General features: G+C 45.7%; 9 protein-coding genes across 11 annotated transcripts; 7 read left to right on the top strand and 2 right to left on the bottom strand.

Moving 5' to 3' along the window:
* Nucleotides 1-4,774: 4,774 nt before the first annotated feature.
* DIXDC1 (DIX domain containing 1) lies at nt 4,775-33,768 on the top strand. Of its 2 annotated transcripts, XM_065738350.1 has the most exons (20): nt 4,775-4,960; nt 10,470-10,599; nt 11,332-11,457; nt 12,338-12,587; nt 14,952-15,059; nt 22,300-22,412; nt 23,488-23,636; nt 25,350-25,439; nt 25,551-25,604; nt 25,807-25,857; nt 26,826-26,930; nt 27,423-27,476; nt 28,017-28,109; nt 28,202-28,273; nt 29,619-29,705; nt 29,865-30,026; nt 30,148-30,214; nt 31,697-31,805; nt 32,358-32,466; nt 33,363-33,768. In XM_065738350.1, the coding sequence occupies exons 1-20, from the start codon at nt 4,901-4,903 to the stop codon at nt 33,441-33,443; spliced, it is 2,070 nt and encodes a 689-aa protein (XP_065594422.1). In that variant the 5' UTR covers nt 4,775-4,900; the 3' UTR covers nt 33,444-33,768. The 2 variants fall into 2 exon arrangements, with proteins under 2 accessions (XP_065594422.1, XP_065594424.1); XM_065738352.1 differs by lacking the exons at nt 4,775-4,960; nt 10,470-10,599; nt 11,332-11,457; nt 12,338-12,587; nt 14,952-15,059 and adding an exon at nt 18,578-19,185.
* Nucleotides 33,769-36,428: 2,660 nt separating this feature from the next.
* On the top strand, nt 36,429-44,048 carry DLAT (dihydrolipoamide S-acetyltransferase). Its single transcript, XM_065738353.1, has 14 exons — nt 36,429-36,721; nt 37,106-37,207; nt 37,511-37,635; nt 37,775-37,925; nt 38,869-38,995; nt 39,323-39,513; nt 40,028-40,190; nt 40,380-40,447; nt 40,744-40,836; nt 40,920-41,027; nt 41,591-41,706; nt 42,003-42,165; nt 42,313-42,449; nt 42,719-44,048. The coding sequence occupies exons 1-14, from the start codon at nt 36,506-36,508 to the stop codon at nt 42,846-42,848; spliced, it is 1,890 nt and encodes a 629-aa protein (XP_065594425.1). The 5' UTR covers nt 36,429-36,505; the 3' UTR covers nt 42,849-44,048.
* Nucleotides 44,049-45,310: 1,262 nt separating this feature from the next.
* PIH1D2 (PIH1 domain containing 2) lies at nt 45,311-47,536 on the bottom strand (the record flags this gene model as incomplete). The annotated part of the gene is given in 7 exon segments (XM_065738290.1): nt 45,311-45,754; nt 45,862-46,121; nt 46,655-46,764; nt 46,766-46,894; nt 47,294-47,366; nt 47,369-47,458; nt 47,461-47,536. Coding segments are annotated over 7 exon segments (885 nt in total), but the record flags the coding sequence as incomplete, so codon positions are not given.
* A 103-nt stretch (nt 47,537-47,639) lies between these two features.
* On the top strand, nt 47,640-51,330 carry NKAPD1 (NKAP domain containing 1). Its single transcript, XM_065738356.1, has 5 exons — nt 47,640-47,764; nt 48,095-48,195; nt 49,181-49,336; nt 49,893-49,946; nt 50,714-51,330. Exons 1-5 carry the CDS (start codon nt 47,696-47,698, stop codon nt 51,234-51,236), a joined length of 903 nt encoding a protein of 300 aa, XP_065594428.1. The 5' UTR covers nt 47,640-47,695; the 3' UTR covers nt 51,237-51,330.
* A 1,253-nt stretch (nt 51,331-52,583) lies between these two features.
* On the top strand, nt 52,584-55,405 carry SDHD (succinate dehydrogenase complex subunit D). Its single transcript, XM_065738357.1, has 4 exons — nt 52,584-52,641; nt 52,710-52,814; nt 53,517-53,661; nt 54,740-55,405. Exons 1-4 carry the CDS (start codon nt 52,584-52,586, stop codon nt 54,903-54,905), a joined length of 474 nt encoding a protein of 157 aa, XP_065594429.1. The 3' UTR covers nt 54,906-55,405.
* A 2,143-nt stretch (nt 55,406-57,548) lies between these two features.
* Nucleotides 57,549-62,270, bottom strand: IL18 (interleukin 18). Its single transcript, XM_065738359.1, is given in 8 exon segments — nt 57,549-58,191; nt 58,321-58,466; nt 59,009-59,146; nt 59,644-59,649; nt 60,574-60,647; nt 61,998-62,113; nt 62,116-62,217; nt 62,220-62,270. Coding segments are annotated over 8 exon segments (873 nt in total). The 3' UTR covers nt 57,549-57,951.
* A 2,179-nt stretch (nt 62,271-64,449) lies between these two features.
* On the top strand, nt 64,450-66,458 carry TEX12 (testis expressed 12). The gene is made up of 5 exons (XM_065738360.1): nt 64,450-64,512; nt 65,001-65,066; nt 65,216-65,327; nt 65,427-65,482; nt 65,767-66,458. The coding sequence occupies exons 1-5, from the start codon at nt 64,450-64,452 to the stop codon at nt 65,905-65,907; spliced, it is 438 nt and encodes a 145-aa protein (XP_065594432.1). The 3' UTR covers nt 65,908-66,458.
* Nucleotides 66,459-69,815: 3,357 nt separating this feature from the next.
* On the top strand, nt 69,816-90,973 carry BCO2 (beta-carotene oxygenase 2). Of its 2 annotated transcripts, none has more exons than XM_065738354.1 (12): nt 69,816-70,003; nt 77,399-77,594; nt 78,666-78,877; nt 80,433-80,548; nt 82,459-82,561; nt 83,822-83,950; nt 84,093-84,253; nt 84,818-84,985; nt 87,584-87,721; nt 88,076-88,258; nt 89,279-89,389; nt 90,615-90,973. In XM_065738354.1, exons 1-12 carry the CDS (start codon nt 69,895-69,897, stop codon nt 90,726-90,728), a joined length of 1,740 nt encoding a protein of 579 aa, XP_065594426.1. In that variant the 5' UTR covers nt 69,816-69,894; the 3' UTR covers nt 90,729-90,973. The 2 variants fall into 2 exon arrangements, with proteins under 2 accessions (XP_065594426.1, XP_065594427.1); XM_065738355.1 differs by having other exon boundaries at nt 69,816-69,913.
* Nucleotides 90,974-96,633: 5,660 nt separating this feature from the next.
* PTS (6-pyruvoyltetrahydropterin synthase) lies at nt 96,634-99,154 on the top strand. Its single transcript, XM_065738358.1, has 6 exons — nt 96,634-96,730; nt 97,282-97,361; nt 97,622-97,644; nt 98,238-98,294; nt 98,553-98,623; nt 98,746-99,154. The coding sequence occupies exons 1-6, from the start codon at nt 96,642-96,644 to the stop codon at nt 98,885-98,887; spliced, it is 462 nt and encodes a 153-aa protein (XP_065594430.1). The 5' UTR covers nt 96,634-96,641; the 3' UTR covers nt 98,888-99,154.
* Nucleotides 99,155-139,244: the final 40,090 nt, after the last annotated feature.

The following is a 139,244-nucleotide window of genomic DNA, read 5'->3' on the forward strand; positions in this document are numbered from 1 at the left end:
AATATATCGAACGCTCCTTGAACATTAAAGATTAGATTTCTGACTTCAGCTGATGAACTGCCGCTCTCTTCCAGCGCCCGGCCCTGAGGGGAGGACGCACGTCCCGCCTTCCCGCTCCCGCCCCGCTCCGCTTCCCGCCCTCCGGCGGCTGCCCCGCCCCCATCCCCGTCCCCATGGCAGCGGCGACGCGCGCGGGCCAGGCGCAGGTAGGGTTGCAGAGGGAGTGGGTTTGAATCTCACCCGCAGCTCCGTTCTCGCTGCGCACCCCTTCCCTGAGGTTCCGCAGCCCCCGGGCCCCCTTCTGCCTTCTGGGGTCCCGCTCTTTCCCCGCGCTTCGGATGCCCGGCCTGTCAGCGCCCGGCCTGCTGTCCTGCCCGGTGCCGGCATCTGTCCGTCTTTCTGTTTTAAATTAGCAATTCCCGCTGCGGCGTTGGCAGTGCTGCTTTGGGTTCCTCCTCCAGAAGCCGGGGAGATAGTTAGCTCCCATGTGTACTATAAGCCAACGTCATCGGGAATCTTTTATACGTGTTCTGAAGGAATTCTGTCCACCATGTTCGCTTTTCATGTGGAAGAAAATAAAAGATGTATAACTTTCCCTAAGTCCACGGATGGTAAAACTTAAATGTATTTTTCTACATTTTTCTGCCTTTCTACAGAAGGCAGCAACTTCCCCTCTCTGCCCCGGGTGTACCCAGGCACTGCATTGCTGAGGCCGTTTTGTCCCTTTGTGTTTGATGCCTTTGCTTCTCCCTCTCAGGATTCAGGAAAGAAGGCGTGCTGTGCTGTGCTGTGCTGTGCTGTGCTGCGCTGCTGCCGCGTTCCTGCTGTGCTGAGCTGCACTGTGGCTCCTGGCATGGGAACGCCGCTGGGCACAAGGCCCTGTCACCCACCACAGCCTGCTGCAGTGTCTGTGAGTGTCCAAGCTGTGTGTGAGCGCCGTGCTTTGTGAGGAGGTCGGGAGGGGGCACTCCGTGAGCTGTGTTTTGAATTGTAGAATCACAGAATGGCTTGGGTTGGAAAGGTCCTGAAAGATCATCTAGTCCCAACTCCCCTGCCACGGGCAGGGATGCTGAGCACTACTTCAAGAACCAGCTCAGGCTGCCAGAGCCTCATCCAGCCTGGCCTTGAATGCCTCCATGGCACACCTACAGCTCTCTTCAGGCAGCCTGCACCAGTGCCTCACTGCCCTCCCTGTGAAAAACTTCCTCTGACATCTAATCTAAATATCCCTCCTTTTGTGTAAAACCATACCCTCTTGTCCTATCACACCCATGTAAAAAGTTGATCTCTCTTTATATACTTGAAGTCTGCAATGAGGTCTCCCCAAAGCCTTCTCTTTTCCAGACTAAACAAGCTAAGCTCCCTCAGCCTGTCTTTGTAAGTCAGGCACTCCAGCCATCTGATCATCCCCGTGGTGCTGTACCCTTTCCAAAAGCTCTACATCATTCCTGTCTTGGGGACAGTATTCCAGATGGGACCATACAGAGGGCAGAGTAGAGGAGAACAATAACCACTTTGCCCTGCTGGCCATTCCTCTTTTGATACAGCCCATGACACAGGCACACCTCACACATGAGGCTTGCTCATGTTAAGTCCTTCATCTGCCAGGACTCTTGAGAGTCCTTTTGCACAGGGCTACTTTGAAGGAGTTCTTCTCCCAGTCTTGTATGCATATCTGGGATTGCTCCGAGCCAGGTGCAACTCTGCACTTGGCCTTGCTGAACGTCGTTAGGTTTACATGGGCCCACGTTTAAAGTCTGTCGAAGTCACTCTGGATGTCATCCCTTATTTCTGTTGTATCAATTCCACCGCACAGCTTGGTGTCTTCCAAGGCGCTTTGTCCTGCACCTTGCCCAGGATTCAGCATAACGGTTATGCTGAAAGCAGCCAGGAGAGGGCAATGCTGCCAACAAAACCGGCGCTGCGTGTTTGTTCAGAAGGTCAGAGATCAGGAGCAGTAGAGCCAAGATTCTTTTTGCAACACTGCCTCTCGTTCCCTTCATATTGGATCTGTTTTTTGGGAATTTTAAAAGTCATTCTTGAGAGTAAGAATTATAACGAATTATTTTCAGTGCGAGGCCCTATTTTCCCTTTTTTTTTCTTACTGCAAATAAAACATTCAAAGGGATCTTTTGTGATGCTATAAAACTGAAATTAAACTATGATCCCTGCTACAAGATGCTTGATATTTAAGAGTGAAACACAAAGAGGTAATTTAATTTTTAAAGCTGATTTTCAGCACACACATATACCCAAATGCATTTGTATTGCCACAGTAAATAGAATGGCGCAGCATACTCTGCCGCTCAGACTAGTCATCAGAAATGGCCTAGTTTCTATTCTCTGATATTCCTGTTGTCAAAGAGAGGCAGTTCTGTTTCAGAGATAAGGATCTCCATGTAGAAGCAAATCTTCTGATAACAACAACTCTCATGGACAGCATGCTGTGAGCAGACCTGTCCCTGGACGTGCCATGCATAATTAGAACACTGCCCACTGCCATGTTCTAGCGGGTGGAAGCTCCTTAGTAGGGGTGTGAGACTGAAAGTGACCACCTGAATTTCAGATTTCAGTCCCAGCTTTTCTTTGTTGATCCAAAACAGCAGGCAGGGGAGGGTGTCCAGCTTGAGCTATATCTCCAAATGAAATTCTTCACAGTTCCCCTAGTACGTTCAGCTGACAATATTTTCCATTTCTCAGGGATGGTACTACCATATTGAGTGACACATCGAGCTTTAGGTCTTTTGTTTTGTGCCGGAAAATATGGGAATAGAGAGTAGGGATGGGTGAGAGGGAAGCACTTGCCAAGATAATAAAAATGTTTTTTAAGTCATTTCTACTAAATGCCACTGAGGCCTTTGAACTCTTTTTTCAATCTATCAGCTTATTATCTATCATTATTAATCTATCATCTATCAATGAACTCTTTTTTCAGTCTATCAGCTTATTATTATTTAAACAATACCTTTAACAATTTTATTTTTTTACACTTCTTATTCCTCTGCTGTTTTCACAGATTATCTCTTTACTCATTTTGAAATCCAGTAAATGTGGGTCATGTCTCCAGAATAAAGTCTGTGGTGGGGGTCTGCCTGCCTGTGGCTTATCTCCTCTTCAAAGGACAAGTGTATCTAGAGCTTATAGGAATTGTGAGCATATAATTCTTAATCTGCTATCAAATTCATAAAACCTAACACAATCAGAGAACACCTCGCAGCCATCTGCCACCTCTCTATGCAGCCAAAGTACATTTGGTTTCACTTTAGTACCTCTGCAGTTTATTTGGCTTTTTTTGTATGTGATTTTTTTTTCTTTTTTTATAACCACAAATTGAAGGAGTGTAGGAAAGGGATGACCTCAGTATTCTTCCTGTAAGTGTATTCCATGAATGTATGTTTACTGTGTAGCATTGAAAAACAGTTAATAAACATAACTTTTTATTTGAGATTATTATAAGGTTCACAAAAAGGCTCAAAATTAGTTTTGTTTTTCAAATGAAGTCATCTTCTGATGGAGAACCTACTCATTTCATTCTATGAAATGCAATTGGAATTACAAAGGCGCAACCTATTTCTTTGCACTGTACAAAATGGGGAGAAATATTTACTGTCATCTAGTTAATGGCATTAATTTTGAGTCTCAAGAGCAAACTGGATCAAGGTGCTAACGACCAGTGTTGCCTCCTTTCATGATTTTTTGCAAAGATTCACAGTAATATATTGTTTTGCTTAATAGATGTGACATAGCAGTTAAAGAAAACAAAAATCTCAGTTCCTACTTAATTTGGAAAAGTAAATAGGAAAGGCAAACAGGAATATATTTAAAACTCATGTCACAAGTGGCAGGTTGGTTGTAGAAGGAAATCAGCTGCTGCTTGTATCTTGCATATCTGACAGAGAAAACACTAGCATGGTAAAATTATGCAATAGCTTTTTCCTTTAGAGTCTTCAAGCAGAAAAACGTTTGTTTTTACTTGTCTTTCCCTTAGAAATGGTTGGCCAGGTATTTGGAACTGTGAAGGAGTGGCATGTTGCTGCGGGTGCTTCTGTGCTGCCCTGTAGGACTGGCAGACAGCCCCTGGCAGAAGGGGGCTCCTCCACACTATTCTTTTTTAAGGATACTTATTGTAAGGTGAGATAAAGTTTGAGAGATTGCCTGAAGATATTTGATAGAGGTTACTTTTTTTTTTTCCTGGAATGAATGTAGTTTCTGTTGATTTAGAAACTTTGCTGGGTATTGTATTAATTCTAATTTTAAAGTTTTCTTTCTTATTTGTTTTTTTGTCTTCATTGTCACAGCAGCTAGAGTGGAGCCCAGTGCTGTGCAAATGTTATTTGCTGCGTTGTGGCCTCGTTTGCAGCTTCCTGTCTCTATCGGATTGCTAAAAATGGTGCCACTTCTTTAGGACTCTTGAACGACTGCAGAGAGTTTAAGCTGGCCAGCTCTTAGTCTTTCTAGCTAAGCAAGACATCTGCTATTTGCTGACTCGCTCCCTGCGCACCAACCCCCCCCCTCGCCCCCCCCCAGACAGGGGTGGCTGTGTTTGGTTGGTTTGAAAACGTCTTTTCCGCAGCAGGTTTCATGTGAATACGACTGCTGGAAATAGGTTTCAGATGTTTCCCTAACTCAGCGCTTGGACTGCTGTGGCGTTTCTATAGGAACCGTATGACATCTCCCCGTTGCTCACCCAGCAGCTCTCTTGTGAGCATGCCCAGTGCAAGCCTTGACTTTGGCTCAACTATCTGCGTGCACTAACGGGCTGCACATATGGGGTATGAATGCGGTTCCTGATGAGCTCCAACTCTTTGTCTTTGGGAGGAGGACTAAAAGGCTGTGTCCAGAGCTGGAGGATCTGCTCTACGCCCTCTGAGACCCTCGCCCCTCAGTGGGCTTATGGAGAATGCTTGCCTGTTTGGCCAGGGGGAATTTACTGGATATTCTGCAAGAGGGCTTCACAGAGGTAAATGCATGCCCCAAATCTCATGCGGAGCTTACCAGGGTGAGGCAGTGTGCTTTTCTGCAGCATCTCTTACGAAGTGCTATGTCTCCCAGTGCTTTGTGGAGAGGAAAAGGAGAAAAATGACCAAGATTTTGTGGCCGAGGAGTGGGAGAGCTGTTTACTAACAGAAAGCAATATGGGGCTGCTCTGCAGGGGGCCTGCAAATCAGCAGCAGTTCTGAAAAGTTTGTGGCTGGATTACAGCTGATGATTTTAGCGTGGAGCTTTTGTTTTCTTTGTAGGGCTTTTACATTTGCACAAGAAAATAATATAAATTGCTACAAGTTACGGAGAAATGCTTGTCTTATGGAATTGATTCCTTTCTTAAGTATGTGAGGTCTTTGTAACTGATGGCTTTTAGAAATCCTGTAAATCTGCTGTGTGGACACTCAGTTTTTGGGAGAGTGACAAAGAATGGTGTCTTTTTGTTTTCCATCATCTTCTGTAGGTTGAATTTCAGAGGGACAGAAATTCACCTGTCTCTGGAAAATGTTGTTTTTAAAGCGTTCTGTATTTGATTATTGTAGCATTGGGGAGGCAGACAAATCATAAGCAGTGAGAGCTACCAAGAAATTCCAGAGATGGGAATCCTGTGACTGCATGGAGAGGGCAGATACCTGTTGGCTTACCCGTTCAGGGAGCACAAGAAGCTGTTTTGGTTGGACTCTGTGTGCATTTAGTACAGAATGCCTGGGCTGCTGCTGCCTGGCTGCACTCAACATGCAGCTCATGCTGGAGCACCCTTACCTGCCAGAAAACTGAAGAGGAAGGAATATCACAAGGGCTCATGATGAAGCCAAACAATGGCTGGTGTGTCCTTTCTTACGTGGTAGCAGGGACGGTCTCTTGGTGTGTTTTATTATTTCATGTTTTGTTTGTGTTTTGTGTTTCTTCATCCTTTCATGCCATAGAGACCACCTGTCTGTTCTGTCCTCATGCTCTATTCTTTACAGAAAATGAGCATCCCTCCTGGGCTTAACACTACCAGTCATTAAGGGGAAAGCAAACCAGGTATGAAATGTGAGCCTCATAGCTTCATGCCAGCTACGGGTCTCTGATTGCTCTGCTAGGCTGTGTAAATACTCCATCCCTTCCTCCACAGAGTATCTCAGTCTCACTTTCAGCTAGTAAAGTATTGCTTTTGTTTAAGTTGTAGAGGCTTCCTGCTCTCGAGAGCAGCTGATCTTTCCCTGGTGTAAGCTAGTTGTAATATGTATCTCAATAGGAGCAAAGAACAATTTTATGCTAGCCTCACTCAAAGTATATGGTTTTTACCCTTAGGCTGCTCAGCTGTGGAAAAAAAGTCCCTCTCCCCCTGTAGAAACTGACATTCACTCTCCTGTTAGACTTCATTTCACACAATGAACTGAGGTATTGCAGGAATTGCCTTCCTAGCCAAGGACCTGCTGCTCTTTTGATAGCACATCCTTTCTGCCCAGGTGACTCTTAGTGACTACATACCTTCAAATACAAGGATATACTTTCCAAATCTGTGCACAGGAGATTAACATACAGATGTGTCATACTTCAGCAGTGATTTTTAGAAAAACACAAAACGAAACATCTTTTGCTGGCTTTGAGAGCAGTGAGAAGCATTGGTTTACTTGCTTTTAAGTTTTTGTAATGTGCTTCTACAAAGGCCTGCCCAAACAAAAGCAAAAGAAACCTGAAATTTGAGGGGCACTGGATGGCAAATTACAGAGCTTATTTAATTAAAGTAATAATGTCAGAAAGCTTAGAAATTACACAAGGCCTTAAAATTACATCCTCATGCAATTAGTCTGTCTTTTGAGCTCTGTTGTTGCAGGCTTTTGGTTCAGTGCTCTAGACAGGACACTAAATGCCTTTCATACTGAGACCAACCTTGTAAGTACGAGGGCTACTATTTTTGACCTTGTTAGAGGTGGTGTTTGGGCAACATCCACATAAAGAAAAAAACAGAGTGAAGATTACGAGAAGCATTATTCTTCCAGGCAGAGTCCCTAAATCCAGCAATAAGAATAGAGTCATATTCATCAACTGTATGTGTAGAAAAGATGACATCTCTTCTAGAAGCTCTGAGTCTAACATGACAGCAAGGATGTCAGGCCCTTTGAAAGCATCCACCAACTACAGAGTGACTTTTCCAAGAAATATGTGGATGACTTCAAAATGTGCAATCCCCTAATCTCAGAGGAGATGAAAATTGTAGGGCAGACTGGGCTGATGGATGGTTGAAAGAAATATGAGCCCTAAGCAGCAGGTGGTGAATTACACTGTTTAAATGAGAACTGCAAATACATTTAGAACTGGCAGGAGATTTGCAATAAAGCTGCTGCTTTTCTTCCACCTTTGGAAAATAGTAGTTAATGGCTCTTAATTGTAATTATCTGTAAGGGCTCACAGAACATGAGACCCTGAAAACGCCACATCACAGGCTGTAGAGAGAAAGCACAAAGTAGCTACTGACTAAAGCAGTATGCTTTTCCAATAAGCAGGAGGTCTGAGACCCTTCTTCAGGGTATGTGTTGGTAAAATGGCATAAAATGAAATCCTGCACTGCAAAGTGTGTTTGCTACAGAACCTGTAATTTGGTAAGGGATGTACCTGTACACTGTTGAACTCCTTACAACTGCAGGTGGCCCCTAGTACCCAGCTTTCAAATCCTCTTCTGCACTGAAAAGTCTGTTAGGACTTCCAGTGTCGTCCATATGCAAGGGCACTCTGATGATCTGTCTAGGAGCTGAAGCAGTCTGAGCTCCAAGTTCCTGCAGGTAGGAGAGTTACTCTTCCAGTTGCAGAGTACAAGGAAACCTGGCCTTTTTTTGGAATGCAAAGCTCTGTTAATATAAATAGGATTACTCTTAAGTCCAGCACAATCCTGATAACCTCTGCTCTGTATAGCAAACCTTAGGCTGCTTTGTTTTTCCTCTGAAAATCCCATTTTTGAAAGAAATGTTGATGCAGGTTTGAGCTTACTGTCTTCTCCATTAAGTCCAGGATTTAGGTGAACAAAAGTTCAGACCAGCACGTAAGGAAGTAGCAGAAATCTCCTGAGTTGTCAATGGCTGAGAGAACAGTTACTCAGGGAAAAGAAAGGGGACAAGCTAAGAAGAACCATAGCTATTCCCTCTCTGATTGCTCTTGGATATAGCTGTCAGCCAGGAGTTGTTTGAGGTGAATTGTGTAGAGCTGCTGTTCTCCTGGCAGGATAGAGTGTACCAAGTCTCATTTTTTGTTGGTATGTGCTAGAAGATGATACCTGGGGTATTTTTTGCTTTGCAGCAACTTAGGACTCTTGGTAAAGTCACTAGCTCTCTCATTTTTGGATATAAAATCAGGAAATACTGATCAGTTCAACCTTCTGAGCTTGTGCAGGAAAATCTTATGCTTTAGTGGAAAAATATGTACTGTAACTCTGCTAATGAAATACAGCTTGCAGTGTTTATAGCAGCTACTACTATGAAATTCTCTCCTTTGTGGTGGTGACATCCACCTTCCATTGCCTCAATATCCTCCTTTTAGCAGCACTGTTAACAGTGTAAATGTGCCAGGCTTTAGGCATTTTCTTTTTCTGCTAATAATAACATTTTAAATCTTGTGCTTTTAAGACATGGAGACCAAAAGACAGCCAAAATGTCTTCTTACAGATGCATGAGGAATGAGAGAAAATAAAGTCTTATTTTTTTTATTGACTGGAAAAAGTATCTGAATGCAGAGCCATATAAACTCTTGTATAAAGTTGCAAGCTTTCTATAGACCAGAAGTGATTTTGCCTTTGTTGAATTAATAGGAGATAACATTCCAGTTCAGACTTTGTCAAATGATTTGAAAAATGACAGCAAGGCAGTCAGCCCAGTTGTTAGAAGGAGAGTACTTCCCCAAATTACACAAACTTCAGATGCAATTTTCATGCAATCCTGTTCAATAGATCTTTATTATTGAATCAGGTTAATTCTGTAATAATGTTGTGTTACTGTAAACAAGCCTGCCTCATTTGTACTGATACTTGCTTGAATAAAGCTTTGTTGAATATGAGTAATAGAAGGATTGAGCTCTCTCTAGCTCTGGAATCAGACTTGTGAGGTTAGGGACACTGAGATCCAGCATCAGTTAAAATACCATTGCAAGAGGCAGAGCAGCTTCTTGCAGACTGACACGAGTTGTCAGTGCCGTTTTGGAAATCAGCCCAGAAACATTCACTTGTACAGGAGAGAGAAGTTAGCACTTGTTGGTTCGTCACAGTCCCCATTAAGTAGAAAATAACCTCTGAAACAGGCCAGTCAGAACTGACATGCACTGTTGCTGTATTGGACCACACGACTGGCCGTGTCTGCTCCAGCAGGTGTGCGCCAGCTTTTCCAGTTCTGCTTTCTTTCTTTTCAAAAAAAGGCAGCAGTCCCTGAAGCTTGCATCCCCTATCCTGCTTCCCATCTCTGCTGACTAAGCAGCAATGGCCTCATGGAGGTCCAAGCACCTTTCTGAGCCAGCAAGCTGAGCCATGGTGTGGTTAATGTTGGATTTCCTATGTCAGGATAATTACAAGTGAAGCCATGATCAGATTGTGACTTTGATGGGTTGTGAAAGCATAAACTCTGACATTGCTGAGATAATAAGGAATGAAGTCTTAAAACCTGCTGCATGGGCAGAATAATGCGAAGCTTAGTGAAACAGGAGGCAATCCCATAAATGGATCAGTTTGTTTACGCTCTGTGTGCTACATCAGCCCAGCCCAAAGTGATTGCTGGCCATGGAAGTGCTGAAGGGATGGGGTGGGAAGGAAAGGCATTTAGGGCCTTCAGGTTGTCCCTGCACTTCTCACTCACCTGAACCCTGAGTTTCTTCCTCTGCTGACAGTGCTCACAGCTGTATGAAGCAGCACCCATTGTGACCCAAGGAAGAGCAGTGCTGTTCGCTGTCAAGGTCTTGCAGGTAGTTAACTGCTGTGGCAAGCCAGTTTGCTGGTGGGCCCTATGTAGACATGAAGTTGTTCTATTAGAAATCCTGATGCATTGGAGTTGGGGGAGAAGCAATATACAACAGGGTACCCCTTCCCTGCTGTGTGACTCATGCGCTCATGACTGATCATGCTACAGGGCATACTTCAGGGGAAGGCTGTTTTATTTTCCAGGAAATCTGCCCTCATTGTTAATTTTGGTAGATGGCAGAGTTTAATAGAGAGAGCACAGATTTTCTTGCTTCTGCATTGTAGGTTTTCTACTTCATAGATACATGGGAAAAAATGCAACAGGGAGTGGGGAAATGAAATGAGTGAATAAGTTCTGGCACTGTCATGCTCTCTGCTTGCTCTTCCTCTCCTGGCATGAGGTGAGCTGCACCACAGTGTGCTGTGATGTCAGGGTCATGCACAGCAGGCTTTGGGGTTCAGACCATTTCTTTTTAAAGGCAAAAGACAGAAAAGTAGCAGCTATACAACTCCCCTCTGAAATGGCAATGACGTGCAAACATTTTGTTTTGTTTTCCATTTTCAGCAACAGCTACAGGCATATGTGGCCTGGGTAAATTCCCAGCTGAAGAAGAAGCCAACGATAAAGCCAGTCCAAGATCTGAGACAAGATCTCAGGGATGGAGTCATCCTTGCCTCACTTATTGAGATTGTAGGTCAGTAATGCCATATGGCACTATTTTTCATCTTGCGGTTTTAGATCTCCTGCAGCATGGGCTGGCTTTGGCTCTGACATCTGTTGGGCAAACTGGAGAGTGCTAATGATGGCAACAGAGCTTGGGGGGAGGGTTACTTGGAAAGAAAATAATCATAAAGCAAATCATCAAGACAGTTCCATAAAAGGCCATATGTGTTAGCAGTCAACTGCAACACAGCTCAATTGCAGACCTTTCAAACTATGTACGTGGTCTCTCAGGTATCGCATGACAGACGTGCAGAATCCCGTCTGGGACCCAGAAACTCCCTCAAGACTGGAGTGGAGTTAAGGATGGATTTATCTTATAGAGGAATGGTATTATTTTATGGCATTGTTGGAAGAGTGATCAGCTTGCTGAGATTCTGATATTTATGAGAGCAGAATCAACTCTGAGGAATAATTCTGTCTCTCTCTCTGCAAAACAGTGTAACATCTCCACTCGTAAGTCGCAGTGACTCAGGATAATCATGGAATAAAGAAGTACAATTAGAAATGTCCCTTTCCTGATAATATATTGTAAAGTCTGCCTCCAACCTAGTTAAAACTGGTATGAGGTATAAGCAGGACAAGAAGTGCATGTCTTCTTGTCTGGTCTTCCTGGCAAGACATAAAATCAGCGCATATACCTATTAGTAGTACTTGAGGTGACACTAAGCACTGTCCTCTGTAACAGATTTTTTTGCTTCTTTAGCTGGTGAGAAGCTGAATGGAGTTCAGGTCAACCCTACCAGCCAGCACGAAATGAGGGAAAATGTGGAGAAAGTATTACAGTTCGTAGCATCAAAAAAGATTCGTATGCATCAGACATCAGCAAAAGGTATGAACCCCTAGCAGTTGCCACAAACGATTCTATCTGTTGAAGGCCTAGTTCTGTTTTGTTTCATGTGAAGCAGACGGTATGTGGATTTGTGGAGGAGGATTTTTTTCCCCCTGTCGTTTACTAACAGAGTGATAAGTAGGTGACAGTCTGTGACGTTTTTTTTGCTAGTTTTAATTTTCAGACACCAAATAACCAGCCTTCATGATTCCAGTGCCAGTGGATATTTTAAGACTGTCTCTGAAATTTGGAAGCTTTATCACTTTTATATTAATAGATTTTGAGTATCTCAATCAAACTAAGTTATTTTAAAAAACCCTAGTCCGAAAGAATGTAGTGAACTCAAGATCAACATGCTTGAGCTAGCTTGTTTGCTGAAGGAAATGCCTTGCATGAAATAACTAAAACTAATCAGTTAATATTTGCAAGGTACTACAGACAGCTTAAGGTACCTTATCGCTAAAGCAGTACATTACTGATCTCTGGTCTGCAGCATTAAAGAATAGTAAATTCTGTGTGCTAACTGAAGTGACTGCCATTTCAGTGGTACTCCAGTAACTGATACACTCTTTCCAGGGAGCTTTCAGAAATTAGAATATACTGCCATTTAACCTGCTGGACTGTTAGTTGGAAATGGACACTGAGGGAGGAAGGCTGAAGTCTGCTGAAAGCATTTAAATATGTAATCAGTAGGTGACAGTCAGTTTGCTCTGAACAAAACAAGCAGAGCTAAGCATCAGTGCTATAATGCAATTGTTTTTGTGTAGTTCTTATTTACTGGCATGACCTCACTCAATTACATTCATGCTTTTTGGTCAGATGCAGCTCTGGTGGCACATCATGTTATGTTATTGTCCTTGGCTTTATTTGTCTTTTGTAGATATTGTCGATGGTAACTTAAAATCTATCATGAGGCTGATCCTCGCCTTAGCTGCTCATTTCAAACCAGGCTCTGGAAGAGCTGTGAATCACAGCACTCCTGGCAGGATGGGGAAAAGCTCAGCAGCATCGTTCACCAGTCAGAGGCCTCACTCAGCTGCTGCAGCGGCCCAAGGGGCAGTGGCTGCTCTGGCAGTTGTTCGCCAAGATGTATTGAAATCTGGCTGGGATGTATTCCGGCACAGACAGAGGTAATGAATTTTTCCTAGTTATATGTGGTCAGATTGTGTTAGCAGGTGGACACAATTCATTTTAAAATAGATGCCTCTTTGTCCTGCAGTTTGTGATATAAGGCAGCTCTTAGATTGTGTAAGCAAGAGACGAACCACTGCTGTCTCACAAAACCTGAGTTGGTGGTGGCCTAACAAAGGACACTGCTGGAAGCCTGGATGCTTTATAATGAAAATTACAGGTATCCCAGGTCTTTTTGGGATTTTAGAGCAAAACTACTTCTGGACCTGTGTTCACCAAAAAAAGAATGTGGCTTTATGGCCAAGACATAGGGATCTCTGCTGCCACATCTTCCCCAGTTCAAGCTGAGCTCAGTGCCATCTTGGTGCTTTCTTCTTGCAGAAGTTCTCTTTTCAAATGAAACAAAGCTAATATCTTTACTACAGGTACTGCTTACAGGTCTGTAAGCGCTTGTTACCAGAACTGTGGTTTTCCTGTTGTACCCTTCATTCTGCATTCAGTGTTGCTGTTCTCCCCAATGTTTCGCTTTCTGCTATGTAGGTAGATGCAGTGTTGTGTGTTGTTAATCAGATGATGCAGTGTAAATAGAGGAGTTCTGGTGATAATGAGGGGAAATAATCCATGTACAGAAGGAATTTGTAATTCTGAGAGCACAATTAACACTTGCAAAAGGTGCAGTGTGGATTATAATAGTAATGACATTTAAAAGACAACCGTCTGGCTTCTGTTTAAGGGTTTCATTTACACAGCTGAAGGTCATTTTCCCATGTTATACTGGCTTAAGGGAATGCCCATGAAGCAATTTTGAAATGAGGTTGAAATTGTTTTTTGTTTTGTTTTGTTGGTTATTTTTTGTTTGTTAGTTAGTTTGTTTATTAAATGTTAAAGATTTCTCTTGCACAGATAATGGGCTGGGAGTTCTGAGAAAAACAGTCCATATTCTATTTGTAAATTCTGCTCTTGTCCTTGCCTTTATGGAGCTTTTCTGGTTCTCTAGTCACAGAATTAAGGATTCTTTAATATTCAGACCAGGTATCTGACCTGGATGTCTGGGGTGGGGAGCAGAATAAGCCCCACCACAATTCAGGTGTAAATATTTAGAGACCTGCTATTCCTCTTAAACTGTCACAAGTTCATAGGGCCAGATGAGATCCACTCGAGGGTGCTGAAGGAGCTGGCAAGATGTGGTTGCCAAGCTGTTTTCCACCATCAATCAGCAGTCCTGGTCAACTGTAAAGGTCCCAGATGACTGGAGTCTCACTAATGTGATGCCCATCTGTAAGGGTTGCAAAGAGAATCTGGGGAACTACAGGCCTGTCAGCCTTACCTTGGTGTCAGGGGAGGTTATGCAAGGATCATCTGGATCATCTTGAGTGCAATCAGATGGCTTGTACAGGACAACCTGGGGATCAAGCCCAGCCAGCATGGGTTCATGATCCTGCCTGACCAACCTCATATCCTTCTATGACCAGGTGACCTGCCTGGTGTATGAGGAAAAGACTGTAGATACAGTCTACCTAGACCTCAGCAAAGCCTTTGACGCTGCCTCTCACAGTATTCTCCTGGAGAAAAGCTGCAGTCCCTGCCCTGGACAACTGTACTATTTGCTGGGTAAAGAACTGTCTGGATGGTCAGACCCAGGGAGTGGTGGTGAATGGCATTATGTCCGGCTGGTGACTGGTCACCAGTGGTGTTCTCCAGGAGTCAGTATTGGAGCCCATTCTGTTTAACATCTTTATTGATGATCTGGATGTCAGAATTGAGTGCACTCTCAGTAAGTTCGCAGACAACACCAAGTTGGGGGAAATGTCGATCTGCCCGAGGTTAGGAAGGCCCCACAGAGGGGCCTGGACAGGCTGATCGCTGGGCTGAGCCCAATGGGATGGAGTGCCACAAGACCAAGTGCCGGGTCCTGCACGGTGCTCACAACAACCCCACGCAACGCTGCAGAGTGGCTGGAAGGCTGTGCGGAGGGAAAGGACCTGCAGGTGTTGGTTGTAGGTGGACAGTTGGACTAGATGATCTTCAACCCTAATCAGAGAACTGCTTAGGTTGGAAAAGACCTTCTAGATCACCAAGTTCAACCTCAACCAAACCATACTACCCAAATTCTAGCAACCCACTGCTAAATCCTAATGATACTATGATTCTGTGAGTTTAAAAGGGGGCATCTGTTAGCCTGTATTTCCCTCTCAACAAAATGATGAAGTAGAGCTCCCTGTGAGGAAGTTATTTTAATAGGAAGTTTTCTAGCTGTTCCTTCCTTCCTGCCTTTAGCTTTCCTCCTGTCTTCCTTGGAGACCAAAAGAATTTCTGCTCCCTGCTACATGAGGCTTCACTCATTCTGTGATTGTTAATTCCAGAAACAGCAGTATGGATGGGGAGATTGAAACCCCCTACTGGAGTGTTCGGGCACTGGTGCAGCAGTATGAAGGGCAGCATAACATTCCCTTGGAGTCCCAGTCCTGCAGGTAAGGAACTTTAATGGCAAGTCATGACCTGTTGCATTCATTTGTCAGGCATTGCCTAAAATGCCCTTTGTCATTCTAATGGATGAAATTTAGAGAGAAGGAGCTTAAACCAAACAAACAGTTACCTGTGGAAATGGAAGTGAGAGACACGTGGATCTGAACAGCACATCAGAGAAACACACCAATCTGGCAGTCCCTGGGAGATCTACAGCTGTCTTCATTGCCATCACATCCTCATCCAGCAGCTTCAGTTGTTTCTAGATTTACAGTTATCTCTATTACCCTTCTGTCCTCCAGGCTTTTACTTTCAATCTAAAGTGCAACATTTAATTATTTGACTGAAAAAAATCTCCTGCATACTGCTATGATGCCTCAAAAGTCAGAGTTCACTATGGTTCCCATTGGAGCTGGCTTTGCTCTTTAAAGTAGGACTTGGATCTTCAGAAGTATGTGTTCTGTGCTATAAACAGCCTTCAGTTTTTTGACTGCACAAGTTAAGCAGGGCCAAGCTGGGGTAAGTGGAAGGCTTTCTGAAAAACAGAATCTGTGGAAGCCAGGATTGGTTAAAATGGCAGCATGTAACACATTTCCAGTATGAGGTGGTATAACTTGCAGCTGTGAACCTGGGACTAACACATAAACTGGTGCCTTACAAGCTCTTCTCACTCCTATCTGCTTTAGGGAAGAACTCAGATCTCTTGCCCCAGTTTACTTTAGCAGGGAGGGGAGAGGGAGAACGTGTCTGTGTTTATTTTCATGGATATAGGAGAGACAGTGTAGACAGCAGAAGAAAAACTGTATTATGGTGGAGGAATTGATTTACTGTGGGTAGATTCCTAGTAAAGGACAGCCTTTATCCCCATATAACAAGCAACTAGCTTGCACACTGACTGAACATATTAGGTTTCCCTCTGGGTATGATGCTTTGCTCTATTTAAGCTCTTCTTGAACACGCTAGGAGCTGTGTGAGCATGGTTGCAGCTCTTTGATTCACACTTTCCTGTCCCCATTGTAAGTCCCAGCTTCACTTCATTGCCTCTCTGTCTTGCCAGGGCCACTCCCTGAGTATGCCTTAGTTGGGCTCTTATTTATTCTTTTTGTGCAAGAGCGAGGAGATTCATTTTCTTAGGGCTGATTGCCACTGACAGTTTCTCAGCAGGTAGGGTTTCTCAGCTTCATAGTACAAAGAGGCCTCTGAGTACCACAGCATTAGGATCACTTGGTCCAACAGAGAAGAAGCAAGGAAAAAGGTAAAAAAAAAAAATCAACACAACCATTTGGTCAGATTTTGTTGTGTGTCAGTGCGAGGTCTGCTTTAAGCACAGGTGGACATACTTGAATGGAATGGAGTGAAAACTCCGTGTGAGCTAGTGCCTCCACATGATGTCAGTAGAGAGTGTACTTAGAAGCTGTCACTCCAGGGGGAGATAAAAAATTCGGGTGCAGGACACAGGATTTTATGGCTAATGTCTCAGGACTTTGGTGTTGATTCTTGAATTCTGATCTCAGTAGGATAGTGACTGAATTATGCTACCTCCCTCCACTCATTATTCATTTTAAGGTAACTATAGTATTTTACAGGTACTCTCCAACTCTGTCAGGCAGGTGTTGTTGAGGAATGGCTGTTTGTGTTTGTATTTTGCTGTTCAGTGAGACTGTGTGTGTACATCCTACATCACTTGGCTTTTTCCCTGCAGTGCCAAGAGTTCATAGGGTATGGTGATATTATTATTGATGATAGGGCATAACAAGAGAGTGAGAGTTTTTGTGTCATCACTGACTTCCAAAATTTACTGTGGATTCAGAGAATATTCTGCCATGTAGGTGAAAATCTGAAATGAATTGTCTTGCTGAAAAGTGAGAATTCTTGCATTTTTCAGTCTGTTTCTCTTTGGAACTTTTAAAATTGTTCTGTTTTCAGGAGAGAAATAGCACATCTCTACACTGGAGCACAGTGCATCTTGTAGGCACTATGGATGTGAGTTGATGTGGGTGGATAAAGGCCTGGGGCCAAAATAGTGAGGGCTGATGTGTTTGGCAAAGCTTTAGCATGGTCTAATTCTGGAAATGCCGTGTGGAGCTTGGGAAGAAGTGAGGGAAAAAGGCACAGAAACAATCTTTGCAATGACTACTTTCATTAATAGGAGCTGATTATATGGAGTTAAAGATCTTGAAACTACCCAAAATTGTTCTCAGTCATCTCTTTGTGCTCATCTATCTGTTCATAGGGAGCAGAAAGGGGGGGCCTCAGCCTTTGCAGGCTGCCCAGTGTTTTTCTTATCCTAGAAGAGTTCTGCTAATCCTGTGCTATGGGATGCACAGAGAGCTACTGGCAGCTCAACAGGAAATGATCAGAGATTGGATCAAGCTGGGGCTAAAACAATTTTAATTAAAACTAGGAATATGCTGCAGTATGTAATTAAATTTTAATCACAGTATCTAGAGAATAGCACTATTCCCTAGTTATCATGTGGATTTTTAACCTTAGAGATGAGAGTCAGAAACTGTACTGTGTTTATCAGCAAAGCCTAGGAGATGGGCTGGGAGATGTAAGTGCTGGGGTCTCCCTGTTGTCAAAGAGTGAGACCATTACTTTGAGAGCTGCTGACAGAGCGGGCAGGATGATGCTTTTTTTTGCATGCAAGACCCCAGCTGGGAAATAGATCCAAGCTGCCAGACAGGAAAACTTTACTGTAGCCTCCACTGCTGCCAGTTACAGAACTTGTGCATGAGCAAGGAGAGAGCAGACTGGGGCTCATCTGATGCTGTTAACCAGAGGCACAGCAATTACAAGCACTTAGGTTGGCTTCTGAATTGCAGGAGGAACTGCCAAGTGGGGAAGGATCTATTTATACCAAAGCTTATGAAATCAGGAATATATGTGTTTCCCTGTTACAGGGCACCAGTCACTTCCTGGTGCCTCAGAAATAAGGCTCAGCAGCAACGATACTCTGTATTTTGTATTGATATGTCAATGCTTACAGTGACCATGCTTTCTTCTAGCTCTAGTCATTGATGTGCCCAGAGAAAACAGGAGCAATGTGACCTCCAGCTCCTGATGATGTCTTCTGCTGGCAGCAGGTTCTGTGGTGAAAATTAGATTCTCATTTCTCTTACAGAGAAATTCATGAGCTTAGCTTTGCAAACTAGCTGAGAAACATGCCACTTGTATTAGTGAGATGAGGTCTGTATCAGCAGCCACCCCCTCCATCTAATTGTGCTGCTGCTGAGCCTGTCCCAGGGCAGCACCTCCTCTCCATATCAGTTAATTTCTGCATTAACTCTTCAGGGAGTTTGCAGCCTGAATATCAGAATTCCCAGAAACAACACATCTAATAACCAAATGTAATAGAAATGATTCATGGAAAATTTGCCAAAACCGGGCTGATTCCCAGGCCACCGAGTCCCTCGCCCGTCTCTCCTCCTCTTCCCTCCCCTTCCACCAGCCCTCCCTCCTCCTCCCTGTGGCAGGCATCTCAGAGAAAGGCTCTGCCTCGCACAGCCGTGTGACAGCAGGAGGGAGAGGGAGCTGGAACCAGCGAGGAAAAGGACTCGTCCACAGGGCTAGGAAGGGGCTGTATGCTGTCTTCTGAGGCAACATCGGAGTCTAGAGGAACAGAGAACCCACTGCCTGCGGGAGCACCTTCTCTTGGCTATTCGCTGGCATCTGCAGCAGGTGCTGGGTGTCTGAAGAGGGCAGAATGGGATGAGAAACGCCACTGGCAATCCAGATCAGTCCTTGTGATGCAAACAACTGGGTGTGCAGCTGACCAAAATGCAGCAGCAGAGGAAAATCAGCGAAAGCAAAACCCAGGCTGCAGAATTTCCTGACTCTGCAATCAAATCCATGCACAGGGGCTGCTGATCTGCCGTCAGATGGTTTCTTGCAAAGACTCTGAGTTTTGTTTTTTTTTTTTTTGGCTGTGAATATTTCAGTTAATGTGAAGCATTCTGGCTTGCAAATATTTATCCTGTAATTTGACAGGAGCTGACGTTTTCTGCACTGAATTCTGAGCATGTGAAGGAACAAGGCATGTCTGTAGCCCGAATCCTGAGGCTTCCTGGGAAACGGATTCTGTGAGGCGAAAGGTTAAAGTGGGATCATGGGAGGGAAGCAGGTCAAATGGTGAGCGATTGTTGCCATTGTGATTTGAATCAGCGGGGGTGGAGTGTTTATTAAAATTGTGGGAGTTCAAGCTTATCACTGGGGCTGTTTCCCTGAAGCCTTGGTTCTGCAGACACTGACATCTCTGGGACTCAGCTGAGAAAAGAAGGATATATGGGTTAAGAATCCAAGCGGTGGTAAAATGAGTAAAGTGGAGCAGTTTGCATCATAAAACTGAAATAGCTTTAATTTCCCAGTATATATATATATATATATATATATTTCTGCATGCTTTAATCATAAATTATTATATACTTAAAAGAGGAAATCATATAAATGGATATTTTGTGCTCTAAGTGACTTGGCAACTGATAGAAAAAGAGTATAAATGTTTTCAGCATTAACTAATTGATGGCATGATGAATGGGACCACCTGACCTCTGCCACGGCTTCATCAGGCATCTATGTGCATTTCAGTGTTGCTTTCACTGTTTGACATGGTTTTAGAAATTGTTTCTGGTGCCATGTGAACTCTCTGGCCTCTTAAAATAAGAAAGCTGCCTAGAAGGGGGACTCTGGACATAGGAATGTGTAAGTGATTATCTGTAGTAATGCATGGTGTGGAAGCCTGTAGTGACAGTTCAGCCTATCCCTGCCCCAGCTGGGAGCCTCTGTATTTCATGTGGGCTATGGACCTCTTTCTAAGCGGTGTAGACTTCGGAATAGGGGGAATGTTATTTCCAGGTTCTGTATCCCTTTGTTTTTTATATGCAGCATGTTCTGTTTGCTTTTCCTTCCAGTTCTCTGCTCATACCTCAGTTTTGCCACTTTCTCATCCAATCCTTGCTAATGCTGTTTTTCTTGAACATCACTCATCCTTCCATCTTTAGCATGGATGAGAACCAGCAGTGTGCTTCCTAGTGGCCATATCAGGATGACAGTCCAGTCAGAGTCTGAGTAGGGGGGGAGAAATGAAGATCTCTTACTTCTAGGAAAATACTGGGCATGTTACATCAGCTGAGCTCCTGCTTTGCTATTTGTACGCTCCACCTATGATCCTTATTGAGTAATGCAAACCCAGCTATACTTACTGGGCACTCAGACAATTATTTTATGTTGTGCGCCCATTCAGTGACAAGCAGTAGCAAGCAAAAGGTTACAAATGTTATGTATTAAATGTGTATAATTAAGGACTGCTGTAAGGCATGTAGTCTTCCAGACGGTAAATGCTTGAGAAAAGTCAGGTGGCCTGTAGCCTTTAAACAGCAACACACACTGAGCAGGGCACAACAGGCACTATGACTGCTAGAGATCCCCATTATTAGAAGGTAGTTATTTTTTAACTTATTAAGTTGCCTTCATCTCTTCCTTTAAAGTGCTGAAAGTTCACTCTATTTAGACCTTTAAATCTAGATTGTTTAAAGGTCTGTAGTGTATATGAAATATAAACCGGCACTAGCTCTGGGAATGGAAGAGACAGCTGCTAGAAAGAACTTTCCATCTGTATTGCAAGGCTTTTCTGATGCTAAGAGATCTGTAAAATATATAGCAGCAGTTGCTGAGAAGATGTGGAAGGCAAGCTGCTGGAGCATCTTATTTTTCTGAACCTATTCTTTTACTTCCATGTTGTTTCCTTTTTGTTCTCTGCACTTTGTTTCTATGTTGAGGATAAAGAAAAAATAACTCCGGCTTACACTTGCAAGGATTAGTTCCTCAGACTTTGGAGATTTGTTGAATGGGTCACTGAGCTTCAGCCACCTTTTGATGTTGCCTGGGTGATGCATTTAGGAAGAATTACTGAGAAAAGGTTGAGTGTTTGGACCTCGCAGTCAGCTGAGATGGCTCCAGTGAAGCTATTTGGGTACTTTCAAGAACTTTATACCTGAGAACTTCTGAATGAGCGGTATAGATTCATAGATACACTAGGTTGGAAAGGACCTACAAGATCATCTAGTCCAACCATCCTCCTATCACCATCCCTACCCACTGAACTACTAAATCAAATCCCTTAGCACCTCATCTAAACGCTTCTTGAACAGCGCTAGGCATGGTGCCTCAACCACCTCCCTAGGCAGGCCATTCCAGTGCCTGACCACTCTTTCAGAGAAAAAAGGTTTCCTCACGTCTAATCTAAATCTTCCCTGGCGCAACTTGTGGCCATTCCCTCTCGTCCTGTCGTTATTTATCAGGGAGAAGAGGCCCACCCCCTCCTCACCACAACCCCCCTTCAGGAAGTGGTAGAGTGCAATAAGGTCTCCTCTGAGCCTCCTCTTCTCCAGACTAAACAATCCCAGCTCCCTCAGCCGCTCCTCATAAGACTTGTGCTCCAGACCGCTCACCAGTTTTGTTGCCCTTCTCTGAACACGCTCCAGGGCCTCAATGTCCTTCTTGTAGTGAGGGGCCCAAAACTGAACACAGTACTCGAGGTGCGGCCGTACCAGAGCTGAGTACAGGGGGATGATCACCTCCCTGCTCCTGCTGGCTACACTATTTCTAATACAGGCCAGGATGCTGTTGGCCTTCTTGGCCACCTGGGCACACTGCCGGCTCATGTTAAGCCGAGCATCAACCAACACCCCCAGGTCCTTTTCCTCTCTACATTCTTCAAGCCATTCTGCCCCAAGCCTATAGCATTGCATGGGGTTATTGTGGCCAAAGTGCAGGACCCGGCACTTGGTCTTATTGAACCTCATCCCATTGAACTCAGCCCAGCTGTTCAGCCTATCCAGATCCCTCTGAAGGGCCTCCCTACCCTCAGGCGGATCGACACATCCTCCCAACTTGGAGGGACATTGTATCTGACATTTAAAAATGTTTTGCCCTTGGTATTTGAAGTTTGTTTTCTGATTGTGGTGATGTTTTAAAGCCCAGAAGTGAGACATGAAGAAAACTAAGGTGGCTTTTTGTTTAGCTTGCCATATGCAAGATTTGCTATAAATTGCTTCTGAGCAGACCTTTAATAGGCTGTGGTCTTACTTCTGTGTGAGTTACATGCCTACTTTAGTTTGTTGTTGACTTTCCTGCCTGTTGTGCAGAAGAATATTTTAACAAGATTTTCTGCATGTTTGCTTTTAACTTAAATGTGAATGGTGTTGATCAGTGCACTGAAATAATTGTTTCTTGTTTCCTGTGCAGCCTCACATCACCCAGTCCTGTCCATTGCACAAAGAGTGAATCCACTGGAACCCAGTCAGAGCAGAAAGCAGGATTTGTGATTATCCACACTGAGGAAACAGAAACTAAAACAGGTAGCTGGCTGATAGTGCTTAACAGCTTGCACTTTCATTGGGATTTATTTGCATTTGTTTACTGAAAAGTTTGCCAAGGACTGAAATAAATGCAGAGAATGGGATGCTGGGCATCTTCACATAAAGCAAAATTTCAAAACAGTACAGTGATGCCGTTAATATGGCAGCATTTGTGAGGGCTTGCTATCTGATGCTTGGAAAACAAAACGCTCTAGAGAACGTTTGAGAATCATATATGACATTCACTGTAGGATGAGTGCTTTAATCACTAGTGTCATTAGGCTGTGTTGAGAGGAAAAATGAATTTAAAATTCCTAAAGACACAGTCCGTGTGAACCTGTAAAGCCTGTGATGCAGAACTTGACTTTGTGGAGGAGCCTGTGTTCATAGCACACCTGTACATAGGTGGAGTGATTCTTTGAAAGCAGTTGAGGTGTTGTGGTGTTTGCATTGAAGTTATTGCTGTATTGCCACAAATGCCCTGTGATATGATTAATTTACACTTGATATTTTCATACAGATCGAAGGAGATGTTTTCAAAGAAGCTCTTAAAGTGATTTTTTCTTTTTTCCTTTCCAGGAATGCAGCATAATAATAGCTCTTCCTGGTTAGCTTCTATCACAAGGACAAATGACATCTCTCCTAGGAAATACTTCAGTGTCTCAGCCAGTATAGCCTGTTGCAGTGCTCTTCCAAAAGTATTTGATGACTACCCAAGAAGGTGGATTAGCTGGCAGGCAATGGCAGGCTCTTCCTTAAAATCTTAGCAGTGCTCTCTATGTACTTGCTGCCTGTTCAGTTGCAGACACAAAGCAGCTTGGGCTTTAACGAAGGGGGAGGATGCTGTTCATCTTTGATGCAGGCATATTCAGGAAAGCTTCATTTGCACAAAGAATGAAGCATGAATCCTTGAAATAGACAAATGTCTCACCTGAAGCAACTTCCTTGATACCAGCTAGAACAGATGCCAGTTTGTCAATGATTGACATTGTGGACAACAGGCAATTACAGTGTTGTGCAAGTCTTTTCTACCTCTCTGTGTATCATGGCCACATTCAGTTGTTCTTTCTTCCAGAAGAGACAGAATCTCACTTCCAGCCTGAATGGCAAGCAGGGAACGCAGGGCCATGTTTGGAGAGCTCATGGGAGGAGCAGCTATTGGAACAACAGGATCATTTGGGAAAGGAGATGGAGGAAGCAAAGAAGATGATTTCAGGTTTGCAGGTAATATTCTTCTCAGCCAGCTTTTCCATACATATCCACTTTCTTTCCACCAGGTGTAGCTGGAAAGTACATTATCTTGCAGCTGAGCCTGGAACTTGAGAGCTGAGCAAGAGTCCTGGCCCAGGCAGGTCTCCTGGGGTGACTGTAAAGAAGTTAGTTGGTTAGCAGGGATGGTGGTTCTTCCCTGTGTCTCTGACCTCTGTACATGCTATTGCCATGCAAAGCACATATGTTACCATGCAAAATGGTAAAGATGGCAGTAGTCTTTTCCCATGGCTGAGGCCAGGGCACTTAGCAGCTTGCAGGTTTTGTTAGTGGTCTGGAAGAATAGAGCAGTGCTGGGAGATCAGTCAAAATTCACAGGCTGATCAGGAGTTGTCACATAGGTGTGCTTCAGTCTTTTGGTGAACTGGGCTGAACTATAATGTTTAGCACACTTCTCCTCAGCCTATGACCTTTTTCGGGGGATCTTTCTCTCACTGCTCTGTTCCAGTCCCTCTCTGACCAAATGACCTCAGCCCAAAGTGTTTGTGTGATTCTGCATGGGGAATAGAGCCCCTGTTGCATATGGTAAAGACCCTGAACTCTCTCAGGATTATTCCTTTCTGTTTGTGCTAGGAACCATACTCTCTTTGAATTGTAAATATTTATGTGCCAGTAAACAAAGCAGAGATTGTCTGAGAAGCATAGGCAGCCAGGAGGGTGCTTTCCCTGTGGACAATGGGCAAAGACTCCAAAAGAAAATAGATGCTTGTGCACTGGTAAAATCCGGTTGCATTATGTGCCCACTGGGAGCAGGGAGAGATGGCACTGGAAGGACTGGCATGTCCTGTTCTTCTACCCCTAGCCCCATGTCTTAGGAGTGAGGGTGAGCAAGCTGGCATTGCTGCTCCCTTGTCATCTGGGAGTAGGAAAAAGCAGCTGATGTTGCTATCCAGGAAATTGGTTTGATTAATTGATTATTTTCCCCCCTCTTGTTCTATATTTTAGAGCCTCCAGTTCATTAGAGTTTGACTGATATACCAGGGACCTGATGTATGTGTGCCCTGCGAGGAGCTAAAGCCATGACAGCTTTTTATGTTCCTATGTGATTCTTGCTTGACTGTCCTGCTGGGCAGACTTTGGGAGGCACTCAGGGAACAGTTTTCCGAAGAGCCTTTGCATTAACTGAATGCAGATTGCTGGCTGTTTGCTATTCAGAAGCATTTGCAGCACTTTGTTGGAAGATTCTGTCAGTAGGCATAACCTGGCCCAGCAGCCTTGAGTCTTTTGGAGATGTATTGCTGCAAATCGGATATTTTGTTCATAGCTGCAGAGTTGAAATAGAAATAAAGTAGAAAATTGATTTGAGAAAAGAAGACATTACTTTAAATTTTTGATTGATGCAACATGCTGGCACGTTCCCACGTCTTTGAGTTCTAAAAGCTTGAGACAGAAAGGTCAGTGTAAAAAGCACCAGCTGGAGTAAACCAGTCCTGCCAGTCACACTTCTTACAGTAGAGGATCATCCATCCTGCAGGCTGGATTCAGTTTACCGTGGAGATTCTGGCATGTTCTGCAGACATGGCCTTCTTGGAGCTGCTGAAAGACTTAATGCTGTGCTTCTAGAAACTGTTGATATGACTGACTGTTAGCCAGGTCTGTAGCTAGCCTGTTTTTCCTTTAAAACCTCTGGAGAGTGTTATTTATTTGTTTGTTTGTTTGTTTTCCCAGGCTTTACTGCTCAATGGATCTTTACCTGAGGACGAGCAGGAGGGGTCCTTTGAACTTAGTGAACATGGAGCCTGCCCAGAAGAGCAGCTGGTGAGTACTTTGTTGTACTTAGATTTCTCTAACTGAGCAGCCCTAGGTAATGTTCTGCCATAGGCCGGTGCTTTACACAGTAATAATCATGTTGGTTTTTTTTGTGTTCAGATCATAATCCGAAGTCGCCTGGACCAGAGTGTTGAAGAAAATCAAGATCTAAAGGTTAGAGGAATCTATTCTTTTTTCTGTCATGCCTTTAATAACAGAGACTTAAGGAGCTTCTTATTTGCTTTGCTGTGTGGGAAAAGGTGGGATGTTTTTTTTTTTTTTAATAAGCATGTATTCGAGGAGAGAGAACACTCAATTGGGTTGGTTCTGAATGAGTGAAAAGATGCAATTTAATCAAATTATTTTGGATTTACAGAAGGAGCTGTTGAAATACAAACAAGAAGCTCGAAACCTACAGGGGATAAAGGTAAGGAAAGGGACACTTCATCAAACATAAACATTAAAGCTCTGGAGTTTGCTGCAGCTCATGAGTAGGAGCAGGGCGATCAGCAACCATATACTACTGTGGATTTCAGGAGAGTAGAAGTAGCTATATTAGGGGAGTTAGAGGTGGGGAACCATAAGCTATGTTTCTGGTTCTTGGGATTGCTTTTGAGACAGGCACTAGGTGTCTGATGTCCTGGATTCTGTTTGTGTCTGTAGGGTTGGGATCTGCACAGTAAGACTGGCCAAACAAACTCTTGACAAGAGTCAAAAGAGTATAGGAAGTATCCTTGTCCTCTTCAGCTGCAGCATTTTTCACTTTTTTGGCCTGTTTTGCTTAGTTTCTCCCTTTTGAGTTATTAGCACTCAAATCTGTTCCTGAGTGGAGGTGTTTTGAGAGCTGCATGTAGGCTCCTGTGAAGGAAAACAGCAGCACCTGTCCAAGGTGGAGCTCTCAGCTTCTGGGTGATACTGAGTTAGAAGTTACAGAATTAGTCCTGACTGTGGCCTCTTCAGAGAGGATTTCATTCCACAATTAGGTCATGCTGGGAATTTGTTTCCTTGTGCACCTCCCTGACGTGGTCTTTTACTGCCCTCTGGCTGGTGTGGATGTGTGACTGGAGACACCAGCTGTAGGCCACTGTAAACATGCTCCAAAGACACTGCTGTTTTCTTCTATGAGGGAGAATTGTCAGGACACTTCTGAAAGTTCAGGAAGAAGCAGAGAAATCTCTCTGTCACAAGTGTCTAAAATGTTAGCAGGGAAATTGCCACAGAACGAGAGCAAGGCAGAAGGGCTGTAGAGTCTGCTGAAGATGTCTGTATGTCTTCTGTTCTCTCAGGCCTTTGATAACATTTCAGCCCTAGTGTGTAAGGCCTCTGATCTAGATCACTTTCCATGGAAGGGTCTCTGCCTTTGTCTTGCACTTACCTTCATGTGTCTTTTTCTAGGATGCTCTACAGCAGAGGCTGGTTCAACAGGATGCTTCAGTTCTTCAGCTTAAGCAGGAGCTGCTGAGAGCAAACATGGACAAGGAGGAGTTGCACAATCAGAATGTGAGTCATTATGTTGCTGCTGCTGAGATTATTTTAGACAGAAGGATCTTGGCGGCCCTGGGAGTTCCAGTAGCCAAAGGATGGGGTTTGTGGTTGCAGCATAGTTTTTAAGGTCATGGGATAGTGAAAGACCAGTCAAAGGTCTCTGCACAGTAAACACTGTAGAGTCTACTAGCCAGCTGTGGAGTTCCCAGTTCTTCACCCCCCCCTTCCTGTACTCAGAGCCCTTCAGCTGAAACAAGGAGGAGCTTCCCATGATGTTTTCAGTGCAGTTGCACTGTTCCTTCCTTGTGCTGCTCCCTGCATTAGCAAGTAGCATGTTGACCAGTGGAGCTGCAACACTGTCCTCCTAAAGAGGAAAGTGCCCTGTTCAAAAGATTGCTGCCCTGGAAAGTAGACTAGGTCCCTCAAACACTGCCTCCTGCACAAGGCACAAAGAGATTGTTGCTAACTCTCCAGGAATACAGACCTCACATCTAGTTGTTTCCACAGGTTGATCTTCAGAGGAAGGTTGAAGAGAGAAACAGGCTACTGGCAGAATACAAAGTAATGGAACCTCTCTCTTCACTGGGGACTTTGATGGGGACAGTTGTTCTCCTGTGAATGTGACTGTTCTCTCCCTTGCACTCAGTCAGCTCTTGGAATGGCATTGTGAGCCCTGAATAAGTTGCAATAGTTTGTTTAGGATGTTTGTCATGAGAGGGAGGGATCAGATAATTCTTGTGTTCTGCCCCAAACAGATTTTCAGTGTATCTTTCATTGCTTTGGTTTTGGCTTGTTGAATGTCTAATGTGCAGAAACTAGGTTTAAGTCTGTCACTTGTTTGCCGGCTGATCCCTCATCAATCTGTTTTCTGTGCATCAGTTGTCTGGCCTTAGTCGTGGGCCTTGGCTGGGCAAGGGTGCTCCAGGCAGCAATAACGTGACTAGCCATTTCAAAAAAGGCTTTGGTATTCAGATCTAACATCTAGCCAAAAGGATACAGATTGTGTAGGTCAAGCTGTAGAGGAGCCTTGTCTTGGCAGAGTACATACTCCCTGCCATAATGATGACTGTGAGCCTTACTATGCTTTGATTCCTGTTACAGAAGGAACTGGGCCAGAAGGATCGACATTTACAGCAGCATCAAACCAAACTGGATGAAATGCTTAGGCAACTCTCTGAGGCCAGTTACCAGCAGGTGTGGCACCAGACGGGCTGTATTGATGTCCTAGGAGCTGGTACTTACCTTTGGTAGCTCATTTTGTGCTGATTTTTCTGTTCCTTTTACAGGTAGATTTGGGATGGGAGCTGGAACACAAAGAGGCCCTGCTAGCTCACTGCATGAAGAGAGAAGCTGAAGAGGTATGGGAAGCAGAAGCATTGATCTGCACATCAGACTGTTGGACTGATGTTTCCGTTCAGCACCCTCTAGATATCTGTCTCCAGAAATCATATCCACCCCAGAGAGGCCAAGCTTAATATAATTTAATGGACTGCGCCCTACACAAGGCAGGCTTACTCCACAAAACAGCCATCTTACCACAGTGGCAGTGAGCTCTCTGGCATAGCTTATAGTTGCAAAATCATAGGGGATGAAACAATGAGGAGAGCACAGGATTAAGTGGAAAACAGAGACTCCTGGATTCTAGCTTCAACTCTAATGCAGGCTAGCAGCTAGCCCAGGACTTACCTTCTTATCTTCTCCTTGGTGACCCAGCTATTGAGAACTTGGAAGTTCTGGTGGAAAGAACACCAGCCCTGGTGTCTCACAGCACCTGCACAGTGAGCAGGGGGTCCTGGTGGACAAGAAGCTGGACATGAGTCAGCAGTGCATGCTTGCAGCCCAGAGCCAACTATGTCCTGGGCTGCATTAAAAAAAGGGTGGCTAGCAGGGAGAGGGAGGGAGGTGATTGTCCCCCTCTACTCAGCTCTTGTAAGGCCCCATCTGGAGTACTGCATCCAGGCCTGGGGCCCCCAGCACAAGAAAGATGTGGAGCTCTTGGAAGGGGTCAAGAGGAGGACCACTGAAATGATAAGAGGGCTGAAGCACCTCTTCAATGAGGAAAGATTGAAAGAACTGGGCTTGTTTAGCTTGGAGAAGAGAAGGCACGGGGGGGCCTCATTATGGCCTTCCAATGAAGAGAGCATATAAACAGGAGAGGCTTTACACGAGTGGATAGTGATAGAACAAGGGGGAATGGTTTTAAACTAAGACAGGAGATTTAGGTTAGATAGGAGGAAGTTTTTCACTTGGAGGTGATGCACTGGAACAGGTTGCCCAGGGAGCTTGTGGATGCCACTGGAGGCATTCAAGGCAAGGCTGGATGTGATTTTGGGCAGCCTGCTCTAGCGGTTGTCAACTCTGCCTGTGGCAGCGGGGTTGAAACTAAATGGTCTTTGAGGTCTTTTTCAACCCAGGCCATTCTATGACTCCGTGATCTCTTGAGTTCATAAGAGTCCTCTGTGTCAGAAGTGAGAAGGCATTTCTTGTCTCAGCCGGTGTTTCTTCACGCACATGTTAGAAACCATGTTTGTGCTCTGGCATATAGGACTGCCTGCACACTCCTTAAGTGAATGTGTTTACCTACTAAAAAGTAAATAATATTTTTTTCATGCCCTTTCATCACTTTGAAGATGGCAAACTGAGACCTTTAGGGAATTCCTAACACTTATATTCCTAGTGTCACATGCATCTTCCACTGAACAGGTGGTGGGATATAGCAGTTACAATGCTCGGAGCAATGGCTTCCTCCAGACAGCAGGAAAAGGAGCTGCTTCCACAGCCCACCGAGGGGTAAGTGAATGAAGGGATGTCTTCCCAGACAGATTAAGGTGAGGGCTCCATGTATCCTCGAATCTGTTAAGTGCTATTTCTCCTTTCTAAGGCCTGTGGCTTTAGTTGGGAAGAAAGCAGCCTGGATATAATCTGATTAACTTGTGGTCTCTTGGCAAGACAAATGACTTGCAGCTCGTTCGTGATGCACTTCGTAGCCTGAGGAATAGTTTCAGTGGCCACGATCCACAGCACCACACTATCGACAGCCTGGAGCAGGGCATATCTAACCTGATGGAACGGCTACACCGCATGGAGACACAGAAGAGGCAGGAGAGAAAGGTGATAGTTTCCTAGTGCTTTCCTCTTAACTTCTATCCTTCACACACAACCCTGAACTAGACTACCACTTCCCAGCTGTGAGTTAATACTTCATTTTCACTCTTTTGGTTTCACATCTTAGATCCAGGGGAAGTCTCCGGCAAGCAGAGCAACAAATGAGTGTAGAGACTCCTGGCCTCCAAACTCCAGTAAGTGTCTTTCAGTTCCTGTTCTTTCACTTCTGAATTCATTCCTCAGATTTCCTGGGCAAAAGTCTAGGACACAGTATCTGCTGAGGCATCTGCCACATGTTCTGTCTGTCCTTTACCAGAGCTCACTATCCTCACTTTGGTAAGGGCAAACAAAATAGGTCAGAGACAGGCTATAGCAGCTTGTTTGTAAAGCACCATTACACTGGGAATGTCTGAACCATGTGGGTAATTACCTATGGGATTAATTGGAAATGTAATATTATTTCATCTTTCCCGCTGGCTTGCACCATCTAGTGGACATATAACTGTACAGATGGCTCTCTTCCTGCTTCCCCACAGTGTCTGGCTCCTTTTATGTATACGGAACAGCACAACAATTTCTGACACCATGTTCTGTGGCTCCAGCTGCAGCAGCTCCACATTTGCTTTTCATTGTAAAGACTGTTTGTTTCAAGCATTGGTTGTAAGTGTTTCTTGGGAAGTCTGTGAGGGAGGCTGTAGAGGATTCCAGGGACTGGGGAAAGGCAAAGGCCACCTTTCAGCTGCATTGCAGCATCCAGCAGCAGGGTAGACTGCATGTACAGGATGTGGAGGAAAGCAGGACAGGAACTCAGAAGTCTGAAGGGGAGGCTGGGGAGGTTTTGCTGGGTTCTCCCTCTTCTGTAAACTGCAGATTTTAGGGCCTCTACATGTGTACCATACCTCTCCTTTTCTCATTAACCTTTAACAGGCTTCATCATCTGTGCTGCAACAGGAAAACTGAGTTTTGCAACCATAAACCTAGAATCAATCAGGTGTGGAAAGTTCTAACGTGTCTCCAAAAATCTGTTAGAAAATTGGTGTCCATTCTGTTTTCTGCATGCTAGAAGAGCTGAAATTGTAGAGTTGCTCAGTGTGAAGCTTTCTGCACAGCACATTTAAAGGGTAGGGGAAACTAGGCATTATTCAGAGGGGAGAGAAACACACATTAGTGAAGAAAAATCTGTGCACACTCATCCTAACCAAGCTGAATGGGCAGATAGGGAGGAAATAGGTAACCTTCTGCCTTAGTGATGATGATCAGTCAGACCATCCTGCTCTACCCATCTGCAAGTGAAGGCAAGTGGTACTGTCGTTTGCCTAGAGAAAAGGATAGATTACTCTTCAGTCACCACCTCTTCCAGTAAGGTTTTCCTGTCACTGCCTGTGGAGTAGGTGGTAAGCAGCAAGCTGCTCAATAGGTAGAAATAGGTTTCCCAGAGGGCAGTGATAGGAAAATCTTATAAGCTAACACATTTGAATTTACCTTAAAATGCAAAGTTTTTCATTAAGCAGAGGGATACTTGGTCCTTCCCAGGGATAGCAACCCTTGTAAGAATCTCACCTGCAGGTTCTTTGCTCTTGTTCGCAAATTTGATGCTGAGAGCACCTCTTGTCTCCTGTTGTGGCATGAGACAGGTTGTTCTCCAATTACTGTGCTCTGTGCTCTTTTCTTTGCAGAACTGCCTCATTCTCACAGCACACCTGTGATGAGCACCAGTGCCTGCACCAAAGTGTTGTACTTCACTGACCGCTCCCTCACACCTTTCATGGTCAACATACCAAAGAGGTGAGACTTAGGTTTTCCTTACTTCCTTTGATTTGGGAGGTGCTTGTTTCCTTGAAAGCATTAGTCTGATCTCTTCTGGGTATGGTCAGCACTAGCACAGGTTTCCTTTGCATTAACTTAGGCACTGGATTTTATGCCTCTGACTGAAGAAAATTGCCTAAGCAGTTTCATGGCTGATACATTTGTTTTAGAACCCTAGGATTTTTTTTTTTTTGTTTTTTTATTAACTTCAAAGAGAAAGCATCAGAACAGTTCTATTCTGGCATGTAGTGCAGGACTCCTGTACCAAAAAAACGTATCAGTCAATGAAAAAAAGGGAAAGGGAAAAATGCTGTTTCAAGATGGTTCTGAGAGAATTAGGAGGAAATTCTTCCTCTGAAGCGGACCTTGGAGTTGACAGGTGTGTTCCTGGAGGGGCACATTCATCCCATCCCTGTGGCTGGTGTTGTGAGTGCCTAGCCTGACTTGTGCTGTGGCCCTGCATGCCGTATAATAACACGAGATAAATCCTGTCCAGCGTACTATGGAATAGTGTCGGGCTTTTTTTTGCAGGTTAGGGGAAGTGACTTTAAAAGATTTTAAGGTAGCTATTGATCGTGAAGGAACCCACCGGTACCACTTCAAAGCCCTGGATCCAGAGTTTGGCACAGTCAAAGAGGAGGTAAGTGTGGAATTTAACTATCAGCCAATGCTGGGTTCAGTGTTATGACACATCCCTGGAGACCTTGGTCACATCACTTCTAAACAAAAAAAAAAATCTTTGAATGTGTCTTGAAACAGACTGCCAGTTTTTGCACTTATAGGTTGAGCTTCTCTTTTAAGGAGTTAAAAATGGGATGCTCTCATCCCCAGCCAGAGCAGTGATACAAATGAGATTGCACCTGCCTGGGGTTTCCAGAACCTGACAGGCAAAGGCTAATGGCAGTCTGACAGCATTGCACAAGAGATACTGGGCAAAAACACAGGCTACACTTATGGCTCTTACAGTGGCTTTATGAAATCTGTTGCAGCGTTTATTTAAAAGAAAAACAAAACATCCTGCTATGTAATTTTAATGGTTTTTCAGAGGTGACTGTGTTTATGTGGCATCTTTTCCTTTGTGTGCAGCATTATACCTGTTTGAGCTCAGGCTGGTGTTAGTATGGATTGAATTCATTAAAGGTTATTGAGGGTATTTTCTGCTTCACAAATTGATGAAGACAAGTGCAGAGGGTTTACTTCCCATGGGAATAGTCACCTGACTAGTTAGCCATTCTGCAGAAAACAGTAAGAGTTGTATTCTGATGAGTTAGAAAAGGCATGTTTCCTATGTTTATTTTACTTTTTCTGACAAAAAAAAAATCATGACTGTTAAGGTTGAAGAAGGAGCCAGATCTAGTTTTCAGCTTAAAATCTGAAAACATTGAGATGTGTGTCAATGTTGGGTGAGGTGTATGTTATGTGAGCTGTGTAGTAAAGTTACAACTGGGATCTCTGACTTGATGCCTGCCTCTTATGCTACACACGTGTGGGAGAACAGTGTCCAGACTTAGATGTGACTGAACTCTTTTTTTGTAGGTATTCCATGATGATGACATCATTCCTGGTTGGGAGGGGAAAATTGTGGCCTGGGTGGAAGAAGACCACGGGGAGAATTAATAAAGCTTTTAGGTCTTGTCACTAGTGAAAACTGTAACTGGCTGCTGAGCGTGGAGAATGACCAAAAAGCATGTGTGCTAGAAGGAGTCCCACTTCAAGATGCCAAAAGGAAGGGCTTCTCTGCAAACAATGTGTGATGCATGTTGTGTGCATGGATGCCAGGCATGGACACCTGACTTTCTACAGCCAAATACAGACAGCACTGTGGGACGGAAACAGTCATGTGGAAAAGAAACATCTTGCTTTTTCCTGTCAACTAAACCCTGACGGCCTTAATGATGATTTTTTCCTTTCCTCTGCTTCTCCATTCCTACTGTTTGTGCTGCAGTCTGTAAGCTGGGCATCTCAACTCTGGTTTCTTGTATGCGGTGTTGCATAAATCTACACTGACAGTAAAAATGTGAAGATTTGCCTTTGTGAGTTAGAAGAAATAGCTAGAATGTGCAAGCAGAAGGTTTGACCAGCTTTGGACTTGCATGTGTTGCAGGAGCAGAGTGAGCTTTGTGGACAGTCCAGACTGAGGAGACCTGGGGAAGGAAGACAGTTTTCCGGAGGTTTTATGCATGATCTGAAGCAAAGATCATCAGCTTAGCAAAGCTCCCTTTCTCCTAAATTCAGGCTTCTGTTTCCTAGCCCTGCTTTTCCAACTTGTCTTCCAGAGCTGTACTTCTGAGGTCCTCTGGGTTTGCTTTGTTGCCTTGCTGACTGTGGGATCTTGGTACTTTCTTTTCTGATGAAAGCTTTCATTTGGGGAACCAGGAATCAGCTGCTTCCCCAAGGTGATTTTAGCCCCCTCTATCTCCCTTGTTAAGCCCCTGTCTTTGCACTCCTGGTGCCTCCTCTCTCAGCACAGCAAATGATTGTCACCTCCTGTGCACAGGCAACACTGTGCTACTGTCTGCTGATTACCAGAGCCACCAGACATAAATACACTCATAGTGTAAGTCCTACCAGTAGCATCATTTTCTTGTTATGCCCAGTGCTGGGGTTTCTGGAGGAGCAGGAACTGAATGGCTGTTTGGTAGTGTATGAGCCCTGAGATCCCAGAGGCTTTGTGGGGTTTGTTAGTCATGTTTTTTGTTTGTTCTGCTTTTCCCCTGCTTTGCCCCACTCTGTCCTCCTTCTGCCTGTCAGCTGTACTTGCACAGCACTGGCTCTGGTCTGCAGCAGACATTGTTGACTCAAAAGGTCAAAGGGCAAGTCAAGGCTCTGCTCATTCTCAGTCCATGTGGCCCTTTCACGAACTGCCTGCGTGTCTGTACTGTGCATGAGGCTGGGAGAGGGTGAACCTGGTTTTACTGTTTTATATTAACTGTCCTTTTGCAAATATGTTACTGTTTGGAATGATTTTGTACCAGTTTGCATTGTCTGAGGACTGTGGATATTTTTATACCAGTGCAAGTGCTTTCTGTATATTTCTGCACGCACTATATGGTGTTTTACTCTCTAATGGATGCTGAGATGTTTTGTATGGTTTCCTGTTCATACAATACTGGGCTTGGCTTTATTTTACTATGGAAATCCAACTAGTTCTTACTGGATTTTATGTTTTGCCACCTTGTACAGGCAGTAAAAATGCTATTTCTTCCCTCACTGCTTCACTGTCCAGGAAAGAGCTCAAGGATTTTACAGGGCCCTGCACCAGTCTGCCACATGACAGCACGCCTGCTGCTCTGTACAGGTTGTTATGGTGACTTTTTCTTTACAGACAGAGGTCAGTATCAGTATAAAAGCTCATCAGTGGTCAAGTTCATCAATGGTTGCAGGGCAGGAGAACACATCTCACTTGGAAAAGAGGGATTTTCTTCCTCCCCAGAAATAGTTTTCTGTTGCATGATCTTTAGTGGGTTGTTAAAGACAGCATGGGGTTGTTGTATTGGAATCATTTGTTGTATTTCAATTGCAGTTTTTTTCTCAAGCATTTCTTCAAGTTTTGCTCATTGCTTCTGTTTCAGCAAGAGCCACACACCCAGGATGGGATTTTATGGAGGCAATTTTTAAGGTCTGTAGTTGCCAGTTCCAGAGGGCGGTGCTGTTTGGCTGTGGAGCGCTGAGGGCACAGGAAGCTATTGTCAGAGCTTCTAATGGACACCTTGCATGGTAGGTATCCAGTGTTCCCATGGAGAAAGATACAGGAGACAGACCAGAGCCTCAATCTTGTTCTTAGAGCAGTTCAGGTAACTCCTCATAGGCACATGGAACATGCTTACTGCCACTCAAATTTGGCCAAATGCTTTCCAGAGCAGCAACAGACTTTGTATTTGGGAAGGAGGAAGACTGAAGACTGTACCTTTAATCAGTGCTGACATCACACACAAGCTAGGACAAAACAGGCATTACCTTAGGCAGAACTGATGGCAGCGCTCTGGAGTTGCTGAATGTGGCTCCCTCTGTGCTAATGAAGGTGCAGCTGCTGGCACTGCAGTGGAGGGCCCTGCTGTGCTGCATTCACCCCAGAGAGTGCTGCTCCCACAGGCTGCTTGCATTCAGCTTTGCTTCTGCCACAGCACTGCAGCCTTCCCAGATGTTTTCTGCATGCATGTGGAAGGAGTTTGGAAGTGGTACTAAAGGGGAGGAGGAGAGGCAGCAAGTGGAAAGGCCTTGGACTGGCTGTTCCTTGATGGTAACAGCACAGAATCTGTTGCTTTTACATGAAATCAGGCTGCCACTGCTCTAACTGCAGCAGATTTATTTTGGGAACGTGCTCCTCGTGTCACAGCCAGGACTAACATTTTGCTGGTTGGACTCCGTATTTATTTCTGCCTGTCTGCCAAGTTACCTACCCACTCCTATAGTTTTAAGTTCACGCTGTAACGTGTTATATGTAAAATTATATTTTCGTAGAAACTCCACCTGGCGTTCATCCTTCACTAACAGAACTCGCGCGAACGTTCGCTGCCGCGCGCAGCCGCACACCCCCACCGCGCCGTTCCCCGCGCCCTCCCCTCCCCGGCCGCGCTTTACGGCAGCGCAGCAGCGTCGCGCGGGCCGTGCGGCGCCGCGCCCGGACGGAGGAGGTCACCGAGCGGCGGCGGGGCCGCGGCGGCAGCTCCGGCTCCAGCATGTGGCGGGTGTTGGCGCGGCGCGTGGCCCCGGGGGCCGCGGGGTTTGCGCGTGGCCGCCGAGCGCTCAGCGCCGTCGGGGTCGGTCGCGTCGCGGCGGGGGGGGCCGTGGCTCCGGGCCGCGGTCCGGCACGGAGGCCCAGCGAGCTGCTGCCGCCTCCCGCCTGGCCCCGGCTCGTGCCGTGCCGGCGCTGCAGTCTGCCGGCGCACCAGAAGGTGAGAGCTCCCGGTGCCCGGGCCGCCTCGCCCTCTCCGCCTCGCTCGGGGCTTTTTCTGCACCCTCTCTTCTCGGGATTGCGCCCCGGGAGCTGCAGTGCCCGCGCTCTCTTCCCCCCCACGCCGTGCAGCACTTCCTCCGTAACCCGCCCGCGTCCCCGAGCCCCGGTACCCGGCGGCTCCCTCCCTCGCTCTCAGGCCCTTTCTCTGCTGCTCCGCTTGTTACCTTGGCCAGCTCCCATCCCGTACCGGCGTGCCCCGGGGTCTTCCTGTGCCTGCAGGCGGCCCTCCCCGCCGGGGGCTGACGGTCGGCCTCTCCCTAGTCGCTGCCGGGTCCCCATTGCCGGAGCTGCTCGGGCTGTGACGCTGCCCCTCCCCCCGCAGGTGGCGTTGCCGGCTCTGTCCCCCACGATGCAGATGGGCACCATCGCACGCTGGGAGAAAAAGGAGGGTGACAAGATCGGTGAAGGGGATCTCATCGCAGAGGTATGCCAAGGGCACAGAGTGTGCCGGGCTTTTACTGGGCTGCACGTGTGCTCTCCGTTCTGTCGCCTGAAGACATTTTCTGAAGATACTGCTGGAAACAAGTGACCTGAGGCTTTCCAGAACTGGTTGCTGGATTTGGTCTTCCTGACCAGGAGCACTCACCCCTTCTGAGAGGCATGCACTCCCAAGCTGGCAATTTCTGCCAGGACTGTGTGCTTTCAGACCCTACACTATCAGGCTGGAGAGTTCTGAGTTCACTGGTGTTTCCCTTTCTATAATGATGTCCTATTCTCTCTCTCAAAGGTGGAGACAGACAAAGCAACGGTTGGCTTTGAGAGTTTGGAGGAATGCTACTTGGCCAAAATCCTGGTACCAGAAGGAACAAGAGATGTTCCTATTGGGGCCATAATATGTATCACAGTAGAAAAGTACGTATTTTTCTGACCCTCTAGTTGAATTTTCTCTGTTGGGGTTTCATGGGTGCCTTGTGTTAAAAGCTATGACAGTGTCATCAGACTGATTTTATGTTTTTTTGTTGTTGAATTTTGTTTATTTGATTGCTTTTAGGCCTGAACATGTTGATGCCTTTAAAAATTACTCTCTGGATTCTGCAGCATCTGCTCCCCCTAGTGCCTCAGTGCCTCCCCCTCCAGCTGCAGCACCCTCACCTCCGCCTTCTCCTCAGGCTCCTGGCAGCTCTTATCCTCCTCACATGCAGGTAAGAGAGCACTATTAACTGTCTAAAGTTTGTTGCATACTTTTTCCTTTTTTTTCATTGTTTGCTGTAGGCCATTTTGTCATAAATACTGTCAGGAAGTGGAGAATATTAGCTGTTTGGGGTGGTCTCAGGAAGTTTTTTTATGGCAGTGATTTTTTTAATCCCAGCTGTCAGTAGGAGGCTCTTGTTTCTGCTTGAGCAGACAAGACTGCTACGTTCCTATGGTTTAGACAGCTGTAATGCAGAAAGACCTTGTGGTTAGTGTGAATGTACCCTCAGGGCCCTGCTCATATCCTAGAAGTCTGTGATACTCTGAACATACGAGATATGTTTGTGAGCACCTGAAAAAAAATGAGTATTTGTGGATAATCTGTTTGCTTAGATATGAAGTATGCATCCATTGTAGTTCTGAGTGCTTTGCAGCAGGGTATTTCTGTGACGTTAGTTTGAAACAGATGATGTGGAGTACTAACCTTCTTTCAAAGCTGAGGCATGTGGAAGGTGGTTTGTCTGAGAGGTTATGAAAAGTCAGTAAATGAGCTGGGCATTCATTAAATGCTTCTTGATCTGACTTGGTTAATTGCTTTATCTGTCCAGTTGTGCACTAAAGCTGTTACCACGTGTGCTGTATTTGTTGTGCACAATATTTATCTAAGCCTACTATAGACAACAGCTGTGAGGCTGTGGCTGTGGATGGTGATACTAATGAACTGGCTATCTAGATTTCTTCATTTTTGCTTTTGCTTGTTTCCTTGCCTTGACAAAAAAAGCCAAAGTTGAGATAAAGCAGAAAACTGTGCTTTGCTATACTGGAGACAGATCTAGGAGTGTGGTAAAGGTTGGCTGCTTCTTCAGGTTAGCATCATGTAGTCAAGAGTTCCTGACTGTGTCCCTGCTCCTTTTGAATCACCAAAATCTGATGCACTTGTATTCTGACTTACAGGTTGCTCTCCCTGCTCTGTCACCCACAATGACAATGGGCACAGTGCAGAGATGGGAAAAGAAGGTTGGGGAGAAACTGAACGAGGGAGACTTACTAGCAGAAATTGAGACAGATAAAGCCACAATAGGTGAGTCAACTCCAAAGCTGAGAACAGATAAGGGAGGACCTTCTGCTAGATGTTCCCTAGCTACTCAGGACACGAAGATGTGGAGCAGTTAAGAGTTTTATTGCACTCGTGCTACTGGAGAGTGAACCACTGGAGCTCCAAGAAATAACTGTTTCCCCATCAGTCTTTGGTAGGAATGTGCAGTGCACATAGATGTTTCCTACCTTTTACACTGAAAACAGTTCTTTTGTCTACTAAATACAGGACACAGCTTTAGTTACCATGGTCTTTCAGAGTTACCATTTGGCGCAATAGGCACCACAGCAGTTTTGTTTCTTTCCCCCTCAGGCTTCGAGGTGCAGGAGGAAGGCTACCTGGCAAAAATATTGGTGCCTGAAGGAACAAGAGATGTGCCATTAGGAACAACCCTATGCATCATTGTGGAGAAGGAGTCTGATATTCCGGCCTTTGCTGACTACCAGGCAACTGCAGTAACTGACATGAAGGCACAAGTTCCTCCTCCTCCCCCTCCTTCCCCAGTAAGAACCATTCTTAGGCAGGGAGAGACGTTACAGGGATGATTAGGAGTCCCTGTCTGGGTCTGAATTGTGGTGCTGGTTAGACCATGTGTGAAACCCTGACTCCAGTAATGTTTATGATCCTGTGAGTGCAAGGCTAACACGTGCATTTGTGATAGAGATCACTTATTTTAGGTCATCTCGTTTGCCTTCTAAAAACAGTGATTGTTATGAGTGCTTCTTTACCTATTGCTTTTACCAGTTCTGATGCCTCCCTGATAATCTGGAGTTTAAATTTCATTATTTCACTGTTTTGGTAGATAACTCAATAGGTTGATTGTCATCCTGCACTGGAAACTTCTAATTTAATTTCTAGTGCTAGGAAACCTCTTTGAATCCTTTCAGATTACAGATTATTTATGTTATTCGCTTGATTGGTAATGAGATGATCCTGTTCTTTTATTGCACTGAAGTGAAACCTTGAAGATCTTCGCAAAGTAGTCATGAAGCTAATGGCTTTGATTATTCTGTTAAGGTAGTGGCAACTCCTGCTGCTGCTGCTCCTCCTCCTCCTCAGCCTGCTGCTTCTCCAGCAGTCCCCACAGCTGGGCTGCCTCCTCGGAAAGGAAGGATCCTGGTTAGTCCCCTAGCAAAGAAACTGGCAGCGGAAAAAGGAATTGATCTTGCCCAAGTGAAAGGTAAGGTGCTCTCACTGTCCAGTGTTTGTCCCTTTAGGTATGTACTTGCCTATTTGCTTTCTTCCCTGCTGGGAACATCCTTGCTGTGCAGCTGTCCCCACCAATTTCTGTTGACTAAAATTTCCTTGAGATGTAGTGCCCTTTTGCAACGAATTGAAATCCTCTTACATTTTATTTTGACACCTTTAGGTACTGGACCAGATGGTAGAATCACAAAGAAAGATGTGGAGTCATTTGTGCCACCAAAGGCTGCCCCAGTGAGTAGACTTGAGGTCATTAAGGATGGGTGTGCAGAACAATCATCTGGCAGGATTTACCATTTTAGGAACTTCTTAGCAATATATATCAGTAATATGTTTCAGTCACTCAAGTACTACACTTAATAATCAGTTATAGGCTTTGGCATGAACCTAGTTGTGGCTAGAGACTGGAGAAGTGTCTGTTGCTCATGAGCAAGACAGCATAGGTTCAGTGCTTGCCTTACATACTGAGCTGCTCTACAATCAATGCTTGAATAGTCCTATGAACTCTGCTGTCCTTCTCTGATTTGCAGACTCCAACAGTAGAAGCAGTACCTGCAGCTGCTGCAGTTGCAGCAGCACCAGTGGGAACCTTCACAGATATCCCTGTCAGCAACATTCGGAGGGTGAGAACATTTGTGTCATTCCTGGCACCATGATCTGCAGTGAAGATGTGTCTATTTTCATCTCTTCTGTCATGTACCTTCAGGTCATTGCTCAGCGGTTGATGCAGTCTAAGCAAACAATACCTCACTACTACCTTTCTGTTGATGTAAACATGGGAGAAGTACTGGTGCTAAGGAAAGAACTCAATCAGGTGAAGTATTGGGGGAGTCATGGTGTGATTGGAGGAGAGCTGAAGCTGCATTCTCTCACATGTTTGCCCCTGTGATATCCCAGTGATATCACAGCTTAGCTTGGGGAAAAATAGTCCTTTCAGAGCCTTACCTACCTGTTGTGGGTCAATCCTGGGCTGCTGGTGACAGAATGAGAACTTTGACCAAGGTGCAGTGCACTAACATCTGACTTCCCTAAGAGGGCCACTTTGTACTCTGCGTGGTGGTGTTCAGCTCTTCTGGATGAAAAGTAGGGGAAAAAAATGTAAAAAGTTTTTAAGACTAAAAAGGGTAAAAGTTTTAAATAAAATATATTAATTATATGCCAAGATTGGGGAAAAATAGACACTAAAAAATTATGCCTTAAATTCTGAATATGTATTCACCTCCTACATTATTTTGTCACTTCTGATGTTAATGCTTGCAGTTAGTATGATTGTTCTCTTACACTTTCTCTATAAACAAGGCTCCGTGGCACTGACTCCAAATTATTTGAGTTAACTTATAAAGGACAAACTGACACTTCATATCTCTTAATTTACAGGTGGTCTCAGATAATGTTAAGCTTTCTGTCAATGACTTCATAATTAAAGCTTCTGCTCTGGCATGCCTGAAGGTGCCCGAGGCAAATTCTTCGTGGATGGACACAGTTATTAGGCAGTAAGTTTATGGTACGGTCGAAGCCAGAAACTTTATTTGTTCAGTAGAGAGTTCGTGGCACAGTAGCACATGATCTGGTGATATTTCATGGAGGGAGGGGAGCAAGTTTTGTACAAACATTGAGGGGGTTTAATCCAAGTGCAAAGAATCTTGTGTCTGGTGTTAGTGCAGAAGGTGAAATAGCTGCTGCAAAATGATTATTAACTTAGAATTGTCTTAATGTTCTGTTTTGTTGGGTTTTTTTGGTTTTGTTTTTGTCTTGCTAGAATAACTGTCATCTCTGTTGTATCTTGCAGAAATCATGTAGTGGACGTTAGTGTTGCAGTGAGCACTCCTGCAGGACTTATAACTCCTATTGTGTTCAATGCACATATAAAGGGCCTGGCATCTATCAGTAAGGATGTGGTCTCTTTGGCAACTAAAGCCCGAGAAGGTAAACTTCAGCCACATGAATTCCAGGTGAGGAACTCCAATTGCTGTTAATTACCACTGCCATTTTCTTATGTCAGTGTTCAGAATGAGCAAAGTCTATCTTGTGATGTTTCAGTCATCCTCATTCTGCGTGAAATCTTTTCTGAGTGTTCTGTGAATGTCTTTTTCTTGTAGGGTGGTACTTTCACAGTTTCCAATTTAGGGATGTATGGGATTAAGAATTTCTCTGCCATAATCAATCCACCTCAAGCCTGCATCCTTGCAATTGGTTCCTCAGAGAAAAGACTAGTGCCAGCTGATAATGAGAAGGGGTGAGCATTCATCTGGTTCTGTACATACTGAAATAACGACTATAAACACAATTGTGTTTTTTCCTTGTAGAAAAGGAATTAGTATGATCTGCTTTACAGTGTGGACTGTTTTTTTTTTTTTTAGATGCCTACAGGGAGACATGGGTCTCCAAGCACTGTTGTCATTGCCACTTCTCTGATGAAAGCCATTTGGCTTTGTTACCGTCACCAACTTGGCAGTGATTTATAGAGAATTCTGTTAATGATTTTTTTCTTTTCTATGTTTCCAGATTTGATGTGGCCAGCATGATGTCCGTTACCCTGAGCTGTGACCATCGTGTTGTGGATGGAGCCGTTGGAGCACAGTGGCTTGCTGAGTTCAAGAATTTCCTTGAAAAGCCAGTGACTATGCTGCTATAATTTAACCATGCAAAGCAGAATTTTCCTGGGTCACACTGTTCTGTTTTAAACAAACTATTTAGACTTTAGTATTCAGACTTATTAAAGAGTTCCATTTTTTATTTTAAATATGTATTATATTATCTGGTAATGTTCTTACCAGTCTGTACAGAGAAAAGGTTTGCAAAAATGCTTTTCAAGGCAATATTACAGCTATACTGTATGCTTATACAGTTGGTTAACGTGCAAACTCTTCCAAAACACTTCAGCATCCCAGATTTAAAAATGATCCAGGCAGTATGTGTACTGCCATGTGCTTCTAACTAGGTTGGATGATGTGGGGGTGCATACCAAGTAATTTTCATGACCTCTGATTTCAGAAATTTGAATTGCAAACATCTCTTCACAGGAGTTCAGATGAGATGGTCACTGAAACATAGAAGGTGAATTCCCTTATTCTGTTCTCCTGCTGGGATGGGTAGCAATGGCAGATGCACTAAGGGACGGAAGCCCCTGTGAATAGTTTCTCAAAGGCCAAGTGTTAACGTTCCAAGTCTCTTGGAATTTAGCACTGGTTTGGACCTCAGCTTTGGGATCCCTTCTGAGCACTTTAAAGGTGAAAGAACACCGATACTGGTGGTGTCACATCTCAGATACCACAGAGAATGTGCTGTCTTGTCATAGACTTTCACTTACATGTGCTTCTAGTATGAAGACTCTTTTAATTGCTTTTCCTCTTGCTGAGTTAGTATCAGACTACGATGCTGTGGAAGTAACTGTTTTTCAGAATTTTCTAGAGACTGTGTTGGAACCCATATAGGCAAATCACACATGCTAAAAATCCCACCTGTGGGCGTTAATCGTGTGGTGATGCAAACATTTGAAAACTTTCAGGCATCCTAAAATTAGGGATCTCTGCATTAGTCACTGGTACTGCAGCTCTTCCCTGAATTGTCTGTGTTGTCCCAGCCTCAGTAAACTGCAGAATGTGCTATCCATGTATATATTGTATGTAGAGTGTTGGAATTGCTTGTTGGACTTCAGTCCAGTTACCTCAGTCATTGTATCCTGAAAGGGATGCAGTGCTGAACATGCTTAAATTCCACTTTCCACATGGAAACATTCAAGTAAGAAGGAGGATTGTGTGGTAACTTCAGCATGACCAGGAGAATTGAATGAGGGGGGAGAAGTTAACCGAAAACTGAATCAAATCAAACCAAACCAAAAAGAGACAAAAGCTAATTGGTCTTGTGTATATTGCATTAAGTACTGCCCCTGTAAAGTTCTACTACAGAACTCATGAAAGATATTGAAAGCAAATACTGTGGAAATTAAATATTTTTGTGGGAACTATTTAATGTCTGGTTGCTGTGATAGCTGGTTTTCATGCCTGGCTTAAGCAAAAAGTGCATTATGTTTTTGGATTTTGTTTCTTTTTAATGACCTAAAGTATCTCAGCTAGTGAACCTATTAAATGTTTTGAATTGACAACTACTAAAATACTTTGCACTGCTTTTCTGTTGAGTCACATGTGGCTGTTTGTACTGCTGTGGCACAAGCAGAGCTGTTCAGCCTTTCCATCTCCCAGCAACACTCACTCTATTAACCTTCCATTGTGATCAGATATCCCAACGTTATACATTCTTCATGACTGTCTTGCAGCTCCGAGCTCGAGTCATCCTACTTGCTGCACTGCTCAGCAGTAGCTCAAGCTCTGGCTCAAGAAAGGTTTGACTTTCTTCCTGCAGTAAGAAAAGTAAATAGCATACCCAAGGCTGTGCTCCCATATGACTCTGGAATAGGATTTGTAGGGCTGTATGTCTGTCCGTGGTGTGTGTGCTTTGAGTGCTGGCAGTGACCTGCAGTGCTGCCTGCAGCCCTCCAGCTCTGGTTACTTCTGTACAGCCTTCTAAGATTCAAAGAAGCAAAGCAAAGCCTGGGGCTTAGTGGTCTTCCTGAAGTTTGTATTTTAAAGTTGCAGCTTTTCTTAGTCTGTTTTGATTGTTCCTCTAACAATCATCACTACAATGATGTGGTGTGGTGTGAATTTGTCATAGGCACTAAGGTCACTTTTGTTTTCCCCTTCACAGCGATTACTAACCATTCTTAGTAATCTTTGAATTTATTGTTCTGTAAATGAGTGCAGTTGGCTTTCCTGGCTGAAATGCTCTGAAGTTCTTGCTGGTTGCTAGCTTCCCATGTAAGCATCCTGGAACTTCAATTTTTACGCTGCTTTGAATTGTACAGAATCTGTTTTGTGGTCTCATTCAGATTTCTAAACTGATAAGAAGTCAGGTCGGGCATATTAAGTGACATAAAAGACTACAAAGCATTGCAGTTAAGGGTAGCAGGGATTGTCTGTAAGCACGTGCAGGACTTGTAGAGCTGTGTATGACACACCTCTGCTGGCTGCTCCAGCGTGAAGTGTGCGCAAACCACATCAATTCAGTCTGCAAAATAGTTTATTTAACAAAGAAAAACCCACACAAAAGAACCCTGCTACTGCTGTATATTAATGATGTAGTAAGTGTATGTATGCATCTACATACTACTGTTAATGTATTCAGTTATTTCTCGAGTATTTGCAGTCTTTACTGATGTTTTCCAAAGCATGGTGGGCCAATATTCCTCCTGAGTTCCTTTTCTGTGGATATCTTTGAGATATTCACCTTTGAAGACGAGAAGGTCCATTAACTCATTACTAAGTGGGAGTCAGGATTCTCATTCTGGGCTTTTGTTTAGTTCTGTCATCTGAGAACATGAACTAAACAATGCAGCTTTTATTGTCCAGGCTTGGCAGCTTGTGCTGTGATTAACAATACCCCTTTTTCTTTATTAAATACCACCGTTGTTGTTTCTTCATCCACTAATTCTGGCAGATCTAGTTGTAATTTGTATTTTTCAGGGGCATCAATGATCACGTCATCCTAAAACAAGAAAATAAGCAATTAACTACTTAACAATGAATTGTGAACAGATATTTCTTAGATTTTGATAAAGACAGAAAAAACAAGGTTATTCTTTTTTGTCATACCTTGGAAATCCTTAGATCACACTCAGAACTAACCTCAGGCAACTCAGCTTTCAGTTCAATTCTTGTTGGTTTGTTGTTTGCATTCTTCACAGAGGTCATTTTGTAGGCAGGGGTGCTTAGCTCCTCTGGCACTTCTGTGCTGGTGATTTCCTCTATCAGTTGCACTTTAGATTGTGTGACACTTTCTTCCTTCAGCAGGACAGGAATGTTTCTGCAGTCCTCAGTCTCCGTGCTGTGCAGCAGCTGATTGCATGTCAGTTCTTTTAAGAAAAGTAAGGTTTTTACATGTCATTCAGTTACTAAGAACTGAAATGCTAGCTACCTGACAGACATCAGAAAGTTTTAGCTCTGCAATTAGCACTTGTCAGTTGAAGGCTGCTGTTTCTCCTTCCTCATGGTCTGTTTTCACTGCCAGGCTGTTAAAAGTTGCTGTTTTCAGAGCATTGGTTACAGCAGCGACCTCTTCTACTCACTTTCGAGGAAAAGAAACCTAGCACCACGAAGGATCAGACCTGGGCAGAGTTCCCATGTCTAGTGATTACAGAAAAAGGGAATTTGCTCCTTCAGTCACTGGTTTCTTAAGCCTAAAATAAAGGAAAACAGAGACAAGCACCAGAGATGAATGCAGACAGGCCATCAGTTGGGTGTGAATACAACCCTCTCACCCTGAATTCATCTATTTTTTTAGAAGTGCTTGGTTTATGCTTAAGAAGTGAGGTCAGACAGATGAGGGCTGAGGGTGCTGTAGAAATCAGGCCCTTAAAGGCAGCAGCAGCAGCAGCTCTCCACGTACCCTTCTCTGTGTCCTGACCAAGGTGAGGTGGTGGCAGCTGCCGGCCTTTCAGTCATTGACACATCCTTTCTGGGCTTCCCTTCAGCTTGAATGATTCCATTTTGTATGAACGCGAGAATAAGGCTGCATCGTTCCTCTATGAATGTAAGCGTTACATGGATCAAACGTTCCATTGTTTCTGGCTCTTCTCTCCTCCCCAGAACATTTGGGTTATGTGCAATATGTGTAATGCTGTTAAGTCTACAGAAAACAAGTTTGTGTCAAAATTAGTGCCTTGGCAGCAAGTACTGCAGCATGCCTGCAGTCCCCATCCCTGCAGGCACTCAAGCCCGGGTGGGATGGGGCCCTGGGCAGCCTGAGCTGGTGTGGGGGGCAGCCCAGCCCATGGCTGGGGGTGGCACTGGGTGGGCTTTGAGGTCCTATCTGAGTCAAGCCGCTATGTGATTCCCTGCACCACTTGAACTGAATGCAAAGGAATGGGGTTTGTGGCCTCTGGGCCAGCCCTGCGAGGGTGGGGGCCGTGCTCAGGAGCCACAGCTACAGGGTACGCACTGTCTGCCGGCTTCAGCCGCGTTCCCGTTTCGGGACGGAAGGCCGTGCCCGCTGCGCCCTCCGGGGCCCTCCCCTGGCGCAGAACGCGCACCTCCGTCGCCCGCCGCCTCTTCCAGCGGCCCCACGATGACGGGGATGCAGCTCTGCGGCTCCGCGGGGCTGGCACCCTCCTCCGGCTGCAGGCGCTGACGAGGAGCGGCCCGCAGGCAGCGCCCCGCGGAGGGCTTAGGCCCGGGCGCCGCTGCCCCGCACGCACAGCCGGGGCTCGGGAGCGCCGCGGAACCGCTCGGCCCGGGCGGTGAAAGCCGCGCTCGGTTCCCCGCCATCTCCGCCCGCCCCAGAGCCGCGGCCGCCGTCGCGTGGCAACAGAGCCCGGAAGTTCCTTCCTTTTTCCGGTCCCGGCTTGCCCCGCGAACGTCGCCCGGCGCCGGCACTTCCGGCCGGGAGCGGCTGTGCGGTTCCGCCGCGCTCCGCGCTGAGGGCGGGAGGATGTCCCGCGTGCCGGTGGGGAAGGTGCTGCTGCGCAACGTCATCCGGCACACGGGCGCGCACAACAAGGTACGGCCCGGCCCGGGCGGGAACGGCTCCCGGGGAGAGCGCGCGTTGCTGGTGGGCGGGCAGCGCGGCTTTCCGATGGTGCGCGGCGCGTTTGCTCCTCGCTGCGCGCGGTGTTCGCGACGTGAGCTCGTTCGGATTGCGTCGGGCCGTAGCGGCGGTGCTCAGCTGTGCGGAGTACGGAATTCGTTCCTGCGCGTCTCAGCTGCTCCGAGCCGCTGACCTCATGCTCGTGGCGTCACCCGTTTGCAGCCCGAGCCGGGAGCTCACGGGCAGCGCTTTGTGTTTCTGTGTTCCCTCACTTCACACCCGTTCCCTGTTCATAACTTTCAGATCCAGGAAGAGACAGAGATGTGGAAGATCCGGGAGTGGGAGAAGCAGGCAGAGGAGACATACTGGCGGCGACGGAGCAGGATGGTGCCGGACACCTCCAGGTGGGCTTCACACGGCTGAGACCCTCTGCCACAGCAAAAGGCATTTTGTGATTGCTGTCTCTCAGCAATGTATGGAGACCGCAGAGCTTATATAGTTCTATTTTCACCTGCAAGAGTTCAGACCAAGGCTTGAATCTGACCTTTTATCAAAGAACCACAAAACTGTAGGGGGTGGAGAGAACCTCATCTAGTCCAACGTCTCCTAAAGCAGTTCCTAAGGCAGGGTACACTTGTGAGCGTCCAGACGGTTCTTGAGTATCTCCAGAGAAAGACTCCACCACCTCTTCTCTCTGGGCAGCCTGTTCCATCACTTTGGCAGTAAACAAGTTATTCCTTGTGTTTGGATGGAGCTTTCTGTGTTCCAGTTTCTGCCTGTTGCCCCTTGTTCTATTGCTGCATGCCACCAAAGAGTCTGCTCGTGTCAACTCAACTCCAGCTCTGCAGATAGCTGTGAACAGTACTGAGATCCCCTCTCATCCCTCCCTTCCCCGGGCTGAACAGCCCTGAGGCTCTCAGTCTTCCCTTGTATAGGAGATGCTCCAGGCCCTATTCACAGTTTTCAAAATTCAGCTGGTGCTGATCAAACTGCAGTTTCAGTAAAGTCAGTTCTGCTCCCTGAGTTTCCCATCTTCTGCTTTTATAACAACTGTGTCTCACTGCAGATTGTCAGTCTGCTTCTGCAGAGTGAGCTGTTTTTTGTGACAGTTGAGGTGACCCTTTCTAGTTGGGTGCCTTGGGCATCCCTGCATGCCAAGAATTTTGCTGTGTGCTGTGTGGGTAATAAATGTGAAAACTGATGTTAGATACTGAACTGGTTCTTTAAGAGCTTAACGATGACTGTCTTTTAAAATGATAGTTGGTCTTCTTGCATAGATGGACACTCAAGACTTGCTGGATTTTTGCTCCCCTCGCTGGACTAACCCCTTGCTCAGAAAGTTTCTCCATCAGAACTGACAGCTGAAGGACAACTGTTCTCTTTCTGCAGCAGTCGGATGCGCAGTGATGGCTTTGATGAGGACGGCCACAGGGCCGACTGGAAAACAAAGAACTCACATTTTCTCGACCCAGTCGAAGATGATCTTTTCAGAGCACGGTCATGGAATAAAAAGCTCTACGAATGTGAAGCCAACATGCCAGACAGGTCTGTGGAGGCCGATAATGTTCTGTGACCATAACTGTAATTTGAGCACCTTTCTGGAGTACTGTACTGAAAAGTTACTATGAAATAGTGTTTGATCTCATTACATAAGTAAGCTGCACAGACTCTGCGATGTCACTCACAGTAAATGATTTGAATTTACCAAATTTGTGTTTATCAATAGAATATTCAAGTCACAGGAAGCAGCAAAAGCTCAGCCCTATGCTGTCCACCTAAGTTCAGTATTTATTACTTTGTCCAAGGAAAAGTCTGAAAAGGCAACATAGTGCTCTCTGGTATTATTTTAAATAAATAGGAGTTGTGTTATTGCTGTAATTAGAAGGAAAGAGCCTAAAAACAGAAAGTGCCTTTAAATATTACTAACCAAATCAGTGGGTTTTCCTTCTTTTTTTCATTATTCAGAAGGTTCTGATGTCTCTCTTGTTGTCTGAACTAATGCTCATTCTGTGTTTCTGTCTTTTCAGAAGTTTTTGGGGTTTTTTTCCCTAAACATCAGTCAGTTTGTCTGTTGCTAATAGATGTTTCTACTTTCTTATAGATGGGGTCACAGTGGCTATAAGGAGCTGTACCCTGAAGAGTTTGATACAGATAGGTAAGGCTAATGGGTTCACAGATGTATCCCAAATTTGTCAGGTTATGCAGGGTATTTTACAAACTGAGAATTATTATACATCTACTTTTAATGTCAAAGCATAATTACTTAGTTACAGATACCCACTGAAAAAATAGTCCGTTAATGCAGTCCCCCCCTTCTCTGAGTCTCAAGAGGACTGTATCTCTTAATTAAATATTTGGCTTTAACTTGAGTTTCTAAAATGCTTTGAATGTCAGCGGTCTGCATGGGCCAACAGAGAGCCAAAGCAGTTGGCTGAATCCGAATGAGATGAATCAAATATCATCTCAGGGTTCTCCTTTGCGTTATAATGTACCTGTGTTTTCTGGTTTGCTCCTTATTTGGAGAATATCAACTCTCCCAATACCCTGAAAAGTGGAGACTTAGCTCTAAAATAAGATCTTAGAATGGATCATTTCAAGGTACACCTAGCAGTAATCAAATACAATATTTTTCAGACTTACAGATTGGATATAACCCTCCACAAATTAGTTTTTCAGCACTCGGTGGCTTTCAGTATGTGTTCTTGTTGGTTCTGGCTCAAATGTCTTAAATGGGGATATTAATAAGGTGTGGACTTGAGCTGTTAACAAGCATTTGAAACAAAAATACAGCTACTAAAGTTTGCTTCTCTGAACTATTAAACTGAACTGATGGGCTTAATTGAAACTTAGAGATAGACAAGTGCTGGTTGCTCTGTGCCTGCCTATTTGCTTTCTTTTTGTCATCTTTTGTTCTTCTTGCAGTGACCAGCAAGAAGGAGACAAGCGAAATGCTGTCAACGGGAAGAAGAAATCTAATCTGAGAAAACAAACTGCCTACAAGTTGCACAAACGGAAAAAACCAAAGAAATCGCACAAGAAAAAGCAAAAAAAGAGATCTCACAAAAAGAGAAAGAAAAAGAAAAAGGAGCAGGGAAGATCATCATCCGATTCTTCCAGGGAGAATGAATGCTCTGGGGAGGAGACTTCAAGCACTCAGAAGGGGAAACACAAGCGCAAGAAAAAGACCAGGAAAGTGCCTGCTAGGCAACCTACCTCTTCCTCTGAGCAGGAAAGTGACTTTTCTCATGCAAGCAGCTCAACCACCAGCAGCTCTGAGGACAGTGAATCTGAGGAGAAAAAAGAGAAACGCCTCACTAAAAAGAGAAAGAAACGTCACAACTCTGTGTTGGAGCGGCACAATGAAGTGCCAGAGAAGAGGAGCAAGAGGAAGAACTGGAAAGTGGCTGCTGACGAGAAGTCGGAGGATAGCTCAGACGAGGACTGATGGGGAGATGCTGAGCTTGGGCTGCAGCTTAGACAATGCAATAGAGGACAGAGGCAGATATTTTTCTTTCAGCACTGTGGTTTATACATCCTGCCATCTGCAGGGGAGAAGCTGAGCCCTGGCAGACAGATGTAGCTGCCCTCCTGCTTTTCACTGTTTCATTACTCAGGAAAGCAGGGGAGCAGTTACCTGTCCTGCATGTTGGCTAGTTCTGCCAACTTGAGGTTTTCTTTATGTGACTGGGTTGTTATTCATGAACAAAAGTGTTACAGGCTGACTGCAAGGGAATACAGGCATGTTTGCACCATTGTATTTTTTTTTAATTAAGTTTTAACAGTTTGGAGTTGTTGGTTTGTTGGGTGTGGTTTTTTTTGAGTTAGCCAAGTCATGATCAAAACTTGCAACAAGGGTGGGAAGAGACAAGAAGTCAATCAGTTGAATTGCTAACAAGGGAAACGTAACTGGATTTAGCCCTGTGGTAGCTTTGTTTTCCCCTCTCCAGCAGATCTGCGTGGCACTGTGCACATGTCAGTGGGGTGTAGAAGGGAGCATGAAGGGATGCTCTCCTTCAGCAAAAGGTGCACTGACTTGCTCCATAATTATGAAAAGAAGACACCAGCATGATTGTTTCAGACTTCTTTCCAGCTCCTGGCAGCGCTGGGTTGTGCCTGGTTCTCCTGGGGGTGCTGAATCCGTGCTGGCAGAAATGCCTCAGTGGGTGTTGTGGTCTGGCTCTGGTCTGCCTGATGAGAGATGGGTTCAGAGCGGCTTTCCCTGCAGGTAACAGCCAAGCCTTGTTTTCACCAGATGAATAAATGAGGACGCTTGATGCTCCTGTCACTGTTTCGGAATGAAGTTCAGGGGCAGCCCAGGCCTGAGCCGTCGGGACTGTGCTGTGCTGCTGCCAGACCAGGACAAGGATTGGGGCAGGCCGACAGGAAGCAGGAGAAGGGCGGGTGGAGGTGCACCGCGCTGGTGCGGCTATCGCGGCGCAGTCCCGCGCGGCTCCGGCTTCAGCCTGCACCGAACGCGAGTGGAAGCACTCAGAGCTCCGCGGCTGCAGTCCCGCACGGTGTCCCCTCGTCACCTGCCCGCGGGCAGCCGTCCGACAAGGGCAGTGGGGGCTGGGAGCCCGGAGGGGCCTTCTCCCGCGGTGGGGCTGCGCTCTGCCTAAGCCCAAGGCTCCCGCCCCCAAAGCGGCGTCACCGCGGGGAAGAGGACCCCGCGCGGTCCCGGACCTTTACCGCAGCGCTGCCTCCGAGCCGCGCGGCTGGGATCCGGAAGCGGAAATGCGTGAGACCACAACTTCCGTTTCCGGCGCGCTGTGCCCTTGGGCAGCGGGGTGCGATGGCTGCGCTGGTGCTGCTGCGGGCGGGGCTGGCGCGGCCCCGCGGCGTTCCGACGGGTGAGTGCCCGCCCGCAGCCCCGCGGCCCGCCCCGCCCGGCCCTCATCCGGCTCCGCTCTCTTTGCAGCTCTGCTCCGCGGGACCCTCCTCCGCCGCCCCGCCGTGCTGGCGGCCGCCGCCGACCGCAGCGCTCCGACCCGGCGGACCCATGGCAGCGCCTCGCAGGGCCGCGGTACGTGCGCGGGACCGCAGGGTGACTGCGGCTCTGTGTGTGGGCGTGGCCGGGAGCGTCCTCGGGCGGAGGGAACGGAATTGAAGGGCTTAGAAGCATCAGTAGGGATTCGTGGTTGTTTCGGCCCAGCAGCGGTAATAGCGAAGCGCTGCAGGTAGGACCTGCGCGGCAGCGGAGCTTCTGGGACGCCGGGGTCGGTCCGAGAGGGCCGGGGGCGGGCGGGGCGTGCCGCTCTGCACCGCGGGGGGACTCGGGATGGCAGAGGCAGTGAGTTGAGCTGGAGCTCCACTCTGTCGCTGCACGACACTGAGAAGTTGGTGCTCCGCAGCCGTGACAGTGCAGCTGAGGAATGAAAAAAAAAAGAAATGCATGTAAAAGGTTTAACTGCCAAAGCGCTTCCGAAGCTGGCCTGTCCATGACTGCAGGCTGTGGGGACCTGCGTTTGCTTGGAGCTCTCACGTTGAGTTTCTACTACTTTGTGTTCAGGGAGGTTTCTCTTAACAGCAGTAGTAAACAGAGGAATATTAAAGGGACTTTTCTAGACACTGTGAAATAAATGGTCTGTAACAGTATTTCAGAAGGATCTTGGTTTTGCTCACATCAGGTTGAAAAAATTATGTGCAGCAGATTGGGCCAGGCTGCCTGTTTGTATGGTTGCAGCACTTGATCAGAGGTTTGCACTGAAAAGCCCTCTCTTTGCAGGCAGTTCCAAGGCTGCATCCTTGCACTGGACCAGTGAGCGTGCGGTCAGCGTCCTCCTGCTGGGCCTGCTCCCTGCTGCCTACCTGTACCCTGGGGCAGCTGTGGACTACTCCCTGGCTGCAGCACTCACTCTCCATGGCCACTGGTGAGCACAGCAGGTTCTTCAAAACTGAGTTGGGTCTGAGAGCTGGGGCGGCCCCAGCCTAGGGTGTTAAGGCCAGATGTGGCTGTGAGTCTGTTGAATTCTCAGTCAGTGTGACGCAGACTGCAGGCTGACTCTCTAGTGACTGTCACAATCTGACAAGGTCGGTTGTACCTCGGTCTGAAGGTAGCACAGCTTGCAGTGCAGGGGGTGCTGCTCATTCTGATTGTTATTTCACTGTCCAGTTGTAGACACTAGCCGTCATAATGCAAGAGTTAGCTGCCTTTCAGATTGCTTCTCTTCTGTCTAGGGCTTCCTTCCTTGCACCCTATTTCTCATGTTCTTGTCATTAAGGTTTCAGAATCCCATGTAAATGAAACTGAGCTCCATGTTCTCTTGTGGTAGCATCTGCTGCAGGACTGAGTCTTGCTAGGGCAAAATCCTAGGAAGATAATTTAATGTGCTTCCCTGATTTTTGTTCTGTTACGCTTTTTACCAAATTGACACCTGTCGTTGCATCAAGTAAATAGAACAGAGATTTTGAGAAGAGAATTACCACATCAGTTTAATAGCATCCTCTCTCTTCCTGTTACTCTGAAGCAGAGTTCACTTCAAGGCTGACAGATGTGGAAAAAGAAACAGTATGCTAATTTCTATCTACTTTCTAATCTAAATACACATCCTGGAGTCTGTCTTGATCGTGCGACAAGGGCTGGTCCCAGAGTTCAGACAAAAAGAGTATTACCTTCTGTTTGTTTTCTTCTGGCCTTCAAAGTTAGATTAGCTGCCCACGGCTTTGTAGAGGCACATCTCTGTTTGGAAGAACTGTAATCAGCACTTTCCATCCTGTTAAGAAAACTCTGAGTTAATATTTATATATTTTAATAGAATGTATGAAATGTTTTTATATATTTTTTTCTTATCTGCATGTCCTTTTTTGAGCGGGAGCTAGATATCTTACAGGTAATTTTGATATGAGGTGGTGAAAAAACTGACGTGTGCACCTTCTTAGCAGCACTGCTCCAGCAGAATGCTGACATGAGCTCCTTCCTGATGTCAGCTTTTTTCTCTCATTCTTTAGGGGTCTTGGACAGGTCATAACCGACTACGTCCATGGAGATACTCCTATTAAAGTGGCCAATACAGGTCTGTACGTACTGTCGGCCATTACCTTTGCTGGCCTCTGCTATTTCAACTATTACGACGTCGGTATCTGTAAGGCTGTTGCCATGCTGTGGAGCGTCTGAGATGCACCAAGTCGCTAACAGTTGTGATTGTTCCTTGCTGCCTCTGCTTTACCATATTTTTAACAAGTTTAATGCAAGAACAATGAATAACCAAGGGTCTGTAGTATGTACATACAGCAGCCAATTTGGAGCTCATATTTCAGAAATAAATACCCATCTTTCTTTTGATTTATTGCTACAGTGGGAAAAATCTTAGAAAAGTAGATTTAAAGTGGGTGGTGTCCAGGTGAGAGTGAGTTGATTTAAGCTGCACTGCAAATAGGAAGGGATGGCATAAATAACCAAGTATAGCTGAGGCTAATTTCCTTGAATGGGCAGCTTCCGTGAGCGTTCTAAAATCTGTTTTGTAAAGCAAACTCTGTGATAATTGAACTATTATTTCTGACATCACAACTGAACTGTGTGTAAGACACTCCCTGCAACTCATCGGACCCTGAGAGTTAATATAGAAAAGGGAATACTTTTTTTTCTTAATTCATACAATAAAGAATTTACAGAAATTGTGTGTGTCATTCTGAATGATTTTTACTACTGCTGTTTTTCTCTGAATATATATATGTTTTTTCTAAAATCACTTCAAATACTTGCTCAAGCTGTTATAGCTTTGCTTTATTCATTTAGATAATATAAAAAGCTGTATTTTTATGAATGTGTTGTCCTTAATTCCTAAACAGTTAACAAAGACTTGACTTTACACAAGAGTGATATTCTTAATAAAAATACAGCAAGAATGGATTTAGAGAGTTTTGTAGATTAATTTGAGGAGCTGTAAATAGCGTACAGAATTCATAGTTTCCCCTGGGGCCTGTGTTCATCTTCTGTTTTGTAAATACCCACAGCTACAGTTCTTCCCGTGTGACTGAAAAGAATGAATGAAAAGAATGAAGCAACGCCTTTATAGCATTGTTTGACTCTCAGCTTCTTTTCCATGTCTTTAGATTTGAAAGAATTTCAGGGGGAAAAATGCAATTCTTGTTCTCAGCTTTCTGATGAGACTTGCACAGTTGTAAGGAGCAGTTGTTTCCACATTGTGATGGTACTTTTGTGATACTATTAATAGTGAGAGGAACAGAGGCATGTTACCATCAGTTTGATTAGGCAATAAACAGAATAAGTTGCTGAACTCTGCAGATTTCCTGCTTTGTTTTAAAATCTTTATTTTTAAAATGATTGGGCTTTTCTTGTTTGTTTCTCCTCGTTTATACATGGGAAATACTATGCAGCTGCCTGCTTCTGTTTTGCTAGACTTGTCAGAATTGAGATGACTGTTTCCATCTGGCATGGTCTGATTTAGGTACTGATGTACTATGTTGCTGTGTTGAGGAAGATTCAGGTGCATGACTCAGAGGTTGACAGCTCTGTAGAAGCTGAGCAGCTCTCAGGAATTGACATTTCCTTTTTTGAGAGCAAATGTGGGTTCTATCTGTATGTGGTATTCTTGTTTGTGAGGCCCTGTGTGAGGAGGGACCTGTGTCAGAGCTCTGCTAACACAGTAACCCAGACAACTGGTGTAAAAGCTAGCAGTGCTGTGACCAGCTTCCTGTGCTGCCGCAGCCAGAATGGGAAAGTAACAACCACAGCTTTCTCTGGGAGTAGCTCATGTTCCAGTTCTGTCAGTACCATGCAATTTTCTTTTGTTCTATATTACTTATTGGTTGTAACTGTTTGATCCAATTTCATTCTTGAATATTCATCAGGCAAATTAAAATGGGGCTGCATATGTTAGTACATTTTTTAATTTAAGCCCCTCTAGTGAATTCTTTCTAAGCTACAGTGCATTCATTGGTGCCTATGTATGATGTTAGAGAACTGCTTTTCTTGCCTCAGATATTTCTGCAGCAGCTGGGTAGGTGAAGCAGCATAGCATGAAAGCTGATGGTCATCGCAGCACTTCCATGCCTCCAGCCTCTGTGACTTTTTTTAAAAATCCTTTGAAGTATTATTTGCTTTTAATCCCAAAACAGATATTGAGATTTGTCTTCTTTCTTCTGCAAATCTCAGGAATTTTCAGTTTCATGACAGAAGCTTTCCTATTCTCTCTTGATTACTTCTGTCTGTATGGGACATGACAATTGTATCCTCTCTCTAACTGCCTCTTCTGCCTGGCAAGGTGAAACTCCAGGACCCCAGCTGCAAACCATGTCCAGGTAATTACTGTCTGCAGTTGGCTCAGAAAAGGAGGAGCAATGCCTGTATTATACATAGAAGATGAGTCATACATTTTCTGTAAATATTTGGAATGTTTTACATGTACCTTGTTTTTGCTGAATTCCAGTGTTTGCTCAGCTCCAAATGGGAAAAAGTGCACAGCTCAACCCCAACATGTGCTATGTTGTCATATGTGAAGAACAAGATAGCTTCCTTGCCACAGGCATTTCTACCTTTGTGATTAAGAGCCTGTTGCATGTACAAATGTTTTTTTCATTTTATAGTAAACTGCAGCTTACTGTCAAGTTTTAAAACCCCTTTCATTTTCTTAATTTTCTCTGAAGACAAACAGCATGATTAAAATTTCAGTTGTTTAGGTAAGTTTCCTAACTGTTGTTGCTACTTCAGCTGAAGAATGCCACTGTGTAACTGAAACAGGTAAAGACATGGGAAATAATGCAAAAAACAAACATAAAAAAAGAAACAAACAAAACAAAAGTAATGACATGTTTATTGGCCAAATTCATGGTTTGGTGTAGGAGTTGTGCAGTTCACTTTTTCTAGCTGTTTTCTCTCCATCCCCACAATAGATCTTCTCAGTGTATGAGGCATTTACTTCAAAACTGTTTGTTCAACAAGCTCTAAAGATGTTTGAGATTAAACTATACAGGCCTATGAACACATGCACATGCTTGTTTATTCACTGCAATTCTCTTTGCTGTCATTTGCTAGGAAACATTCTTCTACTGGTTTTCCCCAAGAACTTTCATTTGTTTTCCATTTTAAAAACTGTTAAACTGTGGCTGGCTAAAAATATAAAACTGCCTTGCTTTGGATTTTAAATGAATTAGACTTCTTTTGTAAAAGCCAAGTTACATTGTAAGAGTGTTGAAGTATTTCATAGGATGTGCCTTTCATTATGACTTGTTACAAACTTTGTGGTTTCATCAACTTCATCTTCTCTCGGCAGTTTCTTTAAAATTAGTTTTCTTAAGGAGTCTTCTTCCTCAAAGGCCAAGAACATTCCTTGTTCTAGTGAGTACTCAAACTTAAAAGCCTTGGAGCTGCAAGATGTAAATGTCTTTTTGAAAAATATAATGTTACTTTCACCAGGAATGTCTTTGGGTACTTCTCCTTCCTGTGGAAAAAAACGAATAATGGGTTAGTCCCAGGACAAGACTTGAGCAGTTCTCTTCCAGCTCACACTTGCACTCTCAGTTCTCCCTCCCGCTTCCATATACATGGGATTTGGAAAGCAGAAACTTACCTTAAATCGAATGACCATTTTCCCATGTTCTTTCTCACAACACATGTAGTAACTCTTATCTTCTACCTGGACACTGAATGCAACAGGCATCCCTTCTGAAGGTGAGGTGGTTTTGTAACAGTGAATGCTGAAGTACATTCCACTGCCTAAATATAAGTTGGTTATTGTTAATAGCTTGCTCAGAAGAGAGCTGCAAGAACTTAGCCGTGCTTCTGTCTTTATTGCTGTCTTCCTGTGATGCTTTTTCTTATGGGCTGCTGGTAGCATATACCTGACTCACTGCCATCATTCAATGAGTTTGAATTTGCAAGAAAGCATAGGAAGTTATGTGTTGGTATGGGTAGGATGTTGCAGTCTTTTTGTGTTCATGCATAAAGTGAGAACTGAATATGTAATCTTATTTCTAGATAAATATTTATGTACATATGTGGTAAGTCATTTGTGTGTTCTGTACATACAGTTCTAAACAAATTGTCGAAGCACACAAAAAGCAAAAACAAAATCATAGATGACTGCTTAAGTACTGCTGTTAGAAGTATAAGCTTTTAGTTTAAATCCAGTTGGTTTAAACCTTACTTCTTCTTTACTCATTGTATTGCTATTTCAACTCAGTGATTACAAAGAACGTTAGTGCATCTAGAATAAAGAAAGAGGGCAGTGCTTATAGTAGGTATGAAAAATAGCATACCAGATTTCACCTCCTGATCTGTTACATCTTCAAAAGCTGCCACATTTAAATCTGGATGAACCACAAGCAACTGGCTATTGACATTTCGAAAGAATCGTTTGATAGTTTTTTCCTTACAGAAGGCATCACATTCCAGCTCTGCAGAAATATTGAGCAAGGGGGAACAAATAATAATTTTTAAAAACACCCTGCTTTTGATCTACTTGGATCTTTGCAGATCACTACAGGCTTTTAATTTTGCGATTAAAGATAGTGCAGCAAGTTGTTAGAACAGCAGTCTCAAGAGCTGAAGCCGTGTTCTTTCTACCTCTGGCTTGTAGCAGCCCAGATGAGGTAGAAGGCTCCCAGAATACAAGCAAGAGAAGCTGCAAAATCTGTTGACAGTAATACAGAAATGGTGCTCTCTTCTGCCCAGTGATTACAGTTGCACAAAAAGGTCCTTGTGTTATGGAAGCAGGTATCCTGTACCTTTGGAGGAAATCAAGCAACAGCAACTTCAGAAGGAGGTGATCTGTAAATCTTTTGGAGTAGCCATTAATCAGTTGGAAAATTTGTTCCCTAGGCTTTTGCAGGTTAGTATATTTGAGCGGGATAATATAGGTAAAATGGATAATGAAGTAATAAATGATGCTTACCATCATCTTGGTCCCAAGCAAACAGTGCAGGGGGGAGGAAAAAAATCATTAATCTCTGCTCCACAGAAAGAAACACATTTCTAAACAGTTTTGTCTTGGAAGATTGGAAAACAATCAGCCAGCCACGAAAGATCACAAACACACCAAGCTGAGCTCTTCCACTACAGAGCGCATTTCATCTGTGAGCACAACAAACTTAACACCGAAGCCATTTCATTTGAGAACCGTAGTTATCATCAAACCAAGAGGCATGCAAAATATTGTAGGAATACTTAAGGACGAGCAGCTAAGTTCAGTTTAGACCTGTGTCCAGGTGATGAACGGCATGCAAAATTATGCTTCCATCAACACCTTTGTTCCAAATGAGCAAATTTCATTTTGAGTCATCTAAAATCACTTCTGAAGAAGTAGCATTCTCCAAGGTAAGACTGGAAGTTAACCATTTATTGGAGCTCCACACCACAGTGTTCCAAACCTTCCAGTGACTCTTTACTGGAATATTGTGCATGAAGCAGTAACAATTTCACTGACTCAAATAATTTGCCTACAGAGTTTCAAACTGAAGCTTAGGGAAAAATTACGTGAAATGAGAGTGATAAAGAAATTGGGTTTCATAGTATTGGAACAGAGGAAGTTAGTAAAAGCTTAAGGTGCTCAGCAGTAATATGGTACTGACCTGTTGCCACACTGCGGCAGCTGCCTCAAACTCAGATGCTTTTTGCACTGAACAGCCTGGCTGCATAATCTAAGAACAATGGCTCTATTAAGTGGGTGGGGATAGCAACTGCTCTGAGGGTTGTTCTGGTTGCGTGGGGGTTAAAGAAGGAATTCCACAAAACCGGGGATGCCTGCTTAAGGAGAGGATTGAATTTGATCTTCTATGCAGTTATCAGAAACACCGTGTCTCTTCTAGCAACAGGTAATAATTACCTTCAAAATAGAGGCAGAGGTTTTCTCTGAGCCGTACTGCACACACAGCAATCTCTTCGCAGCTCATCTTCACACTGCCAAGAACACACCAAGAGGATTCAGAGCTAAGAACAACATTTCTTACTCTGTGGGCTGAGGGAGTTCTTGGGCTAGTTCTCTCTTAGTGCACAGTACCATACTAGGGTCAGCATGTTTCACTATATAATGAAGAACTGTTTGTATTTAAAGGAAAATTGGTCCCTTTGTCTGTTGCCCTTCACCATAACTTAGAATTATACACAGCATCTTTCTAATTCTATTATTTTATTACACTTTTCATTGATGATGACTTGAATACTAGCAGCACAACAGGGGAAGGATGCTAAAATAAACCAGAAGTGACAAGAAGCCACCTGTCCTGAGAAGAACCTGGCTGTTGGGATGGCTATTGTGTATAACTCAATTGTGTATATAAGAAATAAACACTAGAATGTATTTATCAAAAAAGAATAACAATCTGGTGGGAGTATCCTCTTCAAAATTAAAACAGCATTCACCACCCTTAAAGGAAAGGGAGAATAAAAATAAAGGAAATAATAGCGCAGCAGGAGAAGGAAGACACACTCTCTCTCTCTGGCAGTATAGTTTTTAAATGTCCTTTTCTGTACTGCTGAGCTTTTTGAGGTGCATTGCCCACTTTTCCCAGCACAGCGCTGGCCATCGGGAGCCAGAACCTGTGCGAAGGCTCCAGCAGAGCCATATGCGTGCAGCACAGAGAGCAGGCAGGGCACACAGACACTGTCAGTCAGACAGCATCAAGCAAACAAGGGCAACGTTGTGACTGTAAAAACACTGAAATCACTTTATGGAAATAGTCTGGCACGGGAGGTGTTTCATTCATTCAGACTAACGCATGCCAAAACTTTTTTTTTTTTTTTGCACTTGCTGCTGGAGTAATAAACGTACATAAATGACAAAGCCAGCAAACAATGGGAAGAAACAGCTCTTGCACCAGCACTCCCTTTTTCAGTCAGAACATCTGACTCGCTGCCAAGGCTCTTTTTCACCACTTAGAAAGTAATTATTAAACAAACAAATTGCACTGAGCAATGCCACCCGGTAACTAAGAACGGACATCAGCCTCTGGGATAGGTGCGGCAGAATCACAGCGATTTCCCACTCCCCCTGGGGAAGCACTGTAACGAGTGCACTGGAGGGCAATGTTTCTCCTTCCTGCACGGTCTCCGGCCCCAACTGCTGGCGCGGGACAGGCAGCTCAGAGGCTGCGTCCCTGCAGGCAAGGAAATAGCCCCGAACAACGCCTGCCTGATTCGGAGCAGAGCAAGGCAAGAAATCGAGGACTTATCTTAGCAAAGGGGAAAGTACACATTACATTTACATTTAGGGAGCGCCGCCGCCCACCGGGCACGTCCCGGCCCCGGGGCACAAAACGCGCGGCCGCCCGCTCCCCCGGACGGGCTCCATCCGAACTCGGCGGCCACGATCCTACCGTGCTCCTCGGCGGCTGCGGCGCGGTGCAGGAGGGCGGGCGACGGAGCGGGAGCGGCACGGAGCCGGGCGGGTGCCGGGAGCGACGCTCGGAGCCTTCGCCTGCACGGCCCAGCGCCGGGCGGAGCGGCCGCGGGAGGAGGATTTTAGGCGGGTTAGGTTACATCAGCGTCCGGGAACAGCAGCGGTGGGCAGGCTGCAGGGCTCATTCCCGCTGTGTCTGTGTACGTCTGCATTTATTCTATGGCACTTCCTCCTCCTCGGTGGACAAACCAAATCATGTAAATCTGAGGTTACGAAGGGAACTTTTTTGTTTTGAGTCCCGTTATCTCACGCAGATGTCGTCAGCGCATATCTCGTTTTCACGCCAACCCGTCGCAGTGAGTCTGCTGATGCATTCAACCCCGGAGCAGCTGTTCTGCCATAGGCACTGCGCTGCTGGGCCGCCCTCAGTCGGGCACTGCGTGTGCCGCCCTCGCTCCAAAACAGTACGGGGACACACACCTATGGCATGACACCTTCACGTTTTCTCGCCTTCGTATGAACGTCCCTTTAGGGAAGCAATATTTGTTCCTGTGAAGGAAAAGGAAAGCCAGAGGCTTGTGACTAACAGCCGGCACCAGGTGAATGGGGGAATGAGAAGGGGGTTGGCTTTTAAACTAAAAGAGGGAGAGAGATGTCGGTTAGATGTGAGGAAGCGATCCTTTCCTCAGAGGGCGGTGAGGCGCTGGCACTGCTGCCCAGAGAGCTGTGGGTGCCTCATCCCTGCAGGCACTCAAGGCCAGGTGGGATGGGGCCCTGGGCAGCCTGAGCTGGTGGGGGGCAGCCCTGCCCATGGCCGGGGGTGGCACTGGGTGGTCTGGAAATTCCCTTCCAACCTGAGCCATTCTATGATTCTGTTATATGAATTGATAGCTCCTGGGTTGTATCAGCTGTATGTCACTTCCAGGGTAGTCCTTACTTGCAAATAAATAAAATGTTGACAGCCTTGCTAGCACCCTAACTGGTGCAGCCGCACTGCTCAGGAGGCGAGTGCTGCTTTTGTTAGCTGTGAAGCACTAAACGCAGTGACACAATAACTGTAGTGTAAGTGCTGGTAGTACAATTCATGCCATAAAAACAGGAAATTAAACTTGTGAATGGGTAAGTGACCAGTCTTCTGCAGTCTTGAAGAGCTCATGGTTTAGTACTGGGACTGTGGGAGAAAAAGAACAAGCCCTAAAGCAAACCAAGACCAAACATGCAACGTTCTAATGTTCTCCCTACCCCACGCCTGCTACTACTTTTGGGGGTGGTGGGGAAAGCCATATGCGTCTTTAGAGCCTACATCTGAAAATGAGGAATATAATTTTGAGGCCAAAGTAGCTTCTTTTGGTCTCTCTTCTAAAATAATAATCCTAAAGCAAACAAACCAGCACAGGTCGCTTTACTAAAAACAGCAGATGTTGTCAGCTTCACCCATAGGGAGCAGCATCTTGCTGGCACCTTAAGATGTAAGCTACAGACATGTTAGAGAAATGTATTGCTCCTTTAAAGCTGTTGGAAGACACTGATTTAGAATAACATTTAAAAAGATTAACTCATCTGTTACAGAATATTTCTCAGAGGGAAAAATTTTGCTTTGCCCAGTCACTGGAGTGCACCAACAGAGAAAAACCTCATGTTTCAGGTCGATAAACTCAAAAAACCATATTTTTGGCTTTCAGGTAATGCGTGTGTGTGTATACATCAATTTACAGACACTCGGTTACACTGACAGAATTCCATCATCCCTGTTCAATTTCCTGATTTGTTATGGAGTGTTCAGAGCACGTGGGGTTGTGTTTACCTGAAGCTGCGTTCTACCATTCCTCTGAGTGCCCTATTTGAATGTTCGCTTCTTGCAGTAATATCTACATGGAGAGGTCGATAAAAACATAAGTGACTTCTGCCCCGGCCATCAGTTCCTTAGTTAATTAATTTTCTTCCAGAAGTTATAAACTCCAATTGCTCTCTTCCAATGAACATAACAAGTTTCTGCTCTTTGTTTTCACCCCTGAGTAATTTTCTTCTCACTCAAACTAACATTCGTGTGTTTTTTCTCCACTCTAGTAGTTTTTCTTTGAACCTGTGGAGGTTCAATGGCATTATCACACTTGGTTCTGAAGTTTGTGCAGCTCCATCACTTCCAGCCAGTTGTGTGCATGGAAAGCAATCCAGAAGAAAATGGTTATTCGTGTCTGCCTCTAAGACCATAAGCATCCCACTACGTCCCCGAGTTCTTTCCACTTTGCACACTTGTGTTTTTAGGAACTGATAACAGTGGTTTTGATGTCAGTTCTGAGCTTCCATTTCTCCTGATGCTTTAACATCTCTGGTTTCAAAGGAAGCCGAGCTGCTCAAAGACGAATGGCTTGGATGCTTTTCTTTCCCATCTCAGCTCTTTCTGTCGACTTTCGTATCCAGGATGTGGTAAAATACACTCAGGTGCTTCATCTATTTTGATTTAGGTGTCCGCTCATGAAAACATGAGAGCATGTGTTAATTTAATTAGCATTTAATCAGCACATCGCTTTCATATCTCTTCAGATCTGGTTCCCCACCAGCTCGCTGTGCCCTGGGAACCAGCTGAGCAGCGCCTCTGCTTTGAGGAAGCAGTCAGTTCTTCCCACAGCAGTTTCATTTCTTGCCGCGAGTTTGGCTTTCAGAGGACCTTTGGGCAGCACTGTCTTTCTCTTCTGAAAACCAGAAGCGAAAGATGTGGAAAATTCCCCCCGCGCTCCGGGATTCCGACTCTGTCCCAGCGGCGGCCATGAGCGGCCGCCACAGGCGGGAAAGCCTCGGGCGGGCTGAGGGAGCGGGCGCGTCCCCGCGGAGCTCCGTCCCTCGGCAGGTTGTTTCCAGGCCGCGTGCAGCAGCCGATGTTGTACTTTGTTCCTGACTGTCCATCTGTGAAACAGGCGACAATGACGAGCAGCGCACAAAAACCTGATGAAAGCAGAAGCAAAAGCAGGAAAGAGCTGGAGGTGAGTAGTGAGGAGGGACCTCAGCAGCACCTGTGTGGAAGCCATCTTTCCAGACCAGTACACTCTGGCGCTGAGCTTGTTTCAAGACATAGAACCTGTGTGTGTACATACTTACATATATGTAAGATTTCCACATGTTCTGTTATCAGGATGATGATACAGAAAGCCCTCAGCTGTCCTCAGCTGACACAGCGGATCCAGTGCTCTCTGACGGCCTGCAGCCCCTGTGCCAACCTGAGCCCCTGGAGCAGCTGCTCAACGGTGATGTACACACACCATGAGCCACCACTGAATGCAGTGATTATATGCTGAGGTGGATTTGTTCCACTGTTTAAATGAAATCACTTTGTTTTTTAACAGAGATGAACAATGAAATCAAGAACCTGTTGACAAAGTATGCCCACATCCTAAGGCAAGTTGCTGTGGTCCATTTTGCTCCACACTTCTCCAGCTTCTCTTGCTGTGAAACATTACTCTGGTTGCAGTTGATCTATTATTATTTTTCCTGCATAGGTTTTGAAATAAAAATACTCTTCCCTGCTATAATAGAGTAACAACAATGTTTGATCAAAAACAGAGTATTGAGAGACTCCATTTTTAAGTAAAACATAAAAGCAGATCTAAGTATTGAGGAAATTACTGGCCTTAGTATTGAATTTCACCTTTACTGATGGTTTTTTTCTTTTTCCAATTAAGTGAGAGAGCAGCAGTGGATGCTTCTTATGTGCAAGAGCTTGATGGAATCCTGAAGGAAGCGAGAACCCTAGAAAACCACTTAAAACAAAAAAAAGAGAGTCTGAAGCAGAGATTCGCTATGATTGCAAATACTCTGCAAAGCTAAATGAAGTCTCTTGTATTGTAGAAATGCACAACAAAATGGTTACAATAACCAGTTCATAAATAACTTCTGTAAATACTGCTAGCAGTTCAGGAACTGTTCAACAACTTCAGCAGCATTTTATTTTTTAAGAAGGTATATGCACTATAGAGAGTAGTGGTAGTACAAAAGACACTAAATATTTATTTCGAATTCCATGATGACTTCAAGGAATTTTGCAGCTTAGAACAGCATTCTTATTTGCTGATCCGTTGTTTAGACTGACCCCAAGCTTCCATCCAAAGAAAATGAACTTTTGGTACCAAAATCACTGTAGAATGTACCTTGAACCTTACTTTCATTGTTGTCTCAGAACATAATTGAACATGACTAAAAAGAGAAGCTTAGAAATAGGAGAGTTCTATTAAGACTATTACTTTGGAAATGCATGAAGAGGGGTTTAAGTCTTAATTTAAGTACATATTTTATTACTTCTTTTGCTTTTCAAATGAAATGAAGAGCATTTTAGTATAAAAGCACATTGTTAAAACCTTACCGGTAGTATCAATAAATAAAAGCTTAAATTAATACTGTCTAGAATCCCACTGATCTTTTTTCTTGATTTAAATCTATTTTATTTAAGGATGATTATGGAGTTTTTGAACAGTTTTTCTTTCTTGCCATTTGACTGTTAAAAACAAGGTGAAACAAAATATATGAAGTATTATTTGTACTATGTGTGAAGGTAATTTAATAAAGAAAAATGCTAGCTAGCCCTGCTGTTACAGCATAATGTGTCTGTCCCTTTCTTCCGCAGTACTGTGTACTTTAAATATTTTCAGAATTAATCCTCCTTTCTCTCCTTTAGCTATTAAAGGTCACAACTGAATGTGTTGCCTACCACACTGTTACTCTGAAAACTGACATCTGTGAAGAGATTTTGCAAGCCACCTAAAGATGCAGTTGCGTACTTAGTAGGATTTTCCAAGTCCCTACGCATGTAAGCGCCTTAGATGCTTAGGAATTTTTAAAAATCCCATAAGATGACTACCTGCATCTTTAGCACCTAAAGACTTTTTAAAAATCTAACTACAAGTATATGTAATCTTTTATCAGCTTCTGGTAATTTTTTTAATCAGTCATCTTGGTAATTCTATTAAAATGGAAGAATGTAGAAGAAAGGAAAGAAGCTTTTGAAAGCTAAATATGCTAGAATATTGTGCTGGATGAATACAGAATCATCTATGAAGATGAATACAAGCAGAAATTAAAATTGGTGTCTGGGAAGTGTGAGAAAATCTTCCTGTAGTCACTTACAGTATTTAGGGTAAAAATACAACTTCAATTACTGTTCAATATCTGCTTGTTTTATCAACACCGAAAGAAGTGTGCTGCAGCTTTTTTAGCTCAGCAGGATTCAGATCTTCTAGATTTAGTTTGTGTGGCTGATAAACACAATTTGCAAAGGTCTTGCTCTTCTATCAAGTTCTAATAAGATGTGGAAAAGTTGCATTGGATCGCATAGTGTAAGTTTCTTCCCTTAGAGGATCAAGAGAACGCAGACTCATAGTGTTACTGTTGCAGTAATCTGTTCCATTTAAAAACTTGAAATCCAATAAGAAATGGTAGAACTGTACTTCTTAGAGGAATGAAGCTACACATGAAGTCATACTGGCACCTATCCCATCGCTATCCGCTTTCCAGTTTGACTGAAGGAGGTTTGAACTGAAAATTAATTGGCTTTAAAGCTGCCAAATCTGATCAGCAAAGCTCAGCTGGTAACTACATTTTCTTTAAGCTTCTCCCCATGTTGTTTAAGCTGCATTGCCTTAGCAAATTAGCAAGAAGGTCTAAGATGACAGATCAGTAACAGAATATAAATGGATTTTTCTAGAAATTGTGGAAGCATCTGAGGCAAAGTTCTGTCCCTCCTGAAGTTACAGGGATTTTCGCCTGTGGGTCTCCTGTGTTTCTGAGCTTGCTGTGGGTGCCTTCGGAATCCAGAAATTGTAAGTGATGAAAAGCTAATACTCAGTTGTTCTCACTGCTCTGTTCTTATCTAAAAGATGAAAATGGAGAACAGCAAATAACGTGGAGATAGCTGAGGTGTTCAGGGAAGTGTCTTCACCCAGAAAGGTTAGTTGTGGCTTTTCTCTTAAAATGAAACTGCCGTTTAGCATCGGTGTAGGAATATAGATAAAAACAGAAAAAATGAGGTTATGTGGTTAATAGCTGTATTTGAGGCTCATGAAATTCAGGCTAGAGCACGTCAAAATTCAACTTCGATAATCTTAGAAGCTCTGGGATTTTCTCTGAATCATCTTTGAAAACTTGGTGATCAAGGCAGCACTTACAAACGAGGATAAGGAATCATAGATTGATCAGTCTATATCTCATCTTGTGGTGATTCTGAACTACAGTTCTTAACAACCACTTCCAAAGCATCTGGGGAACAAAACTTTAGAAAAAATATTTCAGTCAGAGATGCTAACTTAATATGTATGGGAAAGTAGGGGTGGAAGGGGTGTTATAAGTTGATGTAAGGTAACTGACACTTGTGCATTGTATTATATATAAATAGGAGCCATCAGGAAATAGAGGCTACAAGGGAGATTAGAAGTTAATCAGAACAGTCATTCTCATATTTCCTGAAAGGTCAGTTTGAGTGGCATTCTCTAGGGATCTGTCTCAAGCCTGGTTTGCTCTGTATTATCCTGAATGATTTAGAAGAATGACACTGGAGATTACAGTTATTTTTTTCAAGCAAGCTATGCAGGGTCACAATTTTAATTAGTAATATATATTGAAAATTCACCGTAATCTCAATAAGATTAAGAACTGACCTAAAATGCAGCTAAAATGCAAAGCAGATGGGAAAAGCATCACATTTACCTAGGGGAATAAAGTATTCTTTACAAACCAGAGCCATGGCTAGGGTTGTTATGATGGTATTGGGAAAGGGAGAAAAAGGAGAGGAGAAACTTTAACTAAAGTATACTGAGCAAGACATTAAAGCATTGCTGTTCTGCTTTGCTCCGTACCAGTCACGCCTTAGCTGGGAAATTGAAAACAGGCTAGGCAGAGTCTGGAGTGGGAAAAGGGACTCAAAAAGCATGATTTTTTGGAAAGGTTGAAGTTTAATTTAAGGAAAGCAGAAAACGAGGGAAGGTGTAATAACATGAATAATAAAAAGGACAGTCATCAGGTATTCACCGTGTCTCGTAGAAGGGACAAGAAATCAGCTTAATTTGCAACAGACCATTTAGAATGAGTAATAATCTGTCCCACTTTAAGGGCACAGTGGGATGGGTTACACTGAGTACTGTATGAGCTGCCCTGCCTGCCGTTAAGGGTTGGGGTGGCTCATACGAACTGCTGGGAAAGAAAGAAGCAAACGTGGCCACAGCAGTGCATTCACACAATGACAGCACTTCTCTCTTTGCATCCTGAGAGAAAGGGATGGGTTCACCTTAACAGGACTCAGCAGGATGCAACACACCTCTGGTTCTGCCTGATTTGATTCTCATCTCTTGTGGCAAACAATGTTCCTGAGGTGCTTGCAATCTCTAAGGTGCAAAATTGCTATTTTTGAAACAAACCGAAGTATTTTGTGTCAAGTGAAAAAAGACAAGGAAAGCTGACAACAATTTTTAACAGAATGGCCTTGAAGCCTGGCTGCCGGCACGCAGATGGGCTCCATTCCTCCCCGGCACGTTCTCCAGCTACAGCTGGCAGAGCGGCAGGCAGGAAGCATGTTTCCACGCGGGGATAGATGCCCTCACTGCTCGGTACCTGAGCTGCTCGCCAGCCCGGCCCGGCTACGGGAGATGCGGGGATGCGGCCCGGCCGAGCGCGGCACGGCGGAGCGTCAGCGCATCCTCCCAGCCCGGCCTGGCGTGCAGCCACGGCTTTTATTCTGAAGCGATGATGTCAGGCAGCTCGGTGCAACCCTCGGAGCCCCGCTGCGCGCTGCTGCCCCGGCCCCGCTCCTCGCGCACCATCTCCGATCCGATGCCTTCTTCCGAGCAGAGTATGTTTTCCAAAATCGCTCTGTCAGCCATCAGCATCCTGCTTGCTAATTTGCGGCATTTGCTCTCCTCTTTGATGCAATTCGTTCCAGGTAAAACGCATAAACAAATAAATCCTTCTATCCCATCATCCTGGAAAGGGGTTTTCTCCGGGCTGCTGCCGGAGCCGCTGATAGCACACGGCGGCGGAGCGGTACTGTTTGTAGTGATCGGAAAAGAGGAACGAAGCAGTTTGAAATGTTTGCTAGAACCCAGCAGTTATCTTTTATTGAAAAGATGAGTGTGAGAGGCAAGCACACTGCACAGCCTCTCTCGGATTATGGGTGTATGCAGAAGGTTTAGCGCTGAGCGGCTGCTGCGAGGTGTGTGCGTGGCTCGGGAGAGCATTTTTTCGGGCAGCGGCATTACAGACGCTTTGAGTGCAGCAACTGGGAAATGGTGCCATGGGATTTTGTGTCACCACAGTACACTGCTGTCTGTGTTTTCACTGCACAATTTGGGCGGTCATTTTTTTTTTAGTCTAAGAGAGTGAAACCTGTTACCACAAAGTAGGAAAAAAAGGAAGATCATGACTTAGTTTACTGAAATCTCTCCTTTCTTATTTGGTTTTGGTGGTAGTTTCTTCTAAGAATTAAATATTGCTTTGAGCGTTATAAAGTTCTGCAAGGGCTTTGGGCCAGCCCAAAACCTGTCATACATGAAAGAACAGTCAGGGGAAAAGTAAGCAGTGTAAAATAAATGATTAATTATGGAGCCTAGCTTGGGAATGCTATATAAAACAACCTATGATAGCCTTCAGGGTTTGATAATGTACATTCCAGCTGGAAATAAAACACTTATGATGCTATTTTGCTTGTTAACAGATTGCAACAGCTATATTATTTAGTTAAAACTTTGGCTCTCTGCTAAGTTCTCCTGCAGCTTCGTTATTCTTTGAAGCTGAACTGTGTAGGCATGTAAAGATCTGCATTTCTTCTATTGATGTTCTAATTAAAATAAGAAGCTTGAAAATTTAATTGTGTCATTACTTGCATCCTTTTGAAATTTCTGAATTTCATTATTACTGAGGTCTTGTTGATGAAGCTTGCTGATGTTGAAGTATTGTCTCTACTTAGCTAAAAAATGAGAGTGTTAAATTGTGAGAAAGAATGCTTTCCATTATTTTCTTCAAGCATTTGAGTGAAACAGTGAGAAACATAAGAAAAAAAAGTGAAAGTTAAATTTGTTCTTTCTGATACATTTTTCTGTGATGTCACCCACACCTTACTCGTGGCATCTTTCTAGAGTAAGTGGTCTAGGGACTACACTATGTAGATAAGTATTTAAGAAAGAAGTCGTACTTCCTTCATGTCATCAAGTAACACCCACAAAGTTTAGAATTTATGTTTCCTTTGTCATTCTCCCCTCCTTTTCTCCATTACTTTTCCCATGTGTTTTTTTGTCACTTTTTTTTTTTTGTATGTGTGTTTTTTGATTCACTGCCTGTTAGCAAGGAAGTGGGTGTCTGACTCCTGGGCAATGGGGAATCTCCTGGCTAGATGGAACGAGGAGCCAAGTGTGGGGACCTCCCAGCAGACACAAGGCAAGTGCAACAACCTCAGTTCTACAGTCAGTGTGGGACACAAGCGAGCTGCCAGCCCTGCTGATCAAATCCCGGTGCAGAGTGGATAGAGACTGGATGGGGGGAATAACAGCCACAGCTGCTTCAGTTTGATGTGGGCAAGGGAGAAGGTTGGAGAAAGCTAGTTGGCTTGTCTTCTAATTCCAATTCATAATTTATAGGGAAGATAACATAGCTGCTATTTTGTGTTAGATTAATTGCTGTCCTGCCCAAAGTACATGGATTCCCTTCTCTGGATATAAATGATCCATGACAAGATGGCAGTTTGTGACAGGCAGAGAAATCGTGGCATGCTTGTATCTGAAAGGAGTGCATGAAGAAGCAATACCAGGCTCTGATATTTATGTACTAATATTGCTTGCAGTGTTTGGGAAAGACTGGAGAACGTGCTGTACTTGGCTTTGCCTCTGCTCTGGTATGCTGAAGTGTATTTAGGTCTTAAGCTTGTTTTTAAGGGTTGGCAGCAGTGTGGAAGGTAGACCCCAGAAGTATTGACTATGAGTTGGCAGATTAAAATCTTGTACAGATTTTCAGGTGTAAGTCTTGTGGAAAATGTAGTGCCTTTGATTTGTTGCATATTCAAGTTCTTCCATCTTGATCTGTGGTTTGGATAACCTTGGGCTTGTCTTTTAGAGATCACATAAAAATCTGCTTCCCATTGCTAGCAGAGTCAGCATTTATTTTATGTACCTGTTGCTCAACACGAAGAGCTAGCTTGTCTTTTGTCTTTTGCAGAGATTAGTGTCTTGGGTGGCTAGATGTTAAATGTTAAATCTGATTTCTACATTTAGATGTGAGTTCTGATCCGATGGTGAAATTCTTTCTTTGTACTAGCTCTGGAGCAGTGCCTTTGGCTGTGAAGTGTTTCTGTTTCATCTGCTTCATGCATTTTGGAGTAGGTACAGATATATGTAACAGGTTTTAGTATTAATTTTTTATTAAATCTGGAGGGTAGATTTTATTAAGATTTGCTTGTAACAGGGAAGAAGTGCACATGGGGCATGTGTTGTGTTGTTTATCTGCATTGTATTTTTTTTTCCAAACACAGCAGGTGGTTCAGAATAGGAACAAAGCAATTTCCTTTGAACTCTTTGTTTTGTGTTGTACTGTCCTGCCATAGCTATTACAGAGGCTTGATTTTTTGTTTATTTTTTTTGTGTGTGGGTTGTTTTTTTTTTTAGTGAATATGAGCCTTTCCTGTTCCAACAGGGAGAAATGTATTGGACTGGATCCTTCTGTACTGGATCCTTCTGGTCTTACTTCCGTGCTTTAGTTATCCTATGTCATTTTCTGCTACTGTTTGCATCTTGGTGCATTGCAGAATGTTGATTCATCACACACACAAAAACGTAGGTTGCGTTCAGTCTCTGCAAGCACCTGTCTGATCACATCCATCCACCCACCTGCCCAAGCTGCCTAAAAGCATTTCTTTGCAGGTAAGGATCTCTGAAGCCATTTCTCAGCCATGTTGTTCCCAGAGCTGTCCAGTGAGATGAAATAATGAGGTGGCTTACGTAATGTAATTGCAAGATTTTTTTTTTGTGTTGTGCTGAGTATGGTGGAGGTCATTGCTTATTTCTGTTGTTTGTTCCTTGTCCTGAGCCTTTTCATAAGCAACTCATCAGAGCAAACCTTTTTTTTTTTTCTTTTTTTCTTTTTTTTTCCCCTTCTTTTCAAAATTGTCCCAGAAAACGTCTGTTCTGACTCATCTGGGCATCATGATTTGATTACGCATAATATGTTTTACTGTTGGGATCTTCATCTACTTAAATAGTTGCCAGAAGCAAAGATACTCCCTTGTCTTGCTATGCTTCTTGCTCTCCCTCTGGTATGATAGCATAAGGCAGTAACTGATGTGGCTTTTTGTTATGTGTAGCCTGGTCTTCGATGATTTCTGGACCATGTCTTGAAATCTCAGTTGTGGCTACCTAGGCTCAAGAAAGGTGAATTCATAAAATCACAAAATCACAGAATTGTAGGGGGTGGAAGGGACCTCTAAAGCTCATCCCCCTGCCAAAGCAGCTCCCTAGACCAGGTTGCACAAGTAGGCATCCAGGTGGGTCTTGGACATCTCCAGAGAAGGAGACTCCACCATCTCTCTGGGCAGCTCCAGTGCTCCGTCACTGCACTGTGAAGAAGTTCTTACACACAGTAAGACTAACTAGACTAGCTACTTCAAGAAGGACTACTAATATGGTTATGGTAGGAAAACTTGGTTTGTTTAGCTTAGTAAGTGATATGATTGCTCACTCTAGATACATATGCCAACAAAATGGAGAACACAACACAAGAAGGAGAAATGCTGATGCCACACAACAATGCTGACAGAAGATAAAGGAAGATAAACTGCCCCACTAAGAACTTCTCTCTGTGAATTCATAGCATTCTTCATATCGTCTGGGCAATTGTCTCCAAAGCAAACTTCCAAGTAAGGCATAAGATCCATGAAAGACCAATTTTTAAGAGTTCAAATATAACTTAAGCAGCCGGGAGAACATCTTCTGCATGCTGCAGGCCTCTTCCAAACCTGTTCAAGCCCACTCATGAAGAATAGCTTCCTACATTCCCATAGGTAATTATGTAGCTCTCCAGGAAGCTTTTTTTCTGTAGTTCCATCCTTGGTTATGCTATTTTGCTTTTGCATGGCTGTAAAAATATCTCCTTACAGATATATTGGTCTTGTTACTTTTTTACAATTTTACATCTTCACAAACTTCTTCTCAGTGTACTAATGGTTTATTCATTATTATTTATATTTGCAGAAGCAAATACTGGTGACAGTCATTACTCCTGCTGGGTATTAGTTGACATGGAAAGCTTCCTCTTCCTTATGTGTAAGGAAATACCATGGGGCACTAATGTTGGGATCAGATTGAGTGCTTCATATAGGATTTAATCAGAACTTAATTGAATTTTAAGAGGGAGAGGATGTTGGTGGTTTGAGGTTAATTGCTTTAGCCCGACAGTCTGAATTCTTTATCTAGCTGACTTACCATATTAGAGACCTAAAGAAGGATTTGAGGATTGGCAGGCCAGAGAACTACATGGAAGGGAGCTTGCAGTTCAATTTCCTGCATGCCTAACACCCTTTCTGTCTCAGGATGTTCTAAAGAAGTGAGCTCAGGGAAATACTGTGTGTCAGCAGAGGTCTTCTGCAGATACTCTCCTGCTCTGAAATATCACTTGTCCTCTGTAGACGTGAATAGGTGGTTTCAGAGGCTCTCAGGTAAATTGTGCAGAAGCTTCACTTAATCACTTGGATTAAAGAAGGTAGGCTAGAAGAAGCATCTGCAGTGGTGAAAGTGACTGCCATCACCAGAATAAACTGCAACAACAAAACATCACTACCAGTACACACTCTGTTCAGCCTGAGGCCTTTTCTGTCCTAGAATGAGTTCAGGAATGGATTTCTGTATGCTAAGCAATCAGTGTTTCTCTTACATCTGAATCTTCATCTGTTCTTGTTTAGTTCAGGGCTAAATAGCCTTATGGAGAGGATAGAGCAGTGCAGCAGAGCAGCTCTCTTGACCTGAGGAAATGGAGCCCAGTGCAGGTGAGCAGGTGGAAGCACTGGGAGGGAAAGCAACTGCCTGTGCACTTTCTAGGTAAATCCCCCTTTGCAGCTAAATGGATTGCTCTAACAATCCTTGTGTTGATGAGGCTTTGCAAACCAGGCTACTGGAGCTAATAGCTAACGGTATGCCCTCAGCACACAGCATTCCCTGCTCTTCATGCTTCACCAACACTTTTGTCCTTTGGCTCTGCCTAATAACGTGCAAACAGGAGGCTACATCAGAAATGACTCTTTTCTGCTGTCACTTATTTCTTGTCAGGTAAATCTGCTTATCCTCCTTCTCATGACAGAATAGTTCGGCTCAGTTTCATGCATGTGTGTTCTTCATCACTTCCTTTTATTTCTTTTTTTTTTTTTTATTTTGGACAGGGAGGGGGGAGGTCTGCAAGGGCAAGAGCTAGTGATTACCTTCTGAGCTCCTGCAATCGGATTGTCCTGGTGAGTTTGAGAACTGACCTGTGCACCTTTCAGCAGTCTGAGCTGCTGGTTTACTGCATTACAGGTGCTGCCAACTTGGCGGAGTCCTTCATGTGCAGTGCAGAGAAGAAACATGACAACCTATATTTGACAGTCTATGTTCTTCCAGGGTTTTGAACTCTGACATTGAACTTGTAAAATCTTCTTGTCTAATAAGCTATAGCTTGCCTGGATTTACAGGACAGCACTGGGAGCCCTTGAGGATTGTTCTTTGCTCTCTGGGATGTTCTTTCTAGTGAGTTATGTTGTTGCTGTTTTTTTTCTTGGCAGTTGTGGTGGTGTGTGTGTGTGTATGTATATATATGTATGTATATATTTTTTCTTTTGAACTTGGAAGACCTTTTGTACTATGGGCAGAAAAGAATTATATTATTATTATAATTATTACGTAATAATAATAATAATTAATAGTAATAATTAATAATAATTTAAACTCAGTGGAAAATGTACATTTTTGTTAAAAACAGGTCAATGATTTGAAGGAACTTAATGCTGTGGTACATACCCTCCATGAAATTTCAGTGTTGGAGTTAAAGGGAATACTATCAGTAGTATAAAATTTCTTCATTGTAAAATTTTCAGCATTAGGAAGATCATGTGTTATCTTCAGCTGCAAATAGTACTGATTATTGCTATGATCAGCCTTATAACTCAAATTTTCAACACCATTTCAGAAGTTTTCACTAAAATCTGTCTCAGACTAATTCCTATCCTGAGGTTATCTGTAGCAGCATTGAATATGATTGGATCTGAATAAGTTGTCTTCTCTTGTATGTCACTGCACCGGTGACTTCATCCATAAGCAGCAGTTAGTAGTTCCAATACAAAATTAGTTCACAGCTGTTAACGCCAGAGAGCAAAATCTCTTTCCTTCAGGGACTTTTCAAAACCCTCCACAAAGGAAAAAGGGAGAAAAGTTAGGTCTACATCTGAACCATATAATGAATATAGCTTATATAGATTGAAGGCCAAGCACTAGTCACTGGACAGGAGAAAGAAATTAAGATAATTCAAGTGTAGCAAAATTAAGGAAGCAGACAGCATATCCTACACAAGAATAATAATTTATGGTGTGTTCTTGTTTTTCTGCACTGCTTAAATTCTGGAAACTCCTTGGGTAATGTCTGATTGGATTACACGTTCTGGGAAAGTATTCCAGTATGTACACTTCTCTGTTTTTTTAACATACCATGACTGTGATACCAGGGCAGAGTTAGAGAGCATTAGAATGTGTTTTTTCTGTCTGAGGGCTACCCAGCTCTGTCTTGCTTTTTACAACACTGTGTGTATAAATGCTGCACGCACTGCTTCCTGATCATGGGTTTGGCCTGTAGCAGTGAGGAACAAACTTTTTTATATCACTACCATCAGAAACCACAGGTCTCCTCTTCTTTGTGTATCAATTTGGAAGATTTTTTTGTTTTGTTTTTGTATTAACATAACTTAACAGATTCTCTTGACAAATATCTGCGTCTTGCTTATTGGAATAAATTCCAACATTGAGCTTCCCTAATTTAAGGTCTCTTTTTTCCTAACTTAATTTATATTATTACCTCATTTGGATTGCAGAACAGGTGCCACTAATGGATTAAGTATAGTTTAGTATAGTCTAGTTCTGCTAGACTTTCAGCTCCCCGTGGATGTGTGGGATATTATGGAACAAAACTTTAGTCTGAATATCCTTCACAGGTTGGCTCCTTGCAGAATTCTGAATATCACTCTCCTAGGTACATAAAATCAAGCTCTAGAAATTGTCTGTTCATTCAAGTGTAATTCTTAGTTACTTGCTTTTTGTTCTCATCGCTTTATTTGCAGGTATAAAGAATTCGCTTCCCGGTCCATCAAAAGAGCAATTCAGCTTACCCACTTTGCAGTGCATCTCTCCCTTACTACAGACAGTGGAGGAGACCCCAGAGCCCATCCCAGCAAAAATCAAAGGACATATTCCTGAATGGATTAATGGCAATCTTCTGAGGAATGGCCCTGGGAAATTTGAGTTTGGTGAGGAGAAGTAAGTCTGGGTTTGGTGAGTTTGTCAGAAGACTCTGGCCTGAGCAATCGCTAAACCCAAAGGGTAACACCCTAAATGGCTTGCTACTGTTTAGACCACTTTGTAGTTTCTTAAGTTAGGCAAGGAGGAAAAGATTGCGTCATCTTTCTTTTCAGAACATCTGCTCCCTCATCAGTGCTCAGTGAGCTCTGAAAATAGGAACCATGGTTAACTTATTAAGGCTGGAGAAGCTTAGTCACAGAAAGGCTGTGACCTACTCAGAATGGTGTAATGAGGGAGCAGAGATGAGGGTTAAAACATACATACTTCCAGTTTTTGTCACTAACAAAAGTCCATCCTGTAAGCACTCTGAAATCCAGGGAATAATTTTCAAAGTTGAGTGCACTAAATTGGGTAAGTTGCTTTAGGATCAAATCCAGCTCATTCTACAAATAACATATCAAGACATTTCAAGAAGGCAACCTTGCCTTTGGTTTGGAATATGTCAAACTGACAAACCTAGCTCTTCTTCCTGCAGATTTGATGGCAGCAACTGGCCAAAGACAATCATTGAACTTCCAGAGGTGTCTTAAAAAAAAACAGTCTTTCCTTTAAGTCTCATGGGTTTCTCCTTTTGGGGAGAATGGCACCCTGCAAATAGCTGAGAACTGAAGGCTCATTGAGTGGTTAGACTTTCAGTAGCAATTTATATTCCTGTTGTGCAGGAATGACAATTTCTTCTTCCTATGCAGAAGTCTGCAGGGTGGTTGGTTTACCAGCCCAAATTATTGCTCCTATACATAGCATTTTCGGAAATCCCTGTTACTTTCAGAAGAAATACAGAGTGCTCAGTGATGGCACTCTCTATTACTTCTTACATGAGCTCCTATACTTCAGGCTGCAAGCCTGCAAATATACTTGATTAGTTTCACTTATTTGAGACTCATCACAAGGCTGTGCATGTTTATTTGCTCATGAGATGTGGGTATTAGCTCGTCGCAGACAAAAACAAACCTAAAGGCAAGAGTTAATTCTGTAGCAGAACTTAATGTAGCGCACAACTCTTGTTCTCCTATTTCTCTTTCCTTGTAGATACAACCATTGGTTTGATGGCATGGCCCTGCTACATCAGTTCCAGCTGAGGAGCGGCACAGTGACATACCAGAGCAAGTTTCTGCAGAGCAACTCCTACTTGACTAATAACCAGCACAACCGCATTGTGGTCTCAGAATTTGGGACACTGGCAATGCCAGATCCATGCAAGAGTGTCTTTGCGCGCTTCATGTCACGCTTTGATCCACCAAGTAAGAGGGATTCTAAAATACACAAAATGTTATGGGGTTTTCTTGGGGAACTGATGGTTAGCTTTGACAGGAGCTGTGAATCAGTCTGGTATGGGCCTATTCTGTGTTCATCTTTTTCTTAGAAGGTTGTCCCTTGGGGCAGTCATTTGGTATTGGCTCAGCTGGGAAATGCACATTCACTTCAATGTTTTTGTGACACTTTGGCTCACTTGGTTCCAGTTTGTTGCAAATAACAGCAGAAGTCTCCCCAGAGAACACCTTGTACAGACCAGATAATGGGCATTACAATCTGTTATTCTCCCTGAGACACTTTGCCCTTAGAACACCTTACCTTGCTAAGCTTACAGGGTAAGTGGGCTAATCCTTCCCTTCCTGTACTAAGGTGCAGGGGATGATATAAGTAGGGTGAGAGAGGGTACTGCACAGGAATGGAAGTATCACTACCTGTAAGGTACTGTGTAAGGCAGGAATAAAATAGGCTTAATTTTAAGCCAAGTGTCTGTCACTAAAACCAGAACAGACCTAAAGTCTGCAACTTGTTGCTTTTGTGTTAGACTATCTTCAATTCCTGAGGTGATGGATCCTGTCCTGCCTGTCATCTATTCTCTTTAAGGTGTTTATGTCTTCACTCACTGGTCTGCCTTGCTCCTCAGCTTCCCTCTTAGCTGCAGCCTCAAGTATTACCTCTCATTTCCAAATGTATAAATTGAACATGGCACTCATCATATGGCTGTCAGAGGAGATAATTTTGGCAGGGGAGGAAAGGGACAGAAATATGAAGAAATAAAGAGGTCAGATGGAAAGGGCATATGTGAGTACCACGGTTATCTTGGTTTCACTAGAGTCATTTCCACACCTCCCTTACTAAAACCATAACTTCTATATGTTTTTGAAGAAGACAAGATAAAATGCAGTATGTGGAAGCAGAAATCAAGTTTCTTACCTGAATGTAATGCAATTTTGCAGTTTTGTTTGACAACTTCTAGACTATGCTTTTGTTGCACACATGAGAAACTGAGCCTGTTTAAGCCTCTAGGAATTAGTGGCATTATATATATCTTTTCAGAACTTATAAGGGGAACAGCTCAATTTCTCTGGGTTCAGCTCAAGCTCTGCTGCAGAAGTTTTCCAAGTCCAGTAGGAAGAAGCAGCAGAACCTCACTCTGGAGCCTCGTGTGTGTGACTACTGGGTTGAGGGTTTGCTCTGGACCAATTGACAATGTTGACAAGGCCTGAGTATCCAGATTTAATATCTGCTGAGCTACATAAAGCTCTCTTGGGTAGAGAAGTCTTCTTTCTTAGTACCAAGAAGCTACAGAGCAATTGGGAAGCTACAGAATAATTGGGATCTAGCAATCAACTGAGAAAATTCAGCTGATATCAGTTCTTTTCCTTTTGTCTTGATCTCACTTGTCCAGACATTTTCCTGGAGTGCCTTTGTAGATTAGTGAGGTACTTCTAATCATGGGGGATTAGTGCCATGGCAGATGGGTTTATTTGTTTAAACATGATATGTTGTCAAGCAAGCTTAAACAGATCTTGTGTTTTGTTTCAGAGCCAAGTGACAATGCCAATGTGAGCTACGCTGTGTATAAAGGAGACTACTATGTCACTGGTGAGAACAACTGCATGTTTAAAGTGGACCCAGAAACACTTGAAATGAAGGAAAAGGTATGGGCTGGTGGGAGGTGGGGGCTGACTTGTGGCACTAGAGGATCTCTCCTCTCTGTTTCTAAAAGCCCTTAGTAACTTGTGAGAAGCAGAGAGCAAATCAGATTCCAAAACAGACCAGTGCAGCTTTAAGCCATAGCTGTAAAAGCATCTTTTCCTTGTATGCCTGAGTTCCTGAAGAGTCTGTTCAGCACTAAGGCAGCTCTCCACCAGTCACTGCCTGCTGCAGCAGACAAAGGGAGAGAGGCTTGCAGGGTGGTTTCCGTTTGTCACCTTTCCAGCACGCTTGCTACTTGTCTGTACTTGTCTGTGTATGAAGAATAACATGCATACAGGAAAAAGTTAACATCACTGATCTCAGATCTGCATTCTTGCTGTCTCTTCAGTCTTCTCATCTGTTCCCTTCATCTCTTCATATGCTGTCAGCCCCAAGCACTGCAAACCAGCCCTTCAAAGTCTCAACTAAAACCTCTTTCTTGCCACTGGCAGTGAAGCCAATAAAGTAAAGTCAAATTTAGGTCTGCCTGCCACTTTACTCTTCCCCATAGTAGCAAAAAAAAAACAAAAGTTGAGTCTGTGTTCTATGCATTGCCTCACAGCAGTGTGGCTGCATTTGGGGACAGAGTATGACTTACGAAATGGTGGAGTAAGCTGTGTGTTCCCCTGCCAGCACTGTTAGAGAGGATTTGGACATTTGTTGGGCTGAACCATTGTGAGAACTGAAGAAGGATTCTGCTTTTCTTGAGTATTAACTGTGATCCCTGTATGTCACTACAGATTGTTTAATACTGGAAAATTCCATCTCAGTTCACTGCTTTGAGAGAGACATTGTAGCAGTCCCTTTCTACAGGATCAAAAAGCTCTGTTTATGAGATACTATGTGCTACTTGCATATTGAAGTTGGGAGTTTGATGATTTTCTGTTTTGTAAACCACAATTCAGTGATGAAAAAATTAGTGTAGGTGGTATTCCTGGTTTCAACGTTCAGTCTCCCTGTCATTAAAAAAAAATCTTCTTAAGCTTCTTTTTAAATGTAGACTGGACTAGCAATTTTTGGATATGTGAAGGAAGAGAAAGGATGATTTCACATTTAACATCTCATATTTGAGATGCCTTAAGAGGGCACAGTTTTGTGTGCTCCTGATGGCATGGCCTTCTTTTCAAATGAGGCTTCCTGTAGAGTCTCAGAAATATTTTTTGAAACTTTTGGAAAAGCAGGGTATCCTTCATGTGTCAATGGATGTTTTGATCTCTCTCCAATTTTTCCTTCAGACTTCCTTCCCAACATATCCCCTATGCTGTCTGAGTCGAAACCGTGACTGGATCAGGAAGAGGTCCAGCAGTGTTCACAGTTGCTTCTTTGTTCCAACTCCTATCTGTAGATAGGAGTTAGATTGGTCTCTGTGTGAGGAGAATATGCATTGACTGTCGATTAGCTGTGTGTGCTTTCAAAACACTTGGGGGTTGGACTAGGTGATCTCTAGAGGTCCCTTCCAACCCCTATAATTCTGTGATTTCACAATTCTGTGATGGTAGGTAATGACTGCCTCTTCTTGCATGCCTGCAGTGGTTGCTACATGAAGTTTTCATTAAAATGCTCTTAGGGACAACATTCCTGCAGTGTCAGCACTCCTGGCTAGTAGTGATGCTCATGTTTCCCAGGGAAGTGATTGCTGCTACTGGTTCTGTTTTGTTGATAGAATGAATGCACTGAGGAATGTGCTTAAATTTCAGGGATTTCAGGAAGATTTCAGGTAAAATGAAGGTTTAAATTCAGATCGCACATTAGAGCCATAACAATTAAGGTACTTTTCCTCAGAGTTTAACAGAACTAAGGTTTAGAAAGCCTGTGGCTTGCTAGAGAGCAACAGGAAGCTTCTGTTCTGACTGAACATCTTTGGGATTTGCAGGTAGACTGGAGCAAGTTTGTTGCTGTGAATGGGGCAACTGCTCATCCTCACTATGCACCTGATGGGACAGCATACAACATGGGAAACTCATATGGGAAATTTGGTAAGACTGGGCATGGCCACACTTGGCCTGCAGGCAGGCAGCTTCCTGCTGCTGCAAGGAGTGGTTGTTGGAAAAACTTCAGTGTCTGAAAAGACCTAGAAATCCCTGCTTCCATTTGTGTCAGAATGATGGCAAATCTAATTAGTTCTTATTTCAAGGAGTCAGTTTGCCTTGTATGAACAGCTTTGCTCAGCAGTTTGTTTCAGATGCTTCTGGTTTTGGCCTGTGATTATCCACACAAACCCAAAGGCTCTTAAAAAAAAAAAAAAAAGAAAGATAACCCTGTGGTGAGGAAAGGGGAATAAGCGTAGAAGAGAGGAGGAGCAGGCTGCAGATCACAGTGCTGATTTCCCAAATCTTCTTGTAAGGTTTTATGGAAAACAGAAGAAAGATACATATTCTCATCTGATATTGATGCTTCATCCAAAGAGCTTTGACATTAGATACAAGCTTTTCAATTAGATTAATTGGCTTTTAATAAGAACAATAAGGAGAACAAAGTGGAATTAATTAGAACAATCTGTCTATTTTACAGTAAACTTGAAATTTCTGGGATATGTTTTCTTCTCAAAATGAGAACATTCCATCAAGTTGAGACTAGTTAAACCTACATGGCTGCTCAGAGCTGTTATTCACTGCTCATTACATAAAGGCCCTCTTTTTCAGGCACCTGAGCCACTGCTGTTTATTGTGATACCTCAGGCTTGTGTCAATTCACTGAACATTCGTTCTGTTTTTATTGTTTTTCATTCTTACTGTTTTCATTTCCTTTTGGCTTTAGCAGCATCTAGCTTTATAGCACATGCTGTTTTCAGCTGGGCAGACTAAACTTGTGATTATTATTCAGATATGTCCTTCATAACTGCCGATACACTCGGAGTTAGTAAATGAGTCATCATCAAGGCTCCAAGTTTTCATTTCCTTTGATACATGAGCAATGAACTTTTTTTTTTCTGATGCTATTGTTTTATGATACTCTGAGTCAACATAAAGATTGTATTACAAACAGGAAAAAAATTGATGGCAGTTATCAACCAGACCGAGAATGTTCTACTTTATTTGACATCCTTTTTGGTGGTCATCCACTGATTTCTTTACTGACTTGATAATGGTTTCTTTTTGTTTGTTTTCTGCTCAGTTTTGTAATTACTGTGTTTCTCGTTACACTAAGGAAACAGAAAGGAACTGAGTCTGATTTATCTTCATGAATCTGGATAGTTTCACATCTCAGTGGTGCTGAACCCTTTTTCTTCTTTTCAGGGACTACATATAATATCATTGAAGTCCCTCCACAAAAGTCAAACTGCAGTGACACATTAGAGGGAACAAAAGTGTTATGCTCCATTGCTCCAATGGATAACATGAAACCCTCCTACTATCACAGCTTTGGTAAGAATGCTTCCTGTCTCATACGCTATAGATTTAGCCAACTGTGCAGCACAAGGATTGTTCACTGCCCTCTGCCTCAATATATTTTTTGTTGTTTTATTTGCCAAGTTCTCCAATGATATCTCCTTCCCTCCTTTTTCAGGGATGAGTGAAAACTATGTTGTTTTCATTGAGCAGCCCATCAAGTTGAATCTGTTGCGGATTATTACTTCCAAAATCCGTGGGAAGCCTATTTCTGAAGGGATAAACTGGGAGCCTCAGTATAACACTCGCTTCCATGTGGTGGATAAGCACACTGGGAAGGTGGGTGAATCGTTGGCCTTTTGAGCAGCTGTGCAACCATAGCTAGAATCTTAGATCCCGAAAGAAGAGTGCTTGCTAGCAGTCACAGATAGCAATATGAATCAATACAGAAGTTACCAGAGTATAGTCTTTAGAAACATGTGTGTGGATTTCTTAGAAATGGCCTGACTGCATGTATTTTCAGTTCTATCGATTCATCTTCCCAGCCCTAAAAGAACAGGCAGATGTGGGAAATCAGAGGTTCCTAGTAAGTACTGTTAAGTATAAAAGAGACAGGCAGAGCCTGGGGATGATGCCTATCCATGCATGGATGGAGCCAAGGAGAGATAGCATGAACAGACCCATGACAACAAGGAACCTGTCCTAGGTTGCTTTATATTGGCTTTTCTCCATCTGGCTCTGCTTACGTACTGGCTTAAAGCAGCTGTTCTGTAGCAACACAAGGGTGTTACACAAATATCAAGGAATAAGTGGGTAATGAAATGAGGGCAAAAAGAGAAAGTCTTGGAAGTGTTTCTACCATTTTCTGAGAGGAAAAGTCAGTATCTCCTGTGGTCTCTGTAGGTGCTTCCAGGGCAATGGTACACAAAGCCCTTTGTTACTTTCCATCAAATCAATGCCTTTGAAGACTGTGGCTGTGTGGTCCTTGACTTGTGCTGCCAGGATGATGGAAAAACTCTGTCTGTCTACAAGCTTCAGAATATGCGGAAGAGTGGAGCAGATTTAGATCAGGTAAGATCTCCACATTTGTGTTGCTTTGGATCTGCTGGGACCCCATGCTGACTGAGTTATTTTTCTAAGGCAAAGCTTATGTAGATGGAATGGAGAACATGATGGACAGACCACAAGGCAGGGGATATGAACTAGAGAAAGGAACCCAGCTGTACAGAAAAGCCAACATAATGGTCCCTTGATAACAGTGGTGTTTATCTTTCATTTTAAAACTCTTAGCAGATAATCTCTATAGAGCATTTCCCTGAAACTTTTAAAAATGAGTGCATGATACAGATCTCCATCAAGCAGGAAGAATGTGCTTCTGTTTTAAAAATCTCTTTTCTAGCGATACTCATTTTCTGTATCACCATGTAATACAAAGAGATATTTTTTCCCCCAGGAAAGTATGCAAAATGAGGTTTTGCACTACTTTTACATGGATAAAGAAAAAAGAAACCCTGCTATTTAATGGCATTACTTCATAAAACCATCCCTTATTTTGTAAATCATAAAACATGAACATCCAAGAAATCCCTGCATTGATCCTTACAGTCACTTCACTACAGCACCTTCCCATAACACGTCCAACTCTGTTAAAAGCACATTTAAAACTACATAAGATTCAGTATTTTACATAGGTCATACATGGGAGAAACTGGGGGTGCCTTCAGTTTCTTGTAGTGTAGATGTGTTTACTGGAAACCCACCGCATGATGGGCGAGGGGCAGTTTCTGTAGCATGTTCAGACAGATCAGAATTTCCACTATGTTCTGAGCTGTCCGGAAGCAATTCAGTTCTAATCTGAAAAGTACATGGCTGTGTCCCCACGGGGATGTTTTGCTTTGCTTTTTTTTTCCATTTTTTTCCCCCCAAGATGCTGTGAACATTAATTCAAGTTCAGTGTTAGTGTTCATATGGCCATTTGTTCTACAGACTGATTCTAGCTTCTATTCAGTCTTCTCTGAGCACAGAAGAGGAGTTATTTGATGTTTGAAGGTATCCATATGTGAACATTAGATCATGGTTTCCAATACCCATGTTACTAAACTGGGTAGCCTTGACATTGAGTGGTACACAGACACATGAGTGCAAGTCATTTCAAAAATGTCTTAAAATAACTCTGTATTCAAAGTCTAAGGCATGCCTGAGCATGATTTGTCTCTTTCCCCAAATTATGCTTAGTGCTTTTGCTTGTCAACTAAACCATAATTTGTCTGACAGAGCTCCTCAGCCAATCAGTTTCTTGTGGCTATGTGAAACACAAAAGCTTTGAAAAAAGAGTTTAGGAATTAATGTGATTAAAATGGAGTTTCACATCAAACTGGTGAATTACATGTGAAGTAACAGAGTCCCTGTCACTTATTTTATTTGGAAGGTTTAATATTTGGGAGTATTAAGGGTTCTAAACTGTACTTCAACAGACCTTTTTTTTTTTTTTCAGGGGTGAGGAAGGCTCCTCCAGAGCCTGGTATAGAGCACTAAGTCAGGTATTTTCAGTTGTGCTCTGGAACAAACCCTTTTTCACAGAATCACAAATTTGTAGGGGTTGAAAGGGACCTGTAGAGACCATCTAAGTCCAACCCCTTGCCAAAGCTGGTTCCCTAGAAACAGGTAGGCGTCCAGATGGGCCTTGAATGTCTACAGAGAAGGAGACTCCACAACCTCTCTGGGCAGCCTGTTCCAGTGATCCTTACTGTGAAGAATTTCTTACACACATTTGTGCAGAACTTCCTACACTTCAGTTTGTGGCCATTTTCCCACATCCTGTCAGCATGCACCACTGAGAAGTCCAGCACCATCCCTTTGCCTCCTGCTCCTTAGGTATTTATAGACAAGGATTAGATCCCCTCTGAGTCTTCTTTTTTTCAAGGATAAACAGACCCAGGTCTCTCAGGTTTTCCTCATAAGGAAGATGTTCCATGTCCATCACCTTTGTGGTCCTCCACTGGGCTCCTTCCAGGAAACCCCTGTCTTTTTTGTATTGGCGAGCCCAGAACTGGACACAATACTCCAGGTGAGGCCTCACCAGGCAGAGTAGAGGGGAAGGATTACCTCCCTTGACCTGCTGGCCAAACTCTTTTTAATGCACCCGATTTTTGGCCACCAGGGCACACTGCTGGCTCATGGCCTGTCTGTCATCCACAAGGACAGCCAGGTCCCTCTCAGAGCAAGTCATCCCTGAACCTGTACCAGTGCATGCAGTTATTCCTCCCTAGGTGCAAGACTCAACACTTGCTCTTGTTAAACCTCATCTAGTTCCTTTCTGCCCAACTCTCCAGCCTGTCCAGGTCTCAATGAATGGCAGCACAGCCTTCTCGCATGTCAGCCATAACATCAGAAAACTTGCTGAGGATGAACTCTATCCCCTCATCAAGGTCATTGATGAAGATATTGAACAAGACCAGTCCCAGCATAGTTACCACTCATTTCAGAGGGCACCAATGTTTATGCTCAGTTTAACAGCAAGTGGTATGGTCAGTGTCCATATACAGCATATCCCAAAATGGAAGGGATGCATAGGGATCTCCAAGTCCAACTGGAGACTGGCTCCATACAGAACTACTCAAAATGTCACTCTCCTCTCTTCATCACCATAATTTTCTGTCTCTGTTACAGATTTTTGGGTCAGTAGCCCGATCTTTCCCCCGTCGCTTTGTTCTCCCACTGAACGTGAATTCAGACACACCTGTGGGGAAGAATCTGAACCCTCTTTCTTACACATTGGCAAAAGCTGTGAAAAATGCAGATGGCAAGGTGTGTGTTAAAGACTTGCATAACTGTGTGTACAGCTGTGGTGATTTGTTCATAACTAGAGTGGGATTTAGTGTTTTAGTACAACTACATTGCCTTATATGAGAAAGCAAGGACAGACTGTGACTTAAAAAAAAATGCACAAGTGTGTTAAAAGCCTTTACCACAATTGGCTGGATTTGAAGCTCTTTACTGACAATATCTCCCATGCTTTCACCAGCGTACAGAGCTGTGCTTTGCTTCGAGCTTTGAACAATCCTGCAGCTTTAGGTGGTACAGAATGTGTGGTTGCTGGGACCAATCGGTTCTGCTGCCCAGACAAAGCTAAACTGATGCTCCTGTGTTGCATACTTCTAGGTCTGGTGCACACATGAAAATCTCCACCCTGATGGCTTTGAAAACTTTGGGGGCTTGGAGTTCCCCCAAATTAACTACTCACAGTACAGTGGTAGGAGATACCGTTACTTCTATGGGTGTGGTTTTCGGCATTTCGTCGGAGATTCCCTGATGAAGGTTGATATAGAGACCAAGAATTTCAAGGTGAGATGAAATGAGGTTTTCTCTTCTCAGCTCTTCTAACACTGAGGAGTCATTACTTTGAGCTGGTTTCTAATTTCTGTCATCTGTGAGGCACTTAGGTGTTTGTTGTTTTTTTCTTTTCCATAATGGTCTGAGATGAGGTTCCTAATGTTATTTCTCATCTATCACTCCTACCAGACAGGAGAGGATATCACTCCAGGTTCCTAAGTAGTTGAGTAAACAGAAAGGGTTGCATAAAGAATGTACATCTCTCCCAGGTCGAAGAAGATTCATCTCTTAGCAGGGAGAACAGAATAGAAAATACCCATGTAGCATAGTCAGTCAGCAGCAGACATTGCCAGGGCGTTTATAACTTGGCCAAGAAAGATGGTTTAGCATCCTCACCTGCAAACACAGGCAGGGATTTATGCTGTGTCTCCCATAAGTAGAGAAATAGTTTTCTCCAAAGCTTTTAGCTCTTATGAGTTTGGAACTTTCCCAGAGGCTCAAGGAAGATAGGAATTCTTAAGAAGAGATGGCTTAACTTGAATCATTCTCTTCCATGTACTCATTTTGCAGTAAGAGTGCTCTCCTTCAGCTCAGCACTGGGTGCCATGGCTCTGTCTGCAGTAAGGATAGAAGCTGTGCCGTTGGGTAGTGGTGGTGTCTGATCTGTTCTGGCAAGGCATATCAACTCTGTGTGGGCACGTTCTGGTGTGTAGCTGGCTGTGCTAGCTGGATGCTGGTTTCTCTGAGCCTAAGCTGGTACCTGTGCCAGTACAAGCTGTTGAGTGGAATGAACACCAGGAACCCTTTCATTGGCTGTTTGCACAGTGCTTGGCACAATGGGCATTCTGTCATCACACAGCATTATGTTAGTGCAAATCGAAAGGATGACTCAAAAGGTTGAATTGTGGGTTTCCTGGGGCATGGGGTGCACTCGGGAAGCTCTGCAGGGTGCATTCTAACCTGCAGCTCTGCTGACTGTAGCAGGCAAACATTGTGAAATGAAACATGTCCATATACTATTGCACTTGCTAGATTTGGAAGGAGGATGGATCCTACCCCTCAGAGCCTGTTTTTGTGCCAGTGCCCAATGCCACAGCAGAAGACAGTGGAGTCATCTTGTCCGTTGTGATCTCCCCTGATGAGGTAACTTGTTCCTATTAGTTTATACAAGTCACACAGTTCTAAACCACAACAATGGATTTAAGGCTCTCTGGCAGATAGATCTCTCGTTCAAGTAGAGTACATCTGTCCCCATAAAGTATTTCACTAACATTAGAAAACTAATGGGCAGTGTAATACGTCATTTGGAAAAAGAGAAAGAAGTGTCTGTCTATAGCTCTAGTTGGTGCAGATTTTTTTTCTTCCTTGATAATGTATTTCGGATCTAACTCAAGATTCATGAAGACATTCACCCAACAAATACTTAATCAAGGACATTGTCTCAGAAAAGCACTCAAATGGGCTGTAAATAAATAAACAAAATTTCAAAAAGAATCAAAGTTCAGAAGCATTTCCCACATCTTTTATACATATCATGTACTTTATTTCTGTCTTTAAACTCTGATCGCTTCAGCTGCTAGTCAGTGGATCTTACATAGCATTGTTTCATTTTTGCTACATAAAAATTAGCTTTCATTTCATTATTTTTTTCTTAGCATTCATTTACTGTGAAGGTGTTTTAAATATTTTGCCCTTCGTTGTTAAAAAAATAAAAATCCAGCTTAGTAGATATTTTAGGTGAATAAAAAATGCAAATCAATGGTCATTTAATGATTTTGGTCATTAGACCCATGATGGATTTCACAATAAGGAGCATAAACTCTATTTTGAAAACTAGACTAGTTGGAATTTTTGCCCCAGAATTATTGTCTAGATGTTCAGTAGATCAATTATATTAATTAAACAGACAAGGCTGAAGACAACTAATGTCAGAAATTATGTCAATGTGTTAATAAAGACATCAGTGCCACATCTCTCCCCAGGGTAAATATAAACAAAAATCTAGTTGGAGATTTCATGGGTACACTGCTGACAGAGGTACTGTTCTCAGTTACAGCAACAAGCGTAGAATTAACATTATCTGTAAACTTACAGGGGATCCTGATACAGTGAAGAAACACTGGACTGCTTCCCATGCTGTGTGTCTCTGTAACACAGCTAGGTGAACCCCATCTGGGAATGTCATTGCTGATGTGACACCTGTGACCACCAGTGCTTCTGGCTGTGTTGTGTTACTGGCTTAGACAGTATGGTTTGGTTGTGCCTGGCTGTGTGTTTGGGCTCCTGAGTGTGGGACAGACGTAGTGTTTCGGAGACTGGAAGGGATTTCAACGTGGCTGTTAATTCTGTCTTTCTTCTCATCCTGTAGAACCGAAGTGCTTTCCTGCTTGTCTTGGATGCAGAGACCTTCAGAGAACTGGGGCGAGCAGAAGTCCCGGTACAAATGCCTTATGGATTCCATGGGATCTTCAGTTCTCGCTAACAGAACAAAGAGCCACCTCCTGTGACTCAGGGCAAGGTCAGGCTCAGAAAGAAACCTCTGCTTTCTTTTACATTACATTATGCCAAGGTTAAAGGAACCACTTCTATATCACAATCTCTAAGTTACTGCTGCGTTCCTCACAGTTCACAGTGAAGGGTCTGAGGAAGGCAGAAGCTCCATCTCTCTAACATCCCACTGCTTTACCTTAGTTTCCTGTCTGTCTTGCTAGAACACGTAACAGCAGTCTTTCACATAACAGTCTTTCAAGGGAGAAAACAGAGACTACCATGACCTTGTCTGGGTAGCAGCGAACTGCGAAGAGAAGAGAGTAGTAAATGTCAGTTGCAGTGGCTTTTGCTGAAAAATGTAAGTATGAGAAATGAATAAAACCAACTACTAACATCTAGGTGCAATGTAGGGTTGTAATTACGCCCCCACTGATTGCCTTCAATGAGCCCCAGAGAATAGCTAAAATGTTCATCGTATTCGTAGTGCTCTCTCTACATTAACTTTGCCCTCAAATAAAACCCTGTGACGTTTCTTCCTTTCATTGTGGTCCTCACTGACTGCAGCAGGGCGGGGAGAAACCCCAGTACAGGTCGGGGCGGAAGGAGGGCTGCACAGCTGCCCAGGGCCGCCAGGGGGCAGCCGGCCCCACTGCGAGCTGCGAGCTCGGCTGCTTCGGGGGTAGAAGAGGTTCTGCAGAGCTCTTTCCATCACTTCAGGCAGCGTTGCTCCGTAGGCTGCTGGGATAGCTCCAGGCTGTGCAAGTTACCTGGGAGGGAAGCTGGCAGGCCAACTCCTGTGCATGGATGTTTTATGAACACACTCCTTGCAGCTGTCATTATATATATATAAAAAAAAATTAGGTGAAACTACTGGCCCGTGGGCCCAGCCATGGCTAACGTCACATCTGCAAGGATGAATGAAAGGGTGAAAGCCTTGGGAAAGGAAAAATAATGTGTACAGTGCACAAATGTTGAGTCTGTGACTGGAACAGGAACTTCTGCAGACAGCCCTGCGAGTGTGTACACATGTAGATCTGAAGGTTTAGAGTCAGTAAGGTTGGAAAAGACCTCTAGGATTATCCAGTCCAACCATCCACCTACAACCAGTATTACCCACTGACCATGTCCCTCAGTGCCATATCTCTTATGTTTCCTGAACACCTCCAGAAATGGTGACTCCAACACCTCCCTGCACAGCCTGTACCAGTGCCTGATCAGAAGATCTGATCTCTTAAGAGGAAAGAAGAAACTCCTGAGAAGAAATTTTTCTTAATATCCAGTCTGACACTCCCAAACCTCCTCTTCTCCAGACTGAACAATCCCAGCTCCCTCAGCCGCTCCCCATAAAACCCCATTGTGCTCCAGACCCCTCACAGCTCCGTTCCCTTCTCTGCACAGCTCCAGGGCCTCCATGTCTGTACTGTAGTGAGGGGCCCAACGCTGAGCACAGCACTGAGGTGCGGCCTCAGCAGAGCTGAGTGCAGGGGACGGTCACCTCCTGCTCCTGCTGGCTGCACTACTGCTGACACAACCAGGATGCCGTTGGCCTTCTTGGCCACCTGGGCACACTGCTGGCTCATGTTCAGCCGAGCGCCGACCAACACCTGCAGGTCCTTTCCCTCCGCACAGCCTTCCAGCCACTCTGCCCCACTCTGCAGCGCTGCGTGGGGTTGTTGTGAGCACCGTGCAGGACCTGGCACTTGGTCTTGTTGCACTCCATCCCATTGGGCTCAGCCCCGCGATCAGCCTGTCCAGGCCCCTCTGTGGGGTCTGTCTATGCTCAGGCAGATTGACATTTCCCCCCAGGTTTGTGCTGTCTACAAACTTACTTAATATTACAATGAACTATAACCATAACTCTAACCCTAAACCAAAACCTAACCCTAAACCTAACATTAAATGTAACCATATGCCTAACAATAACCCTAACCCTAAATGTAATGCTAAAAGTAACCCAAATCCAACCCATAACACTATACTAGCTCTAACTCTAACCCAATGCTAAAGTTAAAACAAAGCCTAACCCTAAACTTAAACTTATCCCTAACACTAAACTAACCCTAATCCAAACCCTAACACTAACCTTAAACATAAACCCTAATGCTAAACCTAACACTGAACCTAAACCTAACCCTCAAATAAAAGCTAAAGCTAACCATAAACTTAACCCTAACCTTAATTCTAAAATCAACCATAACACTACCCTAAACCTAACACTAACCATAACCCTAATCCTTCCCTAACCCTAACACTAACCCTAAACCTGATACTAACCCTAACCCTAAGCCTAACATTAAACCAATCCCCAGCCCTAACCCAAAGTTAACAGCAAATGAAACCCTAACACTAACCCAAATCCCAACCCTAATGCTAACCCTAACCCTAAACCGAATCCTAACCATAACACTAACCCTAACCTTAATTCTAAATTAACCTCAACCCAAATGCTAACATTAAACCTCACTCTAAACCTAACATTAAAACAACCCCTAACCCTAACCCAAACCAAACAGCAAACCCAACCCTAAACCTATCTCCAACCCTAATGCTAAGCCTATTCCTTACCCTAACCACAACCCTAACCCTAAACCTAAAGCTAACCCTAACCTTATGCTAACCCTAAGCCTAACCCTGATCCTAACACTGTCCCTAACCTTAACCCTACCCTAATCCGAAAACTAACCCTAACCCAAAACCTAAACCTAACGCTAACCCTAACCTTACCCTAACCCCGACTCTGACTGTAACCCCAAATGTAAGCCCTAACCCAAACCCTACTTGAAACATACCCTAATCATACCCTAACCCTAATCCAACCATAAAAAAAAACTAATGCCAAACCAAACCCTAGCCCAAAACCTAACACTAATCCTAAACCTAAGGCTAACCCTTAACCTAACCTTAAACCTAACCCAAAAACTATAACAAACCCCAAATCTAATCCTTACCCTAACCCTAATGCTAACAATACCGTGACCAAAACCCTAACCCTTACCCTTACCCTAACCCTAATACAAACACTACCATAACCCTATCAGTAGCACTAACCCAACCCTAAACCTTAACACAAACCCAAACTTACCACTAACCCTAAGCCTAAACTTAACCCAACCCTAATCCCAAAAAATAACACTAACACAAAACCATACCCTTAACCCTAACCCTAACATTAAACATAATCCTAACCCCAACCCTAACTCTTCCCAAAAGCCAAATCCTAATAATTACTCTAAACCAAACAAACCCTAACATTAAACCCTAATCTCAACCCTAACCCTATCCATAAAACAACCTAACCCTAAACTTAAAACCTAACCCTAACCTCACTCTAACCCAAACACAAACCCTAACCCAAATCCAAATTGGCTATCATAACACTAATTGGGAATTCTAACCCTAACCCTTACTCTAACCCTAACCCTAAACCTGAACCCAAACCCTAACCCTAAACATAACATTAAACCAAACACTAACCAAACCAAAACCCAAGGCCAAACCCAACCCTAACCTTAACCCTAACCCAACAGCTAACCCTAAGCCTAACACTTACCCTAACCCTAAAACTAACCATAACCTATAACCATAGGCCTAACACTAACCCTATCCTTACCCTAACACTAATCCTAAAACTAACCCTAACGCTGAACAAAAACTCTAAACCTAACCCTAACATGGTACCCTAACCCTAACTTTAGCCCTTAACCTAGATCTAAACCTAACCCTAAGGCTAACACTAACCCTAACACTAAACACAAACTTAAACATAATCCTAACCCTCACCTCAACACTAAACCTAACCCTAAATGTGCACTACACCTACATTATGAACTAAATCAAACCCTTACCCTAACCCTAACACTTGCCCTAAGACTAACCCTAACCCTCACCTAAACCCAAACTTAATGCAAATTCTAACCCTAACCCTAACACTAACCCTGACGCTAACCCTAACCCGAACCGTAACCTTAACCATAAACTAACCCTAACAGTAACCCTGTTTACCCAAACCCTATTCCTGAACCTAACCTTAATCCTAACCCTAAATGAACACTACACCTACACTATAAACTAAACCAACTCCAAGCATAATACAAAACATAACTCTAATCCAAACTGAAACCCTACCCTAACCCTAACCCGAACTCTAAACTGAACAAACCCTAACATTAAAACCTAACCCCAACCCTAACCCTAAACATAACCTGAACACTAACCCTATCCTTAAAACTAAATATAACTCTAACCTTAACACCCTAACACTAACACAAACACTAACCCTAAACCTAACACTAAACCAATCCCTAACCCCAATCCAAACCCAAGGCCGAACCCAACCCTAAACTTAATCTTTATCATAACCCTAACCTTAACACTAACCCTAACCCTAATCCAAACTCAAACCCTAACCCAAACCCCAACTCTAACCCTAGCCCTTAATACAAACCCAAACTTACCACTAACCCTAAGTCAAACCTTTTCCCTAACCCTGAAACTGAACACTAAAATTTTCCTGAAACCATAACCCTTAGCATAACCCTTAACCAAACCCTAACCCTAACTGTAGCACTAACCTTAACCCGAACCATATCCTTAAAACTAAACCTAACCCTAAACTTAAAACCTGACCCTAACCCTAACACTACCTTAAGCTGTACCCTTACTCCTTCCCTTACCCTAAACTTAACCCTAACCTTAACTGTAAACCCTCATGCTAGACTTAACTCTAATAGTATACTAAACACAATACACAATAACCCTGCCCTAAAACTAAACTGAACCCTAACCTTAATCCTAACCCTATCACTAACACAAACCCTACCCTAATCCTAACCCTAAACTTAACCCAAACCCTGTCCCAAACTTAACCGTAACCCAAATCCTAACCTAACGTCAAACCTAACTCTAAACCTATTCCTAAAGTCAAACCTAATCCTAAATTTAACCCTAACCTTAACCTTTACCAGAAACCTAACCCTAACCTTAATCCAAACTCAAACCCTAACCCCAACTCTAACCCTAAACACAAACCCGAATTTACCCTCTAACCCTTACCATTACCCTCACCCTCATTCTAACTCTAACCCTAAATGCAAACCCTAAACATAACCCTAAAACTAACCCTAACCCATAACCCTTACCATACCCCATACCCTGACCCTTACCCTAATCCCATACCTCAACCCTAATCCTAACCCTAAGAATAACCCTAACCCTAACACTAGTCCTAACACTTAACCTACCCTAACCCCATCCCTTACTCTAACCCAAAACCTAACCCTTAACGGTACACCTTCACTATGAACTAAACCAAACCCTGTCCCTAACCTTAACCGAAAACCAAATACAAACACTACCTGAACCCTTACTCAGAAACGTACTCTAAAACTTTAACCTAACCCTAACCATAACCCTAAACACAAACCCAAACATACCCTAACCCTAACCCTAATCCTAACATTAAACCAATCCAAGCCCTAACTCCAACCCCAACCCTAACCCAAATATTCAAAGACTGTTCTCTCCAGGCCACAGCTTCTCCAGCAGAACACTGCATGCTTTGCGCCCTCGATACGGCTCTTCGGTGCCCATCTCGCCCTGTTTGTTCCTGACCCGAAACCCTCTTTAAATTCGCAGACCGTAGGAAGCGAGGCACCCCGCTTGCTCTGCGCTTACGCACCACAGCGCAGCAGCCGCGCGCTCACGGCACCGCACAGCGCGGCAGTGTCCGTCCGGCGCCGGGCACCGCGGATCGGGGCGGCACCGCACGGCTCCGGCGCCGGGCACCGCGGATCGGGGCGGCACCGCACGGCTCCGGCGCCGGGCACCGCGGATCGGGGCGGCACCGCACGGCTCCGGCGCCGGGCACCGCGGGAGGCGCTGCGGGGCCGCCCGCTCAGGGCCCCGGATGGAGCCGCCCCGGATGGCGCCGCCCGCAGCGCGCGTGGCGCGGCTGTCCCGCACCGCCACGTTCAGCGCCTGCCACCGCCTGCACAGGTGAGGGGGTCCGCAGGGGGCTGCGGGGCCGCGTGCCGTCGCCGACACTTGTGTTGCACGGGGAGGCGCCTGAGGCTTCGTTCGTTCGTCAGAAGTGACGCTGGTTACAGTTTGCTTCAGGAACTTCCTACCAGGAACGCGGATGGTTTTGTGCTGTGCGTGCGTGAATTGCGGCTTGGGTGATGCGGTTGGTGCGGAATGCAGGCCTAAGCACAAAAATAAACCACCTCTGTGCTGCCCTTGGGGTGGGAGAAGCTGTGGGTTCAGTTCGGGAGGCCGTGAATCACTGAATGCCGCAGGTTGGAGGGGACCTGAAAGTCCATTCGGTTCCATCTCCTCGCCGTGGGCAGGGCTGCCACCCACCAGCTCAGGCTGCCCAGCATCCCGTCCAGCCTGTCCTTATTCCCATCCAACCTGGGTTTATCCTGTGCATGGACTTACCTTATCCAACCTGTGCTGGGGTGAGCAGTGGGAGGAGCTGGGACGCACAACTGGGGTGGCACCGTGAAAATCTGCAGTGGATTCTGAAATGCCTTGTCTGCCTCCCACAGTAAATCTCTGAGTGATGAAGAAAACCTGAAACTCTTTGGGAAGTGCAACAACCCCAATGGCCACGGGCACAACTATAAGGGTAAGGGATTGTCTTCCTTGTGGCTCTTCATGGACGTATGGATGTCCCTGGGCATCAGAGGAATGGCTTCTATGAACTCAGTGCCACTGCTCCTAATGCAGTGAATAACTTTCAATTAAGAATTGTGCTTATAAGTGTTGTGCAGCCTGCAGCTGGTGAAATACTGCTGAACAGGCTGCCTGTCTCCATCTCCATGTTTGTTCTCAGGCTCATGGTGTCACACACATGACCTGATAATTCCTTTTGTTTTTATATTTCAGTTATAGTCACTGTGCGTGGAGAGGTGAGTGCGCTCAGTGTTCCTTCTGTTCCTTGCAGCAGTGGAGCAGTGGGGTCCTGTCTCCAGCAGATCCAGCTCAGTTGCTGGGTTTCCTGTGGTGCATGCATCACTGTAGGAGGTTTACAGAAATCAGCCAGTCACGTTGCACCTAACGAGGCTGAGTTGTTTCTGAGGTTAGATTGGATTGGGTGGTTCAGGTTTGATATTTGGAAAGAGTGGTTGGGCACTAGCACAGCTGCCCAGGGGGGTGGTGGAGTCACCATCTCTGCAGGTGTTCAGAAAATGTGGAGATGTGGCACTGAGGGACACAGTCACGGGGCAGTGTTGGTGGTAGGTGATGGTGGACTAGATGATCTGAGAGGGCTTCTCCAACCTTTGTGGTTCCACAATTCTGTGTGTTTCAGGCTGCCTTTTCCCCCCTGGTGTCAGGGAGCAGAGCCACAGGCTGTTGCGTGCACATACAGGGGCAGAGTAGAGACAGTATGTGAAGACGAAGAGGGATTTTTCTTGTGGCTTTAATTTGTGCTGGCTCAGAGCAGCCTTGGTAACAAGGGCCTATAGCTAGGCTACTAATCTGCCTTCTGTTTTCTCTCCAGATTGATCCCATCTCAGGAATGGTTATAAACCTGACAGACCTGAAAGAGTACATGCAGGTAAAACACCCCTCTCCCAGACACTCCTGTGTTAGAGGCAGGCAATTTGTGTGGTAGAAACATGGTGAGTTAATAATGGTGGGAAATAAGGAAACTAAGGAGTGATATAGAATTGAAGTGTTTTAGCACAGTGATGTGAGGCAGTGCCGTGTCTCAGCTGGGAGGTTAATGGGTGGATGCAGGGACATCTGTACATCTCTGCACCAACTGCTGTCTGGTGCATGGTGCTGGAGCCTGGACAATCCTCTCTTCCTACAGCAGGCGATAATGGAGCCACTGGACCACAAAAACCTGGATAAGGATGTGCCCTACTTCGCTGAGGTGGTGAGGTGGGTGGAAGTCTGGGGGGCTATAGGGCCAGGCAGCAGTCTGCAGGGCTCAGTCCTCAGCTGGGGTAGCACTGTGAGTGCCATTGCTGTTGATTCTGAGTCTGCTGCTGTTTTGCTTCCAGCACCACTGAGAACGTTGCAGTGTTCATCTGGGAAAACCTCAGGAAGCTGCTGCCTGTGGGAATGCTTTATAAAGTCAAAGTATATGAAACAGATCAGAACATTGTGGTCTATAAAGGAGAAGAAGCAATTTCTGAGAGGTAAAACGAGCCGAAGCTCAGCTGGTCAGAAACTTCTCACATCAGTGATGCCATCAGCCCTTCTTGCTGTGTCCTGCACTGAAGCATTGGGTATGTACTGCAGAAGGACTGACCAAGATAATTCTGCTAGAGATCTTGTGTCAGTTTGGGTTATCACAATTCACTGATGCATCTGCCTTTACCCAAGACATTCCAGTTTCATAAAACCAGACCACTGAGCTGATGTGCAATCTGCAATTGTACCATGCTAAATAAAGCAGCTTTCCAGAGAGGAGGTGGCATGTGTGTCATAGAATCATAGAATAGCTTGGGTTGGAGGGACCTCTAAGATCATCTAGTTACAACCCCTCAGCCTTGGGCAGGAAAGCTGACCACTGGATAAGGCTGCCCAGGGCTCCATCCCACTTGGCCTTGAATGTCTCCAGGGATGGAGCACCCACAGCCTCTGTGGGCAGCAGTGACAGCACCTCACTGCCCTCTGTAAAAAACTTCCCTCTGACATCTAATCTAAAATCTCCCCATTTTTAGTTTAAAAACATTTCCCCTTGTCCTATCACCATCTACCCATGTAAAAAGTTGACTGTTTATTGGCCCATGACATGGGGTGCTTTGAGACCCTGCTCACTGTAGATTCCTAGAAGTTTTTTTGGTATAAGCAGCAAGTGTGCTTTTATTTGTGAGGTTTTTAGGAATTCTGTAGGAGCAGCATGAAGCTTTCCTCTTTCTGGAGAAAGCAGCCAATGAGTGCTCCTGCTGCAGTGGTCAGCAGCTGTGTGGTGTTTTCACCATCAGAACGCCATGCTGGAAATCTCTTTGTAGGTACTTGGTGTGCATCAACAATGGGACTGCTGCTTCCCACTGCCTCCCACAGCTGGGTGGTTATGGAGGATGGGGCTGTGACGTGTTCAGCTGAATGCTAGCCAATTCCTCTGGAGATTCCTGAGACTGTAGGCATTCTGTGAAATCAAAGTGCTGGAAGAGGAATGCACGTAAAACCAGTCAGGGAACAATGGTGGTGCAGTTCATCTGGCTGCAATGAGGGCTTCCCACCTGCCAGCCTGGGAAGGAGTGGCGATTCCCCATCACATGAGCAGTGTGGTGAGCAGTACTCAGCCATTGAGAGATATGGCCACGAAGAATAACTAAATGCATATCATTTAATTTAAAAGGTGATAGTAATGATTCAGAGTAATAACTCATGAGCTCTACAAGGAAGTTTGTGGCTGAATAATGACAGCAAACTGCACCATTTGGAGAGGTTTAATGGAGCTTGCCTAATAGTTCATCTTTGGCTGGAATGTGCTGGTTTCTGCTCCTGAAAATACTTTGCCTGCTTTCTTTTAAGTTCTAGCTACTAGATGTGAGGATGGTCCTGTGCCTTCATCTGTTATTCCTCAGACATTGTGGCCAGGCCCAGCTCACAGTGCAGATGCCCCCAGCTGACATCGTCCTCTGTAACAGCAAAGCTGCAAAGCTCTAACACTGACCCCTGTCCTCCTGGCAGCACTTTGGGGAGCTGAAGGCTCTACAGTAGTTGTGTCCGACTGACACAGTTCTCTCACTGAGAACTGCAGCCACTGCCACTGAACCACACTCATGCATTAGCTTCACAACTACAAGGTCACATATCCCACTAGTGTGATGGCTTTGTTGTCCTCTGTTTAATGTTTTAATATATTAAAAAATAAAATAAGCTTTATTACTTCTATACGTTAACTGTATTGTTTACTTAAAGAGGGCTTCTGTGAAAGCAATGCCTCCTGTTTTACGGCCCAGGACATAGGAGGCAGATGGTGGTGGTATGGCAGTAGAGGCAATATCCTGTTCCATGGTGCTGCTGTGTGACAGATGGCAGCAGAGGAGCAGTCTGACACAGTGGTGTCTGACATGGAAGTGTGGACGAAGAAAAGGTCTTCCTCCGTGCAGAAAAAATGTCCCCCATTGACATCCATTGATGCTTGCTGAATGTTTCTGGTGACCAAACAGAGGGATGGGTGCTGCTTTTCAGCAGTAACAACAGTGCCGGTGCAGCTTTTGTCATGTGCAGCTTGCACCTCTTGTTCATTGCTGATGAAAATGCATAGGTCATGGTATTGACTGTGTTGAAAAACGTTTTGTAGCTGAGAACATGCTTGTTCAGTGATGTTATTGTGCTCTTTGCACCTGACATAGTTTCCATGGAAATAAATGGGAGGCACTATTTATGGTGCAACCTGCGTATACACGTCCTAAGACATTTCCTCTTCACCCAGTGTGGCCCAGGCAAGCTGGACACCCATAATCTGCACACGGGTGAGAGTGCTTAGACCTCAGCTGGAGGGGATGGCAGTACACCCCTGTTTCTCATGGTGTGGGGCACCAGCTGCCTTTGTTCCAATCGATGCTGTCCTGGGAGGCTGTGCCCCTCACGGAGTGTTCTGCTGTTATTCTCTTGTGTGATCTGTCAGGATGGCTTACCACTGTGATGTAAACGGTGTTCTGTGATTCAGAAGTCCTTTGGATCTTCAGTAGGTCATGGGGACTGTCATGTGGTGGCTTTCACAGAAGTGTGATGCAGCTACTGACAATGATGGCAATAAACAAGCAGAGGAATGCAGCAATACACACTATTCTTAGTGTGAAATTGGGTACCAGGCCAGAAAAGAATAGCCCACATTTGTTTTACAGCAGTGCAACATAACCCTGACAAAGTCCCACAGTAACTGGGGAATTTCTATTTACTGCTCTATTGCATGTCCAGGAAGTACTCAGGTCCTTCTCTCTGATCTCAGATACCAGGAAAAGCTTCTCCAAAAGAGTGGCCAGGTACTGGCACAGGCTGCCCAGGGAAGTGGGGGGGTCACTGACCCTGGAGATGTTCAGGAAATGTGGAGAAGTGTCACTAAGGGACACAGTGTGCAGTATTGGTGGTGGGTGGGTGGTTGGACTGGATGACCTTAGAGATCTTCTCCAACCTCAGTGATTCTGTGATCTGTCAGGTTTTAATTGTAGCAGAGCTGGAGTGATGGAAATAAGCCAGGGATTGGGAGATGGTGTGGGGTGCTGAGGGCAGGCATTGTTGGGATTGTGATGCCCTAGGGGTCCTTGTGCATGCCTTCTGTTCACAGGGGTCTCAGTTTTTGCAGGAATGTGTCAGTCCACGCAGGAAATTTTGTGGGAATCAACCTCCAAATTCACGGCCTGGGGAGGGCTGTATAGAGAGGTTTAACCACTGTTAAACATTAAGTATGTGACTTAGTTACTGAGTGATGAAATTGGCCAGAGGAGAACTGTTCAGGTGATGGGGGTGTCCAGGACAGCAATTAAAAGTTCAAAACTAATCCCAGGAGAGCTACTGTAACAGCATGACTTCCAGCTTCAGCACACATAAATGCAAATAATGGTAAAATGGTGGCAAGATCAGAAGCATGCTGCGCTGTATTCAGCAGGGACTGAATGGAAGACCCCCTCCTGGCTTCCTGCCCCACACAGCGGCAGTGTTGTGGGGTGCAGGCAAATAGTGGGGATGAGCCAAGTTCAGTTTTACTCCCAAGGATGTTGTTTGTATTTTGCTGTAGCCCCAACAATGACCACGTTAATGAATAACCAGCGTGTCCAATGGGGCAGCCCAGCTTTTCCTCCTGAGGTCAGTCTGCAATTCCTGGCTCATGGGGCATGGTTCCGGGCCCTGCTGCAGTGCAGAGAGCAATGCTGGGGGGCAGGGAGCCCTGGCTCTCCTTTTGTGCAGTGTCCTGTGTGCTCACAGGGGGAACGTGTGGTTGCACTGCACGTACAGGGGTGTTGATGTGTGGCTGAGCAGTGGTTGGGGCATTTTCTGATGTTTGCGTGCTATGTTCCTGCCACCTGATGTTCCTTTTATTGTTGTGGGTGTGTGTGTCCCTAACTGCAGTACAGCCATTTGGATGGGAGGGTCAGCAGCCCTTTGGCTGTCACCATGCCGGAGGCAGGAGCTGTTTGTTCACTCACTTCAGCAGGGCTTGGGAAATTCAGTGCCTTCTCTCTAAGTGATGCATAAATGCAGGGATATGGCAGGTCCATATCCACATGTTTGACCCTTGGAGCTGGGGCTGCTGCTGCTGGGAGTGATGGGGCAGCGGGAGCAGGGCTGGAGCTGCCCCTTGTTTTGCAGGAATGGAAACGGAGCAAGGAAGGTTAATGTTTAATCCTGATGGTCAGGTTGCTCTCAGAAAGAGTGGTGCACTTCCTCCTTCTGTATCGAGGGTGAGAAATAGCAGTAAAAGGTTAAGTCTACTCTCCAAGAAAATGGGGCTGTTCAGATTTCCGCGAAGCACTGAGCTTCCCTGGGTGGCATGAAGCTGCAGCAATCAGGAGAAGGGTGGGGAACTGCTTTATTGCTCAGGGCTGCAGCCGTTCTGGTAATGGTTAAACAGCAGGGAAGGGAGATGGGGTCATTTCCTGGGAGAAGGGGCTGCTGTAAGCTGAGGGCTCCTCCCTCATTCTTTGCACACAGGGACGGTGCAGTCCAGCATTCAGCATCCCAGCCTGCTCCCCACCCTCATCCTGCTAACAGGGTGTTGCTGCAAGGTTAACTGGAGGGGGTTTGATACCTACTATCTGAGCTGTTATCTGACCAGATAGTCATATTGACAGGAAGATTAGAGTAGAAAGGCAGTCTACTGCACTAAGTAGAATTTTATTGAGTGCTGTGCACTGCCATAGTGGAAGGTACAACATTATTCCAGTTACTTGGGAGCTGCTAATTAACCAGCCAACTGTAATAGCTGGACCATGAAAGTGTATTTCTGTGAAATTCTGTTGAACATTCCACAAGTGTGTTGATCACTCCATACGTGATGCAGTTGAAATGTCATTTGTAATATTGTGCTTGGGACTGCTGACTTCACAGAGCAGCCAGCCCATAGCCCTCCAGGGGTGGGAATAAGTGGAAATCAGCAGGGCTCCACTACAAAGCCCAGTGCTGAGAGGAAGGAATGTCTCTCTTCTTTGATGCAAACCACGGCTTTCTGAAGCAAAATCTGAGCAGTGGAATTGAGTGAGATATGTCCACCTCAGAGTGACAAGAGCCTCAATGGGGAGCAGAGGGGCATGTTGTGGGGCGGAAGCCGGCCTCTGGAGTCCACAGTGCTGAGGGCTGTGTGCTGGGTTCAAGGACAGGTGAAGGCAAATTTCCCTTAAACATGGCCATGAGCCACAGGAGCAGACTGCACTGGTTGGGGCTGGAGCCCAGCCACATCCCAGCCAGCAAACACTGTTCAGTGAGGTGCAAGAGCCAGCTTTTATTCTTTGGTTTATTTAGATTAGCATCAGAAAAAAAATAATAATTACTTTCCAGAAGTTTGAAATTTCCTTAATAAACTCTATCTGTATAAAAATACAACAATAATAAAATCAAGACATTCAGTGGCCCGTCTAATCTTGTCCCACAGCAAAAACTGCTGTTGATTTTAAACAAAACAAACAAACAAACAAAAAAACACCCACTCCACCATTCCAGAGAGCCAGAAACAAACCAAGGGAGCTATCCAGAACACAGAACAGCTCTGCCCCGGCTGTGGCTCACAGACCTCTCCTACAGCTCCTCAGCACGTGCCAGTACTAGGATCAGGAGAGCACCTTCCCCCTTTCCTGAGCATTTCCATGTTTGTTTTTTTTTTTGGGTTTTTTTTGTGCTTCACAGGACCCCAGGTGTTGAGGAAAAGATTAACCATCCGGTGCCCCTGGTTAGAAGGGGTCTGCTCCTAAATCACCTTCTCCAGCTGTTCTGAGCAGAGTGATCTTTGACTTGCTAATCTTGCTGCGTCTGCTGGCCCTAGGTGAGGGATGTAAGGAGTGATCAGCTCTTTAGCCATAGACCCTTGTAATCTAACGTGGAATTGCAGTTATCATCTTAATACACAGAAGAAGTGAGTGATTTTCCTGAGTAGATCAGCTGCCTGCCCTCCCACCTGTGCCGCAGTTGGGGAAAGAAGCAGCACAGATGGGTCCTGTCCTCTCCCCATCTGCTAGGAGAGCAGTTTGCTTGTAGTGAGGAGCATCAGCAGCTGAGTGATGGCGATGAAGAAGCTGCTCTGGACTGCGGAGACGGAGTTGGGAGTTGTGGCTGTAGTTGGCTCTGTTTCTGGAGCTGAAAAATAAACAAAAACAGAGTAGGTTAGAAGTGCAGAGGACCAGCACAGACCTACTTGTTGTCTCAGAAGTGTGTGTCAGACCTGTGGTACAGAGTGGGATGCATGAATATATCCATTGATGTCACTGGAGCATCATCAGGTTAGGCCTGAAGCTCCTGGGGGCAGGGGATTCCCTGACTACAGAAACATTACCCATGATGGTAAGCCACAATTTCCACTTCACCTCTGCATGACAGAGAGAAGAGGGGGATAAAGTGTGACAATACGTGCAGAAATAGCCATGTCTTAGAATCACAGAATAGAATCATAGAATTGTTAAGGTCAGAAAAGACCTGTAGGATCATCCAGTGCAACTGTCCACCCAGCACCAGCACTGCCCACTAAACCACATCCCTGTGTTGCACCAACTCTTAAACACCTGCAAGGATGGTGACTGCACCACCTCCCTGGGCAGCCCATTTCAATGCCTGACCACCGGAGGGGAAATTCTTCCTAATATCCAACCTGAAACTTGTCAGTGTCTGTTTAGTGTCCCTGAAAGGTGAAAGAAAGCTGGGAAATGTTTGAGTTAAGCATTAATCCTTAAAGCCTTCTCGCCACTATGGCACCTTTTCCTTGTCTACTGACTACTGGAGAGATGGGAAACACAACACCATGGCACCTTGCTCAGTGTGCTGCTCACCCAGCTGCAGGACCACCCCACTGAACCCTATTTAATTACCTTCCTGCAGAGTCACTGTCTTGAACTCAGCAGAACTGCTGTCAAAGATGATATAAGCCCTGTGGAGGGAGGGAAGAGAGGAAAAAGGACATGAAGAGCAGATAATGAGTTGGGATCTGTGCTGCGACCACCTGTTCCTTGTATCAGCAGTGTTCCTTACAATCACTAGAGTAATGAGCTCTTGCATTCTTCCTTCTGGCAGATAAGGACAATCAGACTAATGGCCACGGTTTCCTTTGGCAAATATTTCCCACTGATGGAGCTCCATTAGTGTTCATGAAAATACTGGGTGTTCAGTCCCCTCCTAATCTACATCCCTACTAACGTGAGCACACCTCTGGGCTGGAAGCAGAGTGACCTCCAGATGTGGCTTTGCAGAAAATATTTCCTTGGTATTTTTATTTCCTTGGTGAAAATCTGGAGAAGGCACAAGGGTTTGTTACAGCTTCTGCTCTGGGGGTGGGCTCCTGATTCTGGTCATAACTGGGAGCTTGGACAGGCAAGTACTATTCCAGCTGAACACCTAAAGGCGGGACACAGTGTTACCTTATTTCCACAGAAGATATATTATGGCCTGGAGATGTCCAGTTTGCTGTTACTTCCTGAGTGGCATTTAGCACTGCTGTGTCAACATCACTGCAGTTTTGAATTTCTACCCCTTTCCATTCTCCCACAGTGGTATTTGCAGAGGACAAAGCTTGAAGTAAATACTTGGTTGCAGTTCCATTGGTGGTGTGGTTTCTGCCATCACTTATTGTAACTGCAAAGAGAGCAAGTGAGACAAGGTAAGTTGTCTGTCCTGTAAGATGGCTATCTCGGATCTCCTGCCTTCAGGGCTTTCAGCCAAGGGAGTGTTTGCTCACTCAGTGTTCTCTGTGTGAGGCACAGGGAAGGTGATGTCCCCTTGCCAAAACAAGAAGAGTCCCTCACTTGCCCCCTCCTACAGACAGGGGGATCACTTCAGTCCCCATATACAGCCCCTCATATGGAAGATGACAACACCAAGCCAAACCACAGTTCCTGTGAGGAAAACTTTTCTGGCTCAAGTGCAAATAGCAGGGGAGGAAAATGCCCAGGGGATGAGCCAGGAGCAGCCCATGGCTGACTGTGCCATCCCCACCCTGTCGCTTTCCCCACATCTCTGTCCCAGGTTGCTGATTCATGGCTGTGACAAGTCTGTGCAATGCTGCTGTGCACCATGCAGCAGTGGGGCTGTAAGCACACAGAGCAAGGGGACCTGCTTCCCAACAGTCAGCTGTGTACAGCTGCGTGTGCCACACATCAGCATCCTTCAGGTCAGAGTAGCTTCAAGTGAAACACTTCAGGACTTCCAGAGATAGAGGAGCTGGTGTGAGATGGCAGTTAATATCAAGCTCAAATCCTGTGCTCAGAAAGATCACAGCTTAAAGTAACAGCTGTAAGCAAAACTCTTTCCTGCAAAAACACAGCCACCTGCAGTGGGTGCTCCCTGGGGCAAGGTCTGAGGGAAGCTGTGCCCATTCACCCCAGCAGAAAAGGAAGGGCTCAGGATCCTGCTCTCCGCAGATTTTCTGAACCTCAAGGCAAAGGGACATCTGTTGTGAGGTCTGGGAAGCAGGGCAAGGCTGCCACGTATGCTGGGACCAAATCTCTTACAGGATTAAAAGGCATTTTCCATGACTGATGCTAAATGCATGTCAACTTCAAAACAACCTTTTCCTCTTTGTCTGCAGAGCTGTTACTGCCAACAAGGGCAAATCCTCAAGGAGGAAAGGGAAAAAAAACACAAAACAGCACCCCCCCAAAAATTGTGTTTTCAAGAGCATTTGAGTCCTTCATGTTTTGGCCAAAAGTTTAAGGTGGAAAAAAGCATGCTAAGGAAGGAAAGAAAATCTGAGGCTGATTGTATAGACATGGAATAGGAATAAACAGGGGACAAGTAGAAACATGGAATAGAATAAACAGGGGACAAGTAGAACCATCTCCTACACGAAGTAAAGCATCATTAGACCACACAGGTTCTAAGCACATCTAAGAACAGCATAAGATTCAAAGATCCCACTGGGTAGGGGCAGCAGAGGAGGCACAGTGGGATGGAAGGTGGCTTACCCTGGTAGCTTGTGTTTGCCATGTACGTCTCAGGTGTCACGGTCACTGAGAAATTGCCCACAGTTGCATTATGGAGAGAATCACATCCTTCCATCTGCAGGTACACAGGGACGAGTAGGGTCCCGAAGAAGAGGAATTGTAGCAAGAAGTGAGCAGCCATCGTCCTCCTGGATGTCCCTGCTTCGTGCACCTGGGAACTGAGAAAGCCTGACACTTCCCAGCCTATTTATATGGAGATTTTGATGAGGTAAATGCAAATATTTCCCCCTCCCCATCCAGCTCGCTGTACACACCCCTCATGGGTGGTTTCTCTCATGGTTTTAGAGATTAATTCTTCCTGGCTGCTTGGCCTCTAAGTGAACTGCTTAAAATAAAGGGGTGATGAGTTATGCAGGGGTAAAACCCACAGCATGCGTGCCATGGGGGAGTCCCAGGGATGCAAAGCAAGTCCCTGCTTGTCTGCATCCCCTTAGCCGCTTTTGTGCATGTTTGTGCAGGAGTCCTCAGGATCTGTGCTGGAACCTGGGCCCTGGGGACATGGAGCAGCACTGTGCTACTGCTGCCAGCCTCTGCCCTGCCTTCCTTGGCAGCCAAACCAACCCATGCTGGTAGAGGTGTCTGCAGATGGCTGCCTCAGGGCAACCCCTCAGATAGCATTCTGTGCAAAGCAGACCAAGCTTTGCTCTTCTCTCCCTCTGAACTCCCAAGGGTTGTTGGCCGAGATGCCAGTAGCTGACTTTTGCAAGCACTCCTTGAAACATCAGGGAGGTGACAGCGTGGGCTGGTGGTATCTTTCCACCCTGCCACTGGCCTGAGCGAAACCTGGGGTGCGCAGCACTCATCAGAGGTGTGGGGCTCATCAGAGCTGGTGGCAGGCCTGAGTCAGCAGGGAATGCCCTGCCTGCCTCCATTTGCCCTGTGTTGGCAGCTCCCTGAGGCCCTCGCTGAGGTTCTGCTGAGCACATCTGCATTCTGCTGAGCCACCTCTGGGGTGGGAGCTCTGCATTAGCTTCCCATTCTCATCTTCCCTTTTTCCAACACCAAACCATCTCACACAGGTGATTTCCTGCTGCCCCACCCGTGATGTGTGCGGTCGTGCTCAGCATTTCAAACAAAAGCTGAGCAGAGGTGGAAGAAAGTGCCAGAAAGAGAATAGGCAGGTTCAGGACAAGGTGGTTGTGAAGGGAGCAGCAGAAGAGAGTTGGAGAAAAAGAGGATGTGTTTGGAAAAATGGTATGCTCTTGGTGACATTGATATGGGTCAGCGGTAAACTTTACCCTAATGCAAAGGGTGTGGAGAAAATGAGAGATCGAGTTCTTTTGGCTCATTAAATTGTCTGAGGTCATGGCCACGTTTCCTGGTTGCTCCTCCCTCCCTCCCATGAGTCCCCGAGCAGAGGAGGGAGCCCAGACATTGTTCCCTGTGAACAGGGTGTGTTGTCCTGCAATAAACAGGAGGGACACAAGAAAAGAAGGCAGCCATCCACAAGGGGATGGAGAGGGGAAAAAGCGAAGCAAGGTGGAAACAGAGGATTTTGCAAGCACAGCCTCACTGCTGATGCTATTTGCCCTTTGGGGTTTCACTCATAGTCTCCTTGCAAAAGCTCTGTGCCATTCCCTGCCAAAGAGGATGAGTCAATTCAGTGTCACTGTAGCAAGGGGTGTTGACAACGGATGCGTTTGCTTCTGAGAGAGAAATTAATTTTGGAGAAGGGAAGGCAGGATTTGATGGTGTCACATATATCATATAAGGAAGGTCCTGTTACAACCACAGTCCAAAACAAAAGAGATCTTTGTAAGCAGTGATGGAACTTGCAGAGTGTGTTACACAATGTGTGCTATGTGGGGATTTTCAGTACCGTTCCTCATCTGTGTGCAAAGCTGTATTTCCATGGGAAGGGGAGAACTGAGGTCTGCTGTGATGAGGGGACATAGCTGGGAGGATAGTCGGGGGAAGCAATAACACAGAGATTTTTAGCTCAAAAGATGGTTTCATGGTCTGATTCATCTGGGGATGAGCCCATGTCCTCTCTTGGCAAGTGGACAGAAGGTGTTTTCTTGCCCTTCTTCCTCCTTGCAGGCACACATGCCATGGCTCCTTCCCTGCCCTGTGTATTCTGTGTATTCGTGGACAAAACTGAAGCTGGAGCTGCAGCTTCCATGAGCTTCTTTCAAGGTCAAACTATGACCACTTACGGGAAGTCTTGTGCTGTTCTCTCTTCCTGCAGGAGGTGGCTTCTGCCTCCCAGAACCAGTGGGGACAGGAGCTAGGGCCCTCACTTTGCCTTTGTGAAGGCTCTTGCAGAGTGTGTGAGCAGCTAGATTTTGAGATCTGCCCGTCCCTGAGGCTGTCCATGCAGACCACCTTTGCTTGGTGCCACGGGATGGGGTCTGCTCCCCACTCCCTTCCTCACATCAGCTCCTCTCCCTTTTGTCTTCCTCAGGGATAGATGCAGCTTCCCTGCTGAGGCAGAGGACTGGAGCAGGCAGGCAGCACTCTGAGGTCAAGTCTGTGCTGAAGATGTGGAGCTGTAGCCCCACAGCACTGCTGTCCTGAGGGAGAGTAGGAGCTGGGAAAACAAAACTTGCAGCAGCAGCCAGCATGTGAGAGAGTGCCTATAGCAAAGCCCAGTGGTATAAAAAAGCATCACATGCAACAACCTACTGCCATGACTCACAGTGAGACCAGCACCAGCTATCCTGTGTGCACTACAGTTGAACAGGTGATGCCATTGGGGTCTAATGGTGCAGAGCCAGAGTTAGGGCCAGGCCAGGTGCTGGGGCTCCTTCCCAAGCCCAGGCTTGGGAAGCTTGGGAGGCTTCCTGGTGCTGATGGAAGGTGCTGTAAGGCCGCCAGACACGCATAGGCAGTGCATTTGCTTCAGTCTCCCCTGCATGGCTTTATTGGACTGTTTGCTCGAAGTGAACATCAGGTAGTTGAGGTTTACCAGTCTGCTCTGCAAACGGTTTGTTTGGTAATGGCGAGGTGTTTTATTACTTTCGGGCTGCTGAACTGGCTTTGAGAGATCCCTTGTGCTGCTCATGGTGTGAGGCACCTGGCCGTGCTCTGGAGCAGATCCCTGGTGTCACAACAGCTCTGTGGGGGTCACAGCAGCTCTGGGCTGAGGCTGCAGCACCAACAGGGAACACACTGCAGCCAGGAGGAGGGAACTGCAAGACCACTATTCCCGTATGCTACCCAGGCTTGCTGCAGGGAAACATTCCATGGAAATGTCCTCGCCCTCTGCCCCAGTCCCTGGGGTGGGATTTCCCTGTAAAGACTTTTAGCTGCCCTGATTGCCCTGGAGGGGCTTTATTTGGGTGTGAATGAGAAAAGGAGGATTGTTCTCTGCATTTGCTTCTGAGGGATTAAAGTCCTGAAGACCTCTTTGTTATCTGCATCAGGAGGGCTTGCAGAGAGGGAGGAGGGCAGAGTTTGCAAGGGAGGAACCTGGTTTAAAAGACAAAGACTTTGTAAAAGGGCACTTCCCTAACGGCAGTTTAACAAGGGAATTTTCCTGCCTGACCTCCCTTGCCTCTCAGTATTTCAATATCCCTTCAGCTTCAGACTGTCTGCTCTCTCCTCTGGCAGGTTGCATTGGTGCAGCTCCCCATTGAGCCAGCCAGAGTCCTGCAGCTCCACCAGCTCCTGCTCTCCATCCTCCATCACAGAAGGAAGGGGAAATTGGAGCTAGGGCATCTCTGCTGCCAACTGCAAAGCCCTGGCTCAGCTCTGTCTCCGTTTGGTGTATTCTTCTGGTGCAGCTTCTGCCTGGCTGTCCCAATGCTGCCACCAAGCTGCCTCCAGCACTTGTGGGGTTTCCTGCGGATTTTGCCACCTTTCTCCTTCTGCAAACTTTGCACAGGAAAGGGAAAGCCAACTGCCTGGGGCAGTGCTCGTGCTCAGTGCCATTGAGAGCAGATCTGGTTTGAGGACAGACACCAGCACAGCATCACCTTCCCATGGAAAGGAGTGTGCCTGGGTGAGGTCTGGGCCCTGTGCATCATTGGAGAGCAGAGCAGGTGCTCAGCTGGGCCCTGTTACTGCACCCCGTGCTTTATTTGTCTTGTGGGCAGCGTGTTTGCCCACAACCAGGAGAATACCTGGTTACACCCCTGTTTGCAGAAGGCTGACGGCCACTGCAGCTGGTAGGGCTTCTGCACAGTGCTGCCCAGCTCAGGGAGACCCCGGGAGGAGCAGGTGATGGGCAAGGTGCTGGGCTGCCCAGGAGATGGCAGCAGCTTTCCACAGCCCTGGCTGAGGACGTGGGCACTGTTCTGGGCAGGGCTTGAGCCAGAGGGACCTAAGGATCCCTTCTACTTCCCGCAATTTCGGGTTCTGCAGTCCCATCTAGGCATCAGTGTACACTGTCAGCCCTGGGGAAGGAGAGTAGAGTCAGAGGAACAAAGCATAGACATGGCTGCGGCCAGGTGGTGCAAAATGCCCACAGTCCTTGTGTCATCCGTATCCATATTTCATGCTGGGGTGTGCTGTGTTCAGGACAACTCTGTGGTTGGATGGGGGGCTGGAAAGGTTAAGAGGGCTGGGGCTGCCTGAAGGTGTAGGTGCTGCTGAGGGTCTTTAAATGAGGCTTGGGCTGAGCTGACCGCTTTCAGCTCTGCGGCAATGGGAAATGCTTTTTGTGTCATTGTGGCAAAGGTACAGGGGAAATCTGGGCTGAGGGAGGAGGGAGGAAGTGAGAAAGTTTTGTATGTGTATGGTGAGCCAGGGACTGCAGCCCTGGCAGGTGGGCAGTTTGGCTGGCACCAGGTCAGCTCCAGCTGGGCTGTGGGGTCTGGGTTAAGATGTCTGCAACTTCATTCTGGAAAGACAGCTTCCACCTCTCTGGGACTGTTTGTTTATCCCTGCTGCCTCCTTATGGTAGATTTATCCTTCTGAATTTGCTAACAGGAAGGTGACCTCTGGTGCAATGAGGAAGGAGAGAGGATGTGTCCTATAGGAGTGGTTTAATCATCACTTTCTACTGGCATTTGGAGATTTCCTATTTAATCAGTAATGAAAGTGCCTGGCAATTAATTCAGTAGGGCTCTTGGTGCCCCGAGCACTGCAGTGTTGGTTCTGTGCTGACCTTCCTTACATTCGTTCCTTTGAAGAGTAATAAAGCTGCTGTGATTAATTGCAGAAGATACAAATTTCTTTTCTGGTTCCCCACAACAAGAGAAACTCCCTGGTTTTAAACTTGGATGAGTGCATGTAACTGTGGTAGGCAAGACTGGGGAGAAGGGAAAATAGGGGAGGACGAATACTAGAAGTCTTCGCTTGGGCTGGAGATTCAGCACTGCCTTGGCTTAGTGGTGGCTGCAGTCACAGCAGCAGAACCTCTTGTGTTTAGCCCCAGAGGAGTCCCTAATTAGCAGAGAAACTGCAGAGCTCTGAGCATGTTTGGGAATGCTTTAGTGCAGTGGCCCCCTGAGGTTCATTAAACATATGAATTCAAAGCAGTCAAACAACCAGGATCTTCAAAGTGACAAGGAGCTGGGTCCCAGGGAGAGCAGCACAGCTGTGAAAGCAAGGTGGCATTGCATCCAAACTGCCTTCCCAAATGGGGGAAATAAAGGTGCCCAGATCCCCATAGGACACCAGGAACTCCTGAACTCCCAGGATTACTGAGCTGCTTGACATCACAAGGTACATCAAAAACCCATTTAGGAGCTGCCTATTCAGTCCTGCCTCCATCTCCATACCTCCTGCTGCAGCGCAGGGGCTGCTGTGCATGAGCACTGGAGAGCAGTGGGGTTGGGGCTACCCCCACCTTGTTCCTGTGAGGATCTGAAGTCTGCAAGACTGGGTCTGGTAACATGTGACAGTTATTGATGAAAGTGTCAGCATACCCAAAGTAAAGGAGATGAGGAATTGCTCACTCTGACACACAAATAGAAAACAGAAAGGATGGGGCCAGTGGGAGGCACACACAACAGATTGCCCCTGGCACAGCTGTGCTCTCACAGATGGGCATCAGCATTTTGGGCACTGCTGTCTGGACAGGAGTTTGGGTCTTATAGAATTATGGAACAACTCAGGTTGGAAGGGACCTTGAAGACCACCCAGTGCCACTCTCCAGCCACGGGCAGGGCTGCCCCCCACCAGCTCAGGCTGCCCAGGACCCCATCCCACCTGGCCTTGAGTGCCTGCAGGTGTCCTAGAGCTGGCTGCACTGAAGAGCACCAGAGCAGATACCTGTCCTCTGAGTTGCCTATCCCAATAATGAGCCCTGATTTAAAGAGAAGTGTGTATTCTTCACAGAAAACCAACAAACAAAAAAGCCCAGCAGGTTCTAATCCTTGCTTTTAGCCTCCCTCTCCCAGTACAGGGTTTCCCAGCATCTCTAACTATGCGAAACACGTCCCTTCTTCAGATAAAAAAGGCAATTTTCCACTTGGGCAGCAGGAAGCAAAGTGCAGATTACAATACCTGATGGTGTTTTGGAGGAATGCTAGCATGTCTCTCTCCCTGTATGACAAGGTCATTATTGGTGCATGACAATGACGAGCAATAGGATTTCAGAGCCACTGTGTGGAGTGAGGGCTCTGCTGTACCCAGAGCTCTGTGGGGAGCGGAGAAACCCAAGGACAAATCTGTGGGCCTGGGAGGAAAGGGCAGGGCATTGCCAGCTGAGCAGTGGGACTGATTGCTCAAAGTATATTAAGATGCCCAAATGTATAGCTGTGGATGGTGTTCACTTCTTCAGGCCCCGCAGGATACACAGGAGCTGGCTTTAACCTCGTTAGCCCAATTCCTGGCAGTGTTAGTAAAGATGGATTTACCTTCCTGAAAGCCCACCATCTGTCTTGGGGCTGAATGCAGTGCAAGACTGAATATGAGTTGCAACGCTGTGTCTTTTTTTATGGTTTGGCTAAACACATTTCAGCTGATGAAAGCACGGTCATTTCTTGAAATTGTAGTTTAACCATCGGCAGCAAATCAGTCTTCAACAATGGCAAGTCCAGCGGTGGGACTGGCACTGCAGCAGCATTTCTCAACCCTCCTGCCTCCGCCAAGTCTCTTCTGCTTCCTTCCTGGGCACTGCAGAGCCTTTGTCAGCACTGATTGAGTAAATTGCTGGAGCAGAACAATGTGTGCTCCCTTTTCCAACCAGAGAACACCTCTGCTTGCTGTTGATAAATTATATGTAAATTACTTTCCATTTCTTAGGTGCTAACATTAAAAACAGGTACAAAAATATTCTCCACCATGCTGTGAATATCAATGAGATTCTTTGTTTTTACTGGCTCGAAACAATGATTTTTGATGAAGGCTCATTTGAGAGAGATGCTGTGTTCCAGAGATACCTTCAAAGTTACACAAATACAGCGAGGGCAGCCTGAAGCACTCATTGTACCTCTCTCATTATTTCCTTGCTGTATGGATGTAAATTGGGCACTGGTGGTGGTGAGGAGCAGTTTTGTTGGCTATGGGTACAGTACAAAGCTCTTATCAGTACAAATGATGAAATACCTCTCTATCTGGAGAGGTCCCAGAACTATCTGGAGAGGTCCCACAAGATTGGAGGCTTGCCGATGTGACTTCCATCTACAGGAAAGGCCGTAAGGAAGACCCGGGGAACTACAGGCCTGTCAGCCTGACCAGGGAAAGTTATGGAGCAGATGATCTTGAGGGAGATCACACAGCACGTGCATGGCAACAAGGGGATCAGACCCAGCCAGCACGGGCTCACAGAGGGCAGGTCGTGCTTGTCCAACCTCATCTCCTTCTATGACTGGATGACCAGACTGGGAGATGAGGGAAAGGCTGTTGATGTAGTCTACCTGGACTTCAGCAAGGCCTTTGACACGGTCTCCCACAGTATTCTCCTGAGGAAACTGGCAGCCCGTGGTGTGGACAGGTTCACTCTTCTCTGGGTGGAGAACTGGCTGGAGGGCCATGCCCAGAGGGTAGTGGTTAATGGAGTTAAGTCCAGCTGGTGTCCTGTTACGAGTGGTATCCCCCAAGGGTCAGTTTTGGGGCCCATATTGTTTAATATCTTTATTGATGACCTAGACGAGGGGATTGAGTGTACCCTCAGTAAGTTTGCAGATGACACCAAGTTGGGAGGATGTGTCAAACTGCCTGAGGGTAGGGAGGCCCTTCAGAGGGATCTGGATAGGCTGAACAGCTGGGCTGAGTTCAATGGGATGAGGTTCAATAAGACCAAGTGCCGGGTCCTGCACTTTGGCCACAATAACCCCATGCAATGCTATAGGCTTGGGGCAGAATGGCTTGAAGAATGTAGAGAGGAAAAGGACCTGGGGGTGTTGGTTGATGCTCGGCTTAACATGAGCCGGCAGTGTGCCCAGGTGGCCAAGAAGGCCAACAGCATCCTGGCCTGTATTAGAAATAGTGCAGCCAGCAGGAGCAGGGAGGTGAGCATCCCCCTGTACTCAGCTCTGGTACGGCCGCACCTCGAGTACTGTGTTCAGTTTTGGGCCCCTCACTACAAGAAGGACATTGAGGCCCTGGAGCATGTTCAGAGAAGGGCAACAAAACTGGTGAAGGGTCTGGAGCACAAGTCTTATGAGGAGCGGCTGAGGGAGCTGGGATGGTTTAGTCTGGAGAAGAGGAGGCTCAGAGGAGACCTAATTGCACTCTCCCACTTCCTGAAGGGGGGTTGTGGTGAGGAGGGGGTGGGCCTCTTCTCCCTGATATATAGCGACAGGATGAGAGGGAATGGCCACAAGTTGCGCCGGGGAAGATTTAGATTAGACCTGAGGAAACATTTTTTCTCTGAAAGAGTGGTCAGGCACTGGAATGGCCTGCCTAGGGAGGTGGTTGAGGCACCATCCCTAGCGCTGTTCAAGAAGCGTTTAGATGAGGTGCTAAGGGATTGGATTTAGTAGTTGAGTGGGTAGGGATGGTGATAGGAGGATGGTTGGACTAGATGATCTTGTAGGTCCTTTCCAACCTAATGTATCTATGAAACTATGAAATTCCTGTGCTCAGTGCCTGGGACTGTGCATCAGTAAATGCTGTCTCTTCCATCTATCTCCTCCATTCCTTCATCCATCAGCACAGACCACTGCTGTAGAAGTGAAACAGCATAAGCAAGAGAGGGCAAATCCCAGAGCCTCTGGGTAGGAGCAGTGCCAGGATCTCTCTCCCTGAGCTTTCTGCCACTAAGCAGAGGTTATGTCACAGTCTGCTGTTTGCAGAGCTGAGCTCTGCAGCTGTGAGGGCATCAGATCACCCCATTTTGAAAAGACCACTCAGGAAATATTGTGCAATGTTGTACATTAAGCTGAAGAGCCTAGTGCATGAGTGTGCAATGTTTTCACTTGCCTGGGCCACATATATTGTTGCACCTGAAGTAATGCCTCCCATTTATATCCATGGAAACTAAATCAGTTGCAAAGAGCACAATAACACTATTGAACAGAGCACATTTTCAGCTCCAAAACACTGTTTTTCAACACCGTCAACACCATGAGCTGCACATGACAAAATCTGCACCAGCAAAGGTGACCCACTGTTGCTGCTGCTGAAATGCAGCACCCACCCCTCACTGTGCTCACATCCACTGTTCGGTCTCCAGAACCATTCACCAAGCATTAATGGATGTCAATGGGGGACATTTTTTCTGCATGGAGGAATTTTGTGACACGTCTTTGCTTCATCTGCACTCCCATGTCAGACACCACTGTGTCAGACTGCCCCTCTGCTGCCATCTGTCACACAGCAGCACCATGAATGGGATACTGGTGGGAAGGTTCCACCTCTACTGCCGTACCACCACCATCTGCCTCTGGGTCAACATCATAAAACAGGAGGCATTACTTTTTCAACAGTCCTCGTTAAATATACAATATTGTTAGTGTACATAAATAATAAAGCTTATTTTAATTTTTAATATTTGCTATTCAAACAAAAAACAGAGGGCAACAAAGCCATCACACTAGTTGGATATGTGATCTTTCTGTCATGAAGCTAAGGCTTCAGTGTGGTTCAATGGCAGTGGCTGCAGTTCTCAGTGAGGTCTCACGGTGTTGGTCAGAGATTTTGGATGAAATGTTCCTCTTTATGTGCTTCATCCTTTAAAATGGCTCCATCTGAATATGAAATATACAAAGAAGAGAATTTCTGTTCTCCCTTTAGTTTGCAGAGGTGGAAGCATAGGACTGATGGGGTAAGTGATGGGTTTGCTCTGTGCTCCAGTACAGCTCTGGCAGAATGCGCAGCTCCTTCACTTTTTGGGTAAGATACAGCATCTCCTCTGTAGAAGCAGCACCCAAGAGTGACAAATTAATGAATGATACTATTTTGAGAGCACATGTGGGCACCAGCACTCAATTTATCAAAGGTGAAGGGGAACTGCAGTTAATTATATGTGGTGAGGAGAGTGGGGAGCCTGTCTTGCCCTTGTCACAGGCATTCCCTCCTGTTCGCTGTGGCCCAGGGATTTGCAGGTAAATCGGTTATTTTCTCCTACTCACACTCCTTGACTGTTATTTCTTCCTGTTTTGGTGATCATTTCTCCCTGATCCTTCAGAGGAAGTTCTGTTCCCATTGGAGAGCAGTGATTTCCCCAGGTGGGATCCTTAGAGGCAGGGACAGGGAAAGAGGGAGAGATGTCCAACTAGTGAGTGCAAGCCCAAGTGTCACCCTGCATAAATCAGCCATATTTCTACCCTAAATACACATGGTACTTAAACACTGCAAATCCTGGACAATCCTTCAATTTTATAAACTCTGCAGATTGATTTTCCGATGAAATCCTCCCACTGCAAGATCCAGGTTCATTTATATAAATTATACAGTGATTTATTTAATGACCTACTTTGAGTGCTATAAATTCCACCACGTCCAGGCGATTTATTATTTAAACACTGCATAAATCATGCAGGGCAGAGAGAGGGGAGAATGTGTGTGGAGGGAAACAGCTGGCATGGTGCCTGACCAGGAGGAAAGCAAGGTGTGTGTTGGTGCACTTGTATGGAGGGTGTGAGTCAACCCACACTGGCAGAAAACTTGGCTTAACTCCTGGAACAGCTTCACGGGGAATTGTCTGAGGTATCTCCAGCTGCATACATTATAAAGGCATTGATTTAGTTCAATAGAGCCTTAATAGTCAGTGAGTGTGGCATTAGAGAGGAGCCCACAGAAAAGCATCAAAAGGCAAAAATGTCTAATTTCAGCTATCTGAAACTGCTATCATTCTTTCTCTCCCAAAATGAGAAGGTAATGGGCACGTAGACATGAATCATAAAATGGCTTAGCTTGCAGGAGACCTTAAAGCCCACCCAGTGCCACCCCCTGGCCATGGGCAGGGCTGCCCCCCACCAGCTCAGGCTGCCCAGGGCCCCATCCCACCTGGCCTTGAGTGCCTGCAGGGATGGGGCACCCACAGCTCTCTGGGCAGCAGTGCCAGTGCCTCCCTCTCCCTGTGCCTCACCTCTGCTGGTGCAGCCCTGGGGACTTTCAGCCATGCACACAGATTCAGTGAGAAAGAGCTGTGTTCAGACATCTCATGCTATGTGCTTAAGGAATGACCTCCATTTAAAGATGCTCTAAATTAAACAAAGGTTTCAACAGTGTTAATTAGTTAATGGTTGCAAAGAGCTCTGAAAATGCAAAGACCCTTATAAATGATAATTATTATTGTTGTTATTATCAGGTCTACAGCAGCAAAGCACATGTAATTGGTGGTTAAGCTCCCCAGATGCAGTCTAATCCAAAGGCACAACACAGCTCCCACCACCAAGTGGTATAAGCAGGATCAGTTCAGCTCAGCTTGAGGGAACAGTGGGAGATCTATGAGGTCTGTTGGGTACCTGGGGCCAGACCCTGTGCTGCTGTTTGGCACTGCCTTCTTCAGAAATATTAATTTTAATGTTATTAGCTGAGTTACTTCCCTTTATGTACAATGTCAGGAAAGGCATCAGCTTGTCTTTTTTTTATTCATATACGGTCCTCGTAGGAGGAATTGTGTTCCCTGGAGATCTTGCGCTCTCAGGGGCAGAGAACTCAGAGATCCAGTACTGAGGATCCCATCAACTGCTTTAGGAGATGAAATGTGGAAAGGAAGAATGCCCTGAAGGAATATGCTAGATCACAGCCTGGAAAAGAGATGTATTTATCTTCATGTTGCAAAGAGGAAACTGAAGCTCTTCTCACCTCTCTCTGCTGTTGTTTTGTTCTCCTTGTTTGATCAGTGAACCCAAACACCCCATCCTTGGAAACACCCAAGGTCAGGCTGGATGGGGCTCTGAGCACTGATGGAGCTGTGGGTGTCCCTGAGCAGTGCAGGCAGTGGGACCAGATGGCCTTTAAGGGTCCCTTCCAACTCCAAGGATTCTATTATTCTATGAGATCACCCAACGGAAACATATTTCAGCCTTGACTGGGCTTGCCCTGTATGCCTTGGAAAGATGCCTAAAATTAGCAGGGATATAAAGGCTGAGTACCATGACCAAGGTTGTCTGAGACCCATGGTTGGAATCATAGAATCATAGAATCACCAAGGTTGGAAATCACCTACAAGATCATCCAGTTAAACCGTCCACCTATCACCCATAGTTCTCTCTAAACCATGTTTCTCAACACAAAGTCTAAACGTTCCTTAAATACCTCCAGGGCTGGTGACTCCACCACCTCCCTGGGCAGCCCAATGGTACGGGAGCAGCTCTCTCCTGTCGCTGCTAATGGGCAATACTCAAAGGTCATGCAATTTTTTTTTTCCTTTGCTGGAGTCATAGTTTTTACTTGTATTTCTGCACTTTTGAAGACTGTTAATTAGCTCCCTTCAGAGATTCGTTCACACTCATGGATTTTCCCATTTTAGCACACTCTGATTATTATTTCAGGCTGGAGTAATGAGTAGAGGGAAGAAGATGTCATTTTAATATAGGTTAAGTATTACAGTGTCAATAGTTTTTTTTGTAATTACAGAATATAAAGAGGACAAATGGCTAATTGCAGAACATTAAGAGGATGAATGAGTGGAAATAGCTGAAGTTTCCGGTAACCTATCTGACACTTATTTTTTTAATAGAAAGTTACTTTTGTGAGGAAGCTTTTGACACAATTTTACCCCCACCTGCAGAACTGGTAGGCAGAGTCAGTGTAAGTCTCGGCAATTCTCGTTTGCCCAGAGAGCTGTGGTTGCCCCATCTGCAGGCACTCAAGGCCAGGTGGGATGGGGCCCTGGGCAGCCTGAGCTGGTGGGGGCAGCCCTGCCCACGGACGGGGGTGGCACTGGGTGGGCTTTGAGGTCTCCTCCAACCTGAGCTGATCTATGTTCTATGATATCTTTTTCATTTCATAGCAACTTGTGCAGGAATTAAGCCTTGGTGAGACACCGGCTGGAGTGAGTCATGGTGCAGGATGCAGATGATCTTGCTAACAACACAAAAGCAAAAAAGCTATAGGTGAAATCAAAGGAAAACCAGAAGGAGTATTCAGCTCAACTGTGGACCCCAGCTCCAAAGATTTTATACATCACCAGAAAACCTGCAAGCAGCTGACCCAGATTTCTGGCATCACAGAACTCCTGGGGCACGGGTATAGCTACATGCTTAGTGAGATCAAGTAAACAAAGGAAGAAAAAAACCACAAGGGAGCTTTTTCCACAGCAAGAGTTAGAGCTCGTTTCCCTTAGAGCAATTAAAATTATGCTAGAGATAATTGTATTTTCAAGAAAATGGTTAATGAACTGGATAAACAACAACAGGAGGAAATGCAAAGCCAATAACTGTCCAGCTGTGATGCATGGCTCTGTCTGCAAGTGCTTCCGTGTGGTCACCTTGTCCTCACTTCCCAGGATGCTGGGGGTCATCTGGAGCTGACACATGGACACAGAGCCTGGCCTTCCTGCCTGGGATAGCTGAGCACCAAGCCATTGGGCAGGATGCCCCTGAAGGCGTCCTCCTCATGTTCACCTCCTGCAAAGCCAACTGCAGTCATGTCCAACCTGTGGTTGGTGAGCTGTGTGCTGCCTGTCCCATCCCACGCTGTGGCTGCTCCCTGCCCTACACCACCACAGTGTCAGCTCTGCTCTGCTGAGCAGCCTGGCCTGGCCCCAGGTAAGAACCCATAGCCCACAGCACCCACACAGTGGAGTGCAGTGGGGACTGTGTGGGCTGAACCCAGGCATGGCGTTTTGGCAACAAGTACGTGTGTGAGCAAACCCTTTGAAAGATGAAGCTCACCAAAACAGATGGATGTGTTAACTTTGCAAAACCAAGCTCACATCCCACTACTTTGATGGGTTTTTTTGCCCTCTTTCTTTTGTTTTAATTAAAAATTAAAATAAACTCGATTACTTATGTCCAGTAACTATATTTCATATTTAATGAGGGCTGCTCCAAAAGTAATGCCTTCTGTTTTATGATGTTGGCCCACAACGTTGGAGTTGGATGGTGGTGGTGTGATGGTACAGGTGGAGCCTTCCCACCAATATCCTGTTCCATGTTTTTGTCATGTGGCAGTTGCAGCAGAGGGCTAGTCTGACAGAATGATGTTTGACATGGAAGTAGGAATGAAGCAAAGATATGTCACTGAATTCCTCTTGAATTCACCGTTGCTGAAGATTTCTGGAGACAGAAGAGTGGATGTGAGCACAGTTAGGGGTGGGTGCTGCATTTCAGCAGTAGTGACAGCAACAGTGGTCACCTCTGCTGGTGCAGTTTTTGATGTGTGCAGCATTCAGACACTCAGCTTTTGATGTGTGCAGCGTTCATTGCTGCTATTGATGGTTACTATGTTGAGAAATAGCATTTTGTAGCTGTGAATTTGCACTATCAAACAGTGTTATTGTGCTGTTTGTATCCATTACACTTTCCGTGTAAATAAATAGGAGGCATTATTTATGGTGCATCCTGTGTATATGCAGCCCAGTATATTTCCTCTTCACTCAGCGCAGCCCAGGCAAGCCAAATGATTGGACACCCATAGCCAAGTATGTTTGGTGCTAAGCTGGGAGATGTGGAGAGGTGCACACAGAAGCACGAGCATGCATTTGCACTGGTTCCTGGGAACATGAGGTTCAGGAAAGCATGTCCTACAGAAGGGACTGCTGGTGAGTATCACACACGAGCTTTCCTCATGTGCCCTCGCTGTGCATTTTGCAGCTGGAGTTGCACTGTGAATCAGGTGGCAGGCAATCATTTTTTTATAATGGAAGGGAAAGGACTTTCCTTAATGGAGCATGATAAGTTCCTCTGTGATTCTCTTTTCCATCTGCATGGTTTCATAATGGGGCAGCAAAATGTATAGCAGCACAGGAGCAGCTCTTGCTGAACACAGTGCCCTGGTGAGGTGGGCAGGTGGGGCTGTACTTCCAGCATGGAATCGGAGGAATGGATAGGCACAGCCACCTGTATTTGCTAATTAATAGGATTATGAGCTGCTTTGTCAATGACAGCAGAGCGAGATGCCCCAAGTGGGAGCCCTCTGCAATCCTGTCCTTGGCTGAGATTTGGGTGTTCTATAGGGGGAAGGGCTGTTTGCAAATAACAAAACTAAAGCAGACACTTGCTTTGTTCTAAACCAGCCACCACAGCCTTGCTTTACAGAGGATGTGGTACATCATATCTTAGAATTTTACGAATCATAGAATGACTTAAGTTGGAGGGGATCTTAAAGATGATCCAGCTCGAGCCCTTGGCTATGATGGGCTGCCCCCATCAGCTCAGGCTGCTCAAGGCCCCATCTCACCTGTTCTACTTTAAATGGGAAAAACTCCATCTGATCTGGGACCTGGAAGCTGGCTGGAGATGTCGGTTAGATGTGAGATGCAATCCTTTCCTCAGAGGGCAGTGAGGCACTGGCACTGCTGCCCAGAGAGCTGTGGGTGCCCCATCCCTGCAGGCACTCAAGGCCAGGTGGGATGGGGCCCTGGGCAGCCTGAGCTGGTGGGGGGCAGCCCTGCCCATGGCTGGGGGTGGCACTGGGTGGGCTTTGAGGTCCTCTCCAATCTGAGCCATTCTATGATTGTATGAGATGGCTACATCTTGCCCAAGTACTAATGCTGTCTGTACAGCTCTGTGAGAAGCAGCATTCAAAGCCCATGTTCGCTTTGAAGAGTGCTTGTAAAGGCAGCACTGAAAGCCAGTACTGGTTTTTGCCAGGGCTCTATGCACTGCAGCACAGGGTTATGGGAACCAGGCTGAAATCCTGGCTTGCTGGAGTCGGTGGGACTTTTGCCACTGATTTAATTGGAGCCAGAATTTCCTGCCACTAACAGTGCTAAAAGCAGGCATTGATCCAAGGACGTGAATTCTGGAGTTTGCTCCAGTACTGATGATGGCAGTACGGCCCAGGTTCTTGTTGCAGGAGTGCACTTGGTTCTGGGCAGCTTCCAGCCACAGTGAGGGGCAGAGGCATGAGCTGGGCAGTTTGCATAGCCCCATTTGGAACTGGGCTCCCAGCTGCAGGCTGCTTGGTGGAAGGGGAGCTTTCTGCTGTCAGAGATGGAGAGGCTTTGAACAGCAGCAAGCAATGGGTGCTTCCGACACCCTTTAATGGGAAATCATAATGTATTAACTACAAATCTTCCCATGCACTGTTTGTTCAATTTAATAAGTTATGCTGGAGAATAAATAGGTGATAAATTACGTCCTGGCCCAGCCAGAACTTTTATCTCACTTGTCAGGTCTGTGTAATGTTAATTACACCCTGCCTTGGATCCATCTGAGAGTGCTGGCATGGGGCTGTGGCGATCAGCTGTGATGTCCCATCTCTTCTTTGATTTCTCATTTAATCAGTGACCAATAAATGTGCAATCTCCTCATCTGGACATCTGTGTTTGATGTAGCTGAGGAGTGACCCTATTAAATTCCTGCTCAAACCATCCCATGATGGGACTGGATTCTTGGGCTCCTCTTCCTGCGTCAGAGTAGTGGAGAAATATCAATGTCAGTGAAACCTGTGAAGCCCAGAGAGACCCTGAGAAGAGGATTTGGGAAATTAAATAGGCCAAGTCCTTTTAAGAGCATTTCAGAGTGTGGTTTGCTGCCCCCTGCACACTCAGGGCCATCTCATTTAATAGCTACTGATGAGTGATAGATTGTTGGATGGATTTCTTGCTCTGTTGTAATGCTTTATCAGTCCGAGTCAGTGATCTTTGCTTATGGCCATGAACTGAGGCACTTTATCTGCAACTAACTTACTCTTCTCAGGCTCTTCACCTTAGAAATGCTGCTCTGGATTAAATGGAATGGCTGGCCATAGTTTTCATTTCTGATGATCAGGTGATAAATTATAGCACAGAGGAATGAGATTTGCTCTTTGTATGTGTTCGGTAATATGCTTTATCCTTCCTGTGGACAATTTTCTCTGCTGAATGTTATTTGCATTGGAAAGAATGGGCTTCATTATTTTATGGGTTAAAAATCTGATTTGTTTGCTTTGTTTTCTCCTTTCAATGAATGTGGCTTAATAAACACTAATTATCCTTAATGCCTTAAATTAATTACAGCCATTTTCACTGCCCCTCAGCATCCATGCTGCATCTTGGATGGATTGCCATGGCAACGTGATCGCTGTGCTACACATCACATTGAGCTGTCCTGGGACATGGCAACCTTTGGGCAGTGTGCAGTGCCCAGCTCCTGATGGGCACACTGAAGCCAAGGGGATGGTGGTGAGGATTCACTGCTGGAAATAAAAAAGGATTTAAGTTTCTCCCTCTCTTTGTCTTATAACCATAGAATGGCTCAGGTAGGAGGGGACCTCAGAGCCCACCCAGTGCCACCCCCGGCCATGGGCAGGGCTGCCCCCCACCAGCTCAGGCTGCCCAGGGCCCCATCCCACCTGGCCTTGAGTGCCTGCAGGGATGGGGCACCCACAGCTCTCTGGGCAGCAGTGCCAGCGCCTCACCGCCCTCTGAGGAAAGGATTGCTTCCTCACATCTAACTGACATCTCCCTTCTTCTAGGGGAGAAGCCCAGCTCCCTCAGCCTCTCTTCACAGCAGAGGTGCTCCAGCCCTCTGAGCATCCTCGTGCCCTCCTCTGGAACCGCTGCAGCAGCTCCGCATCCCTCCTGTCCTGGGGGCCCCAGGCCTGGGCACAGCAGTGCAGGTGGGGCCTTCCAGGGGCACAGCAGAGGGGGACAACCCCTCCCCCTCCTCTCCCTGCTGCCCCCCCTCTGTTGCTGCAGCCCAGGGCACTGTCGCCTTCCGGGCTGCAAGCGCACACTGCTGCCTCATGTCCCGCTTCTGTCCATCAGGACCCCCAAGTCCTTCTCCGCAGGGCTGCTCTCAAGGAGTTCTTCTCCAGTCGGTGCTCATGTCTGGGACTGCCCAACCCAGTGCAGCACCTTGCACCTGGCCTTGTTCAACCTCACCAGGTTCACATGGGCCCAGCTTTTCAGTTTGTCATGGTCCCTCTGGATGGTGTCCCTTCCTTCTGCTGTACCAACTGTACCACTCTGCTCAGTGTCATCAGCAAACTGCTGAGGGTACAGCTGATCCCATCATCTATGTCACTGATGGAGATGCTTAAGAGCACTGGTCCCAGGGCAGAACCCTGGGGGACACCCCTTGTCACCGGCCTCCCCCTGGACATGGAACTATTGACAACAGCCAATTCTTTATCCACAGAATAGTCCACCCTTCACATCTCTGAAATTTGGATGTAAGGATGTGGTGTGAGACCACGTCAAAGGCACAACTCCAAGTAGGAGACGTCAGTTCCCCTTTGTCCACTGATGCTGTCACTATACCACAAAAAGCCACTGGATGAGTCAGGCACGCTCTGCCCTTGGTGAAGCCGTGCTGGCTGAGTCGAGGGTTGCTGTGAGTGGGTTTGATTTCGTATGGCTCAGCGCCTTGGGGTTCCTCCTGCCGGGTGGAGCAGCAGCAGTGGCCGCGGGAGAGGATCCGAGCAGCGGGGACTGCAGCGCCCGACAGCCACCAGATGGCGGCCCCCGACCGGGCAGCTCTGCGTCGGACAGCCCCGCGGAGGGTCCTGAGCGGGGGATGCGATGGTCCCAAAGAGCTGAGAAGGTGCTGAGGAGGTGCAGCGGTTTCATCGCGCGGCCCCACATCTCCTCCCCGCCGCTCGGGAGGGGCTGCTCGGCACGGCGCCATGCATAATTTACGGCTTTGCTGCAGTGGTTCTAAGCCTGTGGGCTTTGAAGTGCTTGTATGAAGGGAAGAAATGCTGTTACGTTTTTGTTGTTCTCTAATGCTTTGGGCAGGAGCCTTGAAGGGATAGAACTGAGATCGATAAGAAGGAAGATGAAGTGGCAGGTTGTTTGTAGCTGTTTGGGCACATAATTCACCACTGGGGCAAGGAACAGCTTTGGGAAACAGATGGGAAAGAGAGAGGACTGCTGTGATGGAGACTGCTGCTTCATTGTCGCTGTGACATAGACTTCCTACAGGGATCTAGTCACATCCCTTTGCCACTGCCCACTCTGTTCCCCAGCTGCAGTAAGGAATGCTTCCGCATATGAGTCCTGCAGTTCTTCTCACATGGAACCCCCCTCAATGGCACTGTGCTGAGGGAGCTGCCTGGGTTTGACACTACTTTTATGTGAATGGCAGCTGCAGCCTAAAGCAGGAGTGGTGAGGCACAGGTTGCCCAGAGAGGCGGTGCTGCCCCGTCCCTGCACACAGCCAAGGTCAGGCTGGACGGGGCTCTGAGCACTGATGGAGCTGTGGGTGTCCCTGAGCACTGCAGGGGAGCGGCACCACGCGGCCTTTGGGGGTCCTTTCCAACTCAAAAGATCCTATGACTTCACAAGTACTTTGGGAGTGGGTTTTACATGGGTACAAGGAGGCAGAGATGGGACTGCTCCATGTCATCTGTGATCAGACCCTACCTGCTGTTATGCTGCCCACTCCCAGCACAAGTTGCTCTGTTATAGCTGCAGGGATCTATTCTGCATCTCTTCCTTACTACTGTGAGTTTGTTCATGGACCAGTGCCTCTGATATTCAGTGCTGCTGTTGGAAAAACTAAATGAAAACACAGGGTAACAAATCAAGGAGCAATTGCTTCAGTGGTTTTTGACGAAGTCTTAGCAGCTGAGCATGAATTTTTCCAGTGACTATTGCACGCATGCATTTTCCTGTCGCCTTTTTTTTTTTTTTTTTTTTGCAAGAGGTTCACTTCCTAAGAATTGCAATTAATTTTGTCTCTGAAAATCTTTCTTGAAGTAGAGTAGCTCTTCCTTTTCCCAACGGCCACACTGAGTTTGCTGCCCTGGGGCACAGCCTTGGTATTTTGGAGCTACCCAGTGACCGGCCAAGTCATTGCTTTCCCCATTGCTCCTTCTGCAAAGGTAGACCAGAACACAGCCTTCCTCTAGGGAAACTCTCCCCCAGGCTGACCCCCATTTCTTGGACAAACCCTGTGTTGGCACTGGCATTGCTCAGCAGGAGTCTGAGATCCTTGGAGGTTACCCATCACATTCCAATCACCAAATGGAAATCTAATCGAGTCCAATGTTTTATGTTGTCTTTTCTTCAGAAGAGGGATGAGTTGTGCCCTTTTCCTGTATATGCATTTTCAGTTCTAGCTTATCTGGGTTCCTCATGTCATTTTTAAAATGGTCTCCATCACAGGGAGTGAGTCTTCCCTGCAAGCCCTGTTCCAGGAAACCTGCTCTTGCAGTATATTTTTGAATAGACAGAAAAGCTATTGGACTCTCTTTCAATTTTGCTCAGCCTGTGCCTCAAAAATACCCATGAAGAATAAATTGTTTACTCTAATGTCTTGATAGATTGTTTGTCTCGTTACACTAAAAACATTTTCCAGGGAATGCACAGGCTATAGATCAACCATATCTGGCACCATTACAATGTAAAACGGAGTAGTTAATGTACAATTGTAAATGCCTTGCAAAACTTCCCTTTGACAAAAATTCTCTGAAGACTTGTCTGTCCAGGTTTGGATTAATGGGATGGGATTTTTCTTTTGCCAGATTTCTCTTATAAACATTTTCAGTAGCATTTTGCATCTTTGGTCTTCTGTTTTTAGCATTGTGGATGAAATCTCCTGGGGGTATTATTATAATCTCCAGAGGTATTATTACAGTTTGTGTGTTAAACATTTGAGTCAGACATCGATTGTTCAGTGTGGATAATTTGAAGGAGTGGGACCTCTCTTACTGGGTTGTGGAAGTACAGCAGAGACTCTGAGCTCTCATCCAAGCACTCTGAAAAAAGAAGAGGTAGATAAGCATCCACAGAATGAACCAGAAGTAGCAAAAAGGGGAAGGTAGGAAATCTACAGCACTACCAGCAGCTCTGCAACAGATCTGGCACTAGATCCTCAGGAGTAAAGGCACATCACAGCAACTGGAAGGGCAGTCTGCTGCTCCCAGCACTGGGCACGCATCTCTCCAACTCAGCAGCTTGCAAAGCTCTCATCAATACATTTTCATTTCAAATTAATAGATAGCTTGGTATCCTAAGAGCTTACTTAGGATGACTTCAAAAAGAAAACAAACAAACAAACAAACAAACAAAACTCCAATATGTTTTTTTTCCCCCTGGTGAAACAAGAACAGAAAGCTAGCTTTTTTCTCTTCCCTTCTCCCTTCCCTTCCCTTCCCTTCCCTTCCCTTCCCTTCCCTTCCCTTCCCTTCCCTTCCCTTCCCTTCCCTTCCCTTCCCTTCCCTTCCCTTCCCTTCCCTTCCCTTCCCTTCCCTTCCCTTCCCTTCCCTTCCCTTCCCTTCCCTTCCCTTCCCTTCCCTTCCCTTCCCTTCCCTTCCCTTCCCTCCCGTCCCCTCCCCTCTTCCCTCCCCTCCCCTCCCCTCCCCTCCCCTCCCCTCCCCTCCCCTCCCCTCCCCTCCCCTCCTCCCTCCCCTCCCCTCCCCTCCCCTCCCCTCTTCCCTCCCCTCCCCTCCCCTCCCCTCCCCTCTTCCCTCCCCTCCCCTTCCCTCCCGTCCCCTCCCCTCTTCCCTCCCCTCCCCTCCCCTCCCCTCCCCTCCCCTCCCCTCCCCTCCCCTCCCCTCCCCTCCCCTCCCCTCCCCTCCCCTCCCCTCCCTCCCCTCCCCTCCCCTCCCCTCCCCTCCCCTCCCCTCCCCTCTTCCCTCCCCTCCCCTCCCTCCCCTCCCCTCCCTCCCCTCCCCTCCCCTCCCTCCCCTCCCCTCCCCTCCCCTCCCCTCCCCTCCCCTCCCCTCCCCTCCCCTCCCCTCCCCTCCCTTCCCTCCCCTCCCCTCTTCCTCCCCTCCCCTCTTCCCTCCCCTCTTCCCTCCCCTCCCCTCTTCCCTCCCCTCCCCTCCCCTCCCCTCCCCTCCCCTCCCCTCCCCTCCCCTCCCCCTCCCTCCCCTCCCCTCCCCTCCCCTCTTCCCTCCCCTCCCCTCCCCTCCCCTCTTCCCTCCCCTCCCCTCCCCTCCCCTCCCCTCCCCTCCCCTCCCCTCCCCTCCCCTCCCCTCCCCTCCCCTCCCCTCCCCTCCCCTCCCCTCCCCTCCCCTCCCCTTCCCTCCCCTCCCCTCTTCCCTCCCCTCCCCTCTTCCCTCCCCTCTTCCCTCCCCTCCCCTCTTCCCTCCCCTCCCCTCCCCTCCCCTCCCCTCCCTCCCCTCCCCTCCCCTCCCCTCCCCTCCCCTCCCCTCCCCTCCCCTCCCCTCCCCTCCCTCCCCTCCCCTCCCCTCCCCTCCCCTCTTCCCTCCCCTCCCCTCCCTCCCCTCTTCCCTTCCCTATTCCCTTTCCTTTCTTTCATCCTTGAGTTATCATGTGTGTGCAAGCACAGACATGGACGATGAGTGAGTGGCTGAGGGTTGATTTAGTTATGTATTTTTCTTCTAAGTGTAACTAGCATCAATGAAACAACAAAGTACATCAGAAATTGTATTAAACATACCCCAATCATTACAGTTGTTTGCAATTCTCTTCATGATCCACATCTTTGGAAAGCTCTCTTTCCTCTTCAGTTCTTCCTGTTTAGAACACTGCATTTTCTGTTCTGGAGCCTGAAAATGATCAGCAGGAGGAAATCTCTATTCTGAAAAGCTTATTGCTTATTAGCGAGGGTAATTAACAGGATCTAGCTAAGCTAAGGATAGCATGAAGTCTGGGAATGCATGTACACATTTGCCAGTCTAAATACTGCACTCAAATTAATAAAGGAATTGATGCAGACAATGGCTAGTGTCTGGGAAGAGCTCTTGAGGCTATAATGAAGGCAGTTGGCTCCTTGAATCTTCCTTTTGCTATAATACAGCTAAAAATAGCCCCGCTTCACACATGCAATTGAGCAGCTGTGGTTCAGCAGCACAAGATGCCTCAGAAACACCCAAAATAGATGAGGTCTGGAGGGCCCCAGTGGGTATCCTGGGGTTGAAAAGGAAATAGGGGAGTTTACTTGAGCTCTATCTCTGTGTAAGTAACACCAACAAAAATGAAGTATAAACACCACATTAGTGACACTTCTGGTGAAGGCTCCCAGGCTGTCACAGGGCTGGTGCCTGCCCTGGCTGCCCAGAGGCTGGGGAACAGAATGGTGGTATGGCTTTGGAGAAACTGCCAGAGACATGATGGAAGCCTGCAGCAACAGTTAGAAGTGAATGCTTTTGAACAGCTTTGTTATTTCAGCAGCTTTTAGAACGTTTCTATGATGGTAAACCCCTGTAAGAGCTTTTGAACGGAAGAGAAACTGCTGCTGATAAAAATGAAAGAATTAGCTAAGTGCTCCAGTAATCCGTAACAGGTTTATGTGGCAATGATTTGTTTTACTCACCAACATGATTAACCACTTTTCCTGTGCTGTGATGCTGCCTGGTGCTGGAACCTGTCACTGGGTGAACTTCATCACTTCATTATTCAGCATCACAAATCAACAATGGAAACTAACCAAGTCTTGCCCCAAATCCTAATAACACAATAAAGTGAGAAGCTGTACGAATTATGTTGCTTTCAGCAGTATCAGCATTCAGTGACAAGCTGTTATTAGGAGGTGTTGCATGCAGAGTGAGAATTTCCAGCACTCCTCCAGCTCTCCTCCTGCGTAAGGCTCACTGCAAAGCATGAAGCTTCTCCAATTAGGCACTGCTGCCTAACCTGCATTTTCTTCCTGCTGGCTGGCAGAAAGGGGACCTTCAGCTATTACTTGTCCTCCCTGGCAGCTTTGTTAGCTTTTTCTGCCTTAAGTGGAATGTGATAATGAAAAAGTTTTTATTTAAAAGCCTGAATGCAGCAACATCTGACCTACCTGAGATGGAATGGAGAGCAGAATGATGATCCTGTGGTGGGTTTTGAGTTACTCTATGATAATTTATGGAAGGCAAATGCTTCCTGTGCTGCTACTTGGACACCTCTCCCAGGGTATGTACTAAATGGTGCTCAGATATCAGGAAAGAAACCGGTTGCAAGGTCTCACCCAGAGAGTGGTGGTCAGTGTCCTGATGGAGATCAGTAATGAATGGTTAAGGGGACAGATAGAAGGAGACAGACACCGTAGGTGGTTCTGTTGTGACAGAAAAAGGGGAAATGGCTTCAAACTCAAAGAGGGAGATTCAGACTGGATGTAAGGAAGAAGGTTTGACGCTAAGAGCAGCGAGGCACTGGCACAGGTTGCCTAGAGAGGCGGTGCTGCCCCGTCCCTGCACACAGCCAAGGTCAGGCTGGACGGGGCTCTGAGCACTGATGGAGCTGTGGGTGTCCCTGAGCACTGCAGGGGAGTTGGACTATATGGCCTTTAAGAGTTGCTTCAAACTCAAAGGATTCTATGATTTTATGAATGCGCCAAGCCAGACCCCTCCTGGCAGGACAGATGTGGCGAAGAGATCTATCTTTGCTTAAGAACGAACCTGTACATTGGTGTGATTTGTTCACCTGTTGCTCCCAAAACCCTGACCAAAGATAGTGCTGGACAAGATACAGGGCTGTGGCCCTTCTCTGGTGGAGCTGATGGATGGGCTGGGCCAGGGCTGGCAGGGTTCTGTGCCGCAGAGGCTCTGAGCAAAGTGCTGTCAGCATAAGTAATTGCTGGGCTGAGAGTAAAGTTCCTGGTTATTTTCTGATTTCTGAGAGAGGGTGAGACAAGTGTTGCAGGAAACAGTTTTATGGCTGTACAGTATGAAATGACCACAGAGGTCCAGCCTGGAGGATGCTGTTTCTGCAAGCAGAGCTCTGCATGCTTACTGCTGCTGGGTCTCAGCATGGTTGGGAGGCAGCAGGCAATCACAATAACAGAGAGCTGTGCCTTTCCCTGTGCTTCTGGTGGGGCAACTGCAGGCATCACATCTCCCTCTGAGCACTCCAACCAGGACAGCAATGGCAGTGGAGAGCTGAGCATGGGGTCTGAGAAGAGGAACATTATTGAGGCTCATCTGGCTTGGGTTTGGATAATTCTCTGTTTGTTGAGATGATGATGATGCAGACATGGGTAAGGCAGGCTGCTAATACCCAGGCATGCAATTACACTCAACAAATCTCCCTCTGATGGGAGCCTTAAGTGTATTACAATGCTGATCTCTGCTGCGAGGAAGGAAAAATCCAGCTGTAATGACTGCTTGGTAATGCTGAGCATGAAGTCATGATTAAGGGCCTGAATTTTGTTTTTCCATTGCTTAACCCAGAGGGCAGAGCAGCAGACGGAGGGGTCCCTGGGTCAGTGGGGTGTTGGAACTGGCTGCAGGGCAGTGTGGGAGCACCTGGCAAAGGGCTGGGGTGGGCTGGATGTGTGCAAACACGAAGGCTGGGTTGGCGGTGTTCTGCACTGGTGTGATTTGCAGTGAAGAAATCTGACCACTCTGCTCCTATCCTCACCACTGTGAGAAACTCCACATTCAGGCTAGTCATCCAAGTCACTTAAATGGGCATGTTAATGATATCTTTACAAGATGGAAATCTCATCCTTTCCTTCTTTCTAGGTTTTTCTGACCTTAGAGATTATCAGAAAAAGCCTTCTGCTCCTTCTGCCTTCTCTGCTTGAACTCTCAGGAAATCCAAAATAAAATTCAAATTTAACTTGATCAAAGAGGATTTTCATTATAGGAAAAAAGAAAAAAGTTTCTCTGCAGAATCTATCCTGATTGAGGAGAAAAACAAAGTGGTATGCAGGGAATGAAAGACAGTTCCCGGCTGTGTTAGCTGTTCCCAATTTAGATGGAAATTAAACTCCTGCTTCATTTATTTATTTTTCCTCCAAAGCTCCTCATGCTCTTGAAATCATAGGATTATAGAGCCATAGATTGCTCAGGTTGGAGGGGACCTGAAAGCCCACTCAGTACCACCCCCAGCCATGGGCAGGGCTGTCCCCCACCAGCTCAGGCTGCCCAGGGCCCCATCCCACCTGGCCTTGAGTGCCTGCAGGGATGGGGCACCCACAGCTCTCTGGGCAGCAGTGCCAGCGCCTCACCACCCTCTGAGGAAAGGATTGCTTCCTCACATCTAACCTAAATCATGAGGTGGCCACATATTCTCCTGCCAGAGCCACATGTGTGCCAGAAATTGGACAGTGCCGGGGAACTTCCATCCTGTCATGACCCTCTAGACTGAAGAGATTGTAGGGAGGAGCAACTTGGAGGCCTTGAGATTGAATGCTTGCCTTTCCCTCTTTCTCCTCCTAATTCAATGCCAAAATCCAGGAATGATTTTTGAGCCTGTCGTAGTGTTGCAGTGACTGATGAGACATCTGCTCTGTAAAGAATAATTCATTACCACACAATGGACTTGTAATTATTATCCCAGGAGACTGGAGCTTAGTGTGGCATTCTGCAGTGTCTCACATGCTGCCCAGATCTGGGGATCATGCTTCCTGTTTTATATGAGTAGTGAAACTTGAACTTAAAGACAATAGCTGTTTAACATGTCGGGCAATTTAGTTGACATATTTACTTTTTCTGAACTAGTCCATTTTGGACCCAGGCTCATTAGTGGAGATTATTGCAGAGATACAATGCCCAAGGATATCATCTGAGATGTTGGCTTTGGGTGTTTGGATGTTTGACTGTGGGGCTCACTGGTGCAGGAGGTCACCAGACCACAGATCTTACTGAACAAGAAGGCACTTAGAGACAAGTGCTCCTCGCTGGAGCAGCTCCGCTGGGCTGCAGGTGAGCAAATAGCAATGTTGGTGCTTCCTTCTCTCTCTCTCTTTCCCCAGCCCCTCTTTTTCAGCAAGGGGACACGGCAGACACCAGACTGGGGCTTGTCACCACCCTCCCCCCCTTGCCCCCCTCCCATGGAGCTCCCCAGCGCTGGGCTGCTCCTCTGTTCCCTTAAGAATGAACTCAGAACTTTTCCCCAAAGTCCCAGTAATTGTGGATTAAGCAACAATTGTTCTGGGCTGCTCAGATGGGGGCTTCTTCACAGCTCTCACGGAAAGGCAGCCTGGTTTCTGCTCTTTTTTTCTTGCTTGCCCTTTTGTGCTGCTCAAGCAATCTGCTCCAACTGAATTGTGTGGTGGTTTGTTTGCTTTGCTCAAGTGCCTCTGCTGGGTTGGAGCCTGGTGATAGCCTCCTGAATCCAAACCATCCAAAGGCACTCTATATAATCACAGAGCTTTGTGTATTGCTCAAAATCTCAACTAATCTGTGTCATCATGAGATATAGGCACTGCTGATTTCTAGAGGCTGTGATTTAATGTGAAAATGGGGAATGGGAAGCACTAAACAATGCTGTAGATCAGCCTTTAATGCATCTCACTCCCTCTGTGATGGAAAATTACAGATAAACTCATATTATTAAGAATAGTTTTAATCCCAGGAGATTTTCTTAGTTACAAATAAGTATTTAATGCAAGATGTTTCCTTGCCACCTGTTTGTAGGTTTATAGAGTTTTTGTTTGTTTTTAAATATGGGGAATTATGTACATGACAAAAACAACAACAAAAAGCCAAGCCAACCCTCCCAGCCTCAGTGCCAATCTAGGATTTTCATCTCAGATAGCCAAATGGTGGCATGACCTTCCAGCTCCACAGACAGGGACAGGCTGAGGAGGTACATGTCCCACTGAGGCAGTAGAGTGAGGATTTCTCCACTCCCATGATGGGTTACCACTGTGTTTCCAGCCTCAGTGGTGTCTTGCTCCTCAGTCACTGTGGTAGAGGATTTCCTGGAGACCTCACCCGGCTCCAGGTGAAAGGAAGGTGAAGGTGGCAAAGAGCCTGATCCAATCAGCAGCCATCAAGTCACAAAAAGATGGCAAGGCTATCACATCCTGTGGGCTGTGAGAGTGCTGAATGTCCCTGCAAGAGGTCAGTCAGAGCCAGCTATGTGACAGCAGCAACCAGATGGCGACAAGTGGATGAGGGAAGGGCTGTAAACAGTCTGCCTAGACTTCAGTGAAGCCTTTGACACTGTCTCCCACACTGTTCTCCTGGAGAAGCTGCAGCCCAAGGCCTGGACAGCGGTACTCTTTCCTGGGTAAAGAACTGGTTGGATGGCTAGGCCCAGAGAGTGCTGGTGAATGGTGTTATATCCAATTGGTTACCAGTCACTCCTGGTGGTCCCCAGGAGTTGGTATTGGGGCTTGTCTTGTTCAATACCTTTATTGATGATCTGAATGAGGGAAATGAATTATCTCAGTAGGTTTGCAGACAACACCAACTTGGAGGGAACTTGATCTGCCTGAGGGTAGGAAGGCCCTACAGAGGAACCTGGGTAGGCTGATCCCTGGGCTGAAGCCAATGGGATGGAGTTCAACAAGTCTGAGAGAGAATAATCTTGAAGATGCCCTTGCAAATAAAATCATTTACACAAAGGCCTAAGAAAGACATATCCTTGCTTGGATGTTGTGCAGAAGCTTGCAAATTCTTTTCCATTCGGTCTTTACACTCTCACCAAATAAGGCTTTAGTTACAAAGGTCTATAAGCAGCTTGAACTTAGGAGCTTTGGACTTACTGCACAGACTTAATTCATCATATACAGAGGAGAACATGGAAGTCTATAACCTCAGAGTACATCAGCCAATGGGTAAAGAAAGAGAGACAATGCATGGGGGAAAAGGGAATCTGTGAAGTCCAATAATTTGAGAGACGCTACGGAGGAAATGCCCCTAGTAGACTGCCTTTATTCAAATGAAGAAAGCTAAAGACTGTCTTCTGTCTCTTTTTGGGTATAAGATAATTGAACAAAGATAGTTGACCAAGCCTATTTGAGCAAAATTTTCTCGACAAAGACCAAGTGCCGGGTCCTGCACGGTGCTCACAACAACCCCACGCAGTGCTGAAGAGTGGGGCAGAGTGGCTGGAAGGCTGTGCGGAGGGAAAGGACCTGCAGGTGTTGGTCGGCGCTCGGCTGAACATGAGCCAGCAGTGTGCCCAGGTGGCCAAGAAGGCCAACGGCATCCTGGTTGTGTCAGCAGTAGTGCAGCCAGCAGGAGCAGGAGGTGACCGTCCCCTGCACTCAGCTCTGCTGAGGCCGCACCTCAGTGCTGTGCTCAGCGTTGGGCCCCTCACTACAGTACAGACATGGAGGCCCTGGAGCTGTGCAGAGAAGGGAACGGAGCTGTGAGGGGTCTGGAGCACAATGGGGTTTTATGGGGAGCGGCTGAGGGAGCTGGGATTGTTCAGTCTGGAGAAGAGGAGCTCAGGGGAGACCTTACTGCTCTCTATATCTCCCTGACAGGAGGTTGTGGTGAGGTCAGGATCAAGCTCTTCTCACATGTAACAGTGATAGGACGAGAGGGAACGGCCTCAAATTGCACCAGGGGAGATTCAGGCTGGATATTAGGAAAAACATTTTCTCCAAAATAGTGGTTAGGTGCTGGAGTGGGCTGCCCAGGGAGGTGGAAGAGACACTGTTTCTGGACGTGTTCAGGAAACAGAAGAGATGTGGCACTGAGGGACATGGTCAGTGGGCAATATTGGTGGCAGGCAGAAAGCTGGACTGGATGTTCTTAGAGATCTTTTCCAATCTTAATGACTCTATGGTTCTATGATAAGTGATCTTTGAGGCCCTGGTTGTGGAACAGGGATATGTCCAAACCCAGGGGCCAGTGGCACAGAAAATGGGAATGCCATTCACTGTCCCCAACACAGATGAGTGTGGGGAATGCACACTGAAAGTAACTTCGGGAACAGTGAATTTTGGGCCTGCTACGGCTGTTCCTGCTGCATTAACAAAAGTCATGTTGTAATAATTATATCCAATGTTTGACAGCAGGTTATGCTGCCAAGGATCCCCTTGGGCTTTGCAAAAAAATCAGGTCCACATTTCCCAATTGCCTGTTCCCAGCGCAGGAATGCCCGTGAAATGCACACACAGTCCAGTGGGCATGGCTTATTCTGCTGTGTGCAACTGCACAGTAAGGAGGGGTCTTCCATACAGGAGCCATGTAGAAGGCAGAGCCCAGAGTTTCAGCCCCACACACTAACAGTGCATGCAGGAAAGTTATCAGTTCTCTATGCCAGGTTTACAGAAAGAAGCCTCAGCTTCCCTTGTTTTAGGAAACATAAGGCAGATGGAAGGAGTCAGTACAGTGACAAGTAAAGTGCAGAGTGAGAGCATGGTGCTGCCAGGGGGCTGAGGTCAGCAGAGGTGAATGTTGATTGGGGAAGAAGCAGTCTTTGTAGGAGCTGTGCTAGGTTCACTGATCTTGAAGCATATCTGGTCAGACAGCCCGACACAGCAGCACAAGAGAATGGAATGAAGCCCCTCCCATGCAGCTTCAGACTGAGATAATGAGCACTGAGCTGTGCCATGCTCCCAGTGTGTGTGCCACCCCAGGGCCAGCAGGCAGCAGGCAGTGCGTGCAGGGAATGCACACAGGCTGAATGCAGACAGGGCTGCAGAAGTGCAAGGTGTGCTGTTATGCTGATGGATAGATCACAGCCTTTGGGGATGTGGAATAGCAAGAACGCATGGGATTGTATTGAGCATTGGTGTAGGAGGCTTGAATGATGTGTGGTCAGCACAGTGTTGCTGTGTCGATGTGTCTGGGTGTCAGACCAAGCAAAGGCGTCGGCACAAACTGTAGTGAGAAAATAGATTTCTCTCTGCTAGCAGTGAAGTTTGAGCTGCTTTCCTGCATACCAGCCATGAGTGCCAGTCACCTCCTGGACCGGAAGGGGTGTGGTTGTTTTCTTTGCCAGGAACGGTAATGCTGAAAAGCTCTGGAGCCCTGAAAGGAACAAGGACAACTTCCTGGTTGGAGAGTACCCTCCCGACCCCACACAGTGTGGCCACCCCACTGCTGAGCTGGAGCAAGTCCCTGAGAGCACCCCTGCTTAGTGCAGCAAGAACTGATGCTGGGTTTTTCAGAAGTGTCAGTGTGGTTCCTCATCTGGGACACAGCTCTGCCTCCACCTCGCCTTGCAGACAGGCTCTCCAGTCTGTGTTTGCAGAAGTGTGGCCATTTCCATGAATTTGTCCTGAGGCTGTGCCAGCACACTCTGCCCTACCACCAGGCAGCCCCGGCACTTCTCCAGGTGCCTGGAGAGCCACATTCCATTGCACTGCTCACAGGGATGGTCCCTGCCATGTGAGCAGTAGGTGGATGCTCCCTGCTGCATGTTTATACCAGAGCTGTGATAAATCTAACTCATCTGGGTGAATACACAAGGGAAGGGATTTAAGAAGCAGCAATGCTGCGAT

This window comes from Cyrtonyx montezumae, unplaced genomic scaffold (assembly GCF_038088225.1).
Source record: "Cyrtonyx montezumae isolate F1298 unplaced genomic scaffold, pur_monq_1.0 scaffold_22, whole genome shotgun sequence".
NCBI classification, from domain to species: Eukaryota; Metazoa; Chordata; class Aves; order Galliformes; family Odontophoridae; genus Cyrtonyx; species Cyrtonyx montezumae.

Coding starts and splice junctions, on each gene's coding strand:
- DIXDC1 (XM_065738350.1), top strand. CDS start 4,901: ATGCTTGCCTGTTTGGCCAGGGGGAATTTACTGGATATTCTGCAAGAG. Junction 15,060..22,299: donor TTGGAGTCCCAGTCCTGCAG/GTAAGGAACTTT, acceptor TTTCCTGTGCAG/CCTCACATCACCCAGTCCTG. Junction 25,858..26,825: donor GAAACCTACAGGGGATAAAG/GTAAGGAAAGGG, acceptor GTCTTTTTCTAG/GATGCTCTACAGCAGAGGCT.
- DLAT (XM_065738353.1), top strand. CDS start 36,506: ATGTGGCGGGTGTTGGCGCGGCGCGTGGCCCCGGGGGCCGCGGGGTTT. Junction 37,636..37,774: donor ATATGTATCACAGTAGAAAA/GTACGTATTTTT, acceptor GATTGCTTTTAG/GCCTGAACATGTTGATGCCT. Junction 42,450..42,718: donor CCAGCTGATAATGAGAAGGG/GTGAGCATTCAT, acceptor CTATGTTTCCAG/ATTTGATGTGGCCAGCATGA.
- NKAPD1 (XM_065738356.1), top strand. CDS start 47,696: ATGTCCCGCGTGCCGGTGGGGAAGGTGCTGCTGCGCAACGTCATCCGG. Junction 47,765..48,094: donor ACACGGGCGCGCACAACAAG/GTACGGCCCGGC, acceptor CATAACTTTCAG/ATCCAGGAAGAGACAGAGAT. Junction 49,337..49,892: donor GAAGCCAACATGCCAGACAG/GTCTGTGGAGGC, acceptor ACTTTCTTATAG/ATGGGGTCACAGTGGCTATA.
- SDHD (XM_065738357.1), top strand. CDS start 52,584: ATGGCTGCGCTGGTGCTGCTGCGGGCGGGGCTGGCGCGGCCCCGCGGC. Junction 52,642..52,709: donor GCCCCGCGGCGTTCCGACGG/GTGAGTGCCCGC, acceptor CTCTCTTTGCAG/CTCTGCTCCGCGGGACCCTC. Junction 53,662..54,739: donor CTCACTCTCCATGGCCACTG/GTGAGCACAGCA, acceptor CTCATTCTTTAG/GGGTCTTGGACAGGTCATAA.
- TEX12 (XM_065738360.1), top strand. CDS start 64,450: ATGGCTTGGATGCTTTTCTTTCCCATCTCAGCTCTTTCTGTCGACTTT. Junction 65,067..65,215: donor AAAGCAGGAAAGAGCTGGAG/GTGAGTAGTGAG, acceptor TTCTGTTATCAG/GATGATGATACAGAAAGCCC. Junction 65,483..65,766: donor ATGCCCACATCCTAAGGCAA/GTTGCTGTGGTC, acceptor CAATTAAGTGAG/AGAGCAGCAGTGGATGCTTC.
- BCO2 (XM_065738354.1), top strand. CDS start 69,895: ATGCCTTCTTCCGAGCAGAGTATGTTTTCCAAAATCGCTCTGTCAGCC. Junction 80,549..82,458: donor CACTTGAAATGAAGGAAAAG/GTATGGGCTGGT, acceptor TGGGATTTGCAG/GTAGACTGGAGCAAGTTTGT. Junction 87,722..88,075: donor TGAAAAATGCAGATGGCAAG/GTGTGTGTTAAA, acceptor GCATACTTCTAG/GTCTGGTGCACACATGAAAA.
- PTS (XM_065738358.1), top strand. CDS start 96,642: ATGGAGCCGCCCCGGATGGCGCCGCCCGCAGCGCGCGTGGCGCGGCTG. Junction 97,645..98,237: donor TAGTCACTGTGCGTGGAGAG/GTGAGTGCGCTC, acceptor TTTTCTCTCCAG/ATTGATCCCATCTCAGGAAT. Junction 98,295..98,552: donor ACCTGAAAGAGTACATGCAG/GTAAAACACCCC, acceptor CTCTTCCTACAG/CAGGCGATAATGGAGCCACT.